Source organism: Salmo salar, chromosome 02, assembly GCF_965601325.2.
Source record: "Salmo salar chromosome 02, fSalSal1, whole genome shotgun sequence".
In the NCBI taxonomy this organism is placed as follows: domain Eukaryota; kingdom Metazoa; phylum Chordata; class Actinopteri; order Salmoniformes; family Salmonidae; genus Salmo; species Salmo salar.
The window spans coordinates 26,997,496-27,119,003 of record NC_138292.1 but is presented as its reverse complement, the minus strand read 5'-3'; the positions used below and the strand labels follow the sequence as shown (position 1 = coordinate 27,119,003).

Here is a 121,508-nt window from a genome sequence, read left to right as displayed (position 1 = left end):
GAGAAGATTTCATGCAGGAAGTGGCCTGTCTGACAAGGTGTCGTTCTTCTTGTCTCTGTTTATTGAAGAGTGAGGATCTTAGCTGTCCCGTGACACTTCCTACGGCTGCCATAGGCTCTCAGAAGGCGGCAAAATACTGTATCGTGGCGCGTTTGGGTAGTGGCTGGTTACAGTACTGTGAGACTCAGGCTCATGCCCGCGTCGACCGAAAGCTTTGTTTTCTTTCCTCTGTTTAGCTAAATGGACATTCCCGGTCAGAATATTATCGCTTTTTTACGAGAAAAATTGCATAAAAATGGATTTTAAACAGCGGTTGACATGCTTCGAAGTACGGTAATGGAATATTTAGATTTTTTTTGTCACGAATTGCGCCATGCGCACGACCCTGATTTACCATTTCGGATAGTGTCTGGGACGCACAAACAAAACGCCGCTATTCGGATATAACGATGGATTATTTTGGACCAAACCAACATTTGTTATTGAAGTAGCAGTCCTGGGAGTGCATTCTGACGAAGACAACAAAAGGTAATCAAACTTTTATAATAGTAAATCTGATATTGGTGAGTGCTAAACTTGCCGGGTGTCTAAATAGCTAGCCCGTGATGGCTGGGCTATGTACTTAGAATATTGCAAAATGTGCTTTCACCAAAAAGCTATTTTAAAATCGGACATATCGAGTGCATAGAGGAGTTCTGTATCTATAATTCTTAAAATAATTGTTATGCTTTTTGTGAACGTTTATCGTGAGTAATTTAGTAAATTGTTAGCAAATTCCTCCGGAAGTTTGCGGGGGGTATGCTAGTTCTGAACGTCACATGCTAATGTAAAAAGCTGTTTTTTGATATAAATATGAACTTGATTGAACAAAACATGCATGTATTGTATAACATAATGTCCTAGGTGTGTCATCTGATGAAGATCATCAAAGGTTAGTGCTGCATTTAGCTGTCTTCTGGGTTTTTGTGACATTACTGGCTTGGTACTCTGCTGACATAATCTAATGTTTTGCTTTCGCTGTAAAGCCTTTTTGAAATCGGACAGTGTGGTTAGATAAAGGAGAGTCTTGTCTTTAAAATGCTGTGAAATAGTCATATGTTTGAGAAATTGAAGTTTTTGTATTTTTGAGGAATTTGTAATTCGCGCCACGCCTATCATTGGATATTGGAGCAGGTGTTCCGCTAGCGGAACGTCTAGATGTAAGAGGTTAACCAAGTACACACTGAAACAGAATAAGGCAGATGGATGAATGAATGAGTGAGTTCTGAACGTATTCAGCCCAGGCCATATATCGACTCCAGTCGTGTGGAGAGGCAGAACATTGTTGACGGAGGTACATTTCTTGGTTCAGGCGTTCCGTCTGCCCGTTGATCTGGGGATGGTACCCAGAGAAGAGGTTGAGGGCGAACACCCCCAGCCGGTCACAGATGGCTCGCCATACCCGGGAGACAAACTGGGGCCAGTGGTCAGAGACGATGTCCTCTGGAATCCAATACAGACGGAACACCTGCTGGAACATACACTCAACCAATTCCATGGCATTAGGTAAATGAGGAAGAGGAACCAGATGACACATTTTTTTTAAACGGTCTACTATGACAAGGATGGTGGTGTTACCAGAGGATTCACAGGATTCTTCCAATGGCATTGAGGAGTCACCACAGAAGTCACTGGCTTTATCAATAAGTGCATCGAGGACGTCGTCCCCACAGTGACTGTACGTACATACCCCAACCAGAAGCCATGGATTACAGGCAATAATTCGCACTGAGCTAAAGGGTAGAGCTGCCACTTTCAAGGTGCGGGACTCCAACCCGAAAGCTTACAAGAAATCCTGCTATGCCCTGCGATGAACCATCAAACAGGCAAAGCATCAATACAGGACTAAGATTGAATCATACTACACCGGCTCCGATGCTCGTCTTATGTGGCAGGGCTTGCAAACTATTACAGACTACAAAGGGAAGCACAGCCGCTAGCAGCCCAGTGACACGAGCCTACCAGACGAGCTGAATAACTTCTATGCTCGCTTCGAGGCAAACAACACTGAGGCATGCATGAGAGCATCAGCTGTTCCAGATGACTGTGTGATCACGCTCTCCGTAGCCGACGTGAGTAAGACCTTTAAACAGGTCAACATACACAAGGCTGCGGGGCCAGACGGATTACCAGGACGTTTGCTCCGGGCATGTGCTGACCAACTGGCAGGTGTCTTCACTGACATTTTCAAACAGTCCCTGATTGAGTCTTTAGTACCAACATGTTTCAAGCAGACCACCATAGTCCCTGTGCCCAAGAACACTAAGGCAACCTGCCTAAATGACAACCGACCCGTAGCACTCACGTCCGTAGCCATGAAGTGCTTTGAAAGGTTGGTAATGGCTCACATCAACACCATTATCCCAGAAAACCTAGACCCACTCCAATTTGCATACCACCTTAACAGATCCACAGATGATGCAATCTCTATTGCACTCCACACTGCCCTTTCCCACCTGGACAAAAGGAACACTTATGTGAGAATGCTATTCATTGACTACAGCTCAGCGTTCAACACCATAGTACCCTCAAAGCTCATCACTAAGCTAAGGATCCTGGGACTAAACACCTCCCTCTGCAACTGGATCCTGGACTTCCTGACGGACCGCCCCCAGGTGGTGAGGGTAGGTAGCAATACATATGCCACGCTGATCCTCAACACTGGAGCTCCCCAGGGGTGCATGCTCAGCCCTCTGCTGTACTCCCTGTTCACCCACGACTGCATGGCCAGGCGCGACTCCATCACCATCATTAAGTTTTCAGACGACACAACAGTGCTAGGCCTGATCACAGACAATGACGAGACAGCCGATAGGGAGGAGGTCAGAGACCTGGCTGGGTGATGCCAGAATAACAACCTATCCCTCAATGTAACCAAGACTAAGGAGATGATTGTGGACTACAGGAAAAGGAGGACTGAGCATGCCCCCATTCTCATCGACGGGGCTGTAGTGGAGCAGGTTGAGAGCTTCAAGTTCCTTGGTGTCCACATCAACAACAAACTAGAGTGGTCCAAACACACCAAGGCAGTCGTGAAGAGGGCACAACAAAGCCTATTCCCACTCAGGAAACTAAAAAGATTTGCCATGGGTCCTGAGATCCTCAAAGGTTCTACAGCTGCAACATCGAGAGCATCCTGACTGGTTGCATCACTGCCTTGTACGGCAATTGCTCGGCCTCTGACCGCAAGGCACTACAGAGGGTAGTGCGTACGGACCAGTACATCACTTGGGTTAAGCTGCCTGCCATCCAGGACCTCTACACCAGGTGGTGTCAGAGGAAGGCCCTAAAAATTGTCAAAGCCCCCAGCCACCCCAGTCATAGACTGTTCTCTCTACTACCGCATGGCAAGCGGTACCAGAGTGCCAAGTCTAGGACAAAAAGGCTTCTCAACAGTTTTTACCCCCAAGCCATAAGACTCCTGATCAGGTAATCAAATGGCTACCCGGACTATTTGCATTGTATGCCCCCCCCACCCCCTCCCAACCCCTCTTTTTACGTTGCTGCTACACTCTGTTTATCATATATGCATAGTCACTTTAACTATACATTCATCTATATACTACCTTAATTGGGCCAACCAACTAGTACTCCCGCACATTGGCTAACCGGGTTATCTGCATTGTGTCCTGCCACCCACCACCCGCCAACCCCTCTTTTACGCTACTGCTACTCTCTGTTCATCATATATGCATAGTCACTTTAACAAACAGATTACCGACCATTTCGAATCTCACCGTACCTTCGCCGCTATGCAATCTGGTTTCAGAGCTGGTCATGGGTGCACCTCAGCCACGCTCAAGGTCCTAAATGATATCATAACCGCCATCGATAAGAGACATTACTGTGCAGCCATATTCATCGACCTGGCGAAGGCTTTCGACTTTGTCAATTACAACATTCTTATTGGCAGACTCAACAACCTTGGTTTCTGAAATGATTGCCTCGCTTGGTTCACCAACTACTTCTCCGATAGAGTTCAGTATGTCAAATCGGAGGGCCTGTTGTCCGGACCTCTGGCAGTCTCTATGGGGGTGCAACAGGGTTCAATTCTCGGGCCGACTCTCTTCTCTGTATACATCAATGATGTCGCTCTCGCTGCTGGTGAGTCTCTGATCCACCTCTACGCAGACGACACCATTCTGTATACCTCTGACCCTTCGTTGGACACTGTGTTAACCTCTCTGGGCTAGGCGGGACGAATTCATCCCACCTACGCAACAGCCAGTGTAATCCAGTGGCGCGATATTCAAATACCTTAAAAATCCTATTACTTCAATTTCTCAAACATATGACTATTTTACAGCTATTTAAAGACAAGACTCTCGTTAATCTAACCACACTGTCCGATTTCAAAAAGGCTTTACAACGAAAGCAAAACATTAGATTATGTCAGCAGAGTACCAAGCCAGAAATAATCAGACACCCATTTTTCAAGCTAGCATATAATGTCACAAAAACCCAGAAGACAGCTAAATGCAGCACTAACCTTTGATGATCTTCATCAGATGACAACCCTAGGACATTATGTTATACAATACATGCATGTTTTGTTCAATCAAGTTCATATTTATATTAAAAAACAGCTTTTTACATTAGCATGTGACGTTCAGAACTAGCATACCCCCCGCAAACTTCCGGGGAATTTACTAACAATTTACTAAATTACTCACGATAAACGTTCACAAAAAGCATAACAATTATTTTAAGAATTATAGATACAGAACTCCTCTATGCACTCGATATGTCCGATTTTAAAATAGCTTTTTGGTGAAAGCACATTTTGCAATATTCTCAGTAGATAGCCCAGCCATCACGGCTAGCCATTTAGACACCCGGCAAGTTTAGCCTTCACCAAAATCAGATTTACTATAACAAAAATGTTATTACCTTTGTTGTCTTCGTCAGAATGCACTCCCAGGACTTCTACTTCAATAACAAATGTTGGTTTGGTCCAAAATAATCCATCGTTATATCCAAATAGCGGCGTTTTGTTCGTGCGTTCCAGACACTATCCTAAAGGGTAAATCAGGGTTACGAGCATGGCGCAATTCGTGACAAAAAAAAATCTAAATATTCCATTACCGTACTTTGAAGCATGTCAACCGCTGTTTAAAATCAATTTTTATGCAATTTATCTCGTAAAAAAGCGATAATATTCCGACCGGGAATCTCCTTTTCGGTAAACAGAGGAAAAAACACAAAGACGGGGGCGGCCAGTGCATGCGCCTAAGCCCACTGTCCCTTGATCGGCCACTTGAGAAAGGCGATAATGTGTTTCAGCCTGGGGCTGGAATGACGACATTCAGGTTTTTCCCGGGCTCTGAGAGCCTATTGGAGCCGTGGGAAGTGTCACGTTACCGCAGAGATCCTAAGTTTTGGAAAGAGATGTCAAAGAAAGACAATAAATGGTCAGACAGGCCACTTCCTGTAAAGGAATCTCTCAGGTTTTGACCTGCCATTTGAGTTCTGTTATACTCACAGACACCATTCAAACAGTTTTAGAAACTTTGGAGTGTTTTCTATCCAAAGCCAGTAATTATATGCATATTCTAGTTACTGGGCAGGAGTAGTAACCAGATTAAATCGGGTACGTTTTTTATCCAGCCGTGTCAATACTGCCCCCTACCCTCAACAGGTTAACTAACCTCCAGATGAGCTTCAATGCCATACAACTCTCCTTCCGTGGCCTCCAACTGCTCTTAAATGCAAGTAAAACTAAATGCATGCTCTTCAACCGATCGCTGCCCGCACCTGCCCCCCCCCCATCCAGCATCACTACTCTGGACAGTTCTGACAACTACAAATACCTAGGTATCTGGTTAGACTGTAAACTCTCCTTCCAGACTCACATTAAGCATCTCCAATCCAAAATTAAATCTAGAATCAGATTCCTATTTCGCAACAAGGCATCCTTCACTCATGCTGCCAAACATACCCTTGTAAAACTGACCATCCTACCGATCCTCTACTTCGGTGATGTCATTTACAAAATAACCTTCAACACTCTATTCAACAAATTGGATGCAGTCTATCACAGTGCTATCCGTTTTGTCACCAAAGCCCCCTATACTACCCACCACTGCAACCTGTATGATCTCGTTGGCTGGCCCTCGCTTCATACTCGTCGCCAAACCCACTGGCTCCAGGTCATCTACAAATCTCTGCTAGGTAAAGTCCCGCCTTATCTCAGCTGACTGGTCACCATAGCAGCACCCACCCGTAGCACACGGTCCAGCAGGTATATCTCACTGGTCACCCCCAAAGCCAATTCTTCTTTTGGCCGCCTCTCCTTCCAGTTCTCTGCTGCCAATGACTGGAACGAACTGCACAACTCTCTGAAGCTGGAGACTCTTACCTCTCTCACTAGCTTTAAGCACCAGCTGTCAGAGCAGCTCACAGATCACTGCACCTGTACATAGCTCATCTGTAAATAGCCCATCCAATCTTCCTCATCCCCATACTGTATTTATTTATTTATCTTGCTCCTTTGCACCCCAGTATCTCAACTTGCACATTCATCTTCTGCACATCCTACCATTCCAGTGTTTAATTGCTATATTGTAATTACTTTGCCACCATGGCCTATTTATTGCCTTACCTCTCTTATCATACCTCATTTGCACATGCTGTATATAGATTTTTGGACTGTATTATTGATTGTATGTTTGTTTATTCCATGTGTAACTCTGTGTTGTTGTATGTGTCGAACTGCTTTGCTTTATCTTGGCCAGGTCGCAGTTGCAAATGAGAACTTGTTCTCAACTAGCCTACCTGGTTAAATAAAGGTGAAATAAATAAAAGATGCAGTTAATTTAGTCGGAAAGGCACAAACATATATATATATATTCTTTACCTGTCACCCTAAAGCTGTCACCCTGTTACCTGTCACTAAGTCCCACTTCAATTTGCTTACTGCCCCAATAGGTCCACAGACGATGCAATCGCCATCACACTGCACACTTCCCTATCCCATCTGGACAAGAGGAATACCTATGTAAGAATGCTGTTCATTGACTATAGCTCAGTATTCAATACCATAGTACCCTCCAAGCTCATCATTAAGCTTGATGCCCTGGGTCTCGACCCTGCCCTGTTCAATTGGGTCCTAGACAACCTGACGGGCTGCCCCCAGGTGGTGAAGGTAGGAAACAACATCTCCTCTTCACTGATCCTCAACACTGGGGCCCCACAAGGGTGCGTGCTTAGTCCCTTCCTGTACTCCCTGTTCCCATGACTACGTGGCCATGGACGCCTTCAACTCAATCATCAAGTTTGCAGACGACATAACAGTTGTAGGCTTGATTACCAACAACGACGAGACAGCCTACAGGGAGGAGGTGAGGGCTCTCGGAGTGTGGGGTGTCAAGAAAATAACCTCTCACTCAACGTCAATAAAACAAAGGAGATGATCGTGGACTTCAGGAAGAGGGAGCACCTCCTATCCACATCGACGGGACAGCAGTGGAGAAGGTGGAAAGTTTTAAGTTCCTCGGGGGTAATCATGGACAAACTGAAATGGTCCACCCACACAGACAGTGTGGTGAAGAAGGCGCAACAGCGCCTCTTCAACCTCTGGAGGCTGAAGAAATTTGGCTTGACACCTAAGACCCTCACAAAATTTTACAGATGCACAATTGAGAGCATCCTGTCGGGCTGTATCACCACCTGATATGGCAACTGCACCGTCCACACCCGCAGGGGCAAACCACCTTCCCTCCAGGACACATACAGCACCCATTGTCACAGGAAGGCCAAAAAGATAATCAAGGACAATAACCACCCAAGCCACTGCCTGTTCCCCCCTGCTACCATCCAGAAGGCGTGGTCAGTACAGGTGCATCAAAGCTGGGACAGAGAGACTGAAAAACAGCTTCTATCTCAAGGCCATCAGACTATTAAACAGCCATCACTAGCACAGAGAATCTGCTGCCTCCATACAGACTTGAAATCATTGGCCACTTGAATAAACGGAACACTAGTCATTTTAATAATGCCACTTTAATAATGTTTACATATCTTGCATCACTCATCTTTATATATATATATATATATATATATATATATATACTGTTTTCTATATCATCTATTGCATCTTAGCCTATGCCGCTGTCATTGCTCACTCATATATTATTATTTATATATATATTCCATTCTTTTGCTTAGATTTGTATGTATTAGGTATTTGTTGGGGAATTGTTAGATATTACTTGTTAGATATTGCTGCGCTGTCGGAACTAAAAGCACAAGTATTTCGCTACACTTGCAATAACATCTGCAAACCATGTGTATGTGACCAATAAAATTTGATTTGATTTAAAAGCCCATTAAATGCTGAAATACAGCAGTCTTCTGTGCTGTGCTGTGCCTGTGCTGTGCACGGGTTACTTTGCCTGGGTTTCTCCTGTGGCTGTAAACCTTTACAGAGCTATCTCAGAATAGCCAAAATAAATAAACAGATCAGGCCAGGAACCGGAAGCAGCAGCGTTACATCACATCCCAACATAGATAACTGGACAGAAAAGACCTCACTACCACCCCCACCTGTGTTTCACTATTTATTTATCTAATTTCTTACTCTGGCTTGAGACGTCTAAGCACTTTCTCTGACCTCCAACGGGCAACAGTTTAAGCTGAAGGACAGGAGAACAGCAATACATGGATGTTTAAAGAGGAGCCATATCCTGGAGATCGTGGTATAATTAGATTTGAAAATGGTTTTCACTTTCCGCTGACTTTTGTAAAGACGTGCATTTACACAATGATGTTTTATGCAGACTGGTTTTAGGATCAAATACGCCTGAAAGAGCTTTATCCAATTAATTATGGAAAGATGCACTGCCATGTGCCCTTTGTTGCTTTTGCGAATTACTGATATTAAAAAATGAATGCAAATTATCTTTCTTTTTGGTGAAATGAGTTTGGATTTCCAACGGCAAACAGTGGTTTATGCAAACCTGTTGCTATAAATATGCTTTCTTAACTTTGCCGCCTGAATTACATAGAATCCATGCATGCCTCTCAGTCCATGGGGTTAAAGATCGAAGGGGCTGGATGTGTGTGTGTTTGTGTTTGTATGTTGCGCGTGTGTACAGCATATGTGTGTTACTGTATTAGCCCTCCCTCCCTTTTATTTGGATTTTATGTAATGGACAAACACAAAATATTCCAAATTGGTGAATTCAAATAAAAAAATTACTTGTTTCAAAAAATTCAAAAAAATAAACCTGAAAAGTGGTGCGTGCATACAGTTGAAGTTGGAAGTGTACATACACCTTAGCCAAATACATTTAAACTCAGTTTTTCACAATTCCTGACATTTAATCCAAGTAAAAATTCCCTGTCTTAGGTCAGTTAGGATCACCACTTTATTTTAGAATGTAAAATGTCAGAATAATAGTAGAGAGAATGATTTATTTCAGATTATATTTCTTTCAACACATTCCCAGTGGGTCAGAAGTTAATATACATTCAATTAGTATTTGGTAACATTGCCATTAAATTGTTTAACTTGGGTCAAGCGTTTCGGGTAGCCTTCCACAAGCTTCCCACAATAGGTTGGGTGAGTTTTGGCCCATTCCTCCTGACAGAGCTGGTGTAATGGAGTAAGGTTTGTAGGCCTCCTTGCTCGCACACGCTTTTTCAGTTCTGCCCACAAATGTTCTATAGGATTGAGGTCAGGGCTTGTGACGGCCACTCCAATACCTTGACTTTGTTGTCCTTAAGCCATTTTGCCACAACTTGGAAGTATGCTTGGGGTCATTGTCCATTTGGAAGACCCATTTGCGACCAAGCTTTAACTTCCTGACTGATGTCTTGAGATGTTGCTTCAATATATCCACATAATTTTCCTCCCTCACGATGCCTTCTATGTTGTGAAGTGCACCAGTCCCTCCTGCAGCAAAGCATCCCCACAACATGATGCTGCCACCCTCGTGCTTCACGGTTGGGATGGTGTTCTTCGGCTTGCAAGCATCCCCCTTTTTCCTCCAAACATAACGATGGTCATAATGGCCAAACAGTTCTATTTTTGTTTCATCAGACCAGAGGACATTTCTCCAAAAAGTACAGTCTTTGTCCCCATGTGCAGTTGCAAACCGTAGTCTGGCTTTTTATGGCGGTTTGGAGCAGTGGCTTCTTCCTTGCTGAGCGGCCTTTCAGGTTATGTCGATATAGGACTTGTTTGACTGTGGATATAGATACTTTTGTACCCGTTTCCTCCAGCATCTTCACAAGGTCCTTTGCTGTTGTTCTGGGATTGATTTGCACTTTTCACTCCAAAGTACATTAATCTCTAGGAGACAGAACGCGTCTCCTTCCTGAACGGTATGACGGCTGCATGGTCCCATGGAGTTTATACTTGCGTACTATTGTTTGTACAGATGAACGTGGTACCTTCAGGTATTTGGATATTGCTCCAAAGGATGAACCAGACTTGTGGAGGTCTACAATTTTTTTGGGTGAGGTCTTGGCTAATTTCTTTTAATTTTCCCATGATGTCAAGCAAAGAGGCACTGAGTTTGAAGGTAGGCCTTGAAATACATCCACAGGTACACATCCAATTGACTCAAATGATATCAATTAGCCTATCAGAAGCTTCTAAAGCCATGAAATCATTTTCAGGATTTTTCCAAGTTGTTTAAAGGCACAGTCAACTTCGTATATGTAAATTTCTGACCCACTGGAATTGTGATACAGTGAAATAATCTGTCTGTAAACAATTGTTGGAAAAATTAATTGCATCATGCTCAAAGTAGATGTCGTAACCTACTTGCCAAAACTATAGTTTGTTAACAAGAAATTTGTGGAGTGGTTGAAAAACGCAATTTAATGACTCCAACCTAAATGTATGTAAACTGCCGACTTCAACTGTATGTATTCACCCCATTTGCTATGAAGCCCCTAAGTAAGATCTGGTGCAACCAATTACCTTCAGAAGTCACATAATTAGTTAAATAAGGTCCACCTGTGTGCAGTCTAAGTGTCACATGATCTCAGTATAAATACACCTGTTCTGAAAGGCCCCAGGGTCTGCAACACCACTAAGCAAGGGGCACCACCAAGCAAGCGGCACCATGATGACCAAGAAGCTCTCCAAACAAGTCAGGGACAAAGTTGTGGAGAAGTACAGATCAGGGTTGAGTTATAAAAAAAATATCAGAAACTTTGAACATCCCACAGAGCACCATTAAATCCATTATTAAAAAATGGAAAGAATATGGCACCACAACAAACCTGCCAAGAGAGGGCCGCCCACCAAAACTCATGGACCAGGCAAGGAGGTGCATTAATCAGAGAGGCAACAAAGAGACCAAAGAATACCCTGAAGGAGCTGCAAAGCTCCACAGCGGAGATTGAGTATTTGTCCATGGTACCACTTTAAGCCATACGCTCTACAGAACTGTGCTTTACGGAAGAGTGGCCATAAAAAATCCATTGCTTGAAGAAAAAAATAAGCAAACACATTTGGTGTTTGCCAAAAGGCATGTGGGAGACTCCCCAAACATATGGAAGAAGTTACTCTGGTCAAATGAGAGTAAAATTGAGCTTTTTGGCTATAAGGAAAATGCTATGTCTGGTGCAAACCCAACACCTCTCATCACCCAGAGAACAACATCCCCACAGTGAAGCATGGTGGTGGCAGCATCATGCTGTGGGGATGTTTTTCATCGGCAGGGACTGGGAAACTGGTCAGAATTGAAGGAATGATGGATGGCGCTAAATACAGGGAAATTCTTGAGGGAAACCTGTTTCAGGCTTCCAGAGATTTGAGACTGGGACGGAGGTTCACCTTCCAGCAGGACAATGACCCTAAGCATACTGCTAAAGCAACACCCGAGTGGTTTAAGGGGAAACATTTAAATGTCTTGGAATGGCCTAGTCAAAACCCAGACCTCAATCCAATTGAGAATCTGTGGTATGCCTTATAGAATGCTGTACACCAGTAGAACCCATCCAACTTGAAGGAGCTGGAGCAGTTTTGCCTTGTAGAATGGGAAAAATTCCCAGTGGCTAGATGTGCCATGCTTATAGAGACATACCCCAAGAGACTTGCAGCTGCAAAAGGTGGCTCTACAAAGTATTGACTTTGGGGTGGTGAATAGTTACTGTTTTTTGTTTTTTTTTTGTCTTATTTCTTGTTTGTTTCACAATCAAAAATATTTTGCATCTTCAAATTGGTAGGCATGCTGTGTAAATCAAATGATACAACCCCCCCCCCCCCAAAATCTATTTTAATTCCAGGTTGTAAGGCAACAAAATAAGGAAAAATGCCAAGGGGGTGAATACTTTAGCAAGCCACTGTATGATGGATGGATGTATACAGTCTACTCTCTCTCTCTATCTCTCTCTCTCTCATTCACTCACCCACAGACATATACACACACACCCCAACCTGGGTGTCTCAGTCCTGGCCGTCGGCAATTAGAGGAAATTATAGGAAGTTAATTAGTGTTATCAGGGGATGGCGAGGCTGCAGCTGGCAGAGCTGGACCCTGCTCAAGTCACGTACGGCCGAGAACCTTGGGTGATATGTCCAAGGAGGAGAGCACACGCACACACACACACACACACGAGCATACCCATACCGAGAGAAGAACATTTTGAAAATAGTTTGCTATACGATTTATCTTCCCAAAAATACTGTGAAAATGTACAGGTAACTGCCAAAATAAAGGAAACAGTTGAGTCATTTGGGGATTCAAAGCATATTGAAAGCAGGTGCTTCCACATAGATGTGGAACGAACATCCAATGAGCTTAGGGTCACGTATAAAAATGCTGGGCAGTCCCAGTTGCCCATTATTTTGGCTCTCATGTCTAGAAGAAGAGGTCTGAATGACTATAAAATAGGGTTGATAGTTGGGGTACATTTGGCAGGAGCTTCAGCGACGAAGACTGCTCAACTTGCTGATGTTTCACGATATGCCATGGCCGTCTCAGTCACCAGATCTCAACCCAATTGAACACTTATGGGAGATTCTGGAACAGCGCCTGAGACAGCGTTGTCAACACCAAATTATGGAATTTCTTGTGGAAGAATGGTGTCGCATCCCTCCAACAGAGTTCCAGACACTTGTCAAATATATGGCTCATGGTGGCCCAACACACTATTAAGACACTTTATGTTGGTGTTTGATTTAGTTTAGCAGTTACCTATACCTTTGTCATGATATTAATAACATTATATTATCACATCCATAGTCTCACAGTGCAGATGGCCAAACTTACAATGCTTTGTAAAATTGGTATCCTCATCGCTTATTAATAAAAACATGTGAACTCTCAACATTACGCAACCACTGCAATGTGGTAGTTATGACGCATGCTCCATATAGCACGTAGGCCTATGACCAGGGCACACGAATTCGCTCATCCATTACGTAAGGGATACACACTTCCTGTAGGCACTAACTTGATAGATTTAGCATATAGATTAAATGGGAAAAAGGAAATGCATGACGTCTGCATGTGGCCCATTTAAACCTAAAAGCCACACCACAGAGACAGTATTTTAGCATAAACTCACAATATGTCAAGCAGAATTCCCAGCTTCATTCCAACACAGAAACAAAGTGACACAGAAACAATTGACCATGGAAACCCACCTAAAATTAATCAATGGCATCAAGTAGGAACAAAAGAAAACCAAAATAAACACAAGAAATCCCGTAACTAACTAAACCATGTTGAGGTTACCACAAAATAGAAGTCACATATGTATTATCCAGAGAGGCAAGAGTGCAGTAGGGCATGTACTCAACCAAATGTCATACAAATAAATACAAAACACTATGACCATCTATCATACATTTAATTTATGCAATTAGGAGAAACGATTTCATCCTGGGATTGATAACAAACGGTAGAGATGATGGCCTTTGTAAGTTGCTGCTGAGACTCAAGGTAAAGTACAAAAAGTATTGTTCAACAGCAATGGGTCTTTGACACAACCAAATAAATAGGTAAGTTAACTGATAAACATATAATAAGGCCAATTACTTCTTCACCTTTGCCTATTCTGTAATCTGTTCAGAAAAGTGAAGTAGAAACCTTACTCACTGGGTACACACTGGTTGAATCAATGTTGTTTTCACGTCATTTCAATTAAATAATGTTGAACCAACTTGGAATAGATGTTGAATTGACGTCTGTGCCCAGTAGGTTCTTGATATAAGAAATGGGAAAAGTATATTTGACACAAACCTTACAGAGGTAGCCTACTTTATTATCACTAAAAGTACATAGGATTTACACTGGGCATTACACAATATGTTTCTAAAATGAACAAATGTTTTCATTCATAAAACAGTGGGGGTTTTTTCTCCCTATTTCCTCACATAATCTCAGATATTTCATTGAAAATTAAAACTTTCACAGACAGGCACCCAGCTTAATGATGTGTGTAAAATGAGGGAAGTGTTTTGCAGAAACATCCTAAACGGAAATCCAAGAAAAAACACTGTTGGCCTTCTGCAGTGTTCGTGCACCCAGTCATTGAATGAAATTGTGGCATACGAAACACAATAAAAAATAAATAAAACAGTCAAATTGTCTATTCAACTAATTACCTGTACTGCATTTTCAAAATTTGAAAATGCAGAATTTGCTTTATCTTGGCTAGGTCGCAGTTGTAAATGAGAACTTAAATAAAGGTGAAATAAAAAAAATTACAAATTTGAAGAAAATATAATTCAACCTAAGACAGCCTGCATACTAGAGTAAATATATTTTTATTTAATTTCTTTCTTATTTAATTGTCTTTCATTTAATTTCTGTAGGCACATCTTGATTATCTATACAATACATTATTGTATTGCAAATATTTGTATCTATTTTTGGCAAATTATTCAACGTGTTAGAATGTGCAAGTAAGGCATTTAACTGTACTTGTGCATGTGACGTTAAAACTTCAATAATTTCCTTTGACTAACAAAACAGTTTAATTGATTGGAGTTAATCATTTATGTACAAATAAATAGCCATGTCATGTGCTAAAATCTATCAGAGAATACTTTTCAAGCTCCCACCCAGTCTCCCGCCAATCAATCAATCAATCACGTTAATGTTTAGATTTCATTTTGGCAACCGGTCTAATAACAATTCACTGACACTGTCGTTGCCTATCAACTTCGCTGGATGAGGTTGTCAAATGGAGTGATTTAAAATGGAGAAAAAAGAAGGTAAAACGGAAACACATCGTTGAGTACAAGCCTGTCGAGTGCTTACTGTAATTGTTTGTAAGTTTTGTGGTTGTTGAAATAAAGGTCCCTTAGGAAATAATGCTGTAGTCGTACTAGGCTAACGTTAGAGCTCAACTTGTGATGATGCTCTGGTTAGCAACTGGAATTGAGCTTGTAACTAGCTAGCTACCAGTTATTTATTTTTTTTCGCCAATTGTCAATCAAACAAACCCTTCCGAGGAAGGAAGTACATTTCAGACCTCTGCACAAGTTCGGTCCTAACGCAGTAAGCAAGATTCCCTGTAGATGGCAGTAGAGGAGAACATAGCCAGGCCTAATAATAACAAAATAACAAGAGAGCTCCACACTGACAACCCACCTTTCTTGCTAATTGGTACGATAGGTAAAGTTCCTATTAAACGCAGCTCTAGGATAATCATGCCCTGTATTTCAGATTACAGTATCACTTCAGTAATCTACCCTAACCTGTTCAAAATGACCCCAAACAGACAATATTTGTAAAATAAATAGAATATTTAAATAGGGCTACGATTACCTTTTTTTTTTTTTTTACAAAGAGCACGTGTGCGCCTTGGCTTAAAATATGTAGGCGCACATAAAGAAATTTAGGAGCAAAATAAAAACATTTGAGGTAATAATACTAGAATCCTTGATTTTTCTAGGCTCATTGGTGCTCCTAAATTTGGTGCTCCTAAATATTTCGGCATATATGTGAGTTAAATGGTCGCACTATAGACCCTGTTAAATGTTCTAATGATTGCTGCAGGTCCCAATTGTCTTCAACGTAACCAATACATTTCTTATTATTCCTGCAAATCTGGATGTGGAGTGTGTGATAGAGCAGTAATGAGTGAACCAAACATTCCGGCAAAGTGGAACCCAAGGATTCTGGACTGTTGCTTTGACAGGAGAGTCTGTAAGTGTAGGCTGTAATAACAAACATAACCCTTATTTAAAATCTTTAATGTCAACAATTTCATAATAACTTGTATCTTCCAGGTTTGTGTGGTACCTTCTGTTCAATGTGCCTAGCCTGTCAGATGGTTGAGAGGTATGGCGAATGCTTGTCTCCCCCTGCTGCTAACAACTATGATGATGATGATGCGCACATCAATGAGAGAGAGATACAACATCCCGGTGAGATAGCTGTCTAGTACAGTGCAACAAACCTAAAACACATCTGTGTATTATTGAACAACTACATTTTATCATCACAGTGAGATTGCTGGACAACATCATTGTCAATTTTTAATAGCTTGGTTTGACTGTATGATTTATGTGTACTTATACCGTATAGTAGTCACCAGTAAGCAAAATATATATATATATTTTGTCATCCCTCTGTATTTCTAGGGCAGCTTAATTGATGACTGGGCAGGGCACATGTTCTGTGGACCCTGTGCTCTGTCAGATGGCAAGAGAGAAGAAACATCAGCTGGGTTGAGATTAAATGGTAATCAATCCATTTGAGTTTTGGGGGTCTGTGCATACCTAATAAAAGAAGAAAAACACTGATGGCTTTACAGTATCTGTATAAGGGAAAGACCCAGATGCAGACACGGGAGGCAGATGGTTCAAGTCTCTGATATTTATTATAATCCAAGGGGCAGGCAAGAGAATGGTTGTGGACAGGCAAAAGATCATAACAAGGTCAGAGTCCAGGAGGTGCAGAGTGGCAGGCAGGCTCGAGGTCAGGCAGGCGGGTTCAAAACCAAGGGTCAATACCGGGAGAACTAGCAAAAGAGAGATAAGAAAAAGCAGGAGCACAGAAAACCACGCTGGTTGACTTGACTTGACTTGACCAGACAAACTGGCAACAGACAAACAGGGAACATCAGAATAAATACCCAGGGACTAATGAGGAAAACGGGTGACACCTGGAGGTGGGTGGAGACAATCACAAAGGCAGGTGAAACAGATCAGGGCTTGACAACCTGATAAATTCCAATTGAATAAGTCATGCATGGAATTTACAAAAAGGCCTAATAAACCTGCATGTATGACTACACAACTTTTGTATATAGTGCACAACCATAATAAATGTGTTTTTGTTTATATTCTTGCACATGCAGTTGTCAATTTGACTATTGATTATTGTTTGTTGCTAAAACAATGACAAAGTAAAGTACGATTAATATACACGAGGAAATACTCTCAGAATTTTCAACACATTTTCATAGTAATGGCAATGGATGGAGGGATGATCTTGGCTGTGGAATGCAATTTATGAATTACCGTTGCCTAGTAACATCCTAAACACCAAAGAATGCCATAAACTAACTTTCTAGCAAAGTTAGGTTTGTTTGTTAACCTCTAGGTACGTTTTGAAATGCAAAAGAAGTGTAAATGTATTATTTTGCAGATCATTTTATTTTATAAAATTTACATTTGCTCAAGTAACATGTTACTGTTGCTAGGTAAAGAAAGAATATCTAGTTAACAGAAGAAAAGAAAGAGAAAATCAGGACAGAAGAAAAAGGATATCAAAGAGAAACAGTTCTCTAAAGAGACAATAATACAAGAAACAACACTTCTGTAGCTTGTCAACTATGTGTCTGTCTATCCCTGTTCTCTCCCCTCTGCACAGGCCATACAAACGCTTCACACTGCGTGGCCGCTGCCACTCTAACCTGGTGGTCCCAGCGCGCACGACCCACGTGGAGTTCCAGGTCTCCGGCAGCCTCTGGAACTGCCGGTCTGCAGCCAACAAGGCTGAGTTCATCTCAGCCTATGCTACCCTCCAGTCCCTAGACTTCCTGGCGCTGACGGAAACATGGATTACCACAGATAACACTGCTACTCCTACTGCTCTCTCTTCGTCTGCCCACGTGTTCTCGCATACCCCTAGAGCATCGAGCCAGCGGGGTGGTGGCACTGGAATCCTCATCTCTCCCAAGTGGACATTCTCTCTTTCTCCCCTGACCCATCTGTCTATCTCCTCATTTGAATTCCATGCTGTCACAGTTACCAGCCCTTTCAAGCTTAACATCCTTATCATTTATCGCCCTCCAGGTTCCCTTGGAGAGTTCATCAATGAGCTTGACGCCTTGATAAGTTCCTTTCCTGAGGATGGCTCACCTCTCACAGTTCTGGGTGACTTTAACCTCCCCACGTCTACCTTTGACTCATTCCTCTCTGCCTCCTTCTTTCCACTCCTCTCCTCTTTTGACCTCACCCTCTCATCTTCCCTCCCTACTCACAAGGCAGGCAATACGCTTGACCTCATCTTTACTAGATGCTGTTCTTCCACTAATCTCATTGCAACTCCCCTCCAAATCTCCGACCACTACCTTGTATCCTTTTCCCTCTTGCTCTCATCCAACACTTCTCACTCTGCCCCTACTCGGATGGTATTGCGCCGTCCCAACCTTCGCTCTCTCTCCCGCTACTCTCTCCTCTTCCATCCTATCATCTCTTCCCTCTGCTCAAACCTTCTCCAACCTATCTCCTGATTCTGCCTCCTCAACCCTCCTCTCCTCCCTTTCTGCATCCTTTGATTTTCTCTGTCCCCCATCCTCCAGGCCGGCTCGGTCCTCCCCTCCTGCTCCGTGGCTCGACGACTCACTACGAGCTCACAGAACAGGGCTCCGGGCAGCCGAGCGGAAATGGAGGAAAACTCGCCTCCATGCGGACCTGGCATCCTTTCACTCCCTCCTCTCTACATTCTCCTCTTCTGTCTCTGCTGCTAAAGCCACTTTCTACCACTCTAAATTCCAAGCATCTGCCTCTAACCCTAGGAAGCTCTTTGCTACCTTCTCCTCCCTCCTGAATCCTCCTCCCCCTCCCCCCCCTCCTCCCTCTCTGCGGATGACTTCGTCAACCATTTTGAAAAGAAGGTTGACGATATCCGATCCTCGTTTGCTAAGTCAAACGACACCGCTGGTCCTGCTCACACTGCCCTACCCTGTGCTTTGACCTCTTTCTCCCCTCTCTCTCCAGATGAAATCTCGCGTCTTGTGACGGCCGGCCGCCCAACAACCTGCCCACTTGACCTTTTCCCCTCCTCTCTTCTCCAGACCATTTCCGGAGACCTTCTCCCCTTCCTCACCTCGCTCATCAACTCATCCTTGACCGCTGGCTACGTCCCTTCCGTCTTCAAGAGAGCGAGAGTTGCACCCCTTCTGAAAAAACCTACACTCGATCCCTCCGATGTCAACAACTACAGACCAGTATCCCTTCTTTCTTTTCTCTCCAAAACTCTTGAACGTGCCGCCCTTGGCCAGCTCTCCTGCTATCTCTCTCAGAATGACCTTCTTGATCCTAATCAGTCAGGTTTCAAGACTGGGCATTCAACTGAGACTGCTCTTCTCTGTGTCACGGAGGCTCTCCGCACTGCTAAAGCTAACTCTCTCTCCTCTGCTCTCATCCTTCTAGACCTATCTGCTGCCTTTGATACTGTGAACCATCAGATCCTCCTCTCCACCCTCTCCGAGTTGAGCATCTCCGGCGCGGCCCACGCTTGGATTGCGTCCTACCTGACAGGTCGCTCCTACTTTATCCTATCCTAGGTATTCCTTAAAGAGGTGGGGTTTCAGGTGTCTCCGGAAGGTGGTGATTGACTCCGCTGTCCTGGCGTCGTGAGGGAGCTTGTTCCACCATTGGGGTGCCAGAGCAGCGAACAGTTTTGACTGGGCTGAGCGGGAACTGTGCTTCCTCAGAGGTAGGGGGGCCAGCAGGCCAGAGGTGGATGAACGCAGTGCCCTTGTTTGGGTGTAGGGCCTGATCAGAGCCTGAAGGTATGGAGGTGCCGTTCCCTTCACAGCTCCGTAGGCAATCACCATGGTCTTGTAGCAGATGCGAGCTTCAACTGGAAGCCAGTGGAGAGAGCGGAGGAGCGGGGTGACGTGAGAGAACTTGGGAAGGTATATGTCTTTGAACACTTCTACATTCATGTGGATGCTACCATGGTTAGGGATAAGCATGAATGAATCGTGAATAATGATGAGTAAGAAAGTTACAGATGCATAACTATCATACCCCCAATAAAATTGTGACTTCACCTGAGATGTTAGCATGTTTTGGGGGAATCTGTAACTTTCTCACTCATCCTTATTCACGATTCATTCATGATTAGGCCTATCTGTAATCATAGTAGCGTTCATATTAATGTAGAAATGTTCAGAAACCTATTATATTCTTATTTACAATAAAAATGATTTGAAAATTACTCAATACATTAGTCACAATTATTTTCAATTGGGCCCAATATACAGTGCATTTGGAAAGTATTCAGACCCCTTGACTTTTTCAACAACAAAAAATCCCTCACAAGTTACAACCTTATTCTAAAATAGACTAAATCGTGCCCCCCCCCCCACCACCATCAATCCACAAACAATACCCCATAATGACAAAGCAAAAAAACGTTTTTTTGAAATCTTAGCAAATGTATATATAGTACCAGTCAAAAGTTTGGACACACCTACTCATTGAAGGGTTTTTCTTTATTTTTAATATTTTCTACTTTGTAGAATAGTAGTAAAGACATCAAAACTATGAAATAACACATATGGAATTATGTAGTAACCAAAAAAGTGTTAAACAAATCCAAATATATTTTATATTTGAGATTCTTCAAAGTAGCCACCCTTTGCCTTGATGACAACTGTCACGCTCGTCGTAGGAAGGAGACCAAGGCGCAGCGTGGGTATCGTTCCACATCTTTTATTTTAATGTGAAACTTTGCAAAACAAACAAAAAACTATAAACAAAACAGAAACCGTGACGACAGAGGTGCAACATGCACTAACTCAAAATAATCTTCCACAAACACAGGTGGGAAAAACAACTACTTAAATATGATCCCCAATTAGAGACAACGATGACCAGCTGCCTCTAATTGGGAATCATACCAAAACCCCAACATAGAAAAAATAAACTAGAACCAAACAACATAGAACTAAATAAACTAGATAAACCCCCCCCCCAGTCACGCCCTGACCTACTCTACCATAGAAAATAATAGCTCTTCTATGGTCAGGACGTGACAGTACCCCCCCCAAAGGTGCGGACTCCGGCCGCAAAACCTGAAACCAAAAGGGAGGGTTGGGGGGGTGTCTAGTGTTGGTGGCGGCTCTGGCGCAGGACGAAGAACCTTCTCATCCCGCGGATCCTCCTGCATCGGAGGCGGTTCTGGTGCGGGACGAAGAACCCTCTCATCCTGTGAATCCGCCAGCATTGGTGGAGGCTCTGGACTGCCGACCGTCGCTGGAGGCTCTGGACTGCCAACCATCGCTGGAGGCTCAGGATTGCCGTCCGTCGCTGGAGGCTCCGGACTGCGGACCGTCGCTGGAGGCTCCGGACTGGGAACCGTCGCTGGAGGTTCCGGACTGGGAACCGTCGCTGGAGGTTCCGGACTGGGGACCGTCGCTGGAGGTTCCGGACTGTGGGCCGTCTCAGGAGGTTCCGGACTGTGGGCCGTCTCAGGAGGTTCCGGACTGTGGGCCGTCTCAGGAGGTTCCGGACTGTGGGCCGTCTCAGGAGGTTCCGGGCTGTGGGCCGTCTCAGGAGGTTCCGGGCTGTGGGCCGTCTCAGGAGGCGCCGGGCTGTGGGCCGTCTCAGGAGGCGCCGGGCTGTGGGACGTCTCAGGAGGCTCCGGGCTGTGGGACGTCTCAGGAGGCTCCGGGCTGTGGGCCGTCTCAGGAGGCTCCGGGCTGTGGGCCGTCTCAGGAGGCTCCGGGCTGTGGGCCGTCTCAGGAGGCTCCGGGCTGTGGGCCGTCTCAGGAGGCTCCGGGCTGTGGGCCGTCTCAGGAGGCTCCGGGCTGTGGGCCGTCTCAGGAGGCTCCGGGCTGTGGGCCGTCTCAGGAGGCTCCGGGCTGTGGGCCGTCTCAGGAGGCTCCGGGCTGTGGGCCGTCTCAGGAGGCTCCGGACTGGGAACCGTCGCCGGAAGCTCCGGACTGGGAACCGTCGCCGGAAGCTCTGGAACGGGAAGGCGTACTGGAGGCCTGATGCGTGGGGCCGGCACAGGTGGCGCCAGACTGGTGACACGCACTTCAGGGCGAGTGCGAGGAGCAGGCACATGACGTATTGGACTGGGGAGGCGCTCTGGAGGCCTGATGTGTGGGACCGGTACAGGTGGCACCGAACTAGTGACACGCACTTCAGGGCGAGTGCGGAGAGCAGGCACAGGACGTACTGGACTGAGGACATGCACTTCAGGGAGAGTGCGAGGAGGAGGCACAGGATATACTGGACCGTGGAGCCGCATTGGAGGTCTGGAGCGTAGAGCTGGCACAACCCGTCCTGGCTGAATGCTCACTTTAGCCCGGCAAGTGCGGGGTGCTGGCACAGGATGCACTGGGCTGTGAAGGCGCACTGGTGACACAGTGTGTAGAGCCGGTGCAGGATATCCTGGACAGAGGAGACGCACCGGAGACCAGGAGCGCTGAGCCGGCACAACCCGTCCTGGCTGAATGCTCACTTTAGCCCGGCAAATGCGGGGCGCAGGCACAGTGCGCACCGGGCTATGAATGCGCACTGGAGATACAGTGCGCATCACCGCATAACACGGTGCCTGACTGGTCACACGCTCCCCACGGTAAACACGGGGAGTTGGCTCAGGTCTAAACCCTGACCCCGCCAATCTAAACCCTGCCCCCCCCCCCCCCCCCCCCCCCCCCCAAAAAAAAAGATTGGAGCTGTCTCTCGGGCTTCCGTTGTTGCCGTGCTAATTCCTCGTATCGTCGCCGTTCCTCTTTTGCTGCCTCTATCTCCTCCCTTGGACGGCGATACTCCCCAATCTGCGTCCAGGGCCCCTTGCCATCCAGGATCTCCTCCCATGTCCACTCCTGGCCATGCTGCTTGGTCCTCTGGTGGTGGGAGATTCTGTCACGCTCGTCGTAGGAAGGAGACCAAGGCGCAGCGTGGGTATTGTTCCACATCTTTTATTTTAATGTAAAACTTTGCAAGACAAACAAAAAACTATAAACAAAACACAAACCGTGACGACAGAGGTGCAACATGCACTAACTCAAAATAATCTTCCACAAACACAGGTGGGAAAAACAACTACTTAAATATGATCCCCAATTAGAGACAACGATGACCAGCTGCCTCTAATTGGGAATCATACCAAAACCCCAACATAGAAAAAATAAACTAGAACCAAACAACATAGAACTAAATAAACTAGATAAACTCCCCCAGTCACGCCCTGACCTACTCTACCATAGAAAATAAGAGCTCTTCTATGGTCAGGACGTGACAACAGCTTTGATCACGCTTGGCATTCTCTCAACCAGCTTCACCTGGAATGCTTTTCCAACAGTCCTGAAGGTGCTCCCACATATACTGAGCACCATCTCAATTGGGTTGAGGTTGGGTGATTGTGGAGGCCAGGTCATCTGATGCACTCCATCACTCTCCTTCTTGGTCAATAGCCCTTACACAGCCTGGAGGTGTGTTGGATCATTGTCCTGTTGAAAAACAAATGATAGTCCCACTAAGCTCAAACCAGAAGGGATGGCATATCGCTGCAGAATGCTGTGGTAGCCATGCTGGTTAAGTGTGCCTTGAATTCTAAATAAATCACTGACAGTGTCAGCAGCAAAGCACACCCACACCATCACACCACCTCCATGCTTCACGGTGGGAACCACACATGCGGAGATCATCCATTCACCTACTCTGCATCTCACAAAGACACTGTGTTTGGAACCAAAAATCTCAAATTTGGACTCATCAGACCAAAGGACAGATTTCCACCGGTCTAATGTCCATTTCTCGTGTTTCTTGGCCCAAGCAAGTCTCTTCTTATTGGTGTCCTTTAGTAGTGGTTTCTTTGCAGCAATTCGACCATGAAGAGCTGAGTCACGCAGTCTCCTCTGAAAAGTTGATGCTGAACTGTGATGCATTTTTGTGCTGCAATTTCTGAGGCTGGTAACTCTAATGAACTTATCCTCTGCAGCAGAGGTAACTCTGGATCTTCCTTTCCTGTGGCGGTCCTCATGAGAGCCAGTTTCATCATAGCGCTTGATGTTTTTTGCGACTGCACTTGAAGAAACTTTCAAAGTTCTTTAATGTAATGATGGACTGTCATTTCTCTTTGCTTATTTGATCTGTTCTTGCCATAATATGGCTATCTTCTGTATACCACCCCTACCTTGTCACAACACAACTGATTGGCTCAAACGCATTAAGAAGGAAAGAAATTACACAAATTAACTTTTAAGAAGGCACACCTGTTAATTGAAATGCATTCCAGGTGACAACCTCATGAAGCTGGTTGAGAGAATGCCAAGAGTGTGCAAAGCTGTCATCAAGGAAGCTTGATGACAGGTGGCTACTTTGAAGAATCTAAAATCTAAAATATATTTGGATTTGTTTAACACTTTTTTGGTTACTATGTGATTCCATATGTGTTATTTCATAATTTTGATGTCTTCAGTATTATTCTACAATCTAGAGAATAGTAAAAATAAAGAAAAACCCTTCAATGAGTAGGTGTGTTCAAACATTTGACTGAACTGTAAGTGTTCAGAACCTTAGTACTTTGTTGAAGCACTTTCGGCAGCGATTACAGCCTCGAGTCTTCTTGGGTATGACGCTACAAGCTTGGCACACCTGTATTTGGGGAGTTTCTCCCATTCTTCTCTGCAGATCCTCTTCAGCTCTGTCAGGTTGGATGGGGAGCGTCGCTGCACAGCTATTTTCAAGTTTCTCGATGTTCGATTGGGTTCAAGACCGGGCTCTGGCTGGGCCATTCAAGGACATTCAGAGACTTGTCCCGAAGCCACTCCTGCATTTTCTCGGCTGTGTGCTTAGGGTTGCTGTTCTGTTGGAAGGTGAACCTTCGCCCCAGTCTGAGGTCCTGAGCACTCTGGAGCAGGTTTTCATCAAGAATCTCTCTGTACTTTGCTCCATTCATCTTTCCCTCGATCCTGACTAGTCTCCCAGTCCCTGCCTCTGAAAAACATCCCCACAGCATGATGCTACCACCACCATGCTTCACCGTAGGAGTGGTGCCAGGTTTCCTCCAGACGTGACGCTTGGCATTCAGGCCAAAGAGTTCAATCTTGGTTTCATCAGACCAGAGAATCTTGTTTCTCATGGTCTGGGAGTCCTTTAGGTGCCTTTTGGCAAACTCCAAGCGGGCTGTCATGTGCCTTTTACTGAGGAGTGGCTTCTGTCTGACCACTCTACTCTATCCTACCTGATTGGTGGAGTGCTGCAGAGATGGTTGTCCTTCTGGAAGGTTCTCCCATCTCCACAGATGAACTCTGGAGCTCTGTCAGAGTGACCATCTCTGTCAGAGTGACCATCTTGGTCACCTCCCTGACCAAGGCCCTTCTCCCCCAATTGCTCAGTTTGGCCGGGTGGCCAGCTCTAGAAAGATTCTTGGTGGTTCCAAACTTCTTCCATTTAAGAATGATGGAGGCCACTGTGTTCTTGGGACCTTCAATGCTGCAGACATTTTTTGGTATCCTTGCCCAGATCTGTGCCTCAGCACAATCCTGTCTCGGAGCTCTACGGACAATTCCTTCGACCTCATGGCTTGGTTTTTGCTGTGACATGCACTGTCAAGTGTGGGACCTTATATACAGTGCCTTCAGAAAATATTCAGACCCCTTGACTTTTCCACATTTTGTGACGTTACAGCCTTATTGTAAAATTGATTAAATATTTTTTTCTCAACAATCTACACACAATACCCGATAATGACAAAGTGAAAACAGGTTTTTAGAAATGTTTGCAAATGTATTAAAAATTAAAATACCCTACTTACATAAATATTCAGACCCTTTGCTATGAGACTTGAAATTGAGCTCAGGTGCATCCTGCTTCCATTGATCATCCTTGAGATGTTTGTACAACTTCATTCGAGTCCACCTGTGGTAAATTAAATTGATTGGACATGATTTGGAAAGGCACACACCTGTCTATATAAGGTCCCACAGTTGACAGTGCATGTCAGATCAAAAACCAAGCCATGAGGTCTAAGGAATTGTCCCTAGACCTCCGAGACATGGAACGGGTAGGTTCGCTGGACCTTATTCATGGTTCCTTCGCGTGTAAAGGTGGTGGAATTATTTGGGAATTAAGTCAAGGTCAGAATACGGCGTATCTGTAGACACACCTCCGCCACACCTTAATTTATTCATGTATTATATAGTAGGTGAATGGCATGCTATTCTCATACTTAAATTCAAGGTCAGAATATGCATAGAGAAAAGCGCATAAAAAGAGGATTACATTCTACTTCCGCTTGCTTAACCTGGGTCAGAATCTGGGCCTGAGTGAATATGCTAAAATACTTGACACCGTCAAATGGGGGGACTAGATACATAAAGTGCATTCATTTCCAAATGGATATGTATGGAAACACCTTAAAATAAAATGTGACATTATGTACTGTCGCCTCATCTAAAACATTTGTCTAATCCAAAATGCTGGAGTATGGAGCCAAGTTAAAAGGTTTAGCTTCACTGTCCAAATATGGTACATTTACAGAGGAGTGTAATTGGGTCGGTTTCATTCATCCTTTACTTGCCTGTTCATTCATACCAACAGGTCTCTGTGGATTTTTCTGTCCATGCATTCAGGCCGTTAAGATGGCAGAGAAATACGGAGTGTTTCCTACTCTCTCATGTTCCATGGACACATTTTATGTTGCGAACCAGCATTCAGGAGAGGTATAACATAGAGGTATGCATATGGCATGTTGCTGATTGTACAGTTGTATAGATATGCATCTTCATGTATTGTTGAACATTTCCATGACCTGTTTCTCCACTACCCCATGCACACTATTCAGCATTCATTGTCCAGCACCAACTCAGTCATATCACAAAGCCCTTTGGGGTGGTGTCCTGGACTAAGATTAATCTAAATCCTGGAAAAAAATGCTATTTCAATGGGAATTCTCCATTGGCCATGCTTTTTAGTCCAGGACTAGGTGTAATCTGTGTCCTGTAAATCAGCCCTTTGTGTTACCTGCATCATCCTCACCCTGTCAGGGCCAGGGCTAGTCAGGGCTTAGAGACTGATCGTTATAGGCCTACGACATAGGACTGTGAGAAGTTGATATCACCTTAGCCACCCTATTAATATGTTGACTTCTACAGGGAACCATTTGCGATGACTGGTGTATGACTGCTTTCTGCAAACCATGTGTTCAAAGCCAAATGGTTTGTGAAGTCAATAAGGAACTAACTGATAGAGCCGGAAAGTGAATGCTGATCCCCAAAGTGTTGTCTCTTGTTATGAAAATGTTCATGAAATTGTTGCAGTGAGGACCCTCAAGTTTTTGTACAAGAAATGTATTATAGTTACATTAGGACTGTTGTCATCTGAAGACTATGCCTGCAAGTCAATAAACGTTTTATGTGAGCACAACCCTTTAGCCAAATCCTCAGCAGTAAGAAAAAACAAGACACGGTACCATGTGACTGTCAGATGTATACAATGTAATATAACCTGCAGTATTTTACTATTTATGATAACAGTCTGTTATTACCAGATTATGGCTAATATAAATGTATTCAACTACCATTTGTTTATATGAAAAGAAATGTGAAATAAGTACTACACAAGAATAGTTCAGAAAGTTTCGTAATTTCTTGAGTTCTTGTATTATTATTGTATTGCTAGATATTACTGCACTATTGGAGCTAGAAACATAAGCATTTCGCTGCACCTGCGATAATATCTGCAGATCTGTATACGTGACCAATAAACTTTGATTTGAAAGCCGGTCTTTGACTTAACCAACAAGCACCGAGTTCAATCAAAATACTAACAAAGTTACAAAATATCCAGTTAACCACAAGTCATTCCTGTGGCAGCAGGACTTTTGGACCATTTCAAATCAAATTTTATTTGTCACTCTTCATAAACAACAGGTGTAGACTAATACTGAAATGCTTACTTACGGTCCCTTCCCAACAATGCAGAGCGAAAAATAGAAATAATTGAAAAATAAATGCACAATGAGTAATAATGACTTGGCTATATACACGGTGTACCAGTACCGAGACGATGTACTTGTATTTGGTGGTGTCTTTTTAGATCAACTTGACCTGGGCTGGGTTTTCGTGAATTTAGTTCCAATGGAATTATGATTTTAGTGCTACGATGCTTTTGGGAAACCCAGCACAGGTGCTTTATATTGTATTGTCAGTGTACTGCTGAGGTTTCAGGGCACGGCCAGTGACATTACACTTATGCTGTGGATGCAGAGACGCATTTAGAAAGTCCATTTGTTTTAAGTTCTCCACTATCTAACTGCCTGCAATGTCAAGAAAACATTGTCGGTACATTTCCACCTGTTCACTCCTCATCCCATGGGAATTTTATGTTTGTTCCGTTCATTTCCTCTTTTAGGACCGCTGTGAATTTGAAATCCTGCTCAGGACTGAAATGATTTTTCCAGTCTCCAGCAACCCCTGAAAGAACAAGGAGAATGTGCTTTAATTGAACAGTGAAATACATTGAAGCAAAGAGTGGTTGTAGTAGCGTATCACTGCATGATGAGAGAACATTATACTACTAGCAGCATTCTGGGTTCCTATCCCGCTGCAGGGAGTGATTACCCCCTATCTTGCCAGGTTCCACTACCTTTTCTAAGGAAGGGGGACTTGCTGCTATCCATGATCTCCTGTGGCACCAGGGAGTAGTTTGACATTGCATTTAACTTCATGTTGCTGAAACAGCAGTGGTTGGCTACACGATCCAGAGTTTCTTCACTTAGGTCCCGACCAAGGAACCGTGAGAGGCGTTCCAGCACTCCCCGCAGGTCCTTCAGGAGAGAAACAGACATATGTTAGCAGTTTGACCTGGGGTTAGCCTAGTTCACTATACATTATTCTGGTCACGCAGGGTTGAGGCGGTTTGGATTGATTGGTGTTCTACCTTGACCATTTCTTCATAGGTAATGTATAGGATTCTATCTCCCAGATCGGAATTTCGCCAGCTTTTCACATGGTCTGTCCACTTCCCAAACAACACTGTGTAGATAAACAAATGTTAATTACAATCAAACCCAGTTACCCTCTTCTTTAGTATGGGCATCAAAAGGTCCCTCACATTTATATATCCTAGCATTTTTCACCTTGCCCAGAGAGAAACTTATTTAGAAACTCATCAAAAGTCCCAGGGTCATCCAGGAAACTGGCCATCTTGTGGAAGTGAAATGATGACACCATAACATCTTTTGGGTTCCGGGTAACATAGATGACCTAAATGAAAGCAAATAAAGTCTTAAATATGAGTTCCATAGACAAACTTACAAGAGCCCAGTGTGATAGCTAAATTATAAGATAATTACATTGCATGTAGGCACATTTTTCCAATTGTTTTATTAATTTGCAATGATGAAGTCAGTCCATTAAACATACTGCAAGAGTCTCTTCAGTTGTTACTGTCTAGTAGTTGCTCTCAGTTCCTGGATCAGGGCCTACCTTGGCTTTGGAGGGGAAGAAGGAGGGGGGCATGAGATGGTAGGGCATATGAGAGACCATTGCCCGTGGAGAGGGCAGACGGTTCAGAACTAGGGCTGCTCGTGTCTCCTCTAGCCAGGGAACCCGGTCCCAGTTGGGAATAGTTTGCACTGGAGTAAGGTCTCCTCCATTTAGGACTAAAGGGACAATCTCTTGCATCCATGTGGTGCCTGGGAAACATTACCTTAATCAGTTATTGTAAGTAAGTCCTACTATAGTAATAAAAAACACATTAAATATTTTCTTTCGTCTGACAAGTTTTTGGGATGTAAAAATGTCCAACTGCAATGCCTGGGAGACTAAACTGCATTGGTGTAAACTACTTAAATAGTACTTTAAAGTATATATATTTTTTTTTTACTTAAGTCGTTTTTGGGGGGCATCTGTACTTTACTATTTATATTTTTGACAACTTTTACTTCACTACATTCCTAAAGAAAGTATTGTACTTTTTACTTTATACATTCTCTCAGACAACCAAAAATACTACATTTTCAATGCAGCAGGGCAGGAACATTTTGAAATTCATCCACTTATCAAGAGAACACGTGTCATTCCTACTGCCTCTGGTCTGGCTGACTCACTAAACACAAATGCATATTTTGTAGATAACGTCTGAGCGTTGGAGTGTCCCCCTGGCTATCCGTACATTTTTAAAACAATAAAATGGTGCCGTCTGCTTTGATTAATATAAGGAATTTGAAATTATTTATACTTTTCCTTTCGATACTTAAGTATATTTTAGCAATTAGATTTACTTTTGATACTTAAGTATATTTAAAACCAAATACATTTAGACTTTTACTCAAGTAACGTTAGTATTGTACTAGGTGACTTTCACTTTTATTTTAGTAACTTTCTATTAAGGTATCTACTTTTACTCAAGTTTGACAATTTTGGTACTTTTTCCACCACTACTAAACTGTAAATGACATGAAGCCATACTAACGTTATAGTACAGTATGTACTTACCAGACTTTGGGTAGGTCACTGTGAAAATATCTTCATCCTCAACTTTAATTTGCTCCGCGTATTTCAAACTTTCAAAAGAGTGAGTTTCTTTCGGGCACAAAATACCGTGATAAACGATATAATTTCCAGCATTCGCCATACTACAGAGTTAAAGTAAAGTATGCTAATTTTCGGTGAAAACAATGTCCGTGAGTGAGTAAAGTGGGTGGGAAGTGCATTCCTTTTTGTGTAATTTGTGCGCAGATGCCAAAACATTCTAACAATTCACCCAGCCGATAGCAGCATAATTCATTGACAATAATACACTAATAATAATAGTAATTAATAATAATTAAAATAATTGCTCATACTAATACTACTAATAATAATACAATAATACAAATGTTGAATAGATAGATTTGGACCCATCCAAAGATGCAGTTACAACACCAAAATTGGTTAAGTTATGTCATGTTTGAAAATGATGTCAAGTTGTTGATCCCTGGATTTGAAGAAGGTGCCTCAAAGCTGGCAGATCACACTGAGATATAGAAATATGTTGCATAAATTACCTGATTTGGGGTAAGTAATGGCAAACACATCGCTGTCCTGAACTTTGAAATCATTGGCATATTTCAGACTCTCCTCATTGTGAACCACAGTTGGTAACAAAATTCCATGGTGAAGAAAGTACCTGTCTGACGCCATGGCATAACTGGAACACACTCAGGTATAGCCTGCAGTAAGGTTCTGCCAGTTCAGCCCTGACCTAGAGGCATATTTTTAATGCATCAATGCAAATGTGAGAGAGGAAAGAATCCCTCCCCCTCTTGTAGCTCTTTCTTGCAATGGGGCCTTTGTCAAGGGCAGAATCACCCGGAGCAGGGCTTGAGATGGGATGGATGGCCCCTGCAGGAGCAGTAAACCCAATACAAGAAAGGAAGGAGTGTTTGTAAACCTTTTCACTGTCTCTATCTATTCCCCACAGCCATAGGGTATGCAAACAATGAGACATTCCACCTAATGTTGCAACCATTACAAATAGGTCTACGTTGCCCATGAATAACAAGGAGAAGCACAGCACTCTCCATAATATTTGAAATACCTTTATTGCCATGGGATGATCAGTTGAACAGCTTAAAAAAGTGTGATGTGTTTCGCCATGGCCTTCTACCTTGTTGCAGGAGGAGCTACCATTTGTCTGTCCAGAAGACAGTTCACCTCACTCCTGTTCCTTGCTTTCACTGAGATATGGTAACATTTTGCACGATAATGTTATTATGCATGAACTGAACAACTCTTGTATTGTGATGTAATGCACATTTTATGAAGCCAGGCCTAAGTGAAACTGACTAGCAGATACTGTAGGTCAGTCATTGTGACTTGGACTTACTCAATGGAGCCTTTGTCCAGGGCAGAACTGTAAGTCTGTGGCAGAATTCCAGAGAGGGGGCCTGACAGATAGGATATGGCCCTGTGTTTGCCATCCTGTAATTTAGGCTACATTTATACTGGCAGCCCATTTCTGATAATTTCCACTAATAGGCCTTTTGACTAATCAGATAAGTTCTGAAAAAGATCTGATCCCTAGAGCTTAAATATTGCAGAGTTAAGATGCCACATATGGGGCAGCAGTGGTTAGAGCGTTGGACTAGTAACCGAAAGGTTGCAAGTTCGAATCACCGCGCTGTCATTGAAAATAAGAATTTGTTCTTAACTGACTTGTCTAGTTAAATAAATACCAAGACATTCCAATCTGTTGCATGAACTTCCTTGATAAAAGATATGTAATAGCCTCCTCTTTGCATACATTTACAGGATTGACCAAGTGCCTCGGCTGAAAAGCATGCTACATTACATGAGTGTAATGCAGGATTAACAAAGTTCTGGTTTAGCAGGGGCCTGTTTAGAAGGGTGTAGTGTACTTTACAAAATAATCCTACAGGAATCTTGTAGGACTTTTAGTTAGGGGTTAGAGAATGTTCAGATAGAAATGCATTATGTAAAAGAGAAATTATTGTGTCAGGTAGAATGTAATCGTGTTGGCTCAGTTTCTTACATTTATATAGGAATGTTTGACTTCACTGAATACAGCCTAAGTCCCCTGTCACCATAGTGGAGCGCCAACAATCACAAAGCATGAGACCTTTTTGAAGTGAGGGAGAAAACAGATTGGTCAACAGGTTTCTACACAGACTAGATTGGTCAACAGGTTTCTATACAGACTAGACAACAGGTGTCTACACAGACTAGACAACAGGTGTCTACACAGACTAGACTGGTCAACAGGTGTCTACACAGACTAGACTGGTCAACAGGTGTCTACACAGACTAGACTGGTCAACAGGTTTCTACACAGACAAGACTGGTCAACAGCTTTTTACACAGACTAGACTGGTCAACAGGTTTTGACACAGACTAGACTGGTCAACAGGTTTCTATACAGACTAGACTGGTCAACAGGTTTCTACACAGACTAGACTGGTCAACAGGTTTCTACACAGACTAGACTGGTCAACAGGTTTCTATAAAGACTAGACTGGTCAAAAGGTGTCTACACAGACTTGACTGGTCAACAGGTGTCTACACAGACTAGACTGGTCAACAAGTTTCTATACAGACTAGACTGGTCAACAGGTTTCTACACAGACTAGACTTGTCAACAGGTTTCTATACAGACTAGACTGGTCAACAGGTGTCTACACAGACTAGACTGGTCAACAGGTTTCTACACAGACTAGACTGGTCAACAGGTTTCTATACAGACTAGACTGGTCAACAGGTTTCTACAAAGACTAAACTGATCCAAGAGGTTTCTACACAGACTAGACTGGTCAACAGGTTTCTACACAGACTAGACTGGTCAACAGGTTTCTATAAAGACTAGACTGGTCAACAGGTGTCTACACAGACTAGACTGGTCAACAGGTGTCTACAGAGACTAGACTGGTCAACAGGTTTCTATACAGACTAGACTGGTCAACAGGTTTCTACACAGACTGGACTGGTCAACAGGTTTCTAAACAGACTAGACTGGTCAACAGGTGTCTACACAGACTAGACTGGTCAACAGGTTTCTATACGGACTAGACTGGTCAACAGGTGTCTACACAGACTAGACTTGTCAACATGTTTCTATGCAGATTGGTCAATAGGTTTCTACACAGACTAGACTGGTCAACAGGTTTCTATACAGACCAGACTAGTCATTTTAAGGCTAACTACAAGGGGAACAAATCTATTATCTCCGGCGTGAATTAGAAGTGGCATTCCGGTGGTAGGTGTGGAGCGTCAATTCTTCCGATTGGAAAGGCAATATGTGTGGGAATCTGGACACAAGAGTATTCATCATTCAAGGAGAAGTCCACTACTGTACAGACACCAAGTCACAATGGAAATCAGCAGAATTGGGCCCCACAGTACATAATAGGGTTTGTAGTAACAGTAGGTCAGGTGTGACAGCAAGTCAGGTGTGATTTAACTATCTCCCTACAACACCACACATAAAGCTCTCATACGAGGAGCCCGAACTACACCTCAATGTTGAGTACAAATTTGACCTCTATCTCCTGCCTTTTGTAGATATACTATACAAAATCTAATTAAAACATTGTCTATCTTATGTAATAAGCACACTGTGCGCAATCAAAAGTAGCATATTAAGTCATTTATTGGCCATTCATTCACACCTCACTAAGTTTCCATAGAGTAGGATAACCCGCTGCTACCATGTTTTACGTAGTCTTACGACAACATAAGTACGCCATTATGCTGCTTCAGTCATGTGACAAGTGCACCAACATTTGTATTTCATCATGTCGAATGAGATTAAGTTAAATCTCTTTCATATCTACAGTAATGCAGGTGAGCACACAGAGTAACAACAGTATTGTACCATCAGCTTAGATGTCAAAGTAGTTTAGTAACTGTACTACAACGCTTAAGAGGCATCCACTTTCATCCACTTGTTATAAATACTCAATCTACCGTACTAATTCAGCACAATAATAAATCATACATAAAAAAGTAGTATCATAACATTAAAAAAAGTCAAATCATGAATGCTCACATTCCTGCCCTCTTTCTGAGCGATACAAAATTAATCTTTACAGGCAAAGTCTGGTTGAAAGGCCCTGTGTGTGTGTTAAAGACCCTCTTTGTTTGGGGTCGCAGCCGGTCTCAGTTGCTGTGCACCAGTGTGACGAAGAGGAAGAGAGAACAGAGGGAGATAGATCCAGTGAGCACCGCCTTCACCAGGAGGACTGTCCAGCTCCCCAGCAGGAACACGTGGACAAACAACCTGAGAGAAGTTAGAGGACAGAGGAGAAAATTAGTAGGTGTCTATGAACAATTATTATGATGGTTGTGTAGCTATGTTTTATACCAATATGCCAATTGTTGACTACTATGTAACTGATTGTTGCTAACATCATATAATTACGATGGATTATGCCATGAACTTGGAGGCGTCATTGTTTTCAGTACCATTTCAATAATGTATTGTTTCTATTGAAAAATAGGGTTTGGTCTCCCAGACCGTTACACAACTGTAGCTATCAGTGTTTATAATGACCTCTAGCGGTGTACAGAAAAACGTCAGTTCCCTCCCCAGAACAGATGAGCACTATGAGCTGAAAACCAGCTCTGTAATGTTGACCATTTCTACAGTATGCAGTTCCACAGTTCCCTTCCCTGGGTACGTTGAAGTATGTGATACTCACTCCATGAGGAAGGCCTTGTATACACACAGCCCTAGCAGTACAGTCACAGGAAGACGGAAGCTCTTCGGGAGGTCGTACCGCGTGAACATCCACACCCCTGCTGCCATGGCGATATAGTGCACCTGAAATAGAACGCGACACCAAATTTTCTTAGAAACTATTCTTCTTCTAAGCCCTCCACAGGAAATGTAATGTTGATGAGTATTCATTATCTAAGTATTTATTGGAAGTCAAAATAAATTGCTATTTGATTCAGCAGTATAAGTGTCAGTGCAAGGGGACTTACCAGGCTGATGTTGGAGTCGAAGCTCATCTGTACGTACTTCCAATCAAACTCAATGCCTCTGGCACCCACCCATAGAGGTATACACCTGGATGACAGGGCAAAAGGATTAAAAACAAGAGACAGCATTGCAAATAAACATAATGGCAACTATACTAGTGAGCTTGGGTAGTGAATGACTATAATCTACACAGAAATGAATGTGAATCTGGAATGCACCCAAAGAGATTGAAAGAGAAACAGTAGGTGGACAGAGAAAGATAGAGAAAGAGAATGTACCTTGACATAATGAGCTCTGCTGTGGCCCATCCCATCGCTGCCACCATGATCTTGTACTCTCCCTTCCCTGCGTTCCTGGACATGACCAGATGCAGGCCCAGAAGGTCAGCTAGGTCCACCGTAGCCTTCATAAACTCACCAACAAAGTCATACACGCCAGCTCCTCCCTCCCATGTGGGGAAGAATGTGGCTAGAAATAGCATCTGGAACAGAGACATTGTTCATTTTATTTTTTATTGTCACATACACCGGATAGGTGCAGTGAAACGTCTTGTTTTAAAGGGTCAGCCATAGTAGTACGGCGCCCCTGTAGCAAATTAGGGTTAATTGGCTTACTCAAGGGCACATTTTCACCTTGTCGGCTCGAATATTCAAACCAGCGACCCTTTGGTTACTAAACACTAGGCTACCTGCCGCCTTAGTAGGATACATATTAACTAGTAATAACTAATAACTAGTAGGCTACATTAGTAATCAAGCAGTTTTTAGTCTGCATCCCAATGTGATCGATCATCAGTTTCTTTGACAGAATGATGATACTTTTATTGCTTTTCAGAAAACAGACAGTTTGGACAGTCAATGCTCACCTTGCATAGTTGCACACATAGGTAGGTAGCTCCTGCTTGAACACATCTCCAGAATGCATTGTATTCTGATCTATAATATGGATAGAGAGAGACGCATCTGTACACTAGAATGGTTTGAACATGGTTGCCTAGAGTGGCAGGAGGATTGGCTGACCTCTCAATATGCTGACATTTCCATGTAGATTACATTTCACCCTCTACAATATATATATATATATATATAATATTTAACTAGGCAAGTGAGTTAAGAACAAATTCTTATTTACAATGACGGCCTACCCCGGACGACGCTGGCCCAATTATGCGCCGCCCTATGGGACACCCAATCACGGCCGGATATGATACAGCCTGGATTCGAAACAGGGACTGTAGTGACACCTCTTGCACTGAGATGCCGTGCCTTAGACCGCTGCGCCACTCGGGAGCCCAATAAGGGTGACTAGCTAGTGAACAGATCATAAAAAAAATACATGTTCAGTAGCTAAATGTACGGGGTCAACTAACAAATTAATCTAATGCAGTTTATTTAGTATGAGAGGTGCTGATATTTACAGTCCACTGCACTTGTAGGTGATAAAGTAGGGGAAATAAGCCAAGGCAAAGCAATTCCCGAAATGAAATAGCGTCATATTGCCAGGGAGTCAGTCCAACACTGGCGAATTCTCCAACGAGTCTGAAGGAATGAAGACATGATAGCTATTAGCTAGCAACAATTATTGACACAATATATAGCTTGCTAACGTTAGTTATTTAAGATTTGAAGCATTGGAGCAGATAATCTAAGTAACGTTGCTTGCTAGCGTTCTCTCTTCCTGCACACTCAAAAGGCTGATTATGTGCAAGGGCTAACATATTTATTCCACTCGTATTGTAAATTGAAACCTGTTAGATAAGTTAAATCCATATAAATAACATGTCTAAATGAGATCGGCACGAATCATTCAGAAATACCTGTATTTACTCAGGTTGACCGAGGGATTATTGAGATGCTAATGCTGGTTTGCTAACTCGTTGGATGAAGGACGGAAACTAGTTTTCCACTATTTACGACAGCCACAATGTCAAAATTGGCTGTATCGTAGAAAATTCATAAAATCAAAAATGTGCGTTTTGGTATTAATTTAGGGTTAGGCATACGATTAGCAGTGTGGATTGAGTAAGGTTCCAAATCAGATTTTAAGAATATACATTGTAGAAATAGGCGGGATTAATAACTGTGTGGCTGTGGTAACTAGTGACGAGTCGGAAACTACCAAAGTCCTACCTTTAAATGATTCCGCTATCCCTTGATGTCTCCGATCCTATCGTTCCGCTCGTTTGCTAGCGTTTTAGGACAGGTACTCAAAGAGGGTCCTATAAAACAAATGGACGGAACGACAGAACGGAGTCACCATGGTTAACCGCAGGGCAGGACTTCGGCAGTTTCTGCAAATATTGTTTAGTATGAAAAGGTTTAAAAACTCGGTGGTTTCTGTTGTTCATGCAACGAGTAAATAGTTAATGCATCGTCGTTGACATGACAAATAATGACAATTTATAAGCTTAAGGATATTTGCAGCACTATAGCAAGCCTGAACATCCGCTAGTAGGCGCTATTCTCCACTGACAAACGACGTTAAGAATAATAGCGCCATCAGGTGGCAGCAGGGCTACACTATATGTAGTAGTCTAACGTCATTTAGTTAATAAAGGCCCAGTAGTCAAAAACGTGATTGTCTGTTTGAAAAATATTTCCAAACTATGAGCTTGTAATAGTACTCTGAAAACTGTCAAATTATGATAATGCCCTTTTAGTGTAAGAGCTGTTTGAAAAGACAGCCTGAAATGTCAACCTCTTTTGGTGGGATGACGTTTTGGTCTGCTCTTGCTAAGAAACGTTATTTTTGACCATTTTAATTGAAAACAATCACAGTAAGGTACTTAATTGTTAACCAGAAATGATTTGATATTGAGATATGACTACATTGGACCTTTAAAGCTCATTATGGTCATTCAGGCATCCAATGTGCAGTAGTCTAGGCTACATTCAAATTAATATAAAGATTTTACAACCATGCTATAATGACATCACAAAATAATGGGTGTTGTGGTTTTTCCATGTGAACAGTGTTGAATGCAGAAAATATACCACGTGTCATTTGATTTACCTTATTGTATACAATATTTGCCACTAGATGTCTCCTGCGATTCCCGTTAGGGCAGCATTAAATACATTGTAATAGTGGACTTCCAGATAGCTTTCAGCATGCATTTGCACATGTCCTTGATGGAGAGTTGACACTTGACTGAGAAACTGTCAGTCCCATAGCCTTACACCCATTAAATTCTGGCAGAAAACCTGTCTGAGAAGTCATCCAGTGCAATGTGCACAACCAGATTGGCAAATTCAATATCAATCATGTTTGACTTCTGGTCCTAGGTACCAACATGGTATGCAGACTTTTGTTCCAGCATAGTATTAAAACTGGCCTGGCTAAAGCATCAGCTATTAAAACTGAAGTATAGGGAATAACATTTTTTTCAATATAATCTTCAAACTGATGTTCAAATAATGCAAATGTGCATACAATTAAGTCTAATCTTGTCATTAATGTAACAAACACATTATCATACAATTGTCACTTTATAATGCATCATCTTCATGTTCTGCATCCTGTTGATTATCTTGAATGCAGATGACAACTTATTTGCCATTGTGTGAAAACATGTTCTTATAACACTGGAAACAGGAAACATGAACTACAACAAGGCAAGACAGAGACATTGGTAAAGATTTCCCAGCAGTATTATTATTTTTTTGTTACAATAGCTTGTCTTTCTCACTTGACTCTTAAACTAGAAATCTTTAACACCAATATTACATGGTAACAGCCAGTATGGAAACATCTACGGCAATGCTCTGGGAAAACACAGAAACTCATACTGTCAAGTCAAAACAGTCTCAAAGTGGGACTTTTTCATAAAGGAAGAAACAAACACTCGTACACACAGCCTACTACAGAGACTAATTTGTGTTGTAGAGAGTGGTGGAGGGCTGGGGGTGCTAGGGTTGTGACACTGGAGGGTGTGAGTGCATGTAAAAGAGGGGGGGGGGGGGGGGGGTGGTCCCATTCCAGCTTCTGGAGCCAGAAAGTTACTCCTTAGAATGCATGTACAGCAACAGGTCAGCGACGCGGTGGCTGTAGCCAAACTCGTTGTCATACCTGGGGAAAACAGACAGATGGTGTCAGTTTAGTTGAGAATAACCCAAAAAAAAAAAAAAGGGTTAGCAGGGGAGGACCTATAGAATTAGAATGAAGAATGATTGAATATTTACTCTAATTCTAAGGGAGGAACTTACCAGGAAATGAGTTTGACAAAGTTGTCGTTGAGGGAGATACCGGCGCCAGCATCAAAGATGGAGGAGTGGGTGTCTCCAATGAAGTCAGAAGACACAACCTGGTGGGACAGGAAATATGAAACGTGAGAAACCCACCAACAGAACAGCTGCAGTATACAGAGATCTATGTAATCTAGGAGCCCTGCTTTTAAACTACAACTTGCTAATAACACATCATATAATTGCCAGTTAAACCGAGCTCTATTTCCACCTCTGCTCATCTTTCATGTTGACATACATATTTTGTAATTAACTTACAGAGTCCTCAGTGTATCCCAGGTATCCCTTCATGGGTCCTTCGGCAGCCTTCTTGACAGCCGCCTTGATCTCAGCGTAGCTGCCGGGCCGGGACAGGCGGCAGGTTAGGTCCACCACTGACACGTCAGCCACGGGCACACGGAAGGCCATGCCAGTCAGCTTGCTGACAGAGAGAAGGCTCACATCAGCACTTATATAAGCAGTCTTTTTCGTCAAGCACATATCTGCATTTAGCATCTTTGATAAGTAGCAGGCACAATCACATAAATGTATGCAAACACACCCACCACAGGAGGCTGTTGAGGGGAGGATGGCTCATAATAATGGCTGGAATGGAGTCAATGAAGTGCTATCAACCACATGGAAACCATGTGTTTGATGTCATTCCAACCAGCCTCCTGTGACACACACCCCATCTACTGACCCGTTGAGCTCAGGGATGACCTTGCCCACAGCCTTGGCAGCTCCGGTGGAGGCGGGGATGATGTTCTGGTGGGCACCACGGCCATCGCGCCATGCCTTGGCAGAGGGGCCATCCACCGTCTTCTGGGTGGCGGTGTAGGCATGGACTGTGGTCTGAGAGGAGGACCAGAGGGAGAGAAAGAGAAGAGAGAAAAAAGGGAAAGATGAGCATGGGTTCCATAGCGTCAGCAGATGTCAATATGGATCACAGGAACAAAAGACATTCCGATGCTCCCTGCATGCTGGTCATGAAGATGCATGGGCAGACAGTCTAATGGAAGAAGGACACTTACCATAAGGGCCTCCTCGATGCCGAAGTTGTCGTGGATGACCTTAGCCAGGGGGGCCAGGCAGTTAGTGGTGCAAGATGCATTGCTGTGGATGACCAGAGAGAATTACAATAGGTCACCAATTCAGATTAATCAATTATGCTAGCGTTATTAAAGGTTGACTATTCTTGTGAAGAGTTCACCCTTTGGTCGTGCATGTATTGGTCAGGAATAAAGGGACTCACCTGACGATGGTCATGCTGGAGGGGTCGTACTTGTCCTCGTTGACTCCCATGACAAACATGGGGGCGTCGGGGGAAGGGGCAGACACAACCACCCGCTTGGCACCACCCTGGATGTGGGACTGAAAACAGAAAAGAAAACGCATTGAGAAAGTCTCAAATCTTGCATGCACATCATATTGAATGTTTTGTCTGGATCTGACTGGTCCTAATACACTTGAGAACTGTTGATAAAGTCCTTCGAGTTTCATAGGTTTATTTTGACAAATTACATTAGGGTTACTTATTTTGCAAGGCCTTGGTGGGCGCTACATAGTTTTCAGTGCTTGACGGGGACACACGAGTGTCAGTGTCTTCAGTCTGTCTGGGTACTGCTACTTACAGAGGCCTTGTCAATGCTGAGGAAGACTCCGGTGGACTCAACGACGTAATCGGCACCGGCATTACCCCATGGGATCTCATGGGGCTTCATACTAATGGGGAGAGAGAGATATTAAGGAAAGCTTTGACTATGTACAGAGTCAGTGAGCATAGCCTTGCTATTGAGAGAGGCCGCCGTAGGCAGACCCGGATCTCAAGAGAAGACAGGCTATGTGCACACTGCCCACAAAATAATGAGGTGGAAACTGAGCTGCACTTCCTAACCTACTGCCAAATGTATGACCAGAGACACATATTTCCCACAGATTGCACATAGAATTTGAAAACAAATCCAATTTTGATAAACTCCCATATCTACTGGGTAATATAGCACAGTGTGCCATCACAGCAGCAATATTTGTGACCTGTTGCCACAAGAAAAGGGCAACCAGTGAAGAACAAACACCATTGGAAATACAACCCATATTTATGTTTAATTATTTTCCCTTTTGTACTTTAACTATCTGAACATCGTTACAACACTGTACATAGACAATGACATTTTAAATGTCAATTCCTTTGGAACTTTTGGGAGTAACATTCAAAATGGGTGAATATTTCCTTTAAGCCTCAGTGTTATCACTGGGCTGGGCCTTGCAGACAGGTGGCGCCAGCCCTCAAAGGCTGATAGCAACACTGAGGAGATAATGGCCAGAGGGATTACAGACCACTGAGGTAATACTCTATGAGCCAGGGAGAAAGGGGCACACACGCTCAATCCCAAATCAACCTAGCCCCATAGAATGGAACTTTACTCAGACGTACAGAAATGCTGTTCCAGTGGCCCTCGCATGCACACACACAGGCAAGCATGCCCGAGCACACGTGATGTCACTCACCACTGGAATACGGAGATGGAGTGGTCGTCCACAATCAGCTTCCCGTCCTCCATGCTCACCTCACCCTTGTAACGACCGTGGGTGGAGTCATACTTGAACATGTAAACCTGTGGAGAAAGAGAATGTCAGAGAACGTCAAGGTTATCAGTTCATTACACATGGGGTAATTGGTGCGTTTTTTACAATAAATACTACCACATAAGCACACAGGTAGCGTGACCTGGCCTCCTCTGATTAATATGGCACGGTGCCATATTATATGAAGGCTGTTGATTGAGGGACTGAAAGAGACTCAGCTCACCATGTACTGCAGGTCGATGAAGGGATCGTTGATGGCAACGACTTTGATTCCCTTCTGCAGGCAGGCCCTGAGGACCAGGCGGCCAATTCGGCCAAATCTGGACAGAGGGAAGAGCTGGATTCAGTACACGGACAAAAGAGCGACATGGTATTGCTCCCCTAAAAACGTTCTAAAATTCCCTTGTCCGGCCTCTGTGTATTGGGACTGCTGTGAAAAATTCCAGATGATGCTAAATGAAAATGTTTTGAGTTAGGAGTTACACATCATGTGGATGGGTGAGTGAAGAAATGTGTGTGTACTTAGTCATGTGACTGTTGTACGTGCGTTGGTGTGCTGGTTTACAGTGTAATCCTCATTCTGTTAACAGTGCTGTTCTCCTCTTCCCATCTAACACTACTGACTCCCCTCAACACCTTCTGGCGCCGGTTGCACCAGTTGGTCTTAACTCTACGTCCAAGGTAAAATGTGCTCTACGCCGGACCTAAAAATGATACCTGTTACACCACCTGGGCGTAAGCCCTTCTATGAGCTATGCCTGGGCGGAGATTCTACACCTAGTAGGGAGCAGGCGTACGGTGTTAAATTGGGACCATTTTCTTTCATGACATGCACAGAAAATCTATATTTTTCAAAAGGATGTGAGTCTCGTGTTCATATTTTCACAACCTCTGCGGGCTTTGAGTTGCCTATGGGTGAATCAATAATACACTTGATTTATGCTACATACCATGCTAAATGTGCCTGATCAGATATTAGCAAACAAATAGATGAGTTGCAACCTCAACTTATTTGCCCAACCAGAGATCAAATATCCTATCCACAACGGAGATTCTGTGAAACAAAATCACATTGACTTATCTGATCAATCAAAGGCTTTTCATGGGGATATAGCCTTGGCTACTACGCCAGTGAAGAGCAAAATAATCCCCCCGTTATACTCGGCTACATAACATGCTAGCACAATGTTCTGATAACACTATTAGATGAGCGAACTAGACTAAAGATCATCATCATGAACTCACCTCGGCTAACATTTTCCCAGCCTAATTGTCACCAAATATCCAATGGAGATACAGTGAAAACAAAAATCTGACATTCATTGATTTATCAAGACGAGTCCCCATGCTTGTCTCAAAGCAGTGAGATGGCGCTGTCCCAATCATAACGGTGATGAAATTATAGTTGACCACACACGGCGTTACTTTAAAAGTATTTAAATTAGCCTACTTTATTCCAATAGTTTCATCATTTAGTGATATTCATTCCAACAGTAATTATTGATTGACCCATCCAGATGTGGTTTAGAAAACATGCATGCCTAGTGGTGGGCTTTGTGAAGTGATGGGACGTGCCTCGCAAAGTTCAGAACTGTCACTATGATGGTAATAGCCTAGCAACCACCAAATCTCATGAACGGCCATTGCTTACGCCGGACTTAGCTACGACTAAATTCTGATCCCAAAGTTGGCCGCAGCTACGCCCGAACTAGCATTTAAGGCCAACTTCTTTAACACCCAACTGGTGCAGCAACTGGCCCCTGATGACAACCACAAGCTCTGTGGGGGCCGACAGATACCCATAGGAAGACGACCAATGTCTGTTCAGTGTTCATTGTTTGCTGCTCCCAAATGCGATTTACACCATAGAGCTTTCAGTGTGTTTTGCACCTTTATATGGCTTCATAGCCTGTTATTATTACATAACTAGTCTTAACTGGGGCTGGATGTCTGTCGGTGCACATGGGTCATTTCCTATTTTTTTGAATGGCAGTGTTTAACACGTTTTTTTGATAAATATGCAACAATTTGTATATTAGAGGTGAATGTAATACTTACCCGTTGATTCCAACACAGAGGTCTGACATAGTTGCTGTTGATTGGGTTGTAGTGGTGAACCTGAAACAAGACATTAGAAAACATTAGGAAGTGTATTGCAACAAAAAGTGTCCCTCCCTGTAGAAACAGCAACGTCTGCAAATGTAAAGCCTTCAAAGACGGTAGCTGTAACACTGAAGTTTTCCACGCCGTCTATTTCAGAGCACAATACCATGACTCTGCAAGCACTTTTTTCTATAACAGCAGAGAAAGTAGTGCAAAAGTTTAATTTGTCCAGTTACATAACAGCAGTTAGCTAAGTCAAACACTTGTTCTGCAATGTAGTGCAGGACTAGATGGCCTCGTGCTGGGAGGTGTAGGATAGATTTGTGTCCCCAACTTGGTTATGGAAGGCTCCATTGTCTCCAAGCCTGTTTAAAATGCCAGACAGAGAGCAGAGAGTTGAGGAACTGAAGCAACAGGCCCAGACTTCCTATTCAGAGGACTTCCTTTCTGTAGACTCCAGGGGAAACCAGCCCAGTATGAAACAAACACTGGGTCCTGGGCTCCTCCCTTGTAGCCTGTCTGAATCCAGAGGGGATATAAAATCAGTAGCTCTCCTCTGCAATGTTAGCTCTCACTGTATTACCAGCCTAAAGGCCTGTGGTGCCAGGCCAGTCTCATTACTTTCCAGAGGTTGCGGTGTGTAAGGAACGATAAAACACAGCCTTCCACTTTAACCTTCTGGTTTAATAGGAGACTAGGCTATTTGCCTACTTTGACTTCTCCAATGGTCCCATATTGGAGGATTGGACACAGACATGCTTTTCTGTTCTCAGCTCAACTTGCATGGAAATGTATAAATATGAGCCTTGGGTAGTGCCTAGTTTTCAGTGACAATCTGTATTGTGATCATATGCACATGACTATGGGCAAGCTGCTGCATGTGTGGTATTTGACAGAGTGAGTGGCTGTGCTGTACAGGAGCATGTTGAGGTTTCTAAAAGACACTGAGATATGCCATTGGTTATGTAAGAGAGACAGACATGTCTACTAAACAAAAAGAGGGAGGGTTGGAACATAGTCAAGCATGTAACCTCATCAGCCCTATAAGGACTGGAGAGGAGTCAGAGATATTTTTGTGGAGGAAGATGACCATTAGCCAGAGACACAGGAAGCAGATGTGTGTGAACAAGATAGATATGAGACACTTCCTGTAACTTCAAAGCAAGTTATTACAGCTGAGACTATACAAATAAGGCTTTATAGTTTAACTCTGTCTTTACATACTGTTTGAGCAAGTCAAAGATAAAATGTTCAACCAAATTATGAAACCTAGCAAAAAAATATAAAAAATAAAATAAAGTGTTGGTTAGCAATGCTGAAGTTAAAATGAGGTCAGGAGGTTTGAACACATTTGAGGAAATACAGTTAGCCAATAACAGGTACGTGATGGATGGACCGCATAACAGTAAGTTACTACCCTTGGCTAACAAAGTGATGCAACAATCAGGAAATTCCTGCTTCATTTTGCATCGATGAAAACGTTTGTTGGAAATTGATGTGTCAAAACCAACGTAGAAACATTGCTGTTTAAACAAGTCATAGCCCTGGGCTATAGATCTATCAGTGCATCATATTTACTATAATCTGTATTGCTCTATAAGTGACATTTAAACCAATAAAGCAAATGACAGACCAATTATTAAGCAACTGAAAAACACAGGTTTTTCTCTTCAACAAAGGAGACTATTGATTTGTCCTAGTCTGCCATGACAGATTGTGCAGCCAAAATCACTATCTAACAGGACTAAAATAACATTAACAATAATCAAAAATCCATGAACATGTCCAGTTCAAAAGGTAAGGTAAATGTGGTTTGTTTCTTCTCAAGTTAGGATAAATCATTAGGCCATAACCTATCCTCGCTGTAACCTTACATTTATTTATTTCACCTTTATTTAACTAGGTAGGCCAGTTGAGAACAAGTTCTCATTTACAACGGCGACCTGGCCAAGATAAAGCAAAGCAGTGCGACAAACACAGAGTTACACATGGGATAAACAAACAGAGTCAGTAACACAATAGAAAAATCTATACTGCTCAAAAAAATAAAGGGAACACTTAAACAACACATCCTAGATCTGAATGAAATAAATCTTAAATACTTTTTTCTTTACATAGTTGAATGTGCTGACAACAAAATCACACAAAAATAAATCAATGGAAATCCAATTTATCAACCCATGGAGGTCTGGATTTGGAGTCACACTCAAAATTAAAGTGGAAAACCACACTACAGGCTGATCCAACTTTGATGTAATGTCCTTAAAACAAGTCAAAATGAGGCTCAGTAGTGTGTGGCCTCCATGTGCCTGTATGACCTCCCTACAACGCCTGGGCATGCTCCTGATGAGGTGGCGGAAGGTCTCCTGAGGGATCTCCTCCCAGACCTGGACTAAAGCATCCGCCAACTCCTGGACAGTCTGTGGTGCAACGTGGCGTTGGTGGATGGAGCGAGACATGATGTCCCAGATGTGCTCAATTGGATTCAGGTCTGGGGAACGGGCGGGCCAGTCCATAGCATCAATGCCTTCCTCTTGCAGGAACTGCTGACACTCCAGCCACATGAGGTCTAGCATTGTCTTGCATTAGGAGGAACCCAGGGCCAACCGCACCAGCATATGGTCTCACAAGGGGTCTGAGGATCTCATATCGGTACCTAATGGCAGTCAGGCTACCTCTGGCGAGCACATGGAGGGCTGTGCGGCCCCCCAAAGAAATGCCACCCCACACCATGACTGACCCACCGCCAAACCGGTCATGCTGGAGGAGTTGCAGGCAGCAGAACATTCTCCACGGCGTCTCCAGACTGTCACGTGCTCAGTGTGAACCTGCTTTCACATGTGAAGAGCACAGGGCGCCAGTGGCGAATTTGCCAATCTTGGTGTTCTCTGGCAAATGCCAAACGTCCTGCACGGTGTTGGGCTGTAAGCACAACCCCCATCTGTGGATGTCGGGCCCTCATACCACCCTCATGGAGTCTGTTTCTGACCGTATGAGCAGACACATGCGCATTTGTGGCCTGCTGGAGGTCATTTTGCAGGGCTCTGGCAGTGCTTAGGGAGGTAAGGCAATAAATGGGCCATAGTGGTGAAATAATTACAATTTAGCATTAACACTGGAGTGATAGATGAGCAGAAGGTGAGTGTAAGTAGAGATACTGGGGTGCAAAGGAGCAAAAAAATAAATAACAATATGGGGATGAGGTAGTTGGGTGGGCTATTTACAGATGAGCTGTGTACAGGTGCAATGATCGGTGAGCTGCTCTGACAGCTGCTGCTTAAAGTTAGTGATGGAGTCTCCAGCTTCAGTGATTTTTGCAATTCGTTCCAGTCAGTGGCAACAGAGAACTGTAAGGATAGGCGGCCAAAGCAGGAGTTGGCTTTGGGGATGACCAGTGAAACATACCTGCTGGAGTGCATTCTACGGGTGGGTGCTGTTATGGTGACCATTGAGCTGAGATAAGGTGGGGCTTTACCTAGCAAAGATGACCTGGAGCCAGTGAGTTCCATATGGGTGGGTTTGGTGATGAATATGAAGTGCGGGGCAGATGAGAGCATATAGGTCGTAGATGGGGCTTTGGTGACAAAACGGATGGCACTGTGATAGACTAGATGCTTAATGTGAGTCTGGAAGGAGAGTTTACAGTCTAACCAGACACCTAGGCATTTGTCCACATATTCTAACGCAGAACCTTCGAGTAGTGATGCTAGACGGGCGGGTATGGGCAGCAATGGGTTGAAGAGCATGCATTTAGTTTTACTTGCATTTAAGAGCAGTTGGAGGCCACAGAAGGAGTGTTGTATGGCATTGAAGCTCGTCCGGAGGTTAGTTAAGTGTCCAAAGAAGAGCCAGAAGAAAACAGAATGGTGTCGTCTGCGTAGAGGTGGATCAGAGAATCACCACCAGCAAGCGCGACATCATTGATGTATACAAAGAAAAGTCGACCCAAGAATTGAACCCTGTGGCACCCCTATAGAGACTGCCAGAGGTCTGGACAACAGGCCCTCCGATTTGACACACTGAACTCAATCTGAGAAGTAGTTGGTGAACCAGGCGAGGCAGTCATTTGAGAAACCAAGGCTATTGAGCCTGCCGATAAGAATGCTGTGATTGACAGAGTCGGGTCGATGAAGACAGCTGCACAGTATTGTCTTTTATCGATTGCGGTTAAGATATCGTTTAGGACCTTGAGCGTGGCTGAGGTGCACCCATGACCAGCTCGGAAACCAGATTGCATAGCGGAGAAGGTATAGTGGGATTCGAAATGGTCGGTGATCTCTTGTTAACTTGGTTTTCGAAGACTTTAGAAAGGTTGGGTAGGATAGATCTAGGTCTGTAGCAGTTTGGGTGAAGAGTGTCCCCTCCTTTGAAGAGGGGGATGACAGCAGCTGCTTTCCAATCTTTAGGGATCTCAGACGATGCGAAAGAGGGGTTGAACAGGCTAGTAATAAGGGTTGCAACAATTGCGGAGGATAATTTCAGAAAGAGAGGGTCCAGATTTTGCAGCCCTTTCAGAACATCAGCTATCTGGATTTGGGTGAAGGAGAAATGGGAGCGGCTTGGGCAAGTTGCTGTGGGGGGTGCAGAGCCGTTGACCGGGGTAGCCACGTGGAAAGCATAGCAAGCCGTAGAAACATGCTGAAACTGTTGATTATCGAAGATTTATTGGTGGTGACAGTGTTTCCTAGCCTCAGTGCAGTGGGCAGCTGGGAGGTGCTCTTACTCTCCATGGACTTTAGTGTCCCAGAACTAAATAAAACTGAAATTACAAGGTTAACACATCAGCAACTGACTGTACAAGTGGATGTTACGCCTAAAATGAGACCTTGAAAAAGCCTGAGTGCATCTTTGTGACCCCTTCACTTGTTGATAAGTTTACCATAACCTCTAAACCAGACACTGATATAAAAACCCTGGACAGATAGGCTATATTAGAGTCATGGCTAGAAGGGATTGAGCTTTTGTCCAATTAACATCAAAAGTAGATTTCTCCCCCCCCCCCCTCCAAATCTAATCATTTCCCTAACCTTTACTTGCACAGCAGGTAAGTAGTATTAGGTCATCTATAATCAGCTACAAAAAGTCAAATCTGATGTTCATTTGACAAAAGCTGGATCCCTTCTAGCCATGATCCTATATGAAGGGAGTCCCAGTTATCTTCCATTAGCTTTTCCACTCTGAGCTGAGGGTCACCGAATTGGAAGCACAGAAACAATCCATACACGGGACAGAACTAGTACTGAACTCTCCGAGCATTAGGCTAGACTAGTGCGGACAAAGCCCTTGGGGCTAAAACACCTCAAACCAATCGAAGCAACACTTTAGACAATCAACGCAAAATAGCTATAAATAGGCTTAGGTTTTTCCAACGGATTGTCTAATATCTAGCACCCGTTTCAAACTATCTGGGTGTAGGCTATAATGTGAGGGTTATGCAAAAGCAACAAATGAACATTCGAGACGTGTAGTCCACTTGTCATTCCAATCTCCTTTGCATTAGCGTAGCCTCTTCTGTAGCCTGTCAACTATGTGTCTGTCTATCCCTGTTCTCTCCCCTCTGCACAGGCCATACAAACGCTTCACACCGCGTGGCCGCTGCCACTCTAACCTGGTGGTCCCAGCGCGCACGACCCACGTGGAGTTCCAGGTCTCCGGCAGCCTCTGGAACTGCCGGTCTGCGGCCAACAAGGCAGAGTTCATCTCAGCCTATGCTACCCTCCAGTCCCTCGACTTCTTGGCGCTGACGGAAACATGGATTACCACAGATAACACTGCTACTCCTACTGCACTCTCCTCATCTGCCCACATGTTCTCGCACACCCCGAGAGCTTCTGGTCAGAGGGGTGGTGGCACTGGGATCCTCATCTCTACCAAGTGGACATTCTCTCTTTCTCCCCTGACCCATCTGTCTATCGCCTCCTTTGAATTCCATGCTGTCACAGTTACCAGCCCTTTCAAGCTTAACATCCTTATCATTTATCGCCCTCCAGGTTCCCTTGGAGAGTTCATCAATGAGCTTGACACCTTGATAAGTTCCTTTCCTGAGGATGGCTCACCTCTCACAGTTCTGGGTGACTTTAACCTCTCCACATCTACCTTTGACTCATTCCTCTCTGCCTCCTTTCCACTCTCTTGACCTCACCCTCTCACCTTCCCCCCTACTCACAAGGCAGGCAAAACGCTTGACCTCATCTTTACTAGATGCTGTTCTTCCACTAATCTCATTGCAACTCCCCTCCAAGTCTCCGACCACTACCTTGTATCCTTTTCCCTCTCGCTCTCATCCAACACTTCTCACTCTGCCCCTACTCGGATGGTATTGCGCCGTCCCAACCTTCTCTCTCTCTCTCCTCTTCCATCCTATCATCTCAAACCTATCTCCTGATTCTGCCTCCTCAACCCTCCTCTCCTCCCTTTCTGCATCCTTTGACTCTATGTCCCCTATCCTCCAGGCCGGCTCGGTCCTCCCCTCCTGCTCCGTGGCTCGACGACTCATTGTGAGCTCACAGAACAGGGTTCCGGGCAGCCGAGCGGAAATGGAGGAAAACTCGCCTCCCTGCGGACCTGGCATCCTTTCACTCCCTCCTCGCTACATTTTCCTCTTCTGTCTCTGCTGCTAAAGCCACTTTCTACCACTTAATTCCAAGCATCTGCCTCTAACCCTAGGAAGCTCTTTGCCACCTTCTCCTCCCTCCTGAATCCTCCTCCCTCACTGCGGATGACTTCGTCAACCATTTTGAAAAGAAGGTCAACGACATCCGATCCTCGTTTGCTAAGTCAAACGACACCGCTGGTCCTGCTCACACTGCCCTACCCTGTGCTTTGACCTCTTTCTCCCCTCTCTCTCCAGATGAAATCTCGCGTCGTGACGGCCGGCCGCCCAACAACCTGCCCACTTGACCCTATCCCCTCCGCTCTTCTCCAGACCATTTCCGGAGACCTTCTCCCTTACCTCGCTCATCAACTCATCCTTGACCGCTGGCTACGTCCCTTCCGTCTTCAAGAGAGCGAGAGTTGCACCCCTTCTGAAAACCTACACTCGATCCCTCCGATGTCAACTACAGACCAGTATCCCTTCTTTCTTTTCTCTCCAAAACTCTTGAACGTGCCATCCTTGGCCAGCTCTCCTGCTATCTCTCTCAGAATGACCTTCTTGATCCAAATCAGTCAGGTTTCAAGACTGGTCATTCAACTGAGACTGCTCGTCTCTGTGTCACGGAGGCTCTCCGCACTGCTAAAGCTAACTCTCTCATCCTTCTAGACATATCTGCTGCCTTTGATACTGTGAACCATCAGATCCTCCTCTCCGAGTTGGGCATCTCCGGCGTGGCCGACGCTTGGATTGCGTCCTACCTGACAGGTCGCGTGGCGAGAATCTGTCTCCGCACCACGTGCTCTCACCACTGGTGTCCCCTAGGGCTCTGTTTTAGGCCCTCTCCTATTCTCGCTATACACCAAGTCACTTGGCTCTGTCATATCCTCACATGGTCTCTCCTATCATTGCTATGCAGACGACACACAATTAATCTTCTCCTTTCCCCCTTCTGATAACCAGGTGACGAATCGCATCTCTGCATGTCTGGCAGACATATCAGTGTGGATGACGGATCACCACCTCACGCTGAACCTCGGCAAGACGGAACTGCTCTTCCTCCCGGGGAAGGACTGCCCGTTCCATGATCTCGCCATCACGGTTGACAACTCCATTGTGTCCTCCTCCCAGAGTGCTAAGAACCTTGGCGTGACCCTGGACAACACCCTGTCGTTCTCCACTAACATCAAGGCGGTGACCCGATCCTGTAGGTTCATGCTCTACAACATTCGCAGAGTACGACCCTGCCTCACACAGGAAGCGGCGCAGGTCCTAATCCAGGCACTTGTCATCTCCCGTCTGGATTACTGCAACTCGCTGTTGGCTGGGCTCCCTGCCTGTGCCATTAAACCCCTACAACTCATCCAGAACGCCGCAGCCCGTCTGGTGTTCAACCTTCACAAGTTCTCTCACGTCACCCCGCTCCTCCGCTCTCTCCACTGGCTTCCAGTTGAAGCTCGCATCCGCTACAAGACCATGGTGCTTGCCTACGGAGCTGTGAGGGGAACGGCACCTCCGTACCTTCAGGCTCTGATCAGGCCCTACACCCAAACAAGGGCACTGCGTTCATCCACCTCTGGCCTGCTCACCTCCCTACCTCTGAGGAAGCACAGTTCCCGCTCAGCCCAGTCAAAACTGTTCGCTGCTCTGGCACCCCAATGGTGGAACAAGCTCCCTCACGACGCCAGGACAGCGGAGTCAATCACCACCTTCCAGAGACACCTGAAACCCCACCTTAAGGAATACCTGGGATAGGATAAAGTAATCCTTCTAACCCCCCCCGCCTTAAAATATTTACATGCATTATTGTAAAGTGGTTGTTCCACTGGATATCATAAGGTGAATGTACCAATTTGTAAGTCGCTCTGGATAAGAGCGTCTGCTAAATGACTTAGATGTAAATATGAACAAGGCAGTTGACCCACTGTTCCTAGGCCGTCATTGAAAATATGTTCTTAACCTCTATGGGCTAGGTGGGACGCTTGCGTCCCACCTACTCAACAGCCAGTGTAATCCTGTGGCGCGATATTCAAATACCTTAGAAATGCTATTACTTCAAGTTCTCAAACATATGACTATTTTACACCATTTTAAAGACAAGACTCTCGTTAATCTAACCACACTGTCGGATTTCAAAAACGCTTTACAACGAAAGCAAAACATTAGATTATGTCAGCAGAGTACCCAGCCAGAAATAAATCATACCCCCCCGCAAACTTCCGGTGAATTTACTAAATTACTCACGATAAACGTTCAGAAAAAAACAAATTATTTTAAGAATTATAGATACAGAACTCCTCTATGCACTCGCTATGTCCGATTTTAAAATAGCTTTTCGGTGAAAGCACATTTTGCAATATTCTGAGTAGATAGCTAGCCCTGTGATGCCGGGCTATTTAGACACCCACCAAGTTTAGCACTCACCAAAATCAGATTTACTATAAGAAAAATTGTATTACCTTTGCTGTTCTTTGTCAGAATGCACTCCCAGGACTTCTACTTCAATAACAAATGTTGGTTTGGTTCAAAATAATCCATAGTTATATCCAAATAGCGGCGTTTTGTTCAAGACACTATCCGAAGTGTAAATAAGGGTCATGCGCACGACGCATTTCGTGACAAAAAAAATTCTAAATATTCCATTACCGTACTTCGAAGCATGTCAACCGCTGTTTAAAATCAATTTTTAATGCCATTCCTCGTAAAAAAAGCGATAATATTCCGACCGGGAGTGGTGGTTTTCGTTCAAAGAGAGAGAAAGTAAACATTGAGTCGACTTGGGCACGCGCGCCCCGTCCCATTGTCCTCAGATCGGCCACTTACAAAATGCGCTAATGTTTTTCAGCCATGGGCTGCAAAGCCACGATTCAGCTTTCTGGCGCCTTCTGAGAGCCTATGGGAGCGTTAGAAAATGTCACGTCATGCCAGAGATCCCCTGTTTTTGTTAGAGATGATCAATAAGGCCATGAAATGGTCAGAGAGAGCGCTTCCTTTTTGGAATCGTCTCAGGTTTTGGCCTGCCAAATGAGTTCTGTTATACTCACAGACACCATTCAAACAGTTTTAGAAACTTTAGGGTGTTTTCTATCCAAATCAAACAATTATATGCATATTCTAGTTACTGGGCAGGAGTAGTAACCAGATTTAAAATCGGGTACGTTTTTTATCTGGCCGTGCAAATACGGCCCCTATCCCCAACAGGTCAACTGACTTGCTTAGTTAAAAAAAAAAAATCTAAAAAAATCTTCAGACTATTTATTTACCTGGTTAACTAAGTGTAGTAAGCTATGCAAAACTACATATTTAATTGGACTAGTGTCATAAGGTCAAGTACCTTACTGAATATGCTTAGAATCTGTAGTATCCTCCTATGAGCAATAAGTCAAAAAGAAACTCCTTAGGACTCCCCTCTCCATAGTTTGCAGGCCTCTAAGACTACTGTGCGGCAGCAAAGTAGGACTTAGTGCCGTCTTTGAAAGGACACACAGGATTGCCCTTGCATCTGGTTGGTTTAACTTTAGACAACTTGATAATCTGTGCCTGTGTGAGTTTGTGTCTGTATGCCTGTGTGGCTCCCACTGCACTGCACCAAGCTGGTTTATCCTAATCTGCCTGTTCCTCCAGCCTGTGGTCTTTTTAAAGAACCCCAGAATGCACTGCGTATGCTGCCTGAATTGACTGGCCAATAATGAGCCGACAGGGCCAAGCTCACAGTGAATCCTCCTCACCTAATGCAGTCACACTGACTACAAATGAATGGCATCTGTGCCTCAACTCCATTCACTGCACCAGTGGGGAATTAAAAGTATTAGTCTGGAGCTTGATATATTCAGTAACATTGAACATTTGAATAATTACATTAAAAAGATGTCATCAAGTTAGACTGTCTGGCCATCTTCAATTCTCCTTGCCACACAGGCGTCATAAGTTGACCCAGCCCTTAGTGATAGAGGCAAGCAGGCTGAGAGGCAGTCAGAGAAGGCTCCATGTTAGTATCGTGTTTTCACATTCCTCCCTCCTTTATATTCTGTTCACACCTTCCTTCCCCCCCCCCCCCCTCTCAGCTGCAGTCTGGTCCAATCCACATCAAGTCCACTGCACTAGTTCTAATCAACTCCATTTTGTTTCTTGAGAAAAACAGAGTAGACAACCCTCACGTCTGTCTTGTCAAGGCTGCTGTGGTCTATAAAAGAAAATGTCGGTGGGTTCTGTTATTGTGTCTGTGTGTACTATTGTCTGAAGTACTACCACACCTCTTTTGGTCTCAAGAGTACGCAAGTGGTCTGAAAAATATAATCCTTTATCGAGGGGACCAATCAATACTGGACTTGTGTTCTGGATGCCTCAAGATGTCAAACGACTCAATTAAGCGCTGAACTGTGGAGGAATTCAACAGGTGCAGGCTGGTGGCAACATGGTGGTGACTTAAAAGCCCAGCACAGACAAGTGGCCACTGTTTATACAGGATCCACCTCAGCTTCTGACTCAACCTCAAATCAATTATCTGCCTGTTCTACTGAAAACTGACAACGTCAGGTGAAAAATGAACAGCGCCATACCAACACCCCATGATCAAGTCCCAAACACTGAAAAGAGTAGGCCCATGTTTTTCTGCATCATTCAAGCAAAAGATTGAGCATGAGCCATGGTATTTTTAGGGCTGGCACAATTACTGCATAACGTTGAACCGATGGTTATCGATGAAGACCGTCATGAAAATAAAATAACCTTCATAAGCATAACATTTTTTATACAGTACCAGTCAAAAGTTAAACACATCTACTCATTCAAGGTTTTTCATATTTTCTACATTGTAGAATAGCGAAGACATCAAAACTATGAAAAAAAGGAATGATGTAGTAACCAACATTTTTATTAAAATGACAGTTTTGCATACTCTTGGCATTCTCTCAACCAGCTTCATGAGGTAGTCACCTGGAATGCTTTTCCAACAGTCTTGAAGGAGTTCCGACATATGCTGAGCACTTCTTGGCTGCTTTTCCATCACTCTGCAGTCCAACTCATCCCAAACCATCTCAATTGGGTTGAGGTCGGGGGATTGTGGAGGCCAGATCTGATACAGCCCTCCATCACCATCCTTGGTCAAATAGCCCTTACACAGCCTGGAGGTGTGTTGGCTCATTGTCCTGTTGAAAAACAAATGATACTCCCACTAAGCGCAAATCAGATGGGATGGCGTATTGCTGCAGAATGCTGTGGTAGCCATGCTGGTTAATTGCGTCTTGAATTCTAAATAAATTAAATCCCTGACTGTCACCAGCAAAGCACCCCCACGCTTCACGGCGGGAACCACACATGGAGATCATCCGTTCACCTACTCTGTCACAAAGACATGGGTGTTTGGAACAAAATATTTCAATTTTGGACTCAGACCAAAGGACAGATTTCCACTGGTCTAATGTCCATTGCTCGTGTTTCTTGGCCCAAGCAAGTCTCTTCTTATTATTGGTGTCCTTTAGTTGTGGTTTCTTTGCAGCAATTCGACCATGAAGGCCTGACTCACGCAGTCTCCTCTGAACAGTTGATGTTGAGATTAGAGGTCGACCGATTATTGGAGGGCCCCAAAAACAAAACAAAAAAAAGAGCCGATACCGATTTAAAAAAATAAAAATAGTTTTATTTGTAATAATAATAATAACTACAACAATACTGAATGAACACTTATTTTAACTTAATCTAATACATAAATACTATCAATTTAGCCTCAAATAAATAATGAAACATGTTCAATTTGGTTTAAATAATGCAAAAAACAAAGTGTTGGAGAAGAAAGTAAAAGTGCAATATGTGCCATGTAAAAAAATCTAACGTTTAAGTTCCTTGCTCAGAACATATGAAAGCTGGTGGTTCCTTTTAACATGAGTCTTCAATATTCCCAGCTAAGAAGTTTTAGATTGTAGTTATAGGACTATTTCTCTAAACGATTTGTATTTCATATACCTTTGACTATTGGATGTTCTTATAGGCACTTTAGTATTGCCAGTGTAACAGTATAGCTTCCGTCCCTCTCCTCGCTCCTACCTGGGCTCAAACCAGGAACACGTCGACAACAGCCACCCTCGAAGCAGCGTTACCCATGCAGAGCAAGGGGAACAACTACTCCAAGTCTCAGAGCGAGTGACGTTTGAAACGCTATTAGCGCACACCCGGCTAACTAGCCAGCCATTTCACATCGGTAACACCAGCCTAATCTTGGGATTTGATAGGCTTGAAGTCATAAACAGCGCAATGCTGGAACAATTGCGAAGGGCTGCTGGCAAAGTGCACGAAAGTGCTGTTTTGAATGAATGCTTACGAGCATGCTGGTGCCTACCACCGCTCAATCAAATCACAGCCTTAATTATAATAAACACAGAAATACGAGCCTTGGTCATTAATATGGTCAAATCCGGAAACAAAACGTTTATTTTTTGCAGTGAAATAGGGAACCGTTCCATATTTTATCTAATGGGTGGCATCCCTAAGTCTAAATATTCCTGTTACATTGCACAACCTTCAATGTTATGTCATAATTACGTAAAATTCTGGCAAATTAGTTCGCAACGAGCCAGGCGGCCCAAACTGTTGCATATACCGACTGCGTGCAATGAACGTATGAGAACTGACACAATTTCACCTGGTTAACATTGCCTGCCTGCTAACCTGGATTTCTTTTAGCTAAATATGCAGGTTTAAAAATATATACTTCTGTGTATTGATTTTAAGAAAGGCATTGATGTTTATGGTTAGGTACAGTTGTGCAACGTTTGATTTTTTTTTTTTCCGCAAATGAGCCTTTGTTAAATCATCCCCCGTTTGGCGAAGTTGGCTGTCTTTGTTAGGAAGAAATAGTATACACAGTTCGCAACGAGCCAGGCGGCCAGAACTGCTGCATATACCCTGACTGTTGCAGAGGTGACACATTTTCCCTAGTTAAAAGAAATTCATGTTAGCAGGCAATATTAACCAAATATGCAGGTTTAAAAATATACCTGTGTATTAATTTTAAGACAGTCCTAAACGTCAATGTTGGTCATTGCTCCAACGTACCTTTTTCACGAATGCGCACCGCATTGATTATATGCAACGCGGGACAGGCTAGATAAACTAGTAATATCAATAATGTGTAGTTAACTAGTGATTATGATTGATTGTTTTTTTTTTTTAAAGATAAGTTTAATGCTAGCTAGCAACTTACCTTGGCTTCTTACTGCATTCGCGTAAGAGGCAGGCTCCTCGTGGAGTGCAATGTAAAGCAGGTGGTTAGAGCGTTGGACTAGTTAACCGTAAAGTTGCAAGATTGAATCCCCAAGCTGACAAGGTAAAAATCTGTCGTTCTGCCCCTGAACAAGGCAGTTAACCCACCGTTCCTAGGCCGTCATTGAAAATAAGAATGTGTTCTTAACTGACTTGCCTAGTTAATTTTTTTTTATATATATATAAAAAAAATTAAAGGCAAATCGATGGCCAAAAATACCGATTGTTACGAAAACTTGAAGTCGGCCATTCCGATTAAAATCGGTCGACCTCTAGTTGAGATCTCTTACTTGAACTCCGTGAAGCATTTATTTGGTCTGCAATCTAAGGTGCAGTTAACTAATGAACTTACCTTCTGCAGCAGAGGTAACTCTGGGTCTTCCATTCCTGTGGCGGTCCACATGAGACAGTTTCATGTCTTAAAGTAAAGAACTGTCATTTCTCTTTGCTTATTTGAGCAGTTCTTGTCATAATATGGACTTGGTCTTTTACCAAATAGGGCCATCTTCTGTATACCACCACCTTGTCGCTACACAACTAATTGGCTCAAAAGCATTAAGAAAGAAATTCCCCCTTTTTATTGCAATTGGCTCAGAACAGGGCATTACAGCTGGCCCTTGGATGTAGAGAGAGCTAATATTAATAATATGCATGTCAATCTCTCCTGGCTGAAAGTGGAGGAGAGATTGACCTCATCACTACTTTTATTTATGAGAGGTATTGACATGTTGAATGCACCGAGCTGACTGTGTAAACGACTGGCACAGAGCTCAGACACCCATGCATACCCAATGAGACATACCACAAGAGGTCTCTTCACAGTCCCCAAGTCCAGAACAGACTATGGGCGGAAGACCGTACTACATGGTACTCTATTCCACATCAAGTAACTGACTCAAGCAGTACAATTAGATTTTTTTTTTTTTAAAAGAGACCGACTTATGGAAAGGCGGGGACTGTGAAACAAACATAGACATGGATTTAGTACTGTAGATGTGTGGTAGTGGTGGAGTAAGGGCCTGAGGGCACAGTGTGTTGTACAATCTGTGAATATATTGTAATGTTTTTAAAATTGTATAAACTGCCTTAATTTTGCTGGACCACATGAAGAGTAGCTGCTGCCAAAGCAGCAGCTAATGGGGGATCCATAATAAATACAAACAAGGCACACCTGTTAATTGAAATGCATTCTAGGTGACTACCTCATGAAGATGGTTGAGAGAATGCCAAGAGTGTGCAAAGCTGTCATCAAGGCAAAGGGTGGCTACTTTGAAGACTCAAATATATTTTGATTTGTTCAACACTTTGTTGGTTACTACATCATTCCATATGTGTTATTGCATAGTGTTGATGTCCTCACTGTTATTCAACAATGTAGAAAATAGTAAAAATAAAGAAACACCCTTGAATGAGTAGGTGTGTCCAAACGTTTGACTGGTACTGATATCTATATTTACATTTTTTGGTGTGTGGAAAGAACAGCTGACTGAAAACAGGAGAGCCGGGCATTCATGCGATTGACTCTGTTTCTGCTGTAACATGGACTCCACAACTTCATTCAACTTTGTTGCTCCTTCCTGAAGCAAGCAAGATGCTGTAGCAAACTAATCTTTGGTTGCCTAGGTGATTCCCCCTCCCTGCAGCAGCACATATCAGTCAGGAGAGGAGGATAAAATGTGCACCTTACATCCATTCTGGTGACAGCGGTCATTTAGTTGACCAATAACCGCCATCCAAAATTCCATGACCTGACCGTCACATCCCTAGGTATATTGACCACCATAGCAATAATATTTCATAGCATGGTATTAAAAATGCCTGGGGTAACAAAGCTCAATAATGACTACTTTGTTTCAAACATCCACCATGGTAGTTGTCTGTTCCAAGTCTGTCTAGCCAATCAGTCAAGTGCTATGGGGCTACTCCTCTGTTGGGGTGCAATGGTCCACAGCTACAGCACCAACCCAATTACTGGGGAGAAACAGGGTGCCTGTAGTAAGTGGGTCATTCACCCCAGGGGCATACAGATACCCACTCAGGCAGAAAATGTCCCAGACAATGGGACAAAAATAAAGTGGGTGCGTCTCAATATGGAAGCGTTTATGAACGAGTTGGCCTTTCACTACCATAGTCACAAAAATGCTGGCAATCAAGAAACAAAGCAAAAAACCCGTGTGTGGCTGTGTTGAAGGATGAGGCAGATGAGACCATTCCTGTTAGCAGAGGTGAGCCTGGGAGCCATTTTGAAGAAGTGCTGTGTCATACCACCACATCCATTTACTGTGCTGCACACAGGAAGAATGACACAACCAGGCAAATACGATGCAAGAGGCAGGCTGAGTAATTGTAGGTAAGAAGATATAGATATTTACAACGTAATAACAAATATACTAAGCCAGTGTTGTCATTTGCATAGAGAGAGCACACAGTGACCTCTACAAGCTGTCTTAACGTGCTGCCTCACACATACACCGGCATTTTCTACATTCCCAGGCATGTCTTGTATAGATTGTAGCTCAGTAGTTTTCCACGGTTGAGACCTGAGGGGCTGGCCTTGATACTAGAGACTGAAGACACAGCTCAGTATTCACGATTCAACCTGCTCACTGACTGCCACACCCCTTTGGAAAATAAACAACATTAAATCTCACAAACCTACATGTAGAATATTCTTTTGAGTAAATTAATGTATCAAACCTTTTCTGTATTTATGAAACAGCAAACATGATTAACTAAAAGAAATGAACTTATAGTCAAAAGCATGTTTTTCAAGATCATTCTGATTTGGTTGAGGGAAAATTTTAAAATTAGATCTTATTACCTGCAGCTAAACTATAGTATGTGGGCTAATCTCAAATACATACAATGAACCTCTGTATAGCCTACTGGTTCTCATCTCAGAATGTTATCAGTCTAATATGGTTGGACAGGTGTCATCAGAGAGAGCAGCATGATGTCCAGTCCTCCTGTACAAGCCTCAGGACCAGCCAGCCTCAGCACCTTGCCTCTTTACTGTCACATGACTGCAGACAGCCAGTCTACTCACGCCACTAAATATCACATCATCAAGGCCTAGTAATAGACTAACGTAGTCAGCTTTGTGTGGACAAAACTAGACACTTGCTAAATGCATAATAAGCCTGTCACCTGTCCTGTGCTGACAAAAGAACATCAAGTTGTCACCCTGTTGTGTCATGTCAGACTAAATCTTCAAGGCGGCAAAACATTTAAGTCCTTTTATGTTCTGTTAGAGCTGCGAAACCTAACAGAGGAGGGAAAGACCACTGCAGAACAGCCATGAATAAATTAACTGTTGTATCGAACTGCAGTGAATCGATGAAGGAGGGGCCACCTCCTGCACCCTGCCAGCATGTGACCTGCCTGACATGTGCAGGTGAGGTGGGGGGGGGAGAAACACACAACGACATCCATGTGATCATTTACTGATGCCATCTGTGGGGCAGCGATAGCCATCTCTAACCCCAGCATCAAGAGAGGACTCGGTCAGCACAAATCAAATGCAAAAGTCAAGCCTAGCTGAGCCAGGAAGTGTGGTTAACTATTAACCCAGGCAGTTATACAGCTAGTGATGGACTGCATGTTGCATCAGCATCAGAAGTGCTTATCAAGTTCTCGCCGGTATACAAGCCGGCTCTGCACAAAAATAGGCCTACATAAGGCAGGTAAAGAACAATGTGTTCCCCTTAACAAATAAAACTGATTCAACAGCTACACACTAACAATACAGGTATAAAGAACACACATGTACTTTAAATAATGGTTGGGGAAATATCTCAATGGTAACCTCAAGGTGATGGTAAGTGCGTACCAAAAAAAGGAAAGCGCATTGAGCAGGTCAGAGAGAGGGAGTAGAGAGTTTGAGGGAACCACCTCTTTTTACCCAGGAAGAGACTGGTCACGTTCGACATTGCAGACGACTTTAAAGGAAAGTGGAGACTGGCTGATTAACTTGCATCATAAATAACTATTCAATATTATTTGTAAATCAGTCAAGTCTCAATTTTCCTATGATACATCAGTTTTGATTAACTCAAACACAGCCATTGAGTCAGAGTCTCTCAGCTGCAGGCACGTTCAAGCAGGCAGCACATCAGCTTGTTTATATTAGGCCTATGCATTCAATTAGCAGTTATTCTTCCAGAATGATAATTGACACAGTGCGCATGCATATAAGCAGGCCAAACTAGATAAATGAGCCGTTTACTGATGATGATTACATATTTTAACTTTAAAATCAATTGATTTTGAAATATAATTATTTAAACAATTCTAACATGACATTTTTCTGTCCTTTTAGATAAGGAATAATTTTATATCAAGAATGTGATAAGTGTTTGAGCAAGGCAACTAATCAGTCACTCTTTATGGCATCTCCTGGAAAATAGTCCGGGTCTGTAAAATGACCTTACAGTATGATACGACCTTCACCACTGCAGTGATGAAAAAGGCCCATCGTCTGGAGATGGCTGCTTCTCCATAGTGACACCGAGACGATACCTGTTGTTCCTGTCTTTGCAAAGGGTTGACATCTTGATTATGTATATTTTAGCAACTAATACAATTTGCAACAATTCGGACAGAGTAACCTAATCGGTAGGCACATTGATGCGACACTACACCATTGCTTCCACCATGAGAGAGAGAGAGACTGGAACAATACAGTTAATCTTCAATCATTAATCTCATCCCCAAAATTAAAACGGTCAACGTGAATGTATCAATTAAAATTCAACATACACTTCATTAAAAGTGGGCTCGGCTTAATTTGGCTACATTTCTTTGTTTAGATTTTCATCATTTCGACAGTAACGTTCTAGAATGCTATGACGCAATCAAAATAATTCATCACGAGCATGTGGTGAGGCACGTAGCTAGCTAGAGCAACATTTCTGGGATTTCCTGTAGTCATCTATGCCAGAACTCTTGATTTACACCGACCATTTGCTACAACTATTTAGGTTCAGGTGTGGGGAAACAGTAACTAGTTATTTGTGACATGAAGACAATCTAAATGTTGCATGATGCCACAATATTCGTGGTCAACAGTCTTCAGCAAAATGCATCATCGTTCGGGCTAGTGTCACGTAACCTCGGCACATTTTGCCTTCTAATGAATGAATAATGCATTATCTTGTTGTTCTCACTAAATGCTCAACTCGTGTCTTAATAAACAATATTTGCACGTGCTATGCATTAGTTAGCAAACTACGTCATATTTTCAGAAATTGTTGTACGGAAAAGCGAATTATTACACAAGGCCATGCATGGGCGCATCTCTTCCCCGCCTCCATTTATTTCCTGGCTTTATAATGTTAAAGAGAAAGGAGAGGCTCAGAAGTAGCTAATGCTACACCATTACAACAGCATTCAAAAAAAGACAAATATTAAGCAATAATTATTGTTGTATCATAACCCATTTTGTCGTTCATGCCTACCTTGAGGGGAGATGCTGCAGCGTCTGTGCAAACTGAGAGTACAGACTTCCGAATTTATAGCAGACACGTCAAACGAGCATTGGTCTAATCGTCCTGGAAACATGACGTCACATTATCTTTTTCTGGGGCACGGCTGCAATGGAAACCATAGAGAAACTGGGGATATTGCCAAACCATGGGAGGATACTAAAAGCAGATAAAAAAAAAAAATTGAACTCTTATTTTAACTAGGCAAGTCAATTATGAAAAAAGTATTATTTCCAGCCTACACCGGACAAACGTGGCGCCAGTTGTGCGCCACCCTACGGGACTCCCAATCACGGCCAGTTGTGATACAGCCTGGAATCGAACCAGGGTGTCTTTAGTGACCTGCGATGCCTTAGACCACTGCACCACTCGGGAGCCTGATGAGTCCCTCCCTATACATCACCATACATCAATAGAGTATTTAGAAATATAATCAAAATATGCTACGAATGTTTTTTTTTATGGACAGAAATTGAAATGAGTATTTTATATTATTTTCACACACGGAACCATAACCATAATAACGGATCATTAATGGAAAAGTCGTTCATTTGCATAATTTGATAGAAAACTCTGAGAGTACTACTCTAAAATTCCACATGCTGCAGCACGTGACTGTCTGGGCTAGTGTTCTGCAGAGCATCCGGCTGCTGGGCTACGTGAGATATGATGCGTGCCTCTGTGGAAACCCCATGGATGAAACCTTATGAGACCACATTTTGATGAATCATCATCCATCCATTGTAGTTACACACGATCTCAATGTAATAGCAAATTTAACTAATCTAATTTCTCAGTGTAAAATAATATCTCTAGGGAAAAAAATGGAAAGTGGGATACCTACTCAGTTGCACAATTGAATACATTCAACTGAAATGTATCTTCCGCATTAAACCCTACCCCTCTGAATCAGAGGTGTGAGTTCTGCCTCACTCGTCATCGGCGCCCGGAGAACAGATATTGTTGGGTGTTAACTGCCTTGCTCAAGGGCAGAAAGGCAGATTTTTCCACCTTGCCGGCTCGGGGATTCAAACCTGCGACTTTTTGGTTACTGGCCTAAAGCTTTTAACCGCTATGGTGGTATGCTACCTAAACGTTGAGTTTTTAAATCGACTAGATTACTCTCTAATCTGATTGAACAGGGTGTATATTAAATGTTACATCACATATGGTGAGTTGCGTAAAAATATATGTATAGGAATAATAATATGTGAAGCTGTCAAACCATAGTCGTTGTGTCAAACCTTGAACACATTGTAGCCTACTTTTCTCAATGGCGCCATCGTGCGTTGAAATGACCCAAAAGGAAAGGATCAATGACATCATATCCCTCAATATTGGTAAGCTTTTTTCACTGTGGAGGTGTCAAAGCTATATTACCATCTGTGTGGACAGATGTAGGACAGGATAAGATTAGATCAACCAGAGGTAGACTGAGCTACACAATGTACAAAACCCCTGAGTGTCTGGCTTTTAATAAAAGTGATTCATTAATTTGAATTGAAATCAGAATGGTGAAGAAACATTACAGGTATCTCTCTAGAATATGAAGTCATACAATACATTGTATTTGACACACTTTATTCATACAAATACAGAAATACAATGCATATAGGCTACTGTACCGTCAACATTATCACCAAGAAAGAACCCTTGACGGCAAATATGTTTGATGTTATACATAAAAAGGCAATGGAATTCAGAAGCAAAAGGCAATCACACACAGACATATACATACTGGATTTACAAAAGGAAAGGATTCTAAATTAAAATTCATATGACAAACTCACATCAAGCATTCTTATTTTTTGTATTAGAACATGGAGGTGTGTCTTTAAAAACATATCACATAAGAATTTATGGTTATTATTTCAATGTATAATATTTGGTTCCATATCAGAAATGGTTTAGGATATTCAGAGCTACACTTGTATAGAGTTTGGCAAACCTTGTTAGACATTTAAATTGTAATGGACACCATGGCACCAATGTTTGTAATGGAATGTTTGGGGCCAAGATGGAGGACAGTTTGCTAGCCAGACTCGGTTTGTATAACAGGTTGACGTTTATTGTCATGAGTCTTGTTCTAGTAGCAGAACTGAGCGATTTCCTCATAGGCCTGCTGCAAAGTCAAATTTGACTTATTGTAAAAATTCATGAAAACAAAAATGAATTTAAGCTTAGGATTAGCCATTAGCTAGGGTTAGCAGTGTGGTTAAGGTTAGGGTTAAGGTTAGGGTTAGGATTAAAATCAGATTTTATGACTTTGTGGCTGTGCCAGCTAGTGACCACTGCAGAGCAGAGCTGCCTCCAGAACAAGATTATTGACGGAAAACGCTAACCTGCATCTTAATACCTATGGCTCTGGTCTAGATATCTTCCCTCTTCTCTCAATAATACAGCTCCTGGTCCCACCAACCTGTGAGAGGGGAATGGAAATAATCAGAATTAGGGCGGACTACTACAAGGAATGGATGGATAGATGGATGATAAATAGATGGATGGATGGGTGGATAGATAGATGAATGGATGGATAAGACAGCACCAAGCAAGGCTACTTACTTCCTGGATGTCTTCTGACCCCCAGCTTTCTGATCTCGTCATAGACAAAGATTAGAATTCCGTATGGGATTGGAACAAACCACCATTGGCCCCTGTAAGGGGGAGTTACACGCATGAACAAACCAACATGAAAGCCATCAAAACAATGACAGAGAAGATGAATCGTCAACCATTCAAGTCAAACAGAGTGTAACAGTACCTAATGGGCATGAAGTTGAAAATGTTAGGCATCCCTGGGCAGTAGCACAGCAGGTTACCCAGTAACAGCTGGAAGACGATGGCACTCACCAGCACCTTGTTCCTGCACACAAATGGAATACATGGAGGATGGTCAAACAATGTTTTATTAGTCCCATCAAGATTGATACATCCTAAGTTATTTTGTTGGAAGCCTTCTCTGCTACCATCCTTTCATGAACGATGCATAACATGGAGTATATGATTTTATGTAGGGAGTAAGAGACATTTATTCCATGCAGTCAACATCCACAGACCTAAAGAAGCCCTGCTGGAAGATGGACAGACGGCGGGTTTTCCTGATCAACACGTCAGCGATCTGGCAGATCTCGATACTGATGAAGAAGACAGTGTAGCAGGTGTACTGCTGATACAGACGCTGGGCGTATGTCTGCAGAACAGAGAAGACAGGAGATTTTCAATAGACATTTCCAGGAGTTACAGGTAAGTGAGGGTGCTGTAAAGTTACACGCACTCGTCCAGTACTGGCCATAAGACACACACACACACACACACACACACACACACACACACACACACACACACACACACACACACACACACACACACACACACACACACACACACACACACACACACACACACAAATCCCCTCCTGGCCATATCTATCCTACAGTAAGCCACACACACTCCCACTCCTGGCCATATCCATCCTACAGTAACCCACACACACACTCCCACTCCTGGCCATATCTATCCTACAGTAAACCACACACACTCTCCCACTCCTGGCCATATCTATCCTACAGTAAACCACACACACTCTCCCACTCCTGGCCATATCTATCCTACAGTAAGTCACACACACTATCCCACTCCTGGCCATATCTATCCTACAGTAAGTCACACACACTCTCCCACTCCTGGCCATATCTATCCTACAGAAAACCACACACACTCTCCCACTCCTGGCCATATCTATCCTACAGTAAACCACACACACTGAACCACTCCTGGCCATATCTATCCTACAGTAAACCACACACACTCAACCACTCCTGGCCATATCTATCCTACTGTAAGTCACACACACTCTCCCACTCCTGGCCATATCTATCCTACAGTAAGTCACACACACTCACCCACTCCTGGCCATATCTATCCTACAGTAAACCACACACACTCCCACTCCTGGCCATATCTATCCTACAGTAAGTCACACACACTCTCCCACTCCTGGCCATATCTATCCTACAGTAAACCACACACACTCTCCCACTCCTGGCCATATCTATCCTACAGTAAACCACACACACTCTCCCACTCCTGGCCATATCTATCCTACAGTAAGCCACACACACTCACCCACTCCTGGCCATAGCTGTCCTGCAGGTCCTGCAGATGGACGTTCTCCCAGTGGGACCTGAGCCCCACACACAGCAGGGGATACCAGCCTTCCTGGGCCATCGCTGTAAAGTAGTCTGTGAAACCAGCGAAAGACTGGATCGCTCCTGGATAAGGGAAGAGGGGGAGAGGGGGAGAGATAAACCAAAATAGAGGGAGGGAGGAGAACATTGGACATGAAAAATGTACTAATAGACTATTTGTAGCTTATCACCTTGATTATTGATCAATAAATCATTCAGCTTCAAGGATCAATCGGGCTCAAAGGACCTAGTGAAAAAGCAAGGCCTTTTCCAGACATTTATATACTGCAGGAATAGACATGAACCCTCACCAATCTGGAAGTAGGAGTAGGCAGCCAGAGATTCGTTCACCAACCTATCCTTACGTGGGTTCCTGGGTTTCAGATGCATAATATCACTCTCTGCCTTCTCATAGGCCAGAGACACAGAGGGAAACTGTGGGATAGAAGAAGGATAATCGGCATCATTCTAGAATGGTCTTATAGTGCAGGGGGATGAGGGGTGAGGAAGAGGAGACTCACAATGTCAGTGGCCAGCTCGATCATGAGGATGGTGATGCAGCCCAATGGCAGAGGAACACTGACAGTGATGTAGATGAGGTAGGGTGTGAGCTCCGGAATGTTCTTGGTCAGTGTGTACGCAATGGATTTCTTCAGGTTGTCAAAGATCAGACGGCCTGGGTGTCAGATATGGTCAAAATCAATCCCTCAATATCATGAAGGCTTAACTTATATTGGTTCACAGGATACATTTCAATTGTAATCAGCCTGTTAAAATGGCTATTGTTGTGTTTTATGATTTGCTAAGACACTCTCACTCACCCTGCTCCACCCCTGTGACGATGGAGGCAAAGTTGTCATCCAGCAGAATCATGTCAGCTGCATTCTTAGCTGCATCGGAGCCAGCTATGCCCATGGCAATACCGATGTCTGCCTTTTTCAACGCAGGGGAGTCGTTCACCCCATCGCCTGTCACAGCCACAATGGAGCCCTTAGTGAGAGAGAAAGTGAGAGAGTGAGAGAGAAAGAGAGGGAAGGAGAGAGTTTGAGAGAGATAACATGACAAAAAAGAAGGGTATGCCAAACCAAAAATCTCTCTGGAATGCAGTGTGACTAAAGACTTGGTATATGTGTGTGTGTGTGTGTGTGTGTGTGAGTGTGTGGGGGGCTCACCAGGCGCTGACAGCTCTCCACGATGATGAGTTTCTGCTGGGGGGAGGTGCGGGCGAACACCATTTCAGGGTGACTCCTCAACGCTTCGTCCAGCTCTTCACTGCTCATGTCCTTCAGCTGACCACCACTGATCACACAGGCACGGGCATCCCTGAAGACCACATAGAATAGATTAGAATATGATAGAATAGAATATACATGTCTAATCCACTGACAGTGTTTAGTGTTATTACCTCCTGGAAGTATTAGGAGTTCTCACTCCTTACTTGATATACAAAACTATGTATAAATAGTCAAATATGTCACAGGAGATTCATCAACCACAGTGAGAGTCAGAATCCTAACCCTGCCAGACCGTGTTGGTGTTGGGGAACAAGACCCACCTCCTGTTGACCTGCTCCACTGGAATGCGTTTCCTGGTAGCAATGTCCTCTACTGTCTCACTGCCCTCTGTGATGATGCCAACGTTGGCAGCGATGGCTCTGGCCGTGATCGGGTGGTCACCCGTCACCATGACTACCTGAGGGAGGTCACAGTGGAATGAGTTGATATAGGTTGAAGTGACACAATGAGGGAGACTGTGATGGCCTGTTAACTTGTATTAGCTACAGTGCCTGGCGAAAGTATTCACCACCCTTGGCATTTTTTGTATTTTGTTGCCTTACAACCTGGAATTAAAATAAATTTTTTGGGGGTTTGTATCATTTGATTTACACAACATGCCTACCACTTTGAAGTTGCAAAATATTTTTTATTGTGAAACAAACAAGACATAAGACAAAACAACGGAAAACTTGAGGGTGCATAACTATTCACCCGCCCAAAGTCAATACTTTGTAGAGACACCTTTTGCAGCAATTACAGCTGCAAGTCTCTTGGGATATGTCTCTATAAGCTTGGCACATCTAGCCACCGGGATTTTTGCGCATTCTTCAAGGCAAAACTGCTCCAGCTCCTTCAAGTTGTATAGGTTCCTGTTGGTGTACAGCAATCTTTAAGTCATACCACATATTCTCAATTGGATTGAGGTCTGAGCTTTGACTAGGCCATTTCAAGACATTTAAATGTTTCCTCTTAAACCACTCAGGTGTTGTTTTAGCAGTATGCTTAGGGTCATTGTTCTGCTGGAAGGTCAACCTCCATCCCAGTCTCGTATCTCTGGAAGACTGAAACAAGTTTCCATCAAGATTTTCCCTGTATTTAGCGCCATCCATCATTCCTTCAATTCTGACCAGTTTCCCAGTCCCTGCCGATGAAAAACATCCCCACAGCATGATGCTGCCACCACCATGCTTCACTGTGGGGATGATGTTCTCGGGGTGATGAGAGGTGTTGGGTTTGTGCCAGACGTAGCATTTTCCTTGATGGCCAAAAAGCTACATTTTTGTCTCATCTGACCAGAGTACCTTCTTCCATATGTTTGGGGAGTCTCCCACATGCCTTTTGGCGAACACCAAATGTGTTTGCTTATTTTTTTCTTTAAGCAATGGCTTTTTTCTGGCCACTCTTCCATAAAGCCCATCTCTGTGGAGTGTACGGCTTAAAGTGACAGATACTCCAATCTCCGCTGTGGAGCTTTGCAGCTCCTTCAGGGTTATCATTGGTCTCCTTGTTGCCTCTCTGATTAATGCCCTCCTGCCTGGTCTGTGAGTTTTGGTGGGTGGTCCTCTCTTGGCAGGTTTGTTGAGGTGCCATATTCTTTCAATTTTTTATTAATGGATTTAATGGTGCTCCGTGGGATGTTCAAAGTTTCGGATATTTTTTTTATAACCAACCCTGATCTGTACTTCTCCACAACGTTGTCCCTGACCTGTTTGGAAAGCTCCTTGGTCTTCATGGAGCCGCTTGCTTGGTGGTGCCCCTTGCTTAGTGGTGTTGCAGACTCTGGGGCCTTTCAGAACAGGTGTATATATACTGAGATCATGTGACAGATCATGTGCCACTTATATTGCATACAGGGGGACGTTATTTAATTAATTATGTGACTTCTGAAGGTAATTGGTTGCACCCGATCTTATTCAGGGGCTTCATAGCAAAGGGGGTGAATAAATATGCACGCACCACTTTTCCGTTTTTTTTCCCTAGTTTTTTTTAAACAAGTAATTTTTTTCATTTCACTTCACCAATTTGGACTATTTTGTGTATGTCCATTACATGAAATCCAAATAAAATCTATTTAAATTACAGGTTGTAATGCAACAAAATAGGAAAAACGCCAACGGTGGTGAATACTTTTACAAGGCACTGTACGTTCTAACTCCCTCTCTCTATTTTTCTCTTTCTGTCTTTCCCCTTTGCCCGAACTCTCCCCCATTTTACCCTCGTACCCTTATTCCAGCCGTGCGGCACTTCATGACAGCGTCAGGCACAGTGGCGCGGGGTGGGTCGATCATGGATATAAGTCCAGCAAAACACAAACCAGACGTGGTGAAGTTCATCTCATCAGAGTCAAACTTGTAACCACGAGGGAACTCATTCTCATTCAGATAGATGTGACAGAAACCTGGAGATAAATGTTTGGACAGATTGGAGGGGTTAGTGGGTATTTATGGGCCCAAAGAAGAGATACCATTAAGGTACCAATTTCCCCCTGATAGCTTATAAAGCTACTGTGGTACTATCTTGTATTTTCACATTTTCTAGATGTGATTTTTCTCCCCTCATCCTCTCTTGCAGTCAATTGATCCTGTTGCTTTTCTCTCTTGGCTTGTTCCTTCAACCTTTGTGCATGGTTTCCTATAGCCTTGTACGGTCCCTTACCAGTGTTGGGGAAGCCACTCTGAAAATATTGTTTAACGAGCTACAAAATAATGCAAGTTAAGCTACATTAAAGCCATCATAATAAAACAGTTTACTTAACTAAAGTTACTTAGAAAAGTAATTAACGTCGTGATAACTACTTTGTGATAAATTATCATATCTAAATCTGAAATGTCATAGACTACAAATTGCAAGAACAGTTCACTCTGCAGTCAGATGTTAACAGAATGTGTCATTTAACCTATTAAACACAAAATATTTGGCAGGTCTGATGCCGAAAAAGAAAGGACATTTTTGCCTACTTCTCCCATATTTTATTTTAGCCAAAAAAAGTACTCTGTAGTTCCAGTAGTTAGCTACAACGCTATATGGCCCAAAAAGTAACACTAAAAAAGTTAAACTATTGAAAACACTTCCAAGATTTGAATATAGTTCAACCACCACCAAGTTACTGCAAAATGTAGTTCAATTACTAGTTGAATTACATGTAGTTCACTACACCCCAACACTGTCCCTTACCCAGCACTCTCTCCCCCAGGCTCCCCAAGTCCATGTATGCGGTCTGGAAGGCCTCTCTCCACTGTTCCTCCAGAGGCATCTCCTGGCCCTTGATCAGGATGGTGGAGCAGCGCTCCAAGATCCTCTCTGGCGCCCCCTTCATCACCAGCAGGTAGCGTAGGTCCATGGGGTCCTCCAACTCATGCACTGACAGCTACTCGCCACCGGGGGGAGACAGAGTACGATTCAAACACAAATAGCTCATTCTGGTCATGCCATTAAAGTATTTCTAATAGTCACATGATACACCTATACAACATACTGTAGATTATATAACATACTTTCAACAGACTGACTTGAAATCAGATCAGAAAATCAGGCCTCTTACCTGGAACTTGTTGGTGGAGTTGAATGGTACTTCAACAACCTTTTTGAATCGCTCCCTGTATTCCATCATGTTCCCTATGGCCAGCTCAGTGAACTTCAGCAGAGCTGTCTCTGAGGCGTCGCCCACCACTATTCTCTGTTGCACATAGGTCCATTGGAAAAAGGTAACTCATAAATCATATAGTTTTTCATTGATGATGTGTCTGTGAATGAATGTGTCTGCCAATCTATATATTGAGGCTGGTGTCTATCTGCTCACCCTAGGAATAGGCAGAGACTCCTGGTTGGGTTTGAAGACGGCCCGGTTACAGAGTCCTGCCACTCTCGCCAACGATCGCCATGTCTCGGATGATTGGTCAAAGCTCTGACCTGATTGGTCCTCTGTGGTGTCTGCGGCATGGATCACATTGTCAAACCACAGGTGGGCCACGGTCATCCTGTTCTGGGTCAGAGTGCCCGTCTTGTCGGAGCAGATGACCGAGGTGGAGCCCAGGGTCTCCACAGCCTCCAGGTTCTTCACCACACAGTTCTTTCTGGCCAGACGCTTGGCCGTCAGCGACAGACACACCTAGGGGGAGAGAGAGGGAGATGGTTGATGAAAACTGTTAATAACCAACTTGATATAGGCCTAAACAGACCAAAGCCTCAGTGTTGACTCACAGTGACAGTAGCCAGCAGCCCCTCAGGTACATAAGCCACCACGATGGCCATGAAGAAGATCATAGCCTCCAGGAAGGCATAGCCGATAAACATGGCCACCACGAAGAAGGTGAAGCCAAAGAAGATGGCCAGCCCAGCAATGATGTCAACAAAGTGCTCAATCTCTATGGCAATTGGCGTCTTCTCATTGCCTACGCCTGACGCCAAGCTGGCAATGCGGCCAATGATGGTGCGGTCACCCGTGTTGATGACCGTTCCTGTGGCCACTCCTGGTAGGGGCCAAGCAGAGGAAAGGGGATTTTAGATTACATTATGAGTATAATGTTGATGTTTTTGCAAATTTTTGTTGTTATGAGTGTAAGTGTTTCTGTGTGAATCTTTTCTGTGTGTGATTGAATAAGGGGTGTGTCTGTCAAAGGAGGCTGGTGGTGGAATCAATGGAATGGTACCAATACTACAAAACACATCAAACACATGGAAGCAACATGCTTGACTCTGTTCCATTTACTCCATTTCAGCCATTAAAATGAGCCCATCTTCCTATAACTCCTCCGACCAACCTCCTCTGGTGTCCTTCTGTAGTACCTTTCAGGCAATGTGTGTGTGTGTGTGTGTGTGTGTGTGTGTGTGTGTGTGTGTGTGTGTGTGTGTGTGTGTGTGTGTGTGTGTGTGTGTGTGTGTGTGTGTGTGTGTGTGTGTGTGTGTGTGTGTGTTAGGTAGCACAGGAGGTTGGTGGCACTTTAATTGGGGAGGACGGGCTCATCGTCCGGAATAAATGGAATGGTATCGAACTCATCAAACACATTGTTTCCATGTGTTTGATGCAATTCCATTTACTCCATTCCAGCCATTATTATGAGCCGTCCTCCCCTCAGCAGCCCCCTGTGATGTGTCTACCTTCCAGGCAGGTGGTGGAGAAGAAGGCGATGTTCTTGGTCTCTAGGGGGTTCTCGTGGGTACACTCCGGGGTTTTGCTCTGGGGCTCTGACTCTCCTGTCAGGGATGAGTTATCCACCTGGAGGGGATGATGAGATCAAGGAACTGACAGGGTTATAACATATGAAATCGACCAGGGTTCAAACCCGGGTCTTCTGCATAACCTAACCCTAACCCTAACCCTAGCTTCATGTCCACACCCCGGGTCAACCTTAAACCTAGCCCTTACCCTAGCTTCATGTCCACACCCCGGGTCAACCTTAAACCTAGCCCTAACCCTAGCTTCATGTCCACATCCCGGATCAACCCTAATCCTAGCTTCAGCTAGGGCTATAACCCTAACACTAATTCTAACCTGAATCCTAGCTCTATGTTCACATTCCTGCTCAACCTGCATCAACACCCTTAGCCATTACTTCTGGGTTGAAAGTGTGTTAGTGGTCTATAATGGGAACTGGTGGCCTAGTGTACCTACCTTACAGCCCTGGGCAAAGATGATGCGGATGTCAGCAGGCACGCGGTCCCCACCCTTAATCTCCACCAGGTCTCCCACCACCAGGTCCATGGCATTGATCTGGTTCTTCTGCCCGTCACGGATCACCAGGGCTTGCTAGAAAGAGATAGATGGTTATACCAAATCCCTGTATTTCAATGATTGATTGATGGACTGACTGCCTTGCCTCAGTGCAGTAGTGAGTGGATTATGATCTGTCTTGATGAAAGGAATATATTTGTCATGAAAGTAAACCATTTCTTACAATAACAAAGTAACTGTTGTATGGGTATTTAGGGCCAGGAGTTTTTCCTGGTCTGTTAATAATGTATAATGTATATCCCTAGTTATAATGTATTTCTTTAGTTATAATGTATTTCTTTAGTTATAATGTATTTCTCTAGTTATAATGTATTTCCTTAGTTATAATGTATTTCCTTACTTATAATGTATTTCTCTAGTTATAATGTATTTCCTTAGTTATAATGTATTGCCTTAGTTATAATGTATTTATTTAGTTATAATGTATTTCCTTAGTTATAATGTATTTATTTAGTTATAATGTATTTCTCTAGGTATAATGTATTTCCTTAGTTATAATGCATATCCTTAGTTATAATGTATTTCCTTAGTTATAATGTATTTATTTAGTTATAATGTATTTCCATATCTTTACCTGTGGCACTAGATTTTTGAAGCTGGCAATGATGTTGGTGCTCTTAAACTCTTGGTAGTAACCGAAACAGCCAGTCACCACAACAACAGTGATCAGAGTGATGGCGAGGTACAGCTGTAGACAGGTGTGGTCACAGAGAAACAGTGATGAAACAAACAGTCACATTATATTGAAACTGTAATACATGTTGTATTCGTATGTATTCCCCTTTCTTCACATACAGTAGTTTCTCCTTCAGCCTCCCAGTGTAACTTTAGCCTCTCTTCAGCCTCCCAGTGCAACTTTAGCCTCCCTTCAGCCTCCCAGTGCAACTTTAGCCTCTCCTTCAGCCTCCCAGTGCAACTTTAGCCTCTCCTTCAGCCTCCCAGTGCAACTTTAGCCTCTCCTTCAGCCTCCCAGTGTAACTTTAGCCTCTCTTCAGCCTCCCAGTGCAACTTTAGCCTCCCTTCAGCCTCCCAGTGCAACTTTAGCCTCTCCTTCAGCCTCCCAGTGTAACTTTAGCCTCCCTTCAGCCTCCCAGTGCAACTTTAGCCTCCCTTCAGCCTCCCAGTGTAACTTTAGCCTCCCTTCAGCCTCCCAGTGTAACTTTAGCCTCCCTTCAGCCTCCCAGTGCAACTTTAGCCTCTCCTTCAACCTCCCAATGTAACTAGCCTCTCCTTCACCCTCCCAATGTAACTAGCCTCTCCTTCACCCTCCCAATGTAACTAGCCTCTCCTTCACCCTCCAAATGTAACTTTAGCCCCTCCTTCACCCTCCAAATGTAACTTTAACATCTACTTCACCCTCCCAATGTAACTTTAGCATCTCCTTCACCCTCCCAGTGTAACTTCAGTCTCCTACTCCTACTCCTACTCTACCTCTGCATCCACCTCTCTCCTCCCCCTCCTCCTACCCTTCCTCTCTCCTCCCTCTTTTTCTCTCCCCGCCCCATCCTCCTCACATCGTCAAAGCAGCCAAGGGTTCCCCTGGAGAACTCGATGCCGAAAGCAATGAAGCAGATGACGGCTGCCACCCACATCAGACACTGCAGCCCTCCGGCCAGCTGGCGGGCAAACTTGACGTACTCTGGGGTCCCTTTGGGGGGCAGCAGTTCGTTGGGGCCGTCCCGCTCCAGAACCTCCGCAGCTTTGCTGGAGGTCAGGCCCTGAGGGGAGGGAAGGTGGAGGAGGAGGGGGGAGAGAGTGAGCGAGAGGGAGAGAGGGGGCATTTACTCTATATTAGCAACAGTCTGTTTCATCAGACAGACAGACAGACAGACAGACAGACAGACAGACAGACAGACAGACAGACAGACAGACAGACAGACAGACAGACAGACAGACAGACAGACAGACAGACAGACAGACAGACAGACAGACAGACAGACAGACAGACAGACAGACAGACAGACAGACAGACAGACAGAGACACAGACACAGACACAGACACAGACACAGAGACAGACAGACAGACACAGACAGACAGACAGAAACCCCATGGTAGTTTAGTTACCTTGGTAACACTGGTGGTATACCTCATCTCTAGCTCTTCTATTGTGATCTCGTGGTCATCCTGTAAAGATTGACAGACTGTAAAAGCTACAATGTATTTATGCTGCAATTCTGTCCCATTTCATTTAATTTGGCATATTCTCTCCAGCTCTCTCTCCTTCTGGTCTTGTGAATCACACTCACAATGTCCATCTCCTTCTTCATGCCCTCTAGCCTTTCCTTCTTCTTTATCTTCTTCTTTTTCTTCATCTTGACATCCACCTCTCCATTCATCTCAAACATGTCGTAAGAGTCCTGGAGACAAAGAGATGACATCCTGTATCATCTTGCTAGGGGATGAATAAACAATATCCTTGATCATTGAAGGAAAATCTAATTTAATTCATGGTAATTTGATCAGAGCTTTGATTAATCACATAAATGGGTAACCTACCCCTTTACTCATGGTGGAGGGCCTGCCCAAATCTATTGAAGTCCAACGCTCAGTCCTCTTTTCCCCCGAAATCTTGGAAGCGTCTTTATATCCTCACTAGGGACGTTCCTCAGTGTAAAATCCCCAACCTCCAGAGCAGGACCAGACTGTTGGCTCAGCTTTATATACTACTGCACCGCCGTCACCTTCTCTACCCGCCCCAAAATGGCAGTGTTATTTTAAGAGTAGCCAATGTCACCCCTATTAAGGTGAGTGGCAAAGCGTACCCTACCCACTTTGGTGGCTCTTTCATATCAGTGCCAAATGCCTTGTGCGTAGGGCTTGTACCTGTCTTATCAGAATACACACGTTTCTACGTTCCCTGATTAACTGTAAAGCTATCAAGAAGGTCAATGCCATTCCAAAGTCACAACTACTTATTTCACTTGTGATAGGCCAAATCTGTATTACATCAAGGGTGATTTTCTTCTCAAATCATATACCCATTAATTGACTGATACATTGACACTGAGACAGTGACTGGTTCATCCCATTCAATGACTGGTACAGATATAGAAGACATGAATTGAATGAAACACATCTACTGAGAAGTAGATTCAAATGCCTTGTAGATTCAAATGCCATTATCTGCCCTCAGGAGGGCCTAACTTACAGTATATATCAGTGTAAAAAAATGTAATGGTCAATTCAAATAAAATACAGCTGTATGGTCATGCCAGGCCTGTAAGCGTTTAGAAATGGAGACTGTTTTTCTACATTTCCTGTTTAGGGTCCAATGTGAGAACCCCTTATCAGTGGAAGAGTGTGTAAATACTTATTTGTGCCTCAGACTGCTGAAAGGTGTGATGGTGGCACACTCTACATTGGCGTCACTGCTGTGTCATCTGCCCTTATAAGGAAAGGACAGTTGAACATTAAAAACAAATTGACACTCACAACCTCTTTTGTACTGCACCATGTTCCCATCACAAAGACACCAGTGGGTGGGAGATGAACTGACGTAATACTTTTATTACTGTTATTGAACTAAGTGTTAATAAGTGAAATAATGTTTATTCAATGGCAATATCCATCCAACAGTGAATTCTGTCATCTGCCAATTTATCAATCATTTTCCATCATGTTTGTAAGAAATCTACCGTAAGCACCCTGAACAGGAGAATTTGATAACTAACCCAAAATAGACCAGAGCCTGTTGTTTCCAATGGGAGCAAATTAATCATCGGGGCAGAACAAGCAAGGAGGTGGGCAGAGCCAAGCATGAGCTAGTGAGATCCTATTGGCACGTTCTGGCATTTATTTTCATATTTCCCATATGGAATGCCTGCTCTGTGAAGTGCGCACGTGTAATAACTCCATTCAGCCTTGCACTCCTTTTAAACAACACCATTTTTAGAAACTTTGGCAAAGGGTAAAGTCTACAAAACGCAATCCACTATCTTTGTTACAGATTATAGTTTTTGAAACAGAAAAATGTATGGAGAGCAAATATTTCATCGACAGTGGCATGTATTCATGGATGCCAAGAGAAACCAGGCTTCCGAAAAAAATGTACCAATAAAAAAAATATATATAATAATTGATATTTTGTCTCTCTGTGTTTCATAATTTTCCTTCAATTCGCAAGAGGCTGAAAGTATCTCACAGGAGAAAGCATCCGAGCGAGCGAAACGGTGCCCCTCTGTCTCTCTACCTGTAGGCCATCTATCTGATGCTGTCTGGTCTAAACGAGTATAAAATTGTTGCCACCCATAGCATTGAAGGCAAGGGAAGCCAGCGAGCATTTGGCCTCCCTAGAAAAGTAGAAAAAATGTGTCAATCAGTGTTGAGCTAAACTGAGCGAGCTCAACTGTGAATGGTCCTGGCACACCAACAAAAAAGTGTAATGGGAAGCCAGCTTGGATTTTGGAGTCACTTTTGTTGTTGTACTCTGGAGGCTAGCTAGCTAGCTAGCTAAAATGGACCCTTTCCTAAATTAGCCATTGATGGAGATAGAGATTTGGACTTGTGGTGTTACTCAATTCTCCGTGCTGGCCAATGATTATAACAGCAACTCCGATCCAACCATTCATTCATACATTGTTGTGCCTCTGGCAGTAGGATGAGTCAACATGTTTTCTACTTGCACGAACACGCACGCACACACACGCACACAGAAATCAGAACTACGGACAGCCACATCCTATTTAGCTTACCTTGATTGAACTAAATGGTTTTAGGTATATTTTAGTTGTCGCTGTATTAGACTAAGCAGAGGTGATATGATGATGTTGAAATGATGAAGTTGAAATGGTGCTGGAATAGGGGAAGCAGCTACTGTTTTCTTTGCGACTTGTGGTAACTCTCTGTGGTTCTAAATCAATAGTTGTTTAGTGGTCCGAACTTGCTTGACCATGCTTTAGGTCATGTAACTGGTGTAAGTGTGTAAAAATCTGTCGTTCTACCCCTGAACAAGGCAGTTAACCCACTGCTCCCCGATAGGCTGTCATTGTAAGTAAGAAGTTGTTATTAACTGACTTGCCTAGCTAAATAAAGGTTAAAAAAAAATTAAATATGTGAGCTACACATAAAATTATACTTGAAGGAAAATTGTTCCATGTTTGCGGCCAGGGAGCACGTAGAGTTGAAGTCGGAAGTTTACATACACCTGAGCCAAATACATTTAAACTCAGTTTTTCACAATTCCTGACATTTAATCATAGTAAAAATTACCTGTCTTAGGTAGGGTTAGGATCACCACTTTATTTTAAGAATGTGAAATGTCAGAAGAATAGTAGAGAGAATGATTTATTTCAGCTTTTATTTCTTTCATCACATTCCCAGTGGGTCAGAAATTTACATACACTCAATTAGTATTTGGTAGCATTGCCTTTAAATTGTTTAACTTGGGTCAAAGCCTTCCACAAGCTTCCCAAAATAAGTTGGGTGAATTATGGCCCATTCCTCCTGACAGAGCTGGTGTAACTGAGTCAGGTTTGTAGGCCTCCAGAACTTTTTCAGTTCTGCCCACAAATTTTCTATAGGATTGAGGTCAGGGCTTTGTGATGGCCAGTCCAATATAGAGGTACACACTTACACCAATCACTTAACAGCTGCATGGCTTGGATAAATGCACGAACTGGTCCTGTGACAATACAGAATTGCGAGTAGAGTTTTATATCTTGAAATACCATGTACTATATGCAAACACATTAAAAAACAAGTTCTGTGAAAAGTAGGCTATTCACTAATAGGTGAGCACATTCATCTAAAGTTTCACCTAAAATGAAATGGTCAGAATAGCCTGGCTAAGGTGGTGGTGACCCCTCCCATGCAGGCCTATTGGGGCTCCTTTAGCCTGCATACTGTGGGTAAACAGACTTACAGTAGGACCTGGTCCTGAGTTTGTTAGTCTACCAGGCACTTTGTCCTGCTATCTGATCACAGAGGTTGTGTAATCACTAACTGAGAGAGAGAGAGACTATTTGCTCATTGTTACAACACTGTACATATAATATTTGAAATGTCTCTATTATTTTGAAGCTGTTGTGAGTGTAATGTTAACTGGTCATTTCTTATTGTTTATTTCATTTTTGTTTATCATTTCCACTTGCTTTGAAAATGTAAAAATGTTTCCCATGCCAATAAAGCCATTTGAATTTAATTGAATTGAGGGAGAGAGAGAGAGACAGAGAGAGAGATGGAAAGAGGGAGAGAGAGAGATAGAGGGAAAAAGAGAGAGGTAATAAGAGAGAGAAAGAAAGAGAAAGAGAGAAAGAGTGCACACACATACACAGTAGCCTCAGTTAACCTCTACAAGCTGTTTTAACCTCATGTCTGTTATGTCAGGTTCCAATTCTCTAGTTGCACTTCCTTTCTCCTACAGAACAATAAGGTTAGGGAGAGCATATTAGTGTGGGGAGGGGAATCTTTGTTACTCCCAAATATTATTTCCCTCCTTGTTACCGTAGTTAGTATTATTGTATTGAGTATTGTTCCTTGCCATATGTCTTCCACATAAGACTGGCAAGCTAAGCTATACAGTTGTCTACAACAATCAACAGAGGGCAGCAAGGCAACACTGACAAACCAGGACATCCCCCCCATCCAAAGCAGGCCAATGTACTCTCTCATGTGGGTGAGCAGACTTACTGGCATTGACTCTGTTTGTTTTCTACGGTTACGTTTTGGTTCTCCTTTTTGGTTCACTTTATAGAGCACTGATTTCTCGGGCAGTACGTTAATTTCAAGAGATAATCCATATATCTGTAATATAACTTTTAATTTTAGATATGAGTTTCCTTTTGTTTTTTCCAGGCAGGCTCAATAGGTGGACCAGAACGGTGTCAATACGGACCACGGTTCTTGAAAAAAATGTAATCATAATAATTAATGAATTTAGTTGGGCTTTCTATTTAGTCTTGATTTTGTTGTAGCGTTTGAGTCACTCCGATAAATAACAATATCCATCTGTACCTTTCGCCACCTATCAAATTTGTGCAACCGGACTTTCACAAATAGTATTTGAGTACCCCTAACCTGGGCTAACAAGTTGAGGGATTTTCAGTAGGCCTACAATATAAAATGTAATTTATGGTAAACTCAATCTATGGTAGTCAACAAACATCCTAAACTACGTAAATCTGTAGCCAAAGATAGATACAGCAGCACTTACTGTTTACCCTCATTGTTTTACAAGTATTACTTCCAGTGGTCATTCTCTAGTGAAAGTGGAAAGTATGCTCACAGTAAAGGGTTAATTACATTATAGTGTGTTGAAGTAGTCAAATACGGCATTTCCTGCTAGCCACTCAGAGTAAACATCAAGAGGACCATTAGCGAGATTGCAAAACCCATGCCAACACACTGCTTCAAGTACAATAAGCAGCGATGTATATCCTGTCTGCGCAATAAACATACCTGTGTTATAACACAGACGGTTCATATTCATTAAATGAAGAGCAAGGACCAGTGTTACTTATCGTAAGCTTTTCATAAATTCTCTGGACATACTTATTCAAACTGCTGATGAACACTGATGTTTCTTGCCCATTGATTCCTCAAAAAGCTAATCGATAGGGAATTATAAACAGGGTAATTACAGTGCATCAACCGATTGACTTTGATCAGACTGTATGGAAGAATTAAAACATAAAAACAGGATATTGCTCTTTGGGTTTAATGATGAGGTTCAAGGGTTGCAGAGGCAGCGTTTGTAGGGGAGAGTGGGGTAAGTTGAGCCATTTTTTTACATTCAGCATCACTCCATCAAGTGAAATATAGCTTTCTTTGTAACAAAGATATATACATATACTTCAGGATGTTGTGTATCCCTGGAAATGATCAGAATTCATGGTAACATGACATTTTTGAAAACATAGCTTGTCCAAAACAAATTAGATCTCTTGGCACGATTTAGTCCAGGTATGGGGTAGTTGAGCCGTGGGACAGGGTATGTTAAGCCACCTACACAATTTATGTAGTGAATGAAATGTTACCAATACCTTTTTAAAACAATGTCTATCTGTAACGGGTGTCTTAAGGATTAGACCAAGGTGCAGCGGGAACGTGTATACTCATCTTCTTTATTAAATCAAAAGAAGGAAAAAACAAACAAATCATGTATACAAAACAACGAACGACACTAAACAGTCCTGTCATGTGCACAGACACAAAACAGGAAACAACTACCCACAAATCCCATTACAAAAACACCCCTATACATAGGACCTTCAATCAGAGGCAACGAGGAACAGCTGCCTCCAATTGAAGGTCAATCAACAAACCCTAAACATAGAAGTAGAAAACTAGACTGAACATAGAAAAACACTAACCTAGAAGATAGACCAAAAACCCCGGAACACTCTAAACAAACACCCCTCTTACATAATACCATAGCCCAACAAACCCCGAACCACATAAAACAAGCACCCCCTGCCACGTCCTGACCAAACTACAATAACAAATAACCCCTTATACTGGTCAGGACGTGACACTATCTTGATTTTACCCACACACCGCTGCTGTTCATCAATGAGAAAATGTGCAAAATGTAAGCAAAAATCCATCTAGCTCCATCTTATCCCACTGCCGGCCACTGGGCTTCCTCTCTTTACCATATTTGGTAGTGAGTGGAAACGCCAAACAGATACTTCACATTTATACATCCGGTGAAATTCCTGGCTCAATGTTCTAACTGTGGTGGAACTATTAGAATGACATGAAACAACATGGAGTTGCTTTTCAAACAGGACACTAGCATCCTAATCTCAGTAGGGTAGAGTGGGCTGGAGTTGGAGCTGGAATGTGTTCCAGTTTATAAGTCAGAGAGGTAAACTCTGAGTGGAGTGCCCACTGCTTGGAACACACTTACACCATGCAACTAACAGCTGCATGTCTTGGATAAATCCTCGAACTACAATGGTCCTGTGACAATACAGAATTGTGAGTGGAGCTTAATATGTTGAAATACCATGTACTATATGCAAACACATTAAAAAACAAGTTCTGTGAAATGTAGGCTTTTCACTAATAGGTGAGCACATTCATCTAAAGTTTCACCTAAAGTGAAATGGTCAGAATATCCTGGCTAAGGTGGTGGTGACCCCTCCCATGCAGGCCTATTGGGGCTCCTTTAGCCTGCATACTGTGGGTAAACAGACTTACAGTAGGACCTGGTCCTGAGTTTGTTAGTCTACCAGGCACTTTGTCCTGCTATCTGATCACAGAGGTTGTGTTATCACTAACTGAGAGAGAGAGAGAGACTATTTGCTCATTGTTACAACACTGTACATATAACATTTGAAATGTCTCTATTATTTTGAAGCTGTTGTGAGTGTAATGTTAACTGGTCATTTCTTATTGTTTATTTCACCCTTTGTTTATCTATTCCCATTTGCTTTGACAATTTTAACATGTTTTACATGCCAATAAAGGCCTTTGAATTTATTTGAATTGAGAGAGTGAGCGAGAGAGAGAGAGAGATGGAAAGAAGGAGAGAGATAGGGAACGAGAGAGAGGTAATAAGAGAGAGAAGAGAGAGACAGAGACAGAGCGAGAGAGAGTAGCCTCAGTTAACCTCTAGGCTCAATTAACCTCTACAAGCTGTTTTAACCTCATGTCTGTTATGTCAGGTTCCACTTCTCTAGTTGCACTTCCTTTCTCCTACAGAACAATAAGGTTAGGGAGAGCATATTGGTGGGTGGGGGTGGGGGGTGGGGGGGGGGGCAATCTTTGTTACTCCCAAATACTATTTTCCTCTTTGTTACTGTAGTTAGTATTATTGCAGTGAGTATTGTTCCTTGCCATATGTCTTCCACATAAACCTGGCAAGCTAAGCTATACAGTTGTCTACACAAACCAACAGAGGGCAGCCAAGACAACACTGATAAACCAGGACACACCCCCATCCAAGCAGGCCAATGTACTCTCTCATGTGGGTGCATTGCACCCCTTCAGCAAGACTTACTGGAATTGACGCTGTGTGGCTTTGTGTGTAAATAGACTCTCTCATGTGGGTGAGCGGACTTACTGGCATTGAATCTGTGCTTGTAGGTTCTACGTTTAGGTTCTCCTTTTTTGTTCAGTTCATAGAGCACTGATTTCTCGGGCAGTACCTTATTGTCAAGAGATAATCCATATATCTGTAATATAACTTTTAATTTTAGATATGAATTTCCTTTTGTATTTTCCAGGCATGCTCAATTTTCCAGGCACACCTACTCAAACCCTTGATTGAGCAGGTGTGTCCAAACCTTTGACTGGTACTGTATAGATATTACAAATGCTAATATACATAAATCACAGGGTAAAGAGAGAAATATTCAGTGTTAAGATTAATCATGCTTTTTAGTGGACTATTAATTGTACCCTGCTGCCAGTCAAAAGGCTTTTGATCTAAATGTGTTTGAAATTAGAATGTGTGATTTATTTACCCTTTGAGCTTTATTTAAAAATACATTTGGTTTACATATCTGTATTCTGATAATGGCCTCTTCTTTTGTGTACCAAAAGGAAAAAAGAAATGTTCCTGCGTTCGAGGAGACTGCATTCACGGTAAATGTTGCATATGTCGACTCAATCGGAAATGACCTTAAAATTTAAATCGTGCTATTCAACGGACCTTCCATGCTACAGATTGAATCTAGGCCTTAGTCTCCACAGTTGTCCAAAATAAGTTGAATTGAGTCTTGCTTGTGTCATTGCTGACAGCACATAACACTGAATTGAGGAAATTTATACACTTGTGTAACAATAAGTAAATATTTGACATTGAGTTGTAAAATGTTTACTCTTGTGAGTGATAACCTCACTGGCACTCTGTGTAATGACAACCAGTAATACATGTCCTCTCAGATTAAGAATAGTCTCTTTCTGCTGCATTCTCATAACATTGTCAAATCTGTCTCTAAACTCTGATATGACTTATCCATACACACTGAAAACCCATAAACTAGCCGGTCTGCAGGTATTTAAAAAAAAATACATGGTGGGAGTCATGGAGGAGTCACACAAAGACACAGCGATTGGAACCACAAATCTCAAATTTAGACTCATCAGACCAAAGGAGAGATTTCCACCGGTCTACTGTCCATTGATTGTATTTTTTGGCCCAAGCAAGTATTTTCTTCTTATTGGTGTCCTTTAGCAGTGGTTTCTTTGCAGCAATTCGACCATGAAGGCCTAATTCACGCAGTCTCCTCTGAACAGTTGATGTTGAGCTGTGTCTGTTACTTGAACTCTGTGAAGCATTTACTTGACCTGCAATTTCTGAGGCTGGTAACTCTAACACGGAATCCAAACCGGCTGCGAGCGTGCGCCATCGTGCGCTATCGTGCATACATTTATTTTGTCCCCCTACACCAAACGCGATCACGACACGCAGGTTAAAATATCAAAACAAACTCTGAACCAATTACATTAATTTGGGGACAGGTCGAAAAGCATTAAACATGTATGGCAATTTAGCTAAGTTAGCTTGCACTTGCTTGCTAATTTGTCCTATTTAGCTAGCTTGCTGTTGTTATTTTACCTGAAATGCACAAGGTCCTCTACTCCGACAATTAATCTACACATAAAACGGCCAACCAAATCGTTTCTAGTCATCTCTCCTCCTTTCAGGCTTTTTCATCTTTGAACTTATATGGTGATTGGCATCTACACTTTCATAGTATTACCACGACAACCGGCAAAACATTTCATCTTTCTATCACCCATGTAGGTATAACCAGTGAGGAGATGGCACGTGGGTACCTGTTTCTATAAACCAATGAGGAGATGGGAGAGGCAGGACTTGCAGTGTGATCTGCGTCAGAAATAGAAAGGAGTTCTATTTTAGCCCTTGGCATTGCAGATTCTCGTTGGAGCGCGCGAGCAGTGTGGATGCAATAATTGAATAACATGGATTTCAAAATTTATTTTGCGACGCTCGCACACGCGACCTGTCCGGTTTGGTCAGCATGTAATGAACTTATCCTCTGCAGCAGAGGTAACTCTGGGTCTTCCTTTCCTGTGGTGGTCCTCATGAGAGCTAGTTTCATCATAGCGCTTGATGGTTTTTGAGAATGCACTTGAAGAAACTTTCAAGTTCTTGAAATGTTCCACATTGACTGACCTTCATGCCTTAAAGTAATGATGAACTGTCATTTGTCTTTGCTTATTTGAGCTGTTCTTGCTATAATTTGGACTTGGTATTTTACCAAATAGGGCTATCTTCTGTATACCACCCATACCTTGTCACAAAACAACTGATTGTCTCAAACGCGTTAAGAAGGAAAGAAATTCCACAAATGAACTTTGAACAAGACACACATGTTAATTTAAATGCATTCCAGGTGACAACCTCATGAAGCTGGTTGAGAGAATGCCAAGAGTGTGCAAAGCTGTCATCAAGGCAAAGGGTGGCTACTTTGAAGAATCTCAAATATAAAATATATTTTGATTTAGTTAATACTTTTTTGGTTACTACCTGATTCCATATGTGTTACTTCATAGTTTTGATGTCTTTAATATTATTCTACAATGTAGAAAATAGTAAAAATAAAGAAAAACCCTTGAATGAGTAGGTGTTTCCAAACTGAGCTGGCCGCCCGACCAAACTGAGCAATCGGTTGAGAAGAGCCTTGGTCAGGAGGTAACCAAGAACCCGATGAGTTCCTCTGTGGAGATCAGAGAACTTTCCAGAAGGACAGCCATCTCCGCAGCCCCACCAATCAGGCCTTCATGGTAGAGTAACCAGACGGAAGCCACTCAGTAAAAGGCACATGACAGCCCGCTTTGAGTTTGCCAAAAAGCACCTTAAGACCTTAAGCATCATGCTGTGGGGATGTTTTTCAGCGGCAGGGACTGAGACTAGCCAGGATCGAGGCAAAGATGAATGGAGCAAAGTACAGAGAGATCCTTGATGAAAACCTGCTCGAGGATTATTAGTTGTACCCTGCCACCAGTCAAAAGGCCATTTGATCTAACCATTTCTGAGGTCAGTGTGTGATTTTTATTTACACTGAACGTTATTTTAAAACAAATTATGTTTACATATCTGCATTCTTATAATGGTCTCTTCCTTTGTGTTTTCACAAACAAACAGACATGATACAAGGTAAACACTATTTCCATCAACTACACACTCAGAGAAGGATAAAGTACAACCCCTTGGTAAATAGAAGAGCTGAGCAACACTGAATACATAGTCAAATAAAATATATACCTAACATATACAGTGTTATACATAATCTGGCAATATGTGACTCTAAATGACATTGATAGTGTGGACATTTTTACCAAATGAATCAACTGTAAGGCCAAACTGGAACAGCGCTGCAATTTATTTTGACTTCTAGGGCTAGATTCAATCCGTAGCGTGGAAGGCAATGTTCCTGCGACTGCGGAGAGACTGCGTTCACGGTAAACGCTGCATATGTCGACTCAAATGGAAATTACCTTTAAATTACCTTTAAATTGAATCTAGGCCTTAGTCTCCACAGTTGACCAAAATAAGTTGAGTTGAGTCTTGCTTGTGTCATTGCTGACAGCCCACAACACTGAATTGAGCAAATTGATACATTTGTGTAACAATAAGTAAATACTTGACATTGAGTTGTAAAATGTTTACTCTTGTGAGTGGTAACCTCACTGGCACTCTGTGTAATGACAACCAGTAATACATGTCCTCTCAGATTAAGAATAGTCTCTTTCTGCTGCATTCTCATAACATTGTCAAATCTGTCTCTAAACTCTGATATGACTTATCCATACACACTGAATATACATACACTATCCTTCAGAAATGTATTAGAAATATTCCAAAATACAATTAGTGTCCATAATTTGGTGTTTATTTATGTATATTAAATATACAATTAAACAGGCAAAATAATGAATGATTTAAACTATCTGTTCTGCAGGTATTTAAAAAAGTAAGTCATTAGATGTATAGTTTTTCAAAATGTGTGTCATAAACATTGATGAATAAACAGCATTATGATATATCCCACAGGGCACAGGTGTCAATTCAACGTCTATTCCACATTGGTTCAACGCCATTTCATTGAAACGACGTGGAAACAACGTTGATTCAACCAGTGTGTCCCCAGTGGGATGTATCTCTTTGGAAAGTGCCTGTCACTGGCACCTATTGTATGTGGTCAAGGTTAGGATGATTTTGGGGGCTGGGGTTGAGAGAAGCGGTGGCTGTGGTGCTAGCCGGTGTTGAGGTGTCAGATCAGTTGATACGGTTGCCCAGGATGATGGCGTAGACAATGTACAGGACGATGACGGTGATGCCGATACCCAGGGCGGTGTGGTTCAGTATCCGCGCTAGACGAGAATTCTTCTCAGCAATCTGCTGGTGACCCTGGTTGTTGGCGTCTCTAGTCTGAGAGCAGGGAGAGAGGGAGGGAGGGAGGGAGGGAGTAAAGGATGGAGGGAGGGAGGGAGGGATGGAGGGTGGAAGGACGGAGGGTGGAAGCACAGAGGGATGGAAGGACAGAGGGATGGAGGGAGAGAGTGAGAGAGAGTTGTAATTGTTGTAATCGTCATTCAGGAAAAAGAGAGAGAGACTTCAATGGAGAGAGTTCAACGATGATTCAGTGCCATGCTCATATTTGATTGGAGTTATTTCAGGAGTTGCAGTATTAATTCACAAACACAATACTTAGCCAACATGCCAACAAAGTCAGAAAATAAAAACCAAAGAGGGACATTTTTCTCTCCCACTGCAGAGCATCTATAATATATCATATTAATACCTACTAGTGATGGTATAACAACTAGAATGCTGATTTCCTGTGGCCACACCTCAAGCAGCACTAAGTTGAAACAGCTGTGGATGGAGCACAAACATGGAGCTCTCTCCCCTAGCTACAGTCTTAGGAATGGTGCTATATTGTGAGACATATTTTGACACCTGTTATTATTTGTCTTGGGGGAAGAACAAGAGTTGACAGGCGATGTTAAACATTGAGTCAACTAACTGAAGTTTCAGTGTCCCTGACTCTCCTTGCCATTGACTTTACACTATAGACATCTCTGAGCAGCTGACTACAAGAGTCAGTATGAGTCACACACTAAGCAACAGTAAAGCTCTAAGAAAAAGTTGAACAGTATATGTGTGTCACATGTGGTGTTGGATGATTTTCTTTCTCCAAGTTAGGAAGAGTCTTGTGCCAAACAGGAAGTGGCTGTAAAACACAAACAACAGGCACCAAAATACCCACTCAAAGCATTATTGGGAAAGCAGCAGAAGCTAAAATTCTCAGAGTGAAATAAATGTAGCGTTTCTGCCACCTTAGTCCATGTTTACAAAAGAACAACATGACCTCCCACCCCCCTATAAGATCTCTCCCACTCAACAGTGACTGACTCAATTTAATTTAAGTCTCAATTTAATCAACCTCCCCCTAGTCACATGACGTTGTTAACATAGCCTCAATCTGTTTCCGTCCTCTGGTGAAATATTTGAGTTGGTTCCACAGCAGGGCGAGGGTTGACTTAAGGCTTTAGGCAGAGAGGTTCTGTGTTAATTTAGGGTAGTGAGAAGGCCTGCCTGCTATTGTAAACCCTCCTCCTGATTACTGACAGCTGGATCATAATTGTTTCTACACGGCTAGTTGGAGGAGAAGGGCTTGTTGGCTCTCTTAGCACTGGACAGTTGTTGTATTTCTGAAGGTCGGTGTACTTGCGTGTCTTGAATAATTTTCTGGGCACTCCACCAAAAGGTTTTCTTCCATTTCCTTGAGGTTCACAAGATTTCCTCCATCTCATCTGTCTGTCTGTATGCTCTTTTTGCCATGATATTGCAAAACTTGAAATACATATACAGTAGCCTATCCATTTACTAGGCTACTATGTACAATTAAATGAGAGATGTGCTTGGTAATTTGTTGTATGGAATATGAAACCATCACAGCCAGAAAAGGTGAGAAATACTGTATATTCTGGAATACTGTGAATTCTGGAACACTGTATATTCTGCAATGGTTATGAAAATAAAATAAATAGGAAAAATATTCCTATGTTTAGTTATAAGATTGTCTTATTATTTTAGATTCTGAAAATAAAACATATTTTTGCTCTTCTCACTGATGGCAAATAGTTGCGTTCTTGTTAATATGTTTTCCTGTTAAATTTGTCTTATTTTCATCATATCCCCCATTCGCACAAAGTACTCACTTGCAAGCTTGCAATACAGTATTTCAACCACTAGCAGATGTAAGTATGCATGGTCTGAAGTTTGCAGGGAGGTGAGTACATTCTCACGTCAAGTACATTTTTAAAAATAAAACTTGCACATGCACATTTTGGGGTATATTTTGTATGCACGGTTTATAAATGAGGCTTCAGAAACCTACTGGAAGCTTGACTCCATTCACTTACCCACGTAATACTGATTTCCTCAATGGCCTCTATCAGCACTGCAGCATATTGTCCATATGACTCATCATAATCTAATCTGTCGAGCCAGGCTCCTTGAAAACCACATTATATTCAATACCAACTAAAGCCTAAATAAAATATTCTGAACAATTAACTGGTTATTCGAGGGTTTTATAAAATATAAAATACTGTATATGCAATCTGTGATTTGTTCTAAGCAATGTGGCGAGTGCAATTGGACTAAAGTGAACATTTCATGAATTGTTTTTGTGGAGGATCTATAACTGAACACATTGTATGGTGTTTGTGTGTGACCTAATGGAGAGGGAGGGGCAGGATGTGAGATGGGTGATATGTGAGAAAATCCCAAGATCGAACATAATCAGATCATTGTGGGAGTCTGTCTTTCTAATCTCTGTGACATAAAGGGTCTTCTCAGTGACAGTACAGAAATACTGGTGAATAGGCCATCCATTGAGCGACCCAGGGAGCATTTCTATATTTTTTGGGGTCATTTAGCAGACAATCTTATCCGGAGTGACTTTGCACAGGTCCCAGGTGGGAATCAAACCCAGAACCCTGGCATTGCAAGCGCCATGCTCTACCAAATTAGCCACATGGGACTACTATTGATTTACACTGTCAACAGATTTCTGCTCTTCTCTGTAACTGAAGAGAAGGTTGTCAACGTGTAGTCAACTTTGTTCTAAGGGCAGAAAGAATCTGATTGGTTTAGGGAAGAACAAATCCGATTGGTTTCTAAAAGGTCAATGGGCAGAGTTTAACAGATGCACATCTTGAAATCATAGCGGAGGTTTGAACTGAGCATCTTGTAAATAAAACTTTGAGTTAAAAGTTGTAACGTTTTGAAATAATTGTTATGATACAGTAGTCAGACAAATGTGACAACATCTCTTAGACTTGAAGCAAAGAGTAAATTGTAGCAAGCTAGCAGCAACATGCTAAGCTAATCAGAGCAAGCTAGCTAGATAAGCATTTAGCAACCTCTTAGCTACTTATGTTGAATTAATAGATATACAAGTATGTCAGCTAACATTTGTTTTGTTGAAATGTTAAGGTGAAATGAAAAAAATGGACAGTTATGGACAGTTAAAATGCTAAGCTAAACAGAGCTAGTTGGCTAGCAGATATCTATCTCATACTAATGTTAAGTCATAGAATAGAGCTAACCGGCTAATCTGGTTTCCTTGACAATACAGTTGAATAACCCCATTGCGTACATATTTGCGCATCCGTGGCATTCAAACGAGGCTGCAGTTCATAGTCACTTTAATAACTCTACCTACATGTACATAATTACCTCAATTACCTAGACACCATGCCCCCCCGCACATTGACACATTGACACATTGACTCTGTACCGGTACCCCCTGTATATAGCCCCACTATTGTTATTTACTGTTGCACTTTAATTATTTGTTATTAATATCTCTTACTTTTTTAGGGATATTCTTAAAACTGCATTGTTGGTTAAGGGCTTGTAAGCATTTCACTGTCAGGTCTACTACACCTGTTGTATTCGGCGCATGTGACAAATAAAATTTGATTTGATTTATTACTTTTTGGGGGTTCTAAAATAAGGTCAATTGTATGTTACAGAGCAATGTACAGAAGTGCGTTAGCTTAGTAACTACATCCTTTCTTATTCCACTAAGAAATAATCAATGAATCAATATTTACAAGAGTAGACCAAAAACAAACTCTACCAAATTCTACCTAATGTACAGTATGTACATGAGGGTAGAGTAGGGTACTGTCAGTAATGAGATAAGAGGGATGAGTGTGTATAAACAATGGGTGGACAGATAAAGTGGCTATCAAAGGGTTAACTGAAACAATGCTGTTGATATTTTCATTGACAGCTAAGTCTCTACACTTCACCTAAAATATGACAGAAACATTTGGAGTGTGGACTGTATTAATTGGAGAATTACTTGGAGTGGAACACAGAAGTTGTGTGGTTTGATGCACCTGGGCTCTCCCTTAAATTATTCTCCCTTAAATTACCTCATTCTCAGCCACTTTCCCTTTTCACCACATGTTGCTTATAGGTTCAGTTTAACACATACTGGATTCATGCCACTAACGGTCCTGCTTACAAAGGAGCTGTGTTCGACAATGTTTCAAATTCATAGATTCGTTAGTTGTAATTGTGATTGGTTATGTTTTTCTAGTCTAAGGCATGGCCACTATAACTTATTTTCCGCATCTCTGTTTCCTCAAAGTGCACTCTGTGACGTTAAACACAAAAAATCTGAGCCTAAAAGACAAACTGATAAAAAAGAATGTCATAAACGGATGTCTGAGATAAAGCAAACAGCCAAATGTTGAAGTACCATTCTCAACATGTCATGACAGTCACAATAAAGATATCATTCACAATGAAGTTCAGGGTTTAGAGCAAATACCAACAGCGTAAGCAACATCCTCTTTGGACCTGTGGTAATGGCCCTATTCATTCCCAACAACCCATGGGGCCCAGATAGGGGACGCTTCATAAAAGGAGGCTGGGGTATCCTAGCAAGTGGGGTTAATATAGTTAGTGTGTGTAATCATTTTCTGATAATGCCAGAGTACAGTATAAATAATATTAAAATAATAACTGTGTAAGCACCGTTTTCTTCAGAATGTTACAAAGACAGGAAAATATGCTTAATGGATTACTAAATGAACTTGAAACTTGTCAAGGGAAACAACAGACAAGCGACTCCTTTTGAAGACAATTGCCAGGAAATTGTGTGCAATCTCCAAAAGGGATCTGTTCATCGTCCTGTCCTTATTTCATGGCAAATCACGCTACAACATTTCAAAACATACTGACTGGAAAACACACAGCCTGCGACACACAGACACAAATCTAAAAACACTTTCAGCCGTAGACACGTAACCACACATAAGCACGAGCACACACACAAGCACGAGCACACACATACAGACAAGCACGAGCACACACACACACACACACACACAGACACGCAAACAAGCTCTCACACACACACACACTCTCTCACACACACACACACACACACACACACACACACACACACACACACACACACACACACACACACACACACACACACACACACACACACACACACTAGCATGAGCACGCGCACACGAGCACACACACAAGCACGAGCGCACACACACACACACAATAGCTTCTTTCTGCTCTCTGATTACGCCCTCTTGTCCGCCATGTTAGAAAGGCCCCACTGTGTGAATGTTGAATTTCCTGTTGCACTCCCCTCCCCAGGCCTGTACCTCTGTTGACCCTCCCACAGGCTTTTTCCCCTCCTCCTTCCCCTACCAGATAACCTGGCGCAAATCCCAAACACAACAGACCCTAAGCTCAGCTATAAGGCAACTCCCCCTCTCGCGGGTTAGGCCAGGAAAAACATGCTGAAATGTGGAAAATCCTATAAATCAAAACATAACAATATCCTGCATAGATTTCCAACTAACCTCAAACAATCCAAACTCAATAAAATAGGGAATGCAACTATCTACAGTGCATTCAGAATGTATTCAGACCCCTTCACTTTTTCCACATTATTTACATTACAGCCTTATTCTAAAATGGATTAAATACAACATTTTCCTCATCAATCTACACACAATACCCCATAATGACAAAGTGAAAACAGGTTTAGAAATTTTGCAAATTTATTACAAATAAAAAATAGAAATACCTTATTTACATAAGTATTCAGACCCTTTACTATCTGACTCCAAATTGAGCTCAGGTGCATCCTGTTTCCATTGATCATCCTTGAGATGTTTCTACAACTTGATTGGAGTCCACCTGTGGTAAATTCAATTGATTGGACATGATTTGGAAAGGCACACACCTGTCTATATAAGATCCCACAGTTGACAGTGCATGTCAGAGCAGAATTGTTCTGAGACAGGATGGTGTCGAGGCACAGATCTGGGGAAGGGTACCAAAACAATTCTACAGCAATGAAGGTCCCTGAGAACACAATGGCCTCCATCATTCTTAAATGGAAGAAGTTTGGAGCCACCAAGACTCTTCCTAGAGCTGGCCGCCCGAACAAACTGAGCAATCGGGGGAGAAGGGCCTTCATCAGGGAGGCAACCAAGAACCCGATGGTAACTCTGACAGAGTTCCAGAGCTCCTCTGTGGAGATGGGAGAACCTTCCAGAAGGGCAATCATTTCTGCAGCACTCCACCAATCAGGCCTTTTTGGAAGCCACTGTCATAGTGTTGTATGTAGGTGGCAGGGAAGTCAGGCGCAGGAGAAACGAACTTGGTTAAACTGGAGTATTTTAATTAACAACAAAAAAATAAATCCAAAACCAAAGTACACAAATAACACCGATACAAAATACACGTGTCCATAACTCACAAACAATCACCGACAAGGACATGAGGGAAAACAGATGGTTAAATACACAACATGTAATGAATGGGATTGGACCAGGTGTGTAGGAAGACAAGACAAATTACTACTAGAGCTGGCCCGCCGGTATTATACAGCGCATTCACCGCTAATACTACGAATCCCATAATGCTCTGCTGTTGTTTTCACGCGCCAATCAGGACAGGACCCAGAAACGCCCTCTCCTCTGTGACAGTAGTCATAGCAACATAGACGCTACAACTGTCAGCGCGCTATCCCTTCCCAAAAATGGCGAAAAGAAAGGCAGAAAACAGGAGCTTTCTGGACAAGTGGGAGGCAGAATATCTGTTTACATATGTAAAAGACAAACCTTTTTGTCTTGTTTGTGGAGTCAACGTGGCTGTAAGTAAGGAGTACAACATTAGACGACACTATGAAACGAAACACCATGACAAATACAAGGACCTGGACATGACTCAAAGGAGCCAGAAAGTAGAGGAGATGAAAAGAAGTTTGGTTTCACAACAGAATATGTTCAAAAAAGCCACATCACAAAGTGAGGCTGCTGTAAAGGCTAGTTATATAGTGGCAGCAGAGATCGCAAAATCAGCCCGGCCCTTTAATGAGGGAGAGTTCGTGAAAAAGTGCATGATGAAAGTTTGTGACCTCGTATGCTCAGAGAAAAAGCAAGCATTTTCAAACGTGAGCCTGAGCAGGAACACAGTAGCTGATCACACATGTGATCTTGCCACCAATCTGTATGACCAGCTGATGGAAAAGGGAAAAGATGTGTAACTGAAATAAAGCTGCCGTGGGATAAACTCGTTGGATTAACGACAGATGGTGCGCCAGCGATGTGCGGTAAAAAGAGTGGACTGGTGGGCATGGTTCGGGAGAAGATGCGGGAAGAGAACTGTGCAGGTGAGCTAACTGTTTACCACTGCATCATACATCAGGAATCACTGTGTGCCAAAGCCCTAAAGATGGAACATGTTATGACCACAGTAACACAGGTAGTTAACTTTATAAGAGCCAAAGGTCTGAATCACCGCCAGTTTAAATTTTTTCTAGAGGAGTGTGGTTCGGAATACGCAGACGTGCCGTATCACACAGAGGTGAGATGGCTAAGCAGAGGAAAAGTACTGAACAGATGTTTCGAGCTGCGTGAGGAAATATGTCAATTCCTGGAAACCAAAGGGAAGGATACAGCAGAGCTCCGGGAGCAAAAGTTCTGTGTGAGCTGGCCTTTCTCTGTGACATCTCGAGCCATCTCGATGCGCTAAACCTGCAGCTTCAGGGGCGGGGGCGCATCATCACAGACATGTACGCTGCAGTGAGGGCCTTTAAAACTAAACTGTGCCTGTGGGAGAATCAGATGCTGCAAGGAAACCCTTGCCATTTTCCCTGCTGCCAAACCATAAAAGCGCAGATCTCTACCGCCGTGTTCCCATGCGCACAGTTTGCTGAAAAACTCAGTGTTCTCGCCGCTGAGTTTAGCCGGCGATTTGCCGACTTCGATGTCCAGAAATGTAGGTTTGAACTGCTTAGTAATCCCTTCGCAGTTGATGTGGAAAATGCACCAACCAACATCCAAATGGAGCTGATTGAACTCCAGTGCAACGACACGCTGAAGTCAAAGTATGATGCTGTGGGCGCCGCACAGTTTCCACGGTTCATCCCTGACACAATGCCTCAGCTCCGCACCCAAGCTGCTCAGATGCTCTCCATGTTCGGCAGCACTTATCTATGCGAGCAACTTTTCTCCTCAATGAAGATGACCAAAACAACTCACAGGAGACGTCTGACTGATGAACACCTTCGCTCGATACTGAGGATTTCTTCAGCTCAGAGCCTGAGCCCAGACATTGATGAACTAGCATCCAAGAAGAGATGCCAGGTATCTGGCTTGGGCACATCAGATTAGATCAGTGTGCAATAATTAACGTTTTCTTTGTGCACTTTTTCTTGCTACAAGGCATGGGCTTGAATGGTTGATTGATTTATTATCATTTTATTTGTAAAATTATTAGCCAGTGGAAAAAGTTTATTTTGGTATTTAAATCAGAAGGCTGCAAATAGAAAAGAGGCATACGATTTTTATTTAAATTTTATTTATTTAATAAATGAATGCCATTGATGTGTTTTTTCATTTGAAATTCGATTTTACATGTCTCCACAATTAAATTATATATTGTATGGTAATAAGCGATGCTTGTTCCATATTCAATGTTAAAGCAAAACTTGTTTGGGTCCATATTAAAAGGTTCATTTGTTCAATGTTGGCCCGTGACTTTGTTCAGGTTTTACATTTTGGCCCACTGGGTATTTGAGTTTGACACCCCTGCTGTAATCACTGCCAAAAGTGCTTCAACAAAGTACTGAGTAAAGGGTCTGAATACTTATGTAAATGTGATATTTCTGTTTTTTATTTGTTATAAATTTACAAAAAATTCCCCAAAACATTTTTTCTTTGTCATTATGGGTTATTGTGTGTAGATTGATGGGGGGAAAAACTATTTAATCCATTTTAGAATAACGCTGTAATGTAACAAAATGTGGAAAAAGTTAAGGGGTCTGAATACTTTCCGAATGCACTGTATGTAATCCAAGGGAATCATTTCCACAACAGTAGCCGGCAGGAAATAGGAAGTCATAATTTCCCCAGCTTTCTCATACAGGACATAACTCCATACCTCCTTTTCTTTCTACATTTATTTTTAAGGAAGAAACAATGTACAGTAACACATTCTTTGGAACATACATTTTCCTAGATACATAACTTCTTTCTATCTCTCCCTGTCTGGGAATAGTTTTAAGATGGGCCGGTAGTGTACTCTATGTGAGTGGGCATTAAGTGTAAGTGCAAGTCAGACAGAGCTGCTGACTGGGAGAGACAGAAGAGAAAACTGTGTTTGCAGTGCGGCTTGTCACCTCTGTACGCAGTGCCCACCAAACACTGGCAACTGCAGCTTGCCGCAACTGAGTCAGGGTGGGAAGGGCTCGGGGTGGGATAGTCATGCCCAAGCTCTCTGGCAGAGCGTCAAGTAGCCTCTTAGAGAGATAATACACCACTCACCCATTATGTCTCCTCCAGGTCTGAACTGGGTGTGGTCATGCCTACTCTCTCAACTGTTTACTATAAGTAGGCCATTATTCCATTATATTTATCACAATTTCTATTCTAGTTAGTGCATTATCTTTTACCAGATCTAATGTGTTATAATCTCCTACATTAATTTCACATTTCCACAAACTTCAAAGTGTTTCCTTTCAAATAGTACCAGTAATATACATATCCTTGCTTCAGGTCAAGAGCTACAGGCAGTTAGATTTGGGTATGTCATTTTAGATGAAAATGGGAAAAAAGGGTCAGATCCTTAAGAGGTTTAAAGCATCAAATCAAACCTAGGTCTGACAGATTGATTCCAGAGTGTCTTCTGGATGCCTTCATGCTGTCTGTCCCCAGATAGCCTTTTCAGTTGTGTAAAACTGGAGAGAAAAAAAACTACAGAAACAACAGTCTGTTGTTTGTGTTGATACCCAAAAGATAAGGAGGCATGAATTTGTTTTCCCAATGACTTTAGGGTGTTGTACAGATAAGAATCAGCTCTGGTTGCTTCAGTTTAGGAGAAAATGGAACATAACTTTATGGCAATGAGTCATGGATATGAGATTACAAGAGCATGCCAAGATGATCCACTCTGTGATGTGGGTCGTTCCACCAAAAATGTTTTAAACCTAATTTTAACATTATGTCATAATGAGCACATGTTCAACTTAATATAAAACATGTTTTCCCACCTCAAGGTTAAATAAAAAAAATACTATAGTAAGTGATGTAAGAATATTTGAAGATAAGTACACAACGCAGAGGATTAAAGGTCAAGAGGGAAATAATGATCAATGGAAATAGCTGTTTTTCTGTAATAGGGAAACATTGATTAATGGGTCAGAGACATGGATGGAATTTCAGTCCGGGACTCATAGCTACATGTGGAAAGTTCTAATTGGTTCAAATTTTCTATACATTGAGCCTGAAACGAGCTACTTGTTATTTGGCCATTGGCCCAATTTTACTGCAAGGAATTCTAAATGGTTAACCACAGGCTAGGGTTGGGTCCTGTTACATCCTGTCTCTTTGTTCTGTGGAGAATCACTGAGGACAGGGAAGAAGGAACATCTGTCATCTACTTTCCAGCATAACAACTATGACGTGTTCTTTTTTTTTGTTGCTTTGGGGTCTGTGTTATTGAAGAATAACATCAACTGCTAACAGTGCCTATTAATATACTTTAAGTGCCAACAGGTATGATCGTTACACTGTAAATCCCCTTGTTACATGGGAAATGGAAGTTTGTTGTGTTCAACAGGGAGGGGCAATTGAATGCAAGCTTCACAATGTTTATTATTATTGTGAAAACATTTCTAGCCTGTCTATCTATGTGTAACACTGTTGACCTGTTATGCTCAACCCACTCAGTTTTCCACCACAAAACACCAGAATATGGTCAAAAAGAGTAGACGAGCTCATCTGCTTTTACACAATTATTTGACTATTAGATGTTCAATGTTTCTTTTGAAAATAATATTTAAAAAGGAATAGTTTCACCATATTAAAACGAGAGGCTATGTAACAGGCTTGACCTTTAAATGAGGGACAGGTTGTTGTTTTTTTCTCCCTTAAAATGAATTACTAATCACAAAATAAATAATCATCTACAGAAATGACGTTGTGAAAGTAACAAAATAGTTAGAGCTTTATAATGGTGAAAAATTTGAGAGATGTTGGCGTTAAGTGCGTTAAAATGCACAGAGAGACGGGTCAAAACGCAGAAAATGTGCGCTTTAGCAAGTCTTTATTTATATATAAAATGTTATTTATTGAATATTCCATGCGGCCCCAAAAGTAATTATTTATCATGAGAGGGCCATAAACAATAACTAGTAATTCTACATACTCAAAGAAAGGTTAACATCTCACCTTTCTGGCAAAAATAGTTGCTGAAGTGTAGTCACTTTTGAGGACATAAGCTCAAGTACAAACACAGTACAAATATGAAAATAGGAAATATTTGACAGTATATAATAGCTCTTGACTTGCCCAGGAGAGGAGGAACTTTACTGCGTGAATATGTCTATGATGGATGTGGATGAAGTGAATTCACCAGCACATTGTTCAACCTCAGTTGATGTTGTTTTTACATTTGAAGTCATCCACTGGGTTTTGATACTTGATAATAAGCCACTGTCTCATTGTAAATAAAGATGCCCATAATAACATCTTAGAGGTCTTCAACCTCCTTTCTCTCTTTACCAGGCTTTGACCCAGATGTTTCCACCATTACCCACATTGATCTATATGAGTCATACCTGGTCAACAATTAGCTGTCTATCCTGATATGCGTTTGTAATCCCAGTAAGTAAGTAAAGAGACTTGCTATGTGCCCACAAAATGAGGTGGAAACTGAGATGTATTTCCTAACCTCCTGCCAATCGTATGACCATATTAGAAATACATATTTCCCTCAGATTACACAGACCCACAAAGAATTTGAAAACAAATCCACAGTGTACAATCTGTAAAATACCACAGTGTGCAATCATAGCAGCAAGATTTGTGACCTGTTGCCAAAAGAAAAGGGCAACCAGTGAAAAACACACATCATTGTAAATACAACCTATATTTATGTTTTATTTATTTTCCCTTTTGTACTTTAACTATTTGCACATCATTACAACACTGTACATAGACATAATGACATTTTAAATGTCTTTATTCTTTTGTAACTTTTGTAAGTGTAATGTTTACTGTACATTTTTTATTGTCTATTCAACTTTTGTTTATTATCTATTTAACTGGCTTTGGCAATTTAAACATATGTTTCCCATGCCAATAAAGCCCCTTAAATTGAAATTGACTTGGATAGACCAGGGTTTCCAGCCCTTTCCTACCCCTCTTCTCAGTGTGTCTGTCCATTAGAGGGTGAGGTTTGGCAAAGGACAAGATGGAGGGTTGTTGGAGTTCTCCTTTCGTCTTCTGCAATTTGATAATCCCAGAATACCTTTTAAATGTTGAATACCTCCCCCTCTTACGTCACTGACAGTCAAGGCACCCGCATCATCACCCATATTCCGGGAAGGGTCCCTCCCTTTCTTACACACTCTCCCCGATTCCCACTCCGCTCCCCATCTCCCCTCCCCAGATCCCATTTAACCAACCTATCCTCAGGACCTTATTCAAAACAGAACTCAAGACTGTGAGACACCCACACTGTAAGGCCAAAACTATCACAAACATGTCCCTCTCCCCAGCTATGCAGCCCACCACCAAGTCAAAAGTCAGATCACTGACTCTAAAGAGAGAGAGAGAGAGAGAGAGGCGGGCCCTTATTTAAACAAAACCGGTAACTGGGTTTCTTGGATAATGCTAAAAAAAGACTAGAGTGAGAAATACACTACTGACTACTCTACAAAATGAAACAAGTTATGTTCTGTGGATTATTTGGGATACAGCTCTACTAGAAACACATTTGTCTACATTACATTTGAATACTCTTAAAACAGCAATAAAAGTCCCACTCACCGAGATGGAGTAGATAAGTGCAGCAATGCCAAGTGGCAGGCAGCAGCACAGCATGGTGAAAATGGAGTAGCCCAGGTAGTCTGGCAGAGGGTAAGGCAGAGCTCCATGGGTAACAAACACCGTAGGCTGGACTGTGACGGTGGACTGGGGGTACTGTCCCGGGGGGTACTGTCCCTGGTGGTATGGCTGGCTGTAAGGGGCCCCGGGAGCTCCTCCATACTGTGGCGGTGGTGCGTAGCCCTGGGGATTGGGGGGGTAGCCTGCTGGTGCTTGGTAGCCTGCTGGTGCGGGGTATCCTGCGTTGGGGTACTGGGGGTGGTCCTGGTAGGGTGGAGGAGCTGGTTGTCCCATCCCAGACTTCTCATCTGGGTTCCAGCCTGGTGGTGGGGCGTTTGGCATCTTGTTGGGATCCATTTTTTTGTGCTGTTGGTGATTTGTTTCCCTTTTATCTTTCTTCTCTCTTTCTTTATTTTGTGCCTCCTCTCAATCTCTCCAAGCGTTCTTATGTGTCTCTCTTCCTAAACTGTCTGCCTGCCTACAAGCTGAGTAAAGCAAGCAATTACACTCTCTATTCCCCTCCCCTGTCCGTCCCTGGCAGCTCAATAGGCTTAGAGGAGGCCTGTGTGGGTGAGCTGACAGGGAACGGTTAGGGGTGGGGAAAGACTGAGTAGCTGACTGGAGTCAAATAACAACTCTAGCGGTCAGGCAGAAATGCTGTCCATCTAATGCGGAGGTACCATAGTCTGGATAGGAGTTGGGCGCAACCCCATGGTGATATTTTGAACTACACCAGTAACAGTCACATTGAATTATTGTACTTATTGATGACTCATCAGTGCAAATGTTCAGAGAAATTCAAGTACTTATTTTCTTTGATATGCAAAACTGTACATTTGATACTGTAATAAGGTAAAACTATAACAAAAGAGATCCTTAAAGGATTTATTTATGGTAAGTAAACACAGGAAAAAAACAGCAAAGACTGTTGATTGAAGAATAAGAAGATAAAGTAACAAAGATAATGTAACAAGATAATGTATCATAATGACAATATAACATCATAATGTAACAAACAGTAATACTACAAGACAATGTAGCATTGATAATGTAACAAGATAATGTAACATAAATGACAATGCAACAAGACAATGTAATATTATAATGCAGAAAAAAAGAATGTAACATAGGTGAAAATGCAACAAGATAATGTAACATAAATAGATAGGTCCAGTTGGCCTGCTGGACAGATAGGACCGCACGGACGGCCAGATGAGACCAGTCGGCCATCCAGCCAAATGGGACCAGTCGGCCGGCCAGGTAAGTAGGTATGGTGTAATGGAAATTATATGATTAAAGGTTTGACTAAATGATTTCACTCAGAAACCTTATAACCTGTTGAAATGTATTCGAAATAAGGCTATAATTATGGGTTAAAAACTCTATTCCAATACTGTGTGTGAGAAAGACACTGTAACCACTTCAAAAAATGAGCAGGGCAGAGTTGATAAGACAACCTTGGGAAAGGAACAGGAGAAGAGGCCTCCTTAAGTTAGGGAGAGAAACAACGGCCTGGGAACAGTTAGGCTGGCAAAAGATAAGGAGACAGGTGGTCTGGGTACTGTGGAAAAATAGGAGACAGGTGGTCTGGGTACTGTGGAAAAATAGGAGACAGGTGGTCTGGGTACTGTGGAAAAATACAGCCGCCTAAAGCTGGGTGGAGTTCTCTACTGGTGTGTGTGTGTGTGTGTGTGTGTGTGTGTGTGTGTGTGTGTGTGTGTGTTAATATAAAAGGCTTTGTACATTGTAAGGACTTTCAGAGCTCTCATAAATAAACGTTTTGACCCTTTTAGGCTGGCTATCCGTCTGCTTCATTCAACCAGAATCTTACACAATCTGGTGGGGTAGACTGAGTAGTTTAATTGAAGTTCGGTTTAAGAACATTGATAACTTAATTCACGTAACAATTTGGTCCTTCGAGCCGGATTCCAAAATCTGTCCCTGTCTTCCTAAGGTAACACACCGAAAACCGTGCACGGGCGGGTCATTGACTCGTGAATCAAAGACCTGTCCCCTGAAATTGGGGTTCCATAACAGGCCAGTAAATATCTAAGGACGACAGGGATGGTGACGGAATCCAACCTACATTGCTTTTCCCAGCCTACAAGACAAAGGTCAGTAAATCTTTATATATGCGGATTTGGGGAATAATACCTAAATGATTGCATGGAGTGGAGAAGGAAGTTAGTGTAGTCTAGGTGTTAAACGGCGAAATATCCGTTCCCGGTAGGGCATACTAACCTGGTGACCTGTCTTCAGAATATGGTATAGAGAACCCTGATATAGGCAGTATTCTATGCGATTGAAAGAGAGGAATTGGGTGTAGAGCCATCCTAGGCAACGAAGCGGGGTCCGTAATGACCCTAGGTATCTGTGGCCACAACCAATGTAAACTATCTAATGTTGAGGCCTAAGCGTTAATGGCCTATTTATCTATTGGTCCATGTAACTGTTGACAATAATATCTCGTATCTCACTCCGCTATATTAGGTTTGCCTTCTTCCATAGAATAGTCAGACCAAGTTTTTGCACCCGGTTAGGTCTCAACTACCCTCCCCGCTAATATACTCTAGATCAGTTATCCGTTAGATCTCAGTACATTAGCCTGCCTAATGTATATTGACCAATTGAACCTCTCTGTGCTAGGCGGGACGAATTCGTCCCATCTACGCAACAGCCAGTTGAATCCCGTGGCGCGATTTTTAAATACCTTAGAAATGCTATTACTTCAATTTCTCAAACATATGACTATTTTACAGCATTTTAAAGACAAGACTCTTGTTAATCTAACCACACTGTCCGATTTCAAAAAGGCTTTACAACGAAAGCAAAACATTAGATTATGTCAGCAGAGTACCCAGACAGAAATAATCAGACACCCATTTTTCAAGCTAGCATATAATGTCACATAAACCCAGAAGACAGCTAAATGCAGCACTAACCTTTGATGATCTTCATCAGATGACAATCCTAGGACATTATGTTATACAATACATGCATGTTTTGTTCAATCAAGTTCATATTTATATCAAAACCAACTTTTTACATTAGCATGTGACGTTCAGAACTAGCATGCCCCCCGCAAACTTCCGGGGAATTTACTAACAATTTACTAAATTACTCACGATAAACGTTCACAAAAAACATAACAATTATTTTAAGAATTATAGATACAGAACTCCTTTGTGCAATCGAGGTGTCCGATTTTAAAATAGCTTTTTGGTGAAGGCACATTTTGCAATATTCTCAGTAGATAGCCCAGCCATCACGGCTAGCCATTTAGACACCGACCAAGTTTAGCCCTGACCAAAGTCAGATTTACTATTACAAAAGTTTGATTACCTTTGTTGTCTTGTTCAGAATGCACTCCCAGGACTGCTACTTCAATAACAAATGTTGGTTTGGTCCAAAATAATCCATCGTTATATCCAAATCGTGGCGTTTTGTTCGTGCGTTCCAGACACTATCCTAAAGGGTAAATCAGGGTTACGAGCATGGCGCAATTCGTGACAAAAAAATTCTAAATATTCCATTACCGTACTTCGAAGCATGTCAACCGCTGTTTAAAATCAATTTTTATGCAATTTATCTCGTAAAATAGTGATAATATTCCGACCGGGAATCTCCTTTTCGGTAAACAGAGGAAAAAACACAAAGACGGGGGCGGCCAGTGCACGCGCCTAAGCCCACTGTCCCTTGATCGGCCACTTGAGAAAGGCGATAATGTGTTTCAGCCTGGGGCTGGAATGACGACATTCAGGTTTTTCCCGGGCTCTGAGAGCCTATTGGAGCCGTGGGAAGTGTCACGTTACCGCAGAGATCCTAAGTTTTGGAAAGAGATGTCAAAGAAAGACAATAAATGGTCAGACAGGCCACTTCCTGTAAAGGAATCTCTCAGGTTTTGACCTGCCATTTGAGTTCTGTTATACTCACAGACACCATTCAAACAGGTTTAGAAACTTTGGAGTGTTTTCTATCCAAAGCCAATAATTATATGCATATTCTAGTTACTGGGCAGGAGTAGTAACCAGATTAAATCGGGTCCGTTTTTTATCCAGCCGTGTCAATACTGCCCCCTACCCTCAACAGGTTAACGAGAGTCTTGTCTTTAAAATTGTGTAAAATAGTCATATGTTTGAGAAATTGAAGTTATAGCTTTTTTGAGGTATTTGTATTTCGCGCCACACAATTCCACTGGCTGTTGACTAGGTGGGACGCAAACGTCCCACCTTGCCCAGGGAGCTTAAAGTGGTTACACTATGACAGCACTCATGTTGCTGTGGAAGTGGAGCTACTTCCACAAGACCAGACATTGTTCAGAGAAAGGTGGAGCCCTATGTATCTCTCGCCAGGGAGCCTTCAGAAAGGTGGGAGGACATGGGCCAGTGGGTGTCACAGGGGAGGAAAATCCAGACTGGGTAGACAGGGCCTTCCCTGTAGCTCAGTTGGTAGAGCATGGTGTTTGCAACACCAGGGTTGTGGGTTCGATTCCCACGGGGGGCCAGCACAGAAAAAAAAAAATGTATGAGTTGTATGAAATGTATGCATTCACTACTGTAAGTCGCTCTGGATAAGAGCATCTGCTAAATGACTAAAATGTAAAATGTACACATGATTAGTGGAGATCAACACAGTCCCTCACCTGATAGGTATCGCAAGAAGCTAAATTGGAGAGCTAATAGTGTTCCTTCTGTACACCTAGAAGCCACAATATCTTAAAGGGGTATACACACATATGGGATCTTAGAAGTTATACACACAGGGAATCTTTGAAGTTTTGTTTTTTGAGTTTTAATTAAACACGTGAAATTCTTTTGATAGGGAATGTTCTAGGAACCCGGGATACAAAATGTAGATAAAGTTCTTAGCTTTCATTTGTCTAATGGAGTAAGAAACACGGTTCTGAAAGGGTGGTATGACTTTTGACCCCTCTGGTGACTTTTCCTTTGCGGTCTGATCAGCCGCATTGAAAAGCCATTTGGATAGTGAATTTAAGGTCATTTGTGATACTGACTTTAACCTGTTAGGGCTGGATAAAAAACGGACCCGATTTAATCTGGTTACTACTCCTGCCCAGTAACTAGAATATGCATATAATTATTAGCTTTGGATAGAAAACACTCCAAAGTTTCTAAAGCTGTTTGAATGGTGTCTGTGAGTATAACAGAACTGAAATGGCAGGTCAAAACCTGAGAAGATTCTGTACAGGAAGTACCCTGTCTGACCATTTCTTGGCCTTCTTTGCCATCTCTATCCATTACAAAGGATCTCTGCTGTTACGTGACACTTCCTACGACTGCCATAGGCTCTCAGAAGGCGGCAAAAAGCTGAATCGTGGCTTTGCAGGCTCTGGCTGAAAAAAAGTAGCGCGTTTGGGTAGTGGCTGGTTACAGTACTGTGAGACTCAGGCTCGTGCCCGCGTCGACCGAAAGCTTTGTTTTCTTTCCTCTGTTTACCTAAACGGAGATTCCCGGTCGGAATATTATCGCTTTTTTACGAGAAAAATGGCATAAAAATGGATTTTAAACAGCGGTTGACATGCTTCGAAGTACGGTAATGGAATATTTAGAATTTTTTTGTCACGAATTGCGCCATGCTCGTAACCCTGATTTACCATTTCGGATAGTGTCTGGAACGCACGAACAAAACGCCGCTATTTGGATATAACGATGGATTATTTTGGACCAAACCAACATTTGTTATTGAAGTAGCAGTCCTGGGAGTGCATTCTGAACAAGACAACAAAGGTAATCAAACTTTTGTAATAGTAAATCTGACTTTGGTCAGGGCTAAACTTGGTGGGTGTCTAAATGGCTAGACGTGATGGCTGGGCTATCTACTGAGAATATTGCAAAATGTGCTTTCACCGAAAAGCTATTTTAAAATCGGATACCTCGATTGCACAAAGGAGTTCTGTATCTATAATTCTTAAAATAATTGTTATGTTTTTTGTGAACGTTTATCGTGAGTAATTTAGTAAATTGTTAGTAAATTCCCCGGAAGTTTGTGGGGGGTATGCTACTTCTGAACGTCAAATGCTAATGTAAAAAGCTGTTTTTTGATATAAATATGAACTTGATTGAACAAAACATGCATGTATTGTATAACATAATGTCCTAGGATTGTCATCTGATGAAGATCATCAAAGGTTAGTGCTGCATTTAGCTGTCTTCTGGGTTTATGTGACATTATATGCTAGCTTGAAAAATGGGTGTCTGATTATTTCTGGCTGGGTACTCTGCTGACATAATCTAATGTTTTGCTTTCGTTGTAAAGCCTTTTTGAAATCGGACAGTGTGGTTAGATTAACAAGAGTCTTGTCTTTAAAATGCTGTAAAATAGTCATATGTTTGAGAAATTGAAGTAATAGCATTTCTAAGGTATTTGAAAATCGCGCCACGGGATTCAACTGGCTGTTGCGTAGGTGGGACGAATTCGTCCCGCCTAGCCCAGAGAGGTTAAGGAAATTCGTAGAACTGATAATTATGATGGAGTTAAAGTTCTTGGACACAATTGATCATTTGAACCAATGAGAAGACTAAAAGGGAAAAGCCTTAGACTAAGGGTAGGCTTCCTTAAGTCTATTTTCCTAGAACGATAAGGGTACAATAATTTTTCTTGGTGGAGTAATTCAGATTAGTCATTTTGATCTGATTATGTTATTTGAAAATATTTTGATCAGTAGTAGGGGTATTTCTTACATTATCTAGATAAGTATTTTCCCTTAGGAAGTCAGCTGTGGTTGTATTCAGTGGAAGAGATTTAACACAACAAGGCTGTGGAATTGATATAATAGTATTATTATATTTTGTTGTTGAATAAGTTTAATAATGGTAGACTTATGTCAAGTATTTAGGAGGATATATTCTAAGCCAACAGGACAGGAATATATGACATATGTAGGTGATCCAGGATCATTGAGGGTATCAAGATAAATTTAAGTAGCTATGGAATAATCTGGATATTAAGACTAAGACAGGTTGATTTTTCTAAAATTCAGGAGTGCAACCAAGGAGACAATGAGACATTTAGTCAATATTTGGAAACAACCCATATTTGATACTGACTGTTATGAGAAAGAGCGACAGACAGATAGACGTAAGGGCAGACGGGGAAGTCCTCCCCTGCACTGCTGAGACCTTGATGGGTTGGAAGTAGCAGGAGGAGAGCATAAGCAAGGAAGGGAAGATAAAAGGGACACAGAAGAATTAGATAACAGTTAGTGAGTGGAGACCAGCACAGTCAAATTATAAACAGGTGAGGACAGAAATAATACTGGGACAGACAGAAAATACATAATAAGAATAGAAGATAGGAAGATAATTTAGTTTGGTTTGCTTAGCTTTAGGATATTAATTCATGGAGAAACTATCGGCTCCATTGGTTTTAAAAAATACGAAAAGTTAGGAGGAGAGGCAGGTATTTTAGTTTTGATTTTAAGTTATGTTTGGTAAATTCGCTAGGAAAAGATATGATCATTTTGTTGAAAGTAGTTGTTAAATCTTAAAGAAGATAAAGACACTTGACAGAGAATTGTTACAGGATAGCCAAGGATGAATGCCCAAGGGAGAATTGGACATGTGGAAAATGAAAGGGGGCAATCCCACAAGAGAAGGTCTGACATAAGGATAATTTACTAATCTTACCAAGACACTGTTTAGATATGCGGCAATATTGACACATGGGCGGAGCCAGGTGTCAACAGGGGGGTAGGATAGTAGAACAGGTGATAGAGCAGGTAAGGAAACACTGCAGGTTAGGAAAGACCTAGTGGCCTAGAGAATAACTACTTAAAAAAAATTGTAGGATATCCATTCCAACAATTGGAAATGGACTTATTGAACTATTCCGAAGAGAGGGGAAGAAGGGGTGTTTAACAATAATAGATAAGTATAGCAAATGGGTAGAAGCGTTCCCAACCTACTTGGTGGACATGATTATGGTAACTAAAATATTAGGTCAAGATATTATCCCTAGAGTTGGTTTACTAGGATCTCTTTAAATGATGGATGACATTTTAGCTAATCAGGTTGAACAAATAGAATACCAGAGTTAGAGATACCAGAACAGGTAGATATAGAAGTTGAAGAAATACTAGCAGAGCACATGAGAAGACTGTTTGTTAACCAAACCCGTATGTCCAAGTTTTTGTGTCCAACAGGTGAATTACAGGAGAAGGTGATTCACTCAATCCAACCAGGAGACTGGGTGTGGATCCATTCCCTGAGGAGAAAAGACTGGAAGCAGCCCCGTTGGGAAGACCCATACCAGGTTCTGTTAAACCACTGTCTTTGTCATTAGAAAAGCTGAGAGAGTCACTTGGGTCCACGTTACCCACTGCAAGAAGGTATGTACACATATGAGCACTGCTGATCACACACGGAGTTAGGAGAAGAACCGAGTACCAACAGGGTCCGGGGGTCACCTCCTTAACGAAGATTCCCTATACCGACTGTTCATCACTGTGGGTGCTCCTAGAGGTGTGAGTATGGGGTGGTACCTAGCAGAGAGACTAAGGGCAGGAGAGGGTTGGCAGTTTTTGGGAAGCGTAGGGACTCTGAGCTGCATCATAGTTTTGGTAACCTTTCTGATACATTCAGATGCACCACCTTCCGGTACTAATCATACAATACCGTTGTCATTGAGAAGAAGTAAACTATATAATACACTGATGAGTGACATACAGAATAAGGAATCAAAGAAGATCAAGATGTAGAATTTAAGGTAAACATTAAACAATCTCATGGGAAAGCAAATAACTTTACAGGGACTGGGTTGGCCAGATTGAAGTACTCAGCCAACCCACCTCGGTTCACCTTAACTCCTGATGAATACCAGTGTTATAGATATAAGAATGGCACCAAGAACTTAGATGATTTTAATGGCTGAAAGGTAATCGTTAATGTGACTGACTTAGGTTTGAAAGTACAGGAGACATTTTTTAACCTCACAGCACCTATAACTGATGTAGGGTGGGCTAGTACCCGCAAAGGACGCATACAACAGAAGATACCACAAAGGGTGGTTAGGAACTTGCGCCCGGGGTTGTTGGTCCAACCAGTTCGAGTTAGTCATCAGAGGTCAGTTATAGGAGGCTAAAGTAGGCACAGAAGGAGTTTTGACCAGGATGGGAGTAGCTTTGTCTAGATGGATGCTATTGGCATCCCCAGGGAAGTTCCAGATGAATACAAAGCTATGAATCAAATAGGTGAAGACTTTACCACTACGTTCTTTTGGTAGTTGATAATAAATAAAATGTGGATTGGATTAATGACATCATTGGGTTAATGCAACAGAGATTCATGAATGAAACCGGGGATGCAGGAAAGGGGTTCCCTGACCAATTATCCGCCACCTCCCTCATGACCTGGTAAAATAGACTGACTCTCGATATGTTATTGGCAGAAGAGGGCGGTGTAGGTAGAATGATTAGGTTCATTGCTGCACGTACATTCCTGATAACACAGCCCATGTTTGGGAAATGGAAAAGTGTTGTAAGAACTGTATTATGGGCTGCTTTCACCTGTATGAGTGTGTTTGTGTTGTGTGGTTGTTGTTTGGTCCCGTGTGCGAGAGGTCTCATTTCCAGGGTTCTGGAGAGATCGATAACGGAGCAGATGGGGAGATACGGACCGATTCCAAGTTCAGATCAATGGGACGACAAAAACTTACCGCCGAGCCTGGTGGAGGATTCATTCAATTATGAGGAGCCCATGTTAGAGGAGACCATCTTTAGAGTTTAGGAAGACTGTTTCTTTAAGTAAAGGTCATAACAAAAATCCTGACCCGAAGTGTTATGATTGGAGATAGGCTTAGAACAGTCATCGATAAGTATGTGTTGACAGTATATGCATTTGTTTTCCTTGATATTCTGAATTACTTTGATTTCGTGACAGTATATGCATTTGTTTTCTTTGATGTTCTGAATTAGTTTGATTTTGTGTGACATTTCTGAATTAGTTTGATTTTGTGTAACATTACCAAATTAGTTAGATTTTGTGTGACATTTCTAAATCCAATAAAAATAGATGTGTTATAGTGTATGTGAAATATTTAGTCAATCGGGTGGATTGTAATGGAAATTATATGATTAAAGGTTTGACTAAATGATTTCACTCAGAAACCTTATAACCTGTTGAAATGTATTCGAAATAAGGCTATAATTATGGGTTAAAAACTCTATTCCAATACTGTGTGTGAGAAAGACACTGTAACCACTTCAAAAAATGAGCAGGGCAGAGTTGATAAGACAACCTTGGGAAAGGAACAGGAGAAGAGGCCTCCTTAAGTTAGGGAGAGAAACAACGGCCTGGGAACAGTTAGGCTGGCAAAAGATAAGGAGACAGGTGGTCTGGGTACTGTGGAAAAATAGGAGACAGGTGGTCTGGGTACTGTGGAAAAATAGGAGACAGGTGGTCTGGGTACTGTGGAAAAATACAGCCGCCTAAAGCTGGGTGGAGTTCTCTACTGGTGTGTGTGTGTGTGTGTGTGTGTGTGTGTGTGTGTGTGTGTGTGTGTGTGTGTGTGTGTGTGTGTGTGTGTGTGTGTGTGTGTGTGTTAATATAAAAGGCTTTGTACATTGTAAGGACTTTCAGAGCTCTCATAAATAAACGTTTTGACCCTTTTAGGCTGGCTATCCGTCTGCTTCATTCAACCAGAATCTTACACAATCTGGTGGGGTAGACTGAGTAGTTTAATTGAAGTTCGGTTTAAGAACATTGATAACTTAATTCACGTAACAATTTGGTCCTTCGAGCCGGATTCCAAAATCTGTCCCTGTCTTCCTAAGGTAACACACCGAAAACCGTGCACGGGCGGGTCATTGACTCGTGAATCAAAGACCTGTCCCCTGAAATTGGGGTTCCATAACAGGCCAGTAAATATCTAAGGACGACAGGGATGGTGACGGAATCCAACCTACATTGCTTTTCCCAGCCTACAAGACAAAGGTCAGTAAATCTTTATATATGCGGATTTGGGGAATAATACCTAAATGATTGCATGGAGTGGAGAAGGAAGTTAGTGTAGTCTAGGTGTTAAACGGCGAAATATCCGTTCCCGGTAGGGCATACTAACCTGGTGACCTGTCTTCAGAATATGGTATAGAGAACCCTGATATAGGCAGTATTCTATGCGATTGAAAGAGAGGAATTGGGTGTAGAGCCATCCTAGGCAACGAAGCGGGGTCCGTAATGACCCTAGGTATCTGTGGCCACAACCAATGTAAACTATCTAATGTTGAGGCCTAAGCGTTAATGGCCTATTTATCTATTGGTCCATGTAACTGTTGACAATAATATCTCGTATCTCACTCCGCTATATTAGGTTTCCCTTCTTCCATAGAATAGTCAGACCAAGTTTTTGCACCCGGTTAGGTCTCAACTACCCTCCCCGCTAATATACTCTAGATCAGTTATCCGTTAGATCTCAGTACATTAGCCTGCCTAATGTATATTGACCAATTGAACCTCTCTGTGCTAGGCGGGACGAATTCGTCCCATCTACGCAACAGCCAGTTGAATCCCGTGGCGCGATTTTTAAATACCTTAGAAATGCTATTACTTCAATTTCTCAAACATATGACTATTTTACAGCATTTTAAAGACAAGACTCTTGTTAATCTAACCACACTGTCCGATTTCAAAAAGGCTTTACAACGAAAGCAAAACATTAGATTATGTCAGCAGAGTACCCAGACAGAAATAATCAGACACCCATTTTTCAAGCTAGCATATAATGTCACATAAACCCAGAAGACAGCTAAATGCAGCACTAACCTTTGATGATCTTCATCAGATGACAATCCTAGGACATTATGTTATACAATACATGCATGTTTTGTTCAATCAAGTTCATATTTATATCAAAACCAACTTTTTACATTAGCATGTGACGTTCAGAACTAGCATGCCCCCCGCAAACTTCCGGGGAATTTACTAACAATTTACTAAATTACTCACGATAAACGTTCACAAAAAACATAACAATTATTTTAAGAATTATAGATACAGAACTCCTTTGTGCAATCGAGGTGTCCGATTTTAAAATAGCTTTTTGGTGAAGGCACATTTTGCAATATTCTCAGTAGATAGCCCAGCCATCACGGCTAGCCATTTAGACACCGACCAAGTTTAGCCCTGACCAAAGTCAGATTTACTATTACAAAAGTTTGATTACCTTTGTTGTCTTGTTCAGAATGCACTCCCAGGACTGCTACTTCAATAACAAATGTTGGTTTGGTCCAAAATAATCCATCGTTATATCCAAATCGTGGCGTTTTGTTCGTGCGTTCCAGACACTATCCTAAAGGGTAAATCAGGGTTACGAGCATGGCGCAATTCGTGACAAAAAAATTCTAAATATTCCATTACCGTACTTCGAAGCATGTCAACCGCTGTTTAAAATCAATTTTTATGCAATTTATCTCGTAAAATAGTGATAATATTCCGACCGGGAATCTCCTTTTCGGTAAACAGAGGAAAAAACACAAAGACGGGGGCGGCCAGTGCACGCGCCTAAGCCCACTGTCCCTTGATCGGCCACTTGAGAAAGGCGATAATGTGTTTCAGCCTGGGGCTGGAATGACGACATTCAGGTTTTTCCCGGGCGCTGAGAGCCTATTGGAGCCGTGGGAAGTGTCACGTTACCGCAGAGATCCTAAGTTTTGGAAAGAGATGTCAAAGAAAGACAATAAATGGTCAGACAGGCCACTTCCTGTAAAGGAATCTCTCAGGTTTTGACCTGCCATTTGAGTTCTGTTATACTCACAGACACCATTCAAACAGGTTTAGAAACTTTGGAGTGTTTTCTATCCAAAGCCAATAATTATATGCATATTCTAGTTACTGGGCAGGAGTAGTAACCAGATTAAATCGGGTCCGTTTTTTATCCAGCCGTGTCAATACTGCCCCCTACCCTCAACAGGTTAACGAGAGTCTTGTCTTTAAAATTGTGTAAAATAGTCATATGTTTGAGAAATTGAAGTTATAGCTTTTTTGAGGTATTTGTATTTCGCGCCACACAATTCCACTGGCTGTTGACTAGGTGGGACGCAAACGTCCCACCTTGCCCAGGGAGCTTAAAGTGGTTACACTATGACAGCACTCATGTTGCTGTGGAAGTGGAGCTACTTCCACAAGACCAGACATTGTTCAGAGAAAGGTGGAGCCCTATGTATCTCTCGCCAGGGAGCCTTCAGAAAGGTGGGAGGACATGGGCCAGTGGGTGTCACAGGGGAGGAAAATCCAGACTGGGTAGACAGGGCCTTCCCTGTAGCTCAGTTGGTAGAGCATGGTGTTTGCAACACCAGGGTTGTGGGTTCGATTCCCACGGGGGGCCAGCACAGAAAAAAAAAAATGTATGAGTTGTATGAAATGTATGCATTCACTACTGTAAGTCGCTCTGGATAAGAGCATCTGCTAAATGACTAAAATGTAAAATGTACACATGATTAGTGGAGATCAACACAGTCCCTCACCTGATAGGTATCGCAAGAAGCTAAATTGGAGAGCTAATAGTGTTCCTTCTGTACACCTAGAAGCCACAATATCTTAAAGGGGTATACACACATATGGGATCTTAGAAGTTATACACACAGGGAATCTTTGAAGTTTTGTTTTTTGAGTTTTAATTAAACACGTGAAATTCTTTTGATAGGGAATGTTCTAGGAACCCGGGATACAAAATGTAGATAAAGTTCTTAGCTTTCATTTGTCTAATGGAGTAAGAAACACGGTTCTGAAAGGGTGGTATGACTTTTGACCCCTCTGGTGACTTTTCCTTTGCGGTCTGATCAGCCGCATTGAAAAGCCATTTGGATAGTGAATTTAAGGTCATTTGTGATACTGACTTTAACCTGTTAGGGCTGGATAAAAAACGGACCCGATTTAATCTGGTTACTACTCCTGCCCAGTAACTAGAATATGCATATAATTATTAGCTTTGGATAGAAAACACTCCAAAGTTTCTAAAGCTGTTTGAATGGTGTCTGTGAGTATAACAGAACTGAAATGGCAGGTCAAAACCTGAGAAGATTCTGTACAGGAAGTACCCTGTCTGACCATTTCTTGGCCTTCTTTGCCATCTCTATCCATTACAAAGGATCTCTGCTGTTACGTGACACTTCCTACGACTGCCATAGGCTCTCAGAAGGCGGCAAAAAGCTGAATCGTGGCTTTGCAGGCTCTGGCTGAAAAAAAGTAGCGCGTTTGGGTAGTGGCTGGTTACAGTACTGTGAGACTCAGGCTCGTGCCCGCGTCGACCGAAAGCTTTGTTTTCTTTCCTCTGTTTACCTAAACGGAGATTCCCGGTCGGAATATTATCGCTTTTTTACGAGAAAAATGGCATAAAAATGGATTTTAAACAGCGGTTGACATGCTTCGAAGTACGGTAATGGAATATTTAGAATTTTTTTGTCACGAATTGCGCCATGCTCGTAACCCTGATTTACCATTTCGGATAGTGTCTGGAACGCACGAACAAAACGCCGCTATTTGGATATAACGATGGATTATTTTGGACCAAACCAACATTTGTTATTGAAGTAGCAGTCCTGGGAGTGCATTCTGAACAAGACAACAAAGGTAATCAAACTTTTGTAATAGTAAATCTGACTTTGGTCAGGGCTAAACTTGGTGGGTGTCTAAATGGCTAGACGTGATGGCTGGGCTATCTACTGAGAATATTGCAAAATGTGCTTTCACCGAAAAGCTATTTTAAAATCGGATACCTCGATTGCACAAAGGAGTTCTGTATCTATAATTCTTAAAATAATTGTTATGTTTTTTGTGAACGTTTATCGTGAGTAATTTAGTAAATTGTTAGTAAATTCCCCGGAAGTTTGTGGGGGGTATGCTACTTCTGAACGTCAAATGCTAATGTAAAAAGCTGTTTTTTGATATAAATATGAACTTGATTGAACAAAACATGCATGTATTGTATAACATAATGTCCTAGGATTGTCATCTGATGAAGATCATCAAAGGTTAGTGCTGCATTTAGCTGTCTTCTGGGTTTATGTGACATTATATGCTAGCTTGAAAAATGGGTGTCTGATTATTTCTGGCTGGGTACTCTGCTGACATAATCTAATGTTTTGCTTTCGTTGTAAAGCCTTTTTGAAATCGGACAGTGTGGTTAGATTAACAAGAGTCTTGTCTTTAAAATGCTGTAAAATAGTCATATGTTTGAGAAATTGAAGTAATAGCATTTCTAAGGTATTTGAAAATCGCGCCACGGGATTCAACTGGCTGTTGCGTAGGTGGGACGAATTCGTCCCGCCTAGCCCAGAGAGGTTAAGGAAATTCGTAGAACTGATAATTATGATGGAGTTAAAGTTCTTGGACACAATTGATCATTTGAACCAATGAGAAGACTAAAAGGGAAAAGCCTTAGACTAAGGGTAGGCTTCCTTAAGTCTATTTTCCTAGAACGATAAGGGTACAATAATTTTTCTTGGTGGAGTAATTCAGATTAGTCATTTTGATCTGATTATGTTATTTGAAAATATTTTGATCAGTAGTAGGGGTATTTCTTACATTATCTAGATAAGTATTTTCCCTTAGGAAGTCAGCTGTGGTTGTATTCAGTGGAAGAGATTTAACACAACAAGGCTGTGGAATTGATATAATAGTATTATTATATTTTGTTGTTGAATAAGTTTAATAATGGTAGACTTATGTCAAGTATTTAGGAGGATATATTCTAAGCCAACAGGACAGGAATATATGACATATGTAGGTGATCCAGGATCATTGAGGGTATCAAGATAAATTTAAGTAGCTATGGAATAATCTGGATATTAAGACTAAGACAGGTTGATTTTTCTAAAATTCAGGAGTGCAACCAAGGAGACAATGAGACATTTAGTCAATATTTGGAAACAACCCATATTTGATACTGACTGTTATGAGAAAGAGCGACAGACAGATAGACGTAAGGGCAGACGGGGAAGTCCTCCCCTGCACTGCTGAGACCTTGATGGGTTGGAAGTAGCAGGAGGAGAGCATAAGCAAGGAAGGGAAGATAAAAGGGACACAGAAGAATTAGATAACAGTTAGTGAGTGGAGACCAGCACAGTCAAATTATAAACAGGTGAGGACAGAAATAATACTGGGACAGACAGAAAATACATAATAAGAATAGAAGATAGGAAGATAATTTAGTTTGGTTTGCTTAGCTTTAGGATATTAATTCATGGAGAAACTATCGGCTCCATTGGTTTTAAAAAATACGAAAAGTTAGGAGGAGAGGCAGGTATTTTAGTTTTGATTTTAAGTTATGTTTGGTAAATTCGCTAGGAAAAGATATGATCATTTTGTTGAAAGTAGTTGTTAAATCTTAAAGAAGATAAAGACACTTGACAGAGAATTGTTACAGGATAGCCAAGGATGAATGCCCAAGGGAGAATTGGACATGTGGAAAATGAAAGGGGGCAATCCCACAAGAGAAGGTCTGACATAAGGATAATTTACTAATCTTACCAAGACACTGTTTAGATATGCGGCAATATGGGCGGAGCCAGGTGTCAACAGGGGGGTAGGATAGTAGAACAGGTGATAGAGCAGGTAAGGAAACACTGCAGGTTAGGAAAGACCTAGTGGCCTAGAGAATAACTACTTAAAAAAAATTGTAGGATATCCATTCCAACAATTGGAAATGGACTTATTGAACTATTCCGAAGAGAGGGGAAGAAGGGGTGTTTAACAATAATAGATAAGTATAGCAAATGGGTAGAAGCGTTCCCAACCTACTTGGTGGACATGATTATGGTAACTAAAATATTAGGTCAAGATATTATCCCTAGAGTTGGTTTACTAGGATCTCTTTAAATGATGGATGACATTTTAGCTAATCAGGTTGAACAAATAGAATACCAGAGTTAGAGATACCAGAACAGGTAGATATAGAAGTTGAAGAAATACTAGCAGAGCACATGAGAAGACTGTTTGTTAACCAAACCCGTATGTCCAAGTTTTTGTGTCCAACAGGTGAATTACAGGAGAAGGTGATTCACTCAATCCAACCAGGAGACTGGGTGTGGATCCATTCCCTGAGGAGAAAAGACTGGAAGCAGCCCCGTTGGGAAGACCCATACCAGGTTCTGTTAAACCACTGTCTTTGTCATTAGAAAAGCTGAGAGAGTCACTTGGGTCCACGTTACCCACTGCAAGAAGGTATGTACACATATGAGCACTGCTGATCACACACGGAGTTAGGAGAAGAACCGAGTACCAACAGGGTCCGGGGGTCACCTCCTTAACGAAGATTCCCTATACCGACTGTTCATCACTGTGGGTGCTCCTAGAGGTGTGAGTATGGGGTGGTACCTAGCAGAGAGACTAAGGGCAGGAGAGGGTTGGCAGTTTTTGGGAAGCGTAGGGACTCTGAGCTGCATCATAGTTTTGGTAACCTTTCTGATACATTCAGATGCACCACCTTCCGGTACTAATCATACAATACCGTTGTCATTGAGAAGAAGTAAACTATATAATACACTGATGAGTGACATACAGAATAAGGAATCAAAGAAGATCAAGATGTAGAATTTAAGGTAAACATTAAACAATCTCATGGGAAAGCAAATAACTTTACAGGGACTGGGTTGGCCAGATTGAAGTACTCAGCCAACCCACCTCGGTTCACCTTAACTCCTGATGAATACCAGTGTTATAGATATAAGAATGGCACCAAGAACTTAGATGATTTTAATGGCTGAAAGGTAATCGTTAATGTGACTGACTTAGGTTTGAAAGTACAGGAGACATTTTTTAACCTCACAGCACCTATAACTGATGTAGGGTGGGCTAGTACCCGCAAAGGACGCATACAACAGAAGATACCACAAAGGGTGGTTAGGAACTTGCGCCCGGGGTTGTTGGTCCAACCAGTTCGAGTTAGTCATCAGAGGTCAGTTATAGGAGGCTAAAGTAGGCACAGAAGGAGTTTTGACCAGGATGGGAGTAGCTTTGTCTAGATGGATGCTATTGGCATCCCCAGGGAAGTTCCAGATGAATACAAAGCTATGAATCAAATAGGTGAAGACTTTACCACTACGTTCTTTTGGTAGTTGATAATAAATAAAATGTGGATTGGATTAATGACATCATTGGGTTAATGCAACAGAGATTCATGAATGAAACCGGGGATGCAGGAAAGGGGTTCCCTGACCAATTATCCGCCACCTCCCTCATGACCTGGTAAAATAGACTGACTCTCGATATGTTATTGGCAGAAGAGGGCGGTGTAGGTAGAATGATTAGGTTCATTGCTGCACGTACATTCCTGATAACACAGCCCATGTTTGGGAAATGGAAAAGTGTTGTAAGAACTGTATTATGGGCTGCTTTCACCTGTATGAGTGTGTTTGTGTTGTGTGGTTGTTGTTTGGTCCCGTGTGCGAGAGGTCTCATTTCCAGGGTTCTGGAGAGATCGATAACGGAGCAGATGGGGAGATACGGACCGATTCCAAGTTCAGATCAATGGGACGACAAAAACTTACCGCCGAGCCTGGTGGAGGATTCATTCAATTATGAGGAGCCCATGTTAGAGGAGACCATCTTTAGAGTTTAGGAAGACTGTTTCTTTAAGTAAAGGTCATAACAAAAATCCTGACCCGAAGTGTTATGATTGGAGATAGGCTTAGAACAGTCATCGATAAGTATGTGTTGACAGTATATGCATTTGTTTTCCTTGATATTCTGAATTACTTTGATTTCGTGACAGTATATGCATTTGTTTTCTTTGATGTTCTGAATTAGTTTGATTTTGTGTGACATTTCTGAATTAGTTTGATTTTGTGTAACATTACCAAATTAGTTAGATTTTGTGTGACATTTCTAAATCCAATAAAAATAGATGTGTTATAGTGTATGTGAAATATTTAGTCAATCGGGTGGATTGTAATGGAAATTATATGATTAAAGGTTTGACTAAATGATTTCACTCAGAAACCTTATAACCTGTTGAAATGTATTCGAAATAAGGCTATAATTATGGGTTAAAAACTCTATTCCAATACTGTGTGTGAGAAAGACACTGTAACCACTTCAAAAAATTAG

The 121,508-nt window shown here is 42.5% G+C and overlaps 5 protein-coding genes and 1 long non-coding RNA gene across 9 annotated transcripts; 1 reads left to right on the top strand and 5 right to left on the bottom strand.

Annotated features, from left to right (window-relative positions):
- Nucleotides 1-15,112: 15,112 nt before the first annotated feature.
- On the top strand, nt 15,113-17,053 carry LOC106578244 (uncharacterized). The gene is made up of 4 exons (XR_001322390.3): nt 15,113-15,220; nt 16,071-16,157; nt 16,241-16,378; nt 16,595-17,053. It is a non-coding gene; the product is annotated as an uncharacterized LOC106578244 (long non-coding RNA).
- A 10,566-nt stretch (nt 17,054-27,619) lies between these two features.
- Nucleotides 27,620-31,417, bottom strand: sult2st3 (sulfotransferase family 2, cytosolic sulfotransferase 3). 2 transcript variants are annotated; one of them, XM_014156049.3, is made up of 6 exons: nt 31,200-31,417; nt 29,638-29,846; nt 29,289-29,415; nt 29,090-29,184; nt 28,796-28,976; nt 27,620-28,623 (listed from the first exon to the last, which is right to left on the bottom strand). In XM_014156049.3, exons 1-6 carry the CDS (start codon nt 31,333-31,335, stop codon nt 28,508-28,510), a joined length of 864 nt encoding a protein of 287 aa, XP_014011524.1. In that variant the 5' UTR covers nt 31,336-31,417; the 3' UTR covers nt 27,620-28,507. The 2 variants fall into 2 exon arrangements, with proteins under 2 accessions (XP_014011524.1, XP_014011520.1); XM_014156045.3 differs by lacking the exon at nt 31,200-31,417 and adding an exon at nt 30,649-30,913.
- Nucleotides 31,418-34,279: 2,862 nt separating this feature from the next.
- Nucleotides 34,280-37,696, bottom strand: tmem147 (transmembrane protein 147). Of its 3 annotated transcripts, none has more exons than XM_082958696.1 (8): nt 37,449-37,696; nt 37,050-37,170; nt 36,764-36,940; nt 36,498-36,567; nt 35,911-36,113; nt 35,635-35,719; nt 35,349-35,470; nt 34,280-34,927 (listed from the first exon to the last, which is right to left on the bottom strand). In XM_082958696.1, the coding sequence occupies exons 5-8, from the start codon at nt 36,111-36,113 to the stop codon at nt 34,807-34,809; spliced, it is 531 nt and encodes a 176-aa protein (XP_082814822.1). In that variant the 5' UTR covers nt 36,498-36,567; nt 36,764-36,940; nt 37,050-37,170; nt 37,449-37,696; the 3' UTR covers nt 34,280-34,806.
- A 1,405-nt stretch (nt 37,697-39,101) lies between these two features.
- Nucleotides 39,102-63,970, bottom strand: gapdhs (glyceraldehyde-3-phosphate dehydrogenase, spermatogenic). The gene is made up of 11 exons (XM_014156063.3): nt 63,853-63,970; nt 44,503-44,562; nt 42,668-42,764; nt 42,367-42,473; nt 41,490-41,580; nt 41,111-41,229; nt 40,890-40,971; nt 40,559-40,710; nt 40,135-40,297; nt 39,838-39,935; nt 39,102-39,700 (listed from the first exon to the last, which is right to left on the bottom strand). Exons 2-11 carry the CDS (start codon nt 44,529-44,531, stop codon nt 39,631-39,633), a joined length of 1,008 nt encoding a protein of 335 aa, XP_014011538.1. The 5' UTR covers nt 44,532-44,562; nt 63,853-63,970; the 3' UTR covers nt 39,102-39,630.
- A 1,473-nt stretch (nt 63,971-65,443) lies between these two features.
- On the bottom strand, nt 65,444-77,720 carry LOC106577750 (potassium-transporting ATPase alpha chain 1). Its single transcript, XM_014156070.3, has 22 exons — nt 77,572-77,720; nt 77,322-77,432; nt 77,140-77,199; nt 76,589-76,792; nt 75,649-75,762; nt 74,955-75,089; nt 74,441-74,558; nt 73,544-73,812; nt 73,143-73,451; nt 72,885-73,019; nt 72,518-72,710; nt 71,566-71,741; nt 69,622-69,758; nt 69,239-69,389; nt 68,888-69,056; nt 68,588-68,742; nt 68,378-68,501; nt 68,005-68,150; nt 66,936-67,069; nt 66,641-66,742; nt 66,442-66,533; nt 65,444-66,298 (listed from the first exon to the last, which is right to left on the bottom strand). Exons 1-22 carry the CDS (start codon nt 77,581-77,583, stop codon nt 66,270-66,272), a joined length of 3,075 nt encoding a protein of 1,024 aa, XP_014011545.1. The 5' UTR covers nt 77,584-77,720; the 3' UTR covers nt 65,444-66,269.
- An 11,145-nt stretch (nt 77,721-88,865) lies between these two features.
- LOC106577754 (uncharacterized) lies at nt 88,866-103,011 on the bottom strand. Its single transcript, XM_014156076.3, has 2 exons — nt 102,394-103,011; nt 88,866-89,422 (listed from the first exon to the last, which is right to left on the bottom strand). The coding sequence occupies exons 1-2, from the start codon at nt 102,805-102,807 to the stop codon at nt 89,270-89,272; spliced, it is 567 nt and encodes a 188-aa protein (XP_014011551.1). The 5' UTR covers nt 102,808-103,011; the 3' UTR covers nt 88,866-89,269.
- Nucleotides 103,012-121,508: the final 18,497 nt, after the last annotated feature.

Bases quoted from the DNA above. Each gene is read 5' to 3' on its own strand.
- tmem147 (XM_082958696.1), bottom strand. From the start codon at position 36,113: ATGCTATTTCTAGCCACATTCTTCCCCACATGGGAGGGAGGAGCTGGC. The intron at 35,720-35,910 runs GTACATTCTCTT...CCTGTCATCCAG, and splicing joins GCAGAGCTCATTATGTCAAG to GTGTATACCTCTATGGGTGG. The intron at 35,471-35,634 runs GTAAGTCCCCTT...GTTCTATTTCAG, and splicing joins TCGACTCCAACATCAGCCTG to GTGCACTATATCGCCATGGC.
- sult2st3 (XM_014156045.3), bottom strand. From the start codon at position 30,787: ATGGCGAATGCTGGAAATTATATCGTTTATCACGGTATTTTGTGCCCG. The intron at 29,416-29,637 runs GTAGGCCCTGAT...GCTTTCATTTAG, and splicing joins TCTTCCCCTCCAAAGCCAAG to GTCATCTATGTTACCCGGAA. The intron at 28,624-28,795 runs GTAGTGGAACCT...TTGTTCTTTCAG, and splicing joins GTCCCCCTTCCTTAGAAAAG to GGGTTGCTGGAGACTGGAAA.
- LOC106577754 (XM_014156076.3), bottom strand. From the start codon at position 102,807: ATGGATCCCAACAAGATGCCAAACGCCCCACCACCAGGCTGGAACCCA. The intron at 89,423-102,393 runs GTGAGTGGGACT...CCCTGCTCTCAG, and splicing joins CACTTATCTACTCCATCTCG to ACTAGAGACGCCAACAACCA.
- gapdhs (XM_014156063.3), bottom strand. From the start codon at position 44,531: ATGTCAGACCTCTGTGTTGGAATCAACGG. The intron at 41,581-42,366 runs GTGAGTGACATC...TCTCCCCATTAG, and splicing joins TCCATCTCCGTATTCCAGTG to TATGAAGCCCCATGAGATCC. The intron at 40,972-41,110 runs GTGAGTCCCTTT...GGTCATCCACAG, and splicing joins TCCAGCATGACCATCGTCAG to CAATGCATCTTGCACCACTA.
- LOC106577750 (XM_014156070.3), bottom strand. The intron at 69,390-69,621 runs GTGGGTCTTGTT...TGTGGTCTTCAG, and splicing joins GTGGAGCAGGTCAACAGGAG to GGATGCCCGTGCCTGTGTGA. The intron at 67,070-68,004 runs GTGAGTGTGTGT...TCTGTTCTGCAG, and splicing joins ACAGCTATGGCCAGGAGTGG to ACATACGCCCAGCGTCTGTA.